We start from the raw sequence: 110,877 nt of genomic DNA on the forward strand, positions 1-110,877 counted from the left end.
AAGCAAGCTTCAGTCTGCACTCTGAGTCTCTCTGTTCTTAATCTTGAGATAGAGAGCAATTTTCACCATGAGACCTTAGGAATTATAAGTCATTGTTTTGATCACTTATGAAGTCTTTCACAGTTGATAATCTTTACAATGTTGCTATTACTGGGTAAATTGTTCTCCTGGTTCTGTTCACCTCACTTTGCTGCAGTTCGTACAAGTCTTCCCAGGATATTCTGAAATTATTGCCTTTATTATTAATAATATTTCTTACTATAAGTTGACATTGTTAGTATTTTCACTTTTATTATATTAACATGTCCATGACTACCGAATATTCTTCTAGCTATTTAAGGTTATTTTTGTTTTTGTTTTTAATTTAAGGAGCATTCTGTAATTGAATATATACAGGAATTTTGTGTACTTTAGTTAACTGATTTCTAGATATTTTATGCATTTGGTTGTCATTTGAAATAGAATTTCCTTTTTTATTATTGCACAGTAAGTTACTTCTCTGAGAATGACTCAATTTTCTCATCTGCAAAATGAGGAGAGTGTGATTAGATAATTTCCTAAATCCCTTGTAGCTCTAAATCTTCAGACCTCATGTTTAGTGGTTGTTGGTTTTGTTTTTTTAATTCTCATAGATGCAGATCTCCCTTGCTCTATCCTTCCATCAGGGAACAATGAGAAATTTTCTACAGAGCTGAGGAAATGTGGATAATTCTCTGTTTTCTGTGATAATTGTGGACCTGAAACCACACTCAGGGATCACAACCCTGAGTAGCAACTGATTCACTAGGGGTAGATAGGATACAGTCTTACCAATTTGCAGCTAACTACTTTGGATTATAATGTTAACAATTAAGCTAATAGAAATATGGGAAATTCTCCCCCCACCCAAGTTAATTAAACTAGTTTTCTCTGTCACAAAAAGAGCATAAGATGCTCAAAGCATCCAAGGCATGGACCTGGGAACAACCAGAGAAGGTTATTTTTCCACTTTACCCACCCTCACATTTTCCCAACCCCCCCTAGACATTAAAGCTTTGGCAACCATTTCTTCAACCAGTCCATCTTTCTTGGAATGTTCTCTTTCTATTTCCACTGATGGGTTTTCTCTGGCTTTTCACCTTATAATCCTGTTCATAACCTTTGTACAACATTATCTTGTCAAAGCATCACACTATTTCACCTTTCTAAGCCTTGATACTCGTCAGGTCCAGACCCATGTACCGAGTGTCAAGTGACCACTTACTTTCCAATGGTGGCATATCATTCTCTCTAGCGTCCAGGCTTGCTAGAATATCTAGCTTCTAGGCTTTGAGATTTCTATGGCACAGTGAATAGAATGCCAGGTCTGAGGTCAGCAAGACTCATCTTCCTAAATTCAAATCTGTCCTCATATACTTACTAGTGTATGACCCTGGGTAAGTCACTGAACCCTGTTTGCTTCAGTTCCTCATCTGTGAAATGAACTGGAGAAAGAAACAGCAAACTGCTTCAGTATCTTACCCAAGAAAACCCCAAATGGGGTCACAAAGAGTCAGACACAACTGAAATGACTGAACAACAACATATACACAACAGAACACAAAAAGAAGATTCTGTATGAAACAACATGAGACAGACAGCTGGCAAACAGAAGACGATGGGTAACAGGATTATATTGGCCTGAATAACTTAATTAAGTTGTTGAATTTAGAAGGCATTTAATCCAACTGTTATCTAAATAAGATCCCCTTTTTAAAATTTTCAACAAATCATCCAGCAGATTCCACTTAAAGACCTCCTTGGAGGAGAAAAATACCACATTCCCAGGCAACTCAATCCCTTTTTTAAAATTTCTACTGTTGGGAATTTTTTTTTTCATTAGGGCTGAAATCTGCCTCTCTGCAACTTGTCCCCACTGCTTCTAGTTCTGCTTTTTGGGACCAGACAGCACAAATCTAATCCCTCTTCCACATGACAGCCTTTCAAATACTTGAAGACAATTAACATGTGTCCCCAAAGTCTTCTCTTCTCCAGGCCTATACACAAGGCAAACCATAACCCAAAGAGGTGTGTGTGTGTGTGTGTGTGTGTGTGTGTGTGTGGGCATGTTTTAGTAATATTGAAAAGCCTACTAATATTTCTCCCATTCTCCCAAGGGTTCCTTTCCTAAATTTTATGTGACAGAAGTTTAGAGCCAACAAAACCCATTTATAGCCTAAAACGTTACCTCCCTTCCTTTCTTTTTTTGGAGGCAATCGGGGTTAAGCGACTTGCCCGGGGTCACACAGCTAGTAAGTATTTGAGGCCAAATTTGAACTCTGGTCCTCCTGACTCCAGGGTTAGTAGGTTACCTTTCTTTCTACAAGCTGCTAGATCATTTTTTCTAATTAATTCCCATCTCAAGCAATAAAAGGCTATGTTTTGATATTTCTACATTGATTACTTAAATTGCAACAATTTTCTAAATTAAACAATTATCTCTTAAGCCTTCCTCCCCACATACAATTTACTAAGTATTATTTAAGAAAAATCTCCTTTGCCCTAAGAATTTGCTCATTTCTCACTATATATAGCAAACCCCTTAATCTTCAAGGCTTAAGTAAACATCAGAATTACTGACAATACTATTTATTAACAGTGTAACTAACATTAAAATAAAGACACAAATGATTATTTATGATGTTTCAGCTGGGAGAATAACAGTCTCCTTTAACTCACATCTGCTCATTTCTCTTCAATTCCATAAACACAGTTGTACCATTGAGGTCCCTTAAGAAAAAAGTCTTCTCAAGAATTCTCTTCATGTTTCTTTGAAAGATACGGGTTAAATTCGGTTATCTCAGGAAAAAAATTCTCTTAATCTTTTTTCTTTGTCCTTTCTTCAGCCATCACAGTTAACAGTCTTTCCAGAATGACAGCTAAACTCCCAGTCTCCTTACAGACTCTTCTCAGAATGACAGTTAAATTGTCACTCCAAGATCCCATTGCTGCTTAAAAATACAGTAACAATAGCTTCTGTCTCTGTGGAACAATCTCTTGAAGCTAGAATTACCTGAACAAGGTGCATTTCACAAATGACTTAGTTTTATAGGCTAATAAGGCCAAGGCAAGGGTTTGAGATCTGTATCTGTATCTTTGCTTTGCTCCCTGGTCACTCATCCCAGTCAATCATTTTGCAAGTGAAAAGACTCATTTCCCTAGCACCAACCTCTGCTGAAGATATATAAAATTTGGGTCATAACTATGGTACCAAATGAGGAAAAATGATGAATGTAGAGGCCTGTGGTCCAGAGAATGCACAACACTTAAGAAAGCTTAGTTAGAGGTGCCCAAACAGAGAAGTGCTTCAAATACTTCAAAAAATTTGTGATTTCAAGAGTGTAAACATTCCTTTCACTGATGTAGATTTCATATAGATCTTGCTAGAAGGTCTTTATGAGCTGCTGAGGCTAAAAATACTCATTATCTGGTATTCAACCTTCTTGTGATGAGCTTTTCCCAAAGATAGCCAGGTTGCTTATAAGATCACAGCATTTTGATCTGGAAGAGACCATAGAAATCATCTACTCCAACTTCTTAATTTTACACATGAGAAAATTGAGGCTTATAGAGGTGAAGTAACTTGTCCAAGGTCACACACATTAAGAAGCATAACCAGGATTCGAATGCAAATCCTCAGATGAGTATCAACAGTTTTCCTAGCTTGCTAGGACCTGCCAAAGCTTGCACTTCACTTACCTAGCTTTTGAGAGCCCAGGGTCATCTCCATGTCATGCTGAAAATTAAAAGTAAAACTTCAGTGGAGGAAGAAGAAAATGACTCTCCGACAAATCTTCCTTCTTCTTCATATGTCCACAGCCCATATACAATTACCACAAGCTGTGGAGTTCTGCAGCTCCACAGGAGAAGAAACATCAGAGATGCAGATGCCTCTTATGGACAGGAATTTCCTTTAAGCAAAGAGGAAGCCAGGTTATAGGAGCATATGTTGTTGCTTGTCCTTCATTCTCTTTTTTTTTTGGCTAGGCAGTGGGATTAAGTGACTTGCCCAGGGTCACACAGCTAGTAAGTATTATGTGTCTGAGGCCAGATTTGAACTCAGGTCTTCCTGAATCCAGGGCTGGAGCTCTATCAACTGCGCCACCTGGCTGCCCCTGTCCTTCAATCTCAAAGAGAACCAACGATATCATGAGACATGATGTCTTGGTGGGTTGGATTTGAGAGAGGCAAAGCTGCGCCAAGTTTTCAGTCTCACTCTCTCTTCTAGAATCATCAGAGTCCAGTGGCGAGACAAAGGTCAAGGCAGTGGGCAACCCTCTTCCCCCCCTCCCCCAGCTGCCTAGATCATCTTTTTAGAACTGGAAGACACCTAGAGGCCAACCCATTCACCTTACAGAAGAGAGAACTAAGGTCCAGAGAGACTGACTTGCCTGAGGTCATATGGATAGTAAGTTTCAGAGGTGGAATTTGAACCTAGGTCCTTTGATCAAAGAACTATTGCTCTTACCACTGTTCACCGGTGTGTGATATGAGGCCAGAATCCCAAGTAAGATCTCTTCCTCTGCTTTGTAATGTCAATGACCTTATAAAGAAACAACCCAGGCAGGAAGAAGGTCAGCCCTTGTAGCTGAATGTCAGATCACCCTACCTGAGGTTTTTCTACTTCCTAATAGACCCACATATCTTCAAGAAGGTGAACTTTTTATCTCTGCCTCTGCCATCTGTCTATCACTGATCTCTGACTAGTGAGGATCTCCTGGTCCAAGAATATGTATATGTGTGTTATGTATATCTGTATATGTATGTTGTGTATGCATGTGCACACACACCTATATTGGTCCCCTTACGTACCCTGAGGCCCTGAGGCAAAGTTGGATTATACCCCAAAAAAAAAGTTTATCAGAAAACAAGCCCAAAATGGTAAGAACAAAAGAAGATATTAGGGGGGAAATAATAAAACAGCAGAGCAGAGCAGAACAGAATAGAATAAAATAGAAGAAAATCTAATCCTTAAGCTACTCATAATTTAACCATAGATAACTGGTCAGACCAAAAGGGCAATAGGTCTACTTAATAATAATTTTATTGGACATTATCATAGCCCTTTAAGTATTACAAAACCTTCTTAAACTGCATTGTGAAACAGATAAAACAGATAAAAGCAAGTAGGCCCTGAGAGCTTAAGTGACTTCTACAAGATCACACAGCTGGAGTTTTAGGTAGAAATTAAACCTATATCTCCGGACTTTAAATCCAATGCTCTTTCCACCGACCCTTACCTCAAGTTTATCTCAAGGATTCTGTCATTAGGATGGGAAAAGCTTTGCTCTCCATCCCTTGCTACTTTCACAGTTGTATAGCTTTAGCCTTGCTACCCACCATGATACCTGCAAATGGCTATAGCTATGACCATCCCCCTGACAGCACCTAAGGGTAAAGCTTTGTTCAATTCCATTTGCTTTCCCAAACTTAGGGTCATTTTTACACCTGGCTGGAGCTGATACGCTACCACGGTTATGGATGTAGCCTGCAATTTCTCCTTCTAGGTGAGTCACCCTCACCAAGCCACGGACTGCTTCAATATACTTGCCCTAGGTGTAGCCTTTCCAAATCTCAAAGCTATAACTAGTTGGGATAATAATAGTGGAAGACCTTGACCAAATCAAAAGTATGTACAATGTACTGGCTTTCATATGTTCTCCATAGACCCAGACCTCTTCTAATGTACTAGAGGTAGCCTTGTCACTTATATGAGTCAAGGATATCCCAAACAACAGAATCTTGCATCTCATTTGCTATTAGTGGAATTCTGAGTCAGTGAGTAACAAAATGGAGGATTTTTTCTCTAATCCCCACAACTTCTCCAAAACAGAAATTTTATGCCAAAAATAAAGCAACTTTATCTGTCTCCATGGTCTGGACATCCAGAATTCAAAATAAGTTTAAAAAAAAAAACACATTAACATGTTCACTGACAGTGACCTCACTCATCACCCCTCTACCACCTCCCATCCTACCAGGCTGCAGAAACAGTGACAGACAGACAGTGGGGCACATAGAAGCCCTTCAGAAGCAAAAGCCTCCTTCCCAACTGCCAGTTCTGGAGTAGACAACACTGTAGCTTCAGTGTGGTAGCTCTCTGAACTGCTGGTTCTGGGCGAGAGAACTGAGGAATAGAGGGAGTGGGAAAGGACAGCTCAGCGTTACACAGGTTTGTCAGGGGTGTTGTGCAGCACTCCACTAAACCTAGGAAAGAGCTTAGCTCCCAGCTAGAGCTAGTTCTGAACATTTAAAAGTTACTTGTGGCAGAGACAATTACCCAGGACAGGAGGAGGCTGAGACACTTTGAACTCCAGTTTCCAAGGAAACCACCATCAGAGGGAATACGATCAGAAAGTGAACAATAGGGGAAAATTAAAAGGTGGAAAGATTGAAACTACCAAAGATCTAAAGAAAAAGAAAATTCAAAGTTGAACATAAGCAGACAAATCAACAGGGAAAACATTAGCAACAGAAGGAAATATAGTCTCCAGATCTAGCAAATGAGTTCTGGCATGTATGAATAAATATTGCAAAACAAAAGAAAATGATCCAACATTAATGAGACAGAGAACCCTGGGGAATGTGAGAACATGGAACCACAACAGCCTGTTCCTGAGTGGTTCAAAAGAGAAATGAGAATTATGAGAGTAGAACTTATGGCCTGCACATCTACAATGGCAAGACTCACCAAAGAAGCAAAAGAAAGAACAATAGACTGGGAATGCAAATATACAGAAGTGAAGGATACTCTAGAAGGAAGGAATCAAAAAATAACATTAAAAGAAAACAGGATATGTAGAGACAGCCCAAGGATCCTAAGTCTTGCAGAAGAACATGACAGAATGAAAAAGATTAACACCCTAATGTGAGAATAGAAACAGAAAAGAATTGCCCAGAACTTCTGAACATAGAAAATGAAATACCATTTACTATTGGTGGCGTTGAGCAAGGACCTGGAGGCTGCCACTTCAGATTGAAATGAACCCATCATAACAAAAACTGGTAATGATATCCATCTGAAGCTTCCTGCTAAAGGTAGCGTGTAGTTGTACTAAGGACAATATCCAGCAGTTCTTGGGAAAGAAGATAAACCTTCCCCAAGTCTCCCACAATGGCTTGATGGTACGATACCAGCCAATTAACTCCCAATACTACTGGGAAAAGGGGGAGATGATTATATGTAAACTTGATATTTTCCTACTGGTACCCCTTAGGGGTTTAGTGTGTTGGGTTACTGTTTCAAAATAGATTGGGTATCCATTTATTATTTCTGCTACCATGAGGACACAGAGTTACTATTTTTTCCTGTATCTACATGAACTTTATTTAAACTCATATACACATTCTTTTTTTTAACTCAATTTTATTTCGTTTTCATTTCCAAATGTTCTTTCTTTTTCCACTTCCCTACCCATTGAGAAGGAAAGAAAACCAAACCCTTATAAATATGTACAGTTATACAAAACAAATTCCTACATTAGCCATGTCCAAAAAGAATGCTTCAATCTGAATGCTTCATAAGTCCTTTGGAATTGTGTTGATCAGTTACTAAGTCTTTCAAAGTTAATTATCTTTGCGATATTCCTATAACTGTATAAATTATGATCCTGATTCTGCTCACCTCATTTTGCATCTGTTAATACACACATGGTCCCAGGTTTTTCTGAACCATTCCCTTTATCTTTTCTTACAGCAAAATAGTATTCACATTCATATACCATAACTTGTACAGCAATTCCCCAACTGATAGGAATCTCAATAGCTTCAAATTCTTTGCCACCACAAATAGCTACTATAAATATTTTTATACAGATGGCTCCTTTTCCTCTTTCTTTGATCTCTGAGGCATAGACTGAGTATTTCTGGGGCAAAGTGCATGTACAGTTTAATGGTTTTTGGGGCCATAGTTCCAAATTGCTTTGCAGAATGGTTCGGCTAGTTCACAGCGCCACTAAGAGTACATTAGTGTACTTACTTTCCCAGTCCCTTAAGCATTTGTGATGTTCCTCTTTTGTGATCTTAGCCAATATGATGGTTGTGAGGTGGTTCCTCTGAGTTGTTATAATTAGTATTTCTCTAATTATTAGTGATTTAGAGCAATTTCTCATATGGCTATTGAAAGCTCAGGTTCCTTTCCCTGAAAACTGCTTATTCATATCCTTTGACCATTTGTCAATTGGGGAATGGCTTTTATTCTTGTAAATTTGACTCAGTTCCTTTGATATCTTAGAAATTAGCCCATTATCAATGTGCTGCAGAGATTTTGCCCAGTTTCTTGCTTTTCTTATAATTTTAGCCACATTCATTATATTTGTGTAAAACTTTTAAATTTTCTATAATCATTTTACTCCTGTGAACCTTTCTATCTTTTGTTTGGTCATGGTCTCCTATTCATAGATTTCACAGGTAATTTCTTCTAAGTTCCACTGATTTGCTTATGATGTTACCCTTTATGTCTCACATACTCACTTTGAAAATATCAATATATGGTGTGAGATATTCATCTATTCCTAGTTTCTTTCAGACTTCTTTCTAGTTTTCCCAATAGTTTTTTGTTGAATAGTGAGTCTTTGCCACAGTAGCTGGAATCTTTGGGTTTATCAAACAATAGGTTATTTTGCTCATTTGCTTCTATATGTTGTATACTTAATCTATTCAACTGATTAACCATTCTATTTCTTACCCAGTACTAATTTTTTTATAATGACAACTTTGTCATTTAAAAATCTGGTACTACTGATTCTCTTGATGTTCTTGAACTTTTCTTCCTCCAGATGAATTTTATTAACTTAGTTTTTCTAATTATATAAAGTAATTCTAGGGAGTTTGATTAGTATGGCACTGAATATTAATTTAGGTAGCATTGCCATTTTTATTATATTGACTCAGCATATACATGAGCATTAATATTTCTCCATTTAGATCTTTATAGTGTTTTGTAATTGTGTTCATATAGTTCCTGTGTATGTCTAGACTCCCAAGTATTTTATACTGAAATTAGGTATTTTTTAAAGGAATTTCTCTTCCTATTTCTTCCTGCTTGGTATTGTTGGTAATATACAGATGAATAGGAGTATTTTATGTCAAGCTCTGACAGCATCTGAAAAGAAATGGAAGATTCCATCCTGTATCCCAAAGAGATCAAAGACCACATCCCAAAGAGATCAAAGAAAAAGGAAAAGAACCTCTGTGTACAAAAATATTTATAGCAGCTCTTTTTACAGTGGCAAAGAACTGGAACTTGAGGGGATGTCCATCAGTTGGGGAATGGCTAAACAAGCTGTGGTTTATGATTATGATGAAATACTATTATATTAAAAGAAATGACAAGGAGGATGGTGTCAGAAAAACCTAGAGACACATACGAATTGATGCAAAGTGAAGTGAGAAGAAACAGGAGAACATTGTACACATTAAAAGCAGTATCGTAACAATGGTCAACTACGAGAGTCTTAGCTACTCTGATCAATACAATGATCAATACAATTTCAAGGACTCATGATGAAAAATGCTAATCTCCTACAAAGAGAAAAATAATGAACTCTGAGTATGGATTGAAGCATCATTTTTCACTTTCTTTTTCTTGCATTTTTTTTTGTTTGTTTTTTTGCAACACGACTAATACAGAAATATGTTCTGCATGACTGCACATCTAACTTCTTGCCTTCTCAATGAGCGGAGAAGGGGCTGGAAGGAGGGAGAGAATTTGGGACTAAAATTTTAAAAATAAATGTTAAATAAAAAAGTTTCATCACAGCCCTTTTCCATGGCTAAAAGTGATGAATCTGCTAATTTGCAAGATTGTCTTTCAGTGTCAAGTCTCCTTAAGTTGCCATAGAACCCCCTTCACAGTAGTAGTGGATTATTATCTATCAACAAGTGAATGGCTCAGTGGTCAACCTGCTCCATGAAGCAGTGTACCACAGAGGCTGCTTTGACCCAGTCTATAGGGATTCCCTAGAGTTAGATATATAAACAATTGACCCAGGACTTCAAACCCAGGGACGTAGTCCAACTATTTACCAATAGTTTGGAAAACTCTAGGTGCCTCTGTTTCTAAGCATCAACTAAGCATCTACAGTCCTCAGAGTCTCAAATGTATTTGTTATCACAGCTAGTTTTTGACATCTGCAACAATGATAGTCACGTCTCTATGGTCTCTGGAGCCTACTACTGGGCACTAGGAATATAGCAACCAATGCTGCCATTGCAATGTCTCCATTACACAAAGGTCATACTTACATTTAGAGTCAAACAATAATGTCATAACCAATAGTAGTTGGTGGGGGTAGGAGAGCAACTGGGGAGAAGAGATAGGTTCTGAATTAGAAGGGTAGGCATCCCAGGTCAATTGATAGCATGTATACATTGTACCTAAATCCAAGGTATAAGACAAATGGGTTAAATGATCAGAGAATCCAGGGTTGAGGGAATCCACAGGAAATTTAAGAAATCAAGAAGTTGACATTTTGTCAAACTAAACTGATTCTCCTATATTTCTCTTTTTACTACAGTAATTTACATGCTTGCATTCACTTAGTTGATGATGATATGCCCACATGGTTATTCTCAGGACCCACCATACCTTCACTCAACTAAGCCAGAAATCTATACAGATATATACTGGAACCAACATACCTTTCCTATACTTCCCGATCAGTTAGATGTCAGTCCCACCCATATTCCTATACTGAACTGGTGCCTGAGTTGTTTGCCAATTTTCTCTCACACATTTTAGAGAAGTAGCTCTCCAAAATTCTCAGTCTTTAAAATGTTTACAATATTGCAATACTGTTAACATATAGTAATAATAAACAATATTCATCAATAATAAAGTAAGGGACATTTCATCACAGTCCTTACCAAATACAATAAAATTACAAATATGATTATATCTCATGTTGTTAGTTTAAGCCTAGTATGGTAAATTATACTGGGGTAGAGTTAGAAAGAACAATAGTTTAAGGTATATAAAGCCAAATCTTCCTACTCACATTTAGTTCATGTTATTCCTACTCAGCATAGCCAAAAAACAAAAAAAAGAAAAAAGAAAAACCAAATCTAATTCCTCTTCCATGTGAAAACCCTTTGAGAGAAATTATTATTAATAACTAATGATTTGGGGAGATTCAGAGTTCCCCCTTTTTCTACTTTTAAGACCTCAGTCTCTGAAGGTTGAGTTAACCTTCTCCAACCAACCCTGCAAGGAATCTCTAGTCTAAGATAAATTCCATCCAAGCTTGGGTAGAGACAGACCCTTTTGTTCAAATTGCCCAAGGCTGGGGGTCGTCTGGGTATACAGATATACTCTCAGTCCAAGGGTGACATGATGTCACTCTCAGCCACTCATAGTAATATCCATTCTCTCACTGTTAACCAATTAGGATAGATTCCTACCCAGGGGAACACCTACTCTTCAAAGGGTATATAAACTGTGAGGTTTCCACCCCTCCCCATGATTATCTTTGGTCTAAGAGACAGTTATATGACCATCCTTTTATTAATAAACATGCTGGCCTTATTAATAAAATTATTAAATCACCCAGAAATTATGTCTTTCAAATCTTAATTGCCACACCTTCAAATATTTAAAGACATCAATCACATCCCCCTTAAATTGTCTCTTTTATAGTTTGCTGTTGTTATTAGTCAATCTGTCTGACTCTATATGACTCCATTTAGGGTTTTCTTGACAAAGATAATGGAGTAATTTGCCATTTCCTTTGCCAGCTCATTTTACAGATAAGGAAACTGAAGCAAACAGTTAAATGACTTGCACAGGGTCACACATGAAGTAAGTATCTGAGATTTGAACTCAAGATGAATCTTTGTGACTCCAGAACCAGGACTCTATCTACTTTGCCACCTAGGTGTCCTACATTTGTTGTTATTAAATGGTTTTAGTGGTAACTTACTCTTTGTGACCCTCATTTGGGTTTTCTCAGCAAAGATACTGCATTGCCCAGGGCCACACAGCCAGTAAGTGTCTGAGGCCAGATTTTTGAACTCAAGAAGATAAGTCTTCTGGATTTCTGGCCCAGCAAAAAAAAAATGGAGGCCATTTGCTGAGTTTCCTCTTCTCCTATCCTCCTCATCTAAGACCACTCGAATGCCTTCATCCAACACCCTTCAGAGGTAACTTTTCACCTTGCCAAAGCAAGCCCCTTTACATGCTCAAGTGATTCTACTTTAGTATTCACACTGTCTCAAACATCTTCAATGTCTACTGGAAGCTTCTCTGCTGCCTACAAACAAGTCTGTTTCACCCATCCTCAAAAAGAAAAAACTCTCCCTTGATTTGTCTATCCTTTTTAGCTATTATTCAGTATCTCTCTTCCCTTTTGATTAAACTCCTCAAGAAGACTTTCTATAATATGTGGCTCCATTTCCTTTCCCTTCATTCTCTTCTTAACCCTCTCTAATTTGACTTCTGATTTCATCATTCAACTGAAAGTGTTCTCTCCAAAGTTACCAATGATCCCCTAATTGCCAAACCTACTGTTCTTTTTCTCAGCCCTCATCCTTCTAGATTTTTCTGCACCTTTTGACTGTTGATCACCCTTTTCTCATTGATACTCTCTTCTCTCTAGGTTTGACAACACTGTTCTCCCTTCTTAGTCTTCTTTGCTGCAATTTCATTTAGGTCATGACTACCAGTTATAGATATCCCCTACCAAAGGGCTCTGTTCTGTGCCCCCTTCCCTTCTTTTATGCTATTTCACTTAATGATCTTATCAGCTCCTATAGACTTCATTACTATCTCTATGCAGAAGATTCTCAGCCTTAACCTCTCTTCTGACTCACCATCTCCAACTGCCTATCAGATCTCTAGAACTAGATATCCTGTAGACATCAAGATTACAGATTCAACATGTCCAGTGCTGAACTCACTATCCTTTCTCCCAACCCCTCTCCATTTCCTAACTTATCAAATATTATTGGGGGTACTACCATCGTCCCGATCACCCAGACTCACAAGCTAGGGGTCATTCTTAGCTCCTTTATCTAATCTGTTAGAAATCCTTCATCACCTCATATCTGTACCACTTCTGATTGGTCTCCTTGCCATTCATCTCTCCCCAGTCCAGTCCTACCTCCACTTAACTGTCAAAGTGATTTTCTTAAAACTCAGATTTTGCCTATTCAATAAAGTTCCCTATTAGCTCCAGGACTAAATATCAAATCCTCTGTTGGACTTTTTAAGTGTCTTCATAATCTGGATTTCTTACTTACCCAATCTTCCTACAACCTACTCCTACTCCTCCCTCACCCTGCTGAGGTGTGATCCAGTGACACTGGCCTCCATACTGTTCCTCACACAAGACCAAAAGAATCTGTAAAGAAAAACAACTCTGAAAGACATAAGAACTCAGTCAATGCAATGACCAACCATCCTTCCAGGGAACCTCTAATGAAGCATGGTACCCAACTCCTGACAGAGAGGTGAGAGACACAAGGTATAGATATATATATATTTTCAACATGAAGTCAGTATGGATTCATTTTGCTTGACTATGCTTATTTGTCTTTTTCTTCTTTCAGTTTTTAATTATGGGGGATTGAATGGAGTTGGGGTTAGCAAAGTGATGCAAATAAAAGAGAGAGAGTCATTGTAATGATCTTTAAAATGCATGGAATAGAACAGAAGGAAGTTTAGAAGAAAGCGTAGACAAGCAGGACTGTTTTGAAAGTCAAATATAGAATTTATACTTTTAAAAAAGTGTGGATCAACCAAGATGCCACAGTGGAAGTAGTATAACCAAGTTCTCCTTCACAACTACTTCATAAAGATCTACCCCAGATCACATCCTAATCAGGAACTGAAGAAATAAAAAAATCAGCCATTTTTTTAGCTCTGGTCATCATAGAGAAAGAGACAGAGATCGGGGATACAGTCTACCTACGAACAAGCTATGTGGAATATTCCAGCAGGGGACTGAATGAGGGCCTGCTTTCAGTGCCTCAAGGCAAGAAGAGGTCCCAGATGTGCCACAGGACTTGACCTTTTGCAAGGAAAGCAGGAAGAGGTGCCAACCCATGGCTCTGTTGCTCACATCTCAAACCTGGGCCACAAATCCAGAGCAGAATCAGAAGGGAATCTATACCTATAACACTGTGTACTAAGGCCTTAACAAGAACAGAAGTAAGCAGCAGCTATGTGGCTGTCATCAGGAATAGAGTAGAATCTCTGATCCAGCCTCCATCTCAGTCAGAAGCCTTTTTGTTTACTATAAAAGGTAAATATGAACAAGCAATCAAGAGAGAAAGATAGACTGTTTACATTTTAATATGAGGAGATGGTGGAGGAAATTACCTTAACTTGGATGAATCAAGTAGAAGACTAAATAAATAAGAAGGGTGGGGTGAGCAAGTCACAATTGATTCTCACTTTCATCTGAACTGGTTAAAGGAGGGAAGAAAATATGCAATTGTTAGATACAAAAATACATTTCACTCAATAGGGAAATAGGAAAGAAAGGAAAGATTTATGATGAAACATGCTTCTCCAGTTCCTGATAGAGAGATGACAGACTCAAGGCATAGATAGAGACATATATTTTTTTGGATATAGTCAAAGGGGGAATTTGTCTTGCTTAACTATACATATTATAAGGGTTTTGCTTTTCTTTCTTTTTCCATTGGATAGGGGTGGGGAAAGGTAACAGAAGGAAAAGGTGGATTTTCATTCATGGAAAAAATAAAATTAAGAATATTTTAAAAAGAAGGTACAGGTGTATGCTGCTAAGATCAGAAGAGAAGCAATTAACTGAGGGGAAAAAAAACCTTGCACTAAGTTTCTCTGATAAAGGTTTTATTTCAAAGATATATAAGGAAATGATTTAAATTTGTGAAAAAAGAGCCATTCTTCATCTGATACTCAAAGGATATGAACAAGTAATTTTTTAAGAAAAAAAAATTTACTATATCAAAAGCAACATGAACAATGTTCCAAATGATTAACAATTAGAGAAATGAAAATTAAAGCAACTCTGAGGTTCAAACTCACACCTTTCAGATTTACAAAGTTGAAAAAAAAAAGCAACTTTTCTTCTACAGGCAAAGAACTAGAAATTATGAAAGGTGTCTAATTCAGGAATGGCTGAGCAAATTGCGGCACATGAATGTAATATAACATTATAGCACTTAAAGAAATGAAAGAAAGAGTTTCAGATAATTCTGAGTCTTGTCAAAGATGTTGTATAGTGAAGTAAGTTGAACCAGGAAAACAATTGATATATTTTATTAGAGACAAAACTCTGAAAGGCTTGATCACTGCAATGACCATGATTCCAGAAGTCTGATGATAAAGCACCCACATCCTGACAGAGAGGTGAATACAAGATGCAAAATGAGACATACATTTTGATATGGCCAATGGAGAATTTGTTTTACTTGACTATTCAATCTGTCACAAGGGTTTTTTGGTAGGTTTTTTTTTCCCCAATGGGGTAGGGGGAACTAAGCAGGGAAAATATTATTGTTGAGTCATTTCAGTCGTGTCTGACTCTATGTGACCCCATTTGGGATTTTCTTAGCAAAGATACTAGAGTGGTTTGTCATTTTCTTCTCCAGCTCATTTTACAGATGAGGAAACTGAAGCAAACAGAGTGAAGTGACTTGCCCAAGGTCACAAAGTTAGTAAGTTTCTGAGGCCACATTTGAACTCAGGAACATGACTCTTCCTGATTCCAGGCCCTACTCTTGATCTACTGCACCACCTAGCTGCTCTAAGCAGGGAAAATAAATCTTGGTTAACAGGAAAAAAAAATGTAAGTGATAAGAAAGAGATTCAAAGTTTCATATAGAACTCTTGTGTTCTGCTGTGTGTATGAAAATGATCTTTTTTTGGTGTTTATTCAAAATAAAAACATCTTTTTAAAGAAAATAAAATCTTTATAAAACATTGATTAGCACAGGGTTAAGGATGAGAACTCAAGGCATTCCATTACCTTGCTTCATGTCATTGATCTTGATTCGTTAATCAAGAATCTGTTGAACTGTACTAACACTTAGTAAATATTTCTCTAGCATATTCAAATGTTCTGCACAAAGTTCGTGCAGAAGATAAATTTGTCCCTTATAGACAGAGGTTATATAGATGGAAGTTCCTGATTATGCATGACACTGTGCTGACTGCACCTTACTCTAAAATGCTATGAGGACTTCCCAGTGACATCCCAGACCACTCAAAAGAGATCTGCCTAGCTATACACACAGGAAAATCCATACCAATAAAAAGCACACACAGCCCAAATTGTCACACAGAGGATAGATAACCAACTTAAATCATCTGTACACATATCTTAAGCACTAAAGAAAAATGACCTGGCACTGAATCATGCAGAATAACAACCTGGATCATACTTGAGAGTGTCCAGTGTTTTCAATGACTTTTCAATGCTACTTAACTGATAGCCACTATTTTTTACACCCATACTTCCCCAATGATGTCAGAGGACTGTAAATCATAAAGGACCATAATCTCAGAAGAATCACAATTGTGTCATTTTTTTTTTTTTTTTTGGTGAGGCAATTGGGGTTAAGTGACTTGCTCTGGGTCACACAGCTAGTGTCATGTGTCTGAGCCCACATTTGAACTCAGTTCCTCCTGACTCCAAGGCCTGAGCTTTATCCACTGTGCCACCTAGCTGCATCAAGAATCACAATTATGGATGACTGCTAGAAAAGCCAATGACTAATCAGACTGAAACATACTAACAAGGCTAGATTGTATGTGAGAAGTAGAATAAGACACTATCAATTATGAATATTATCTAAAAAAATAACCTGATCATGTAAGGTTAGGGATATTGACATAATAATAGATTTAGAACTAGCGGAGTCTTTAGAGTTCATTTCATCCAAACACCCAAATTTTGCAGATCAGGAAACTGAAGAACATACATCTATGTAACTTGTCCAAAGCCACACAGATAATAAGTAGCAAAAATATGAACTGGATTCAAGCCTTTCAAAGATTACAAATTTGATTCTCCCAAGTGATCCACTATAACAGGCCTGCATAACTTGCGGCCATGGGTTGCTTACAGACCTCGGGATGCTTGCAGCATGCCAAAAAACTTCGGGAGGCCTGTGAAAAACATAGAGGAAAAACATCATTTATATGTAGAGGAAATCCTTTGGCGTGCTGCAAGCAGCCTGCTGGCCACAAATTGTGCAGGCCTGAACCGTAACATGCTACCTGGCTATGTTAAGCTCAGTTCCTTAGACATAGCCTCTATTTTGTATGGATCAGATTTACCTTAGCACAATCTCTGAAGACTTTTTTTCCACTCGTGAAAGAATTCAGTATATTGAGTGGGAATATTTACAGAGGATACCCACAAAGACACTGCACAAGAAAGAGGTAGAATGATTTCATTATGCACTAGTAAAAGAGTACTTGAGCTAATTATAACTTTTAGGCCCACTGAAGTTCTTAAGTATCTAGACTTTGCCAAATCTCTGGCAGGAATCAAAGTACAATTTCATAGGCTTCCCTTGACCTTGAAAGCCTCCTAGAAATGGAAATTCATTTAGTGATTACTTCCTTTTCTAACTCTTCACATGTTATTTGATTTTAAGTGTATTCTAGAATTGACAAGGGTCCATGTCAAGTTTATTGCACCATAAGATGTAATTTATGTGGACCTGAACACTTTATTGCCTAGATGCTTTCTGGGGCTCCATCTCTCATATTGATTTTGCTCAGTTTATAGAGCTCCAGTCTTGAAGGAGGACCTGAGTTCAAATCCTGCCTCAGACACTTGACACTTACTAGCTGTGTGACCCTGGGCAAGTCACTTAACCCTAACTGCCTCATCAAAAAAAAAAAAAAAACTTCTGTGTTCAGTCACATTTGATTTAGAAGTCTCTCCTTTTCCTTCCTTTGGAACTTAACAGTAAGAATTCCAAATTTTCAAGCCTCCCATCATTCTTCATCCTTTTGGAATTACTATCCAGGCCCTGGCCCTTTGTTATGTGTGTTCCTAAAACATAGAACATATACACATTCCTTTGTTATACTGAGATATGGTCACCTTCTCCCAATGTTTTCATCACTCCTACATCACATATCACATCTTTGTTGGTTAGAATTAACTCCAGAATAAGAATAAAAACTATTGACTACTTTGAATGGAATGATATTCCAGATTTTAAAGTAGTAAAAGTGCCTCACTAACACTCTACACGGTAGCAGTAGACTCTATGCTTTTTGTGACGTTTCTTTGCAAAGCGTTACATGGTCCACCTGGTCAAATCTGTAGTATACTATCAATAGTTATTGCTTTTCTCTCCTCTTTCCTCATTGAGTTAATGGAATTCCAACTAGATGTGCATAAATAGCTTACTACAATATAACGTGGTAGGGTTAAAGTGAACTAAGTTTAAATCCCAATCTACCACTTCTTATACAAAATTATCTTCCAATTACTATGTGAACTTATAACTCTCCTTAAGATCTGAGATTCTTTTCCGATTCGTATCCTTTTGCTTAGTTTAAAAGCTTAAAAAATGTGCTTTCATTCAACAGTATGGCCAGATTAGCAGCTTCCCATCCTTTCCCTGTCAATCTACCCATTCCACACCACTGCTGAAGGTTTTGAGGCTGTTCACCACCCCCCAATTACTGGTTACTTTCTCCTCCCTTGACTTCAGCAGCTCCACTCTCTTACTTTCTAACTGCTCCTCTATCCCTTTTGCTGCCTCACCTTCTTCCTGATCAAATAATTATTTGTATAGAACTTTTGATGTTCAAAAAGTAGCTTTAGCTCACAATTCTGCCTGTTCTACCTAAGCAAGCTTAGACAAATGCAGCAGGTAGGTCCCGGGTAAGTGATGTTTCAGAATGTGGCTATATACATCACTTAAAGAGAGAAGGAAGGTATCTGGAACCCTCTCAGGAAAGGTCTCTAGCAAGAAGTGATGCTGGAGAATTATGCAAATGTGGCCTTCATGGAAACTGAAGTTGCAAAGCCTGACCTATCTGGAAGCTGAAAAGAGCTATGGATCAAAATATACATATGAAGCATATTTTTAGAATTCATTTTACACCTCATGGCTTCTCCACCACGCCCCCAGGAAGCTCATCCTTGGGGAAATAGCATCTTGGAAAATCCAATCAGCCTTCTTACTCCATTTTAGAGAAAACAGGACTAACATGTCAGACATCATTTCCCAACCAATTACACTAATTTTGAATTTCTTTGACTTCTTCACCATGTCCTACCTTCCCTCCCCCCATTCCAGTTCACCTTTCGTCTTCCTCCATTGGATTTTGAGCTCCTAGAGGTCAAAGACTATCATATCTGTTAGCACAGTGCCTGGTCAATAGCAGGTATTTGATTAGTATCTACTATAACCAAGAGTTACATGGCAGAGTGGATACAGCATTGGGCTTGGAATCAAGAAAACTCATCTTGCTGAGTTCAAATCTGGCCTCAGACACTTATTAGCTATGTCAAACCAGGCAAGTCACTTAAACCCATTTGCCTCAGTTTCCTCATCTGCCAAGAAAGCCCCACAATGGGGTAACAGAGTCAGACAAGACTGAACAATGTCAAGAGCAAACCATTTCTCCTTAGGGCTTCAATTTACTCATTTGCAAAATAAAAGGGCTTGGCCTAGATGGCTTCCAAGGCCTTTTCATATTTAATGTATTATCTTGACATAAGGTGTTCTTACCACCCTTACTTCTCTGGAACTAGATATACACATCCACTGCCATGGTTCTTCCATTTTGAATGCCCTTATCTCACCAGGTCTCTGTGACAAATTAAAGACATAAGACGTAATAGCCGCCAGGGAAAGATGTTTTAGTCTGGTACGCCACAAGGATGGTTAGAAGAAAAAAGGCATTTGGAGTACAGCATTCAAAAATGCCTGCTGTGGAACTTATTTACCTTACTACCTATGTAATCCTGGACAATTTACTTAACCTCTCTAGGATTGCTTGCTCGTCTATAAAGAGACAAACATTTAACTTCTAAGGTCCCTTCTAGCTACGATCCTATTATCTGAGAGGGAATTCAACTCCTTCCCCCGGCCACGGGTGGTAGAAGGGCAAGTGGCAAAATACCTGAGGTAAGGGCTAGAAGCTGGATAACCATTAAGGCACAAGGTCCAATAATTTGAGGGTTAAGAGCCTCCATAATGTAACAGCCAATACATAATATAAATACAATACACACATGGCCAATTGCAGATACCCAGTAAGATTGTATTTGCTTTCTTATATTGTCAATTATCTTTTCCTTTCTATAATTTATGGATCAGCATTTAGGTGCTGAACAGCACAAAGCGATGGATAGGAATTGCCAGTACTGCAATGTTTTCATAATTACTACCTGCTTTTTCTTATCAAGGAATCTCCTTTTAGTTAACTCTTATCTTGACCAATTTTGAAATGACATAAGATGGTATCTCATTCCTTTTTTTTCCATTTTTAAATGAGTTCACTTTTCCATCATTATAATGCAATTATATTCTTTAGCTGATAGGGCCCTTTAGCCCTTGGGCATCAACAAAACACAAATATGGAATCACCATAAAAGGAGCAACAAACAGAGATCTGTGTTCTAGACTTAAGGCTGCCCTTTATCTACTAAATCTGTAACGTTGGGCACATGGAATACTGGAAAAATGTAGAAGCTACTCTGGGCCTTCATCTGTAAAATAACATTGGATAAGAAGATCACTAAATGCCTTTCCGATTCTAGGATTGAATTATTTGTCTTTGGTGCTTGAGAACCAGATTTATATCTAGATGCATGCCCATGTAATTCAATTAAAAGAGCACCAGAAAAACCTAAAACTGCCCCAGTCACACACCCTTTGTTTGGGTTAAACTGGATCCTTAGCAGCTCAAAGCCATCATTTGAGGTATCTTACCAAAGTACACCCCCTTTTTTAAACTTTCGTTGTTCAGTAATTTCATTCACGTTCCACTCTTCAAGACCCTATTTGGGGTTTACTTGACAAAGACAGTGGAGTGGTTTATCTTTTCCTTCTCCAGCTCATGTTATAGACGTGAAAACTTGGGCAAACAGGGTTAAGTGATTTGTCCAGGGTCACACACCTCATTAAGTGTTTGAGGCCAAATGCGAACTCAGGAAGATGAGTCTTCCTCACTCCAGGCCACTTAGCCATCTAACTGCCCTATTAACTAACCCTTGCCAACAAAACACTATTGGCCACTTCCTCTAGAGATGTTATTTTCTACTTGATGATAGCTAGGGTAACCTGGAAATAAAAGAGAGGTGAAAAAAAGCCCACAGTAATCAATGAATGGAAGGGTAAAACTGGCACATTTTAACTTTTAAACAGGAGTTGTATAGAAAATATTTACCTAAAACCCCGATATACATGGTAAATTTTATATCACATGGTTTTTTAGAGCTGGTGGGCCTTTTAATGATCATTAAATCTAGAGATGCATAAGTTCTTTAGAACCCTTTTTTAAAATGTTCTTCTGGATTACCCTACAGCAATATCTTTAAGATTCCTGTACACTTCACTCATATTATACCCAGTTCAGCCTAGCAAGCCCCAGGCTGAGATATTTTCACTTGTATTGGGATCCCTCTAGGACAAGCATTTCTGTAGATTCAGACATTCACAGTGGTGAAATATAAATGTAATGGAATATTTTTGTGCTGTAAGAAATGATGAACACAGTTCTTCTTCGGAAGCTAAGGCCACGCTGGGGTGAACCCTTACTTTATCCAGCAACTAGCACCACTACAAAATTCTCCTCATCCTTCTGCTGAAATGGCCGTCTCCAAGCTCACTTGCATCTACTCTGCCCTCATCCCTCACAATGATGATGTTACAGTAACAGAGGATAAAATCAATGCCCTCATTAAAGGAGCAGGTGTAAATGTTGAACCATTCTGGCCAGTATTATTTGCAATGGCCCTGTCCAACGTCAACATTGCAAGTCTCATCTGCAATGCAGGAGTTGGTGGACCTGCCCCAGCAGGTGGTGCAGCTCCTGCTAGCACAGCTGCCCCAGCTGAGGAAAAGAAAAGGAAGCAAATAAAGGAAGAATCCGAATCCGAGGAGTCCAATGATGACATGGGCTTTGGTCTGTTTGACTAAATATTTTTTGTAACATTAAATGAAAAGCTTAACTCAAAAAAAAAAAAAAATTAATAGGCAGACTTCAGAAAAACCTGGAAAGACTTGTATGGTCTGATGCTGAGTGAAGTGAGCACAACCAGGAGAACGCTGTACACAATAACAGCCACGTTGTGTGATGACTAATACTGAAATATTGATAGACTTAACCATTCTCAGTAATACAAGAATCTAAAACATCTCCAAAGGCCTCATGATGGAAAATGCTTTCCACATCCAAAGAAGGAACTATGGAGTTTGAATGCAGATCAAAGCATACTATTTGCTATTTTTTTTTCTTCTGTTGTGTTTTCTTTCCTCTTTCTGGTGGTTCCTCCTATTGGTTCTAATTCTTACTTACAACATCACTAATGTGAAAATGTTTAACAGGAATGTGTATGTATAGCCTATAACAGATTGCGCACCGTCTTGAGGAGGGAGGTAGAGAGGGACGGGGAGAAAAATTTAAAACTCAAAAAAGCTTATGGAAGTGATTGTTGATAAATCAAAATAAACTAATAAAAGAAAATAAAAGAGAAATAATAAAAAAAAATTAGAAACCCAGAGAGGAGATAGTATCCAGAAGGATATGTAAAGATATATAAAGACATTTTTTGTTTTTCTGCGCCCCCCCAAAAGTGCCTACTATGTGCAAGGTATTTTCTTACCAACTTCCCAGTAAGCAGAGGGTTTAGGTAGTGGGAATACTCATATCTCCAAGGTACATGTCAGCAAGAAGAGATTCAATTAAGGTGTTTCCTTTTAAAAAATTAAATATCCTCTGCGAAGATTAAGCCATTAACATGAATTACTTTAATGAAATAATTTCCCTCATGCAACTGTAGTAAATAAAACTAAGGAAATGGACTTTTTGAATGAGAAGACTGAAACACAGGGCACCTGAAGCAGTATCAAATTGGGGGACTTTTTATTCAAACCCAGAAGATAGCTAGAAAGCATAAGGTACTTGCAGAGATAGGAGTCATCCAAAAAAATCCAACTACTTTGCTTTTTTTTTTCTCTCTCACATCCATCCTTTGTGAGAAGGACAATCATATCCATTTTAAAGGTTCTTTCTGGCTTATTAAGGACATTTAGTTAAACTCCTTACTAATACCAATTAGCAAACAGGAAAGCATAGACTGACTTGCTGAAAACCTTAATGACAGAGAAGGCAAATGGGGAGTCATGAAACCAAAAATTACTAACCCAACCATTTACTAGGAGTTAGGAATGTATGAACTGAAATCACTAAACGTTTTATGTATAATATAAAGCTAACTACTATATTTACTGTCTTATAAAAGTTAGGGCTTTAGTAACAAGATTCAAAAATTGCCATTAAGGACTACCCTTTAGTGACCTGGAGACCATTACAAACAGGTGGCTTTGGAACAAGTGATAACGACACTATATGGAAATAACAGCTGGTAAACATGTACTTCAAACTCAGGGCTTGCTGGTAAGGAAACAATCTGACAAACTTTTTGTATCAGTTTCCTAATGGAAAAACATGGACCTGTAGTGTTTTAGAAAATGCACAAGAATGAAAGATTTGAGACTCATGCGCATTATGTTCTAATTGCAAACTAAAATGGCCAAACCAAGAAATACTGATATCATAATGTGCCTTTTCTGCAGTCTATTTTTTATGAATACTGTCAGGTATTAGGCACCCTTTCAAGCCCAAATTAAGGGTAAAAATGCTTGCAGAACTCGGTCTATTTTGACCTTCGCCTCAATGAAAAAGACAAATGTACATGCAAGACCAATCTCCCCAATTTAACAGGATAACCTGCAATGGAGAACACTGTTAACCAAGAACCTCAATCTCCCTGCCCATGAACTGACACCATTTTGTCCCTTAACTTCACTTCTTGCTCCATTTAATTACTTTAGTCATCTAACAATCACAGTTTCAACTCTACTGTTCTGTGGAAGAACTGTCTTCCTAATGAAATTATTAAGGAGAAACTCATAATCCTTAGTAAGCTTAATGATGTCCTCCCTTCTCTTTTACTATATATGACGATCTTATTCAAATTCCCTTGTCCTGTCTAAACTTTGTATCTTTTGGTTATTTACTGACTGGTATGAAATTTATTTTCACTAAAACTGAATTCCAAATATGTAAATGAATAACTACAGATGCCTTCTGAAAAAGGATGCACAGAATTCAAAAAATTCCACTGAGGTGGTATATGAACTCCCTAAATTCACTCTACAAAGAACCCCCAACTCCAGGCAAATGCAGCCTTTTGCAACAAACTTTAAGCAAGAAACAACTGACAGGTGTATTAACTGGACAAAATAACCTAAGTGCTAAATCCTTAAGTACTAACTACTAATAAAATACCCGGTAAATTCAAGGAAATTTCATGGATGTTCAATAAGCAAACAATTACAAAACACTGAAAAACTTTGTAAAAAGAAAAACCAGGGGTTGGGTTCATTTTTTCCTCTTCAAATTCCTGGTTTAATATATTTTTTATTTTGAGAAAAAAGTTCCAAACATCAGGCTGTTTCACATGAATAACCCACAATATCAACTTTAGAAAACAAAGTCTGTTTAAAAAAAAAAAAGCACACACTAATTCCTGAACGTACCTCTTTATGCATTTCTACTGACAACTGTCATTGACAAAAAAAAAGTTACATTTTTGTAGCCCCACATTGTAATCCTAGTAGAGGAGAAGACACTCAAAAGTTCTCAGGTACAGGGAACTGAGTTAAATGAGATTGCCTTTTCACTTTTGGAAGTAGCTACAGGTCTCATGTTTGAATTGAACAGAGAACTGTGCTTACTCCCTGCATAACAAGAGATTCCTTTGGAGACAGCTGATAAAAACCATACATCCTTTTTATTGTTAAGTCATAAAGAGGTATCAAAATTAAAAGAGCAAAATTACAGGAGACTTAATATAACTACTAGGAGAATTGAAGGAAGTGGCAAAGGGACTAGGCGCAGGGCAGAATTAATGAACATGGGAAGGATAAAGTTGGGTACAACAGTGAACATGTGCTGGAAGATACTAAGGGAGAGGATCTGGTGAAAAGTTTGATCAAAGACAAGCGCCTAGGTAAAGAAATAATGGGACGAGAGTACTAAAACCCCAACATGTGCTTAAGAGTCGTCCTCGCCATTGGCGCTGTCTCTGTCATCCTCTCCTTCTTCAGCTTCTTTTTCATCATCCTTGATCAACTCCAGCTACAAAAGAGACAAAAGAACAGAGTTAGAAGCATTCCAGGTGTCCTTAGTCCCCCCCTTCCACCATATCTTTCTTTCCTTCCCCAGTTTTCACCTGGTCATCCCCCCGATCTTCATTATCATCATCATCCAGTAGGTCCCCCTCCTCAGCAGAGTCATCTGCACCCCCCTCAGACTCCATCTTCACATTAGTCTCATCTTTCTTCAGGGAGCTGCTGCTCTGCTCCTCTTCTGACTTATCATTCTTCATCTCTACTGGGGATGAGAAGGACAAGTCTGTCTAGGGGGCAAGTAATGTCCACAGGATGTAGACAATCCCCAGCTAATGATCATACAACTGCAGCACGAGTCTAAATCCTCCCACAAAAATTCCCTTCCCAATTTCACAAAGTTTCATATCCCACTACAACAGCATATTCTTTCAACTACCTGTTTTGTGATGGTAATAGTACCCAACAACATCTGAGATAGAACACCACTTACCTGTTTGTTTGCTTTGTTCTTTCTCAATTTTTTCCAGGCTCTCCAATAAAGAATCCACTTTCTGTTTTATCTGGGTCAACTCCTTCTTAATTGTCTGAAGATCATCACCTTTCACTATAACCCCAAACAACAAACCACTAGGTTAGATTCAACAAAGAAAACACAAGTATCTAATAAAGCATTCTCACAGGACTCTATAACATCATTAGGCAAAGCCTGAAATGGAATCAATGAACTTGTGAGAACCAGTTGAATTCTACAGGCAGTGTGCTTTCTAATATCTAGCAACAGCACTCTCCTTTATCACTGTCATTCTATTTTAAGGACTCTTTTCCTCTACTTTGTTCCCAAAATAGTATCATCTATAGGACCTTCAAAAGAATAACAACAACAAAACCAAAAACACTTCTCCCAAAGGATGTAAAAATAAACACTTTGATTTATGTTTTTCCTGTATACAAACTTATATTAAGTTAAACTATAACCTCCCCATGGAGTAGACTATGGTAGGATTAATTTTATTATTCCATACCAGTATCTAATTCAATCCACCCTGAAAGGGTTTTTAAGGTTGTGGAATAGATTCATGAATGAGGAGGGCCCATGAAAGTAGTTCCAAAATTACTGCTCTTGCCACTTACTGTGCACTGATGCTCCACCTCTTAATAATTCCTATCTACTTCTAACAAAGCCCTACATCCTTAAGAGATTGAAATTAAGAAACCTATAGTTAGTTGCAATTTCAGTAACATACATTTGCCAGATTTGGATGAAGAGCCCCGTTGCCCACTCTTGGAATTAAAGCCACTTTTGCCTCTGCGGGAAGTGTTTCCTGACACACGCTGGCGTTTCGAGGGCACCACTGCACGAGCAATGGGAGGAGGTGGTGGTACACGTGCTGGGTAGCTGTACATCCTATAAGAAACAAGTATGATAAATTTCTTCACATTAAAAAAGTCTGCAACAGAAGAAAATATGATACCCAAAATACAAGACCATCTCACCTAACCTATGTAAAACAATGAATCTACTTGTTCTTATCCATGGCTTTCAGGAGACTGAGTTCATTATTTCCATTTATTAGTTGGTGTAAATACAATTCATAAACAAGGTGTGGTGGCAAATCCAAACTGGTTAGAATTTTATTTTCTAAAAAATCTTTTCACTATAAGCCAATATTTAAGCTAATCTTGGACAACTTCCTTAAAATTTAATAAAAAAAAAAAGACTGCCAACAGCAAAATTAATATAACTGTCACTACTTTAGAGTACAGCCTTTTTGTCCTGAAGAGGAGGTAGCAATGATTTCCTTAGATAATATAAAATGCTCACTAAAGCAACAGTTGTCAATTTATATGTATACTACATTGCATAGTAATTTGTATAAATGTAACATAACTTCCTATTCAGAAGCAATTGCAAATATTAATTATCTAAATAGCAGTTATAAAGTCAGTTTGTACAAAGTAGAAAACAACCATCACATTAACTACAGTGCATGTCAATTGCCATTAAGTTATTTTCTATCATCTTTGAATATCAACCAGGATTACTGAATCTTAACTAGTTCTTTAAGTAAGGTCGGGTTTATAAATTCCAATCATATAACTTTTTGAAAGCTTTCAACAGCCATAAATAAGTATTTGCCTTAAAACTTGTCTAATATAAATAGCTCTGCTGCTATAGACATTTAACCTCTGGTGGAAGGAGCACTGGACCCAGAGTTATGAAGTATCGAGTTCAAAACTCACCTCAGACACTATCTGTAACCCACGTCAAGTCATTAACCTTTGTTTGCCTCAGTTTTCTCATCTACAAAATGGGGATGACAGTAAGACCATACACTGCACAGGGTTGTTGTAAGTATGTAATAAGATTGGGGTGGGAAGCGGGTGTTTGTTTTGTTGTTCCTCTCCCCCTCAAAAAAGTACTTAGCACAGGGTCTGGCACATAGCAGGCACTATATTAATATGCTTATTTCCCTTCCCCTTACTAAATGGAATATTTTTACTTGCACTATCTACTGCACAGGGTTGCTGATGAACAGAACGAGTAAATACACATTTAAAATATGAGCTATTATTCACTACAAATGCACATCTTAAATTTTCTAGATTTTCCTTTACTGATGACAAATATTTATAGCTTGTTCAACTTAAAGAGGATCAGAAGGGCAGGGGGAAGTGGGGAAGAAAGTACATACCAAAATGATGATTTAATACTGCCCTTACCACTTGTGATGAACTATTAAAAACAGACATGTGATTTTATGAATTTACCTATTACACTTTCCCCTATTTAAAATTAACCCCAAGACATCATTCACGCATCAGGATTCATAGTTCAAAATTTGTTATATATGATATTCTTTGCTCCTTGATGGCTTGTCTTTTTCTCTACAGTACCACAGATGGCAAATATAACTCAGGATATGAGTTAGAAAATGGAAAAAAAGGAAGGACATTATAATTAAGAAAGATTTTGGCAAGGTATGGCAAACTAAATCTTGATAGGAAAGAACTGACTATGAACGTTGGGGTAATTTCAGAATCAGCTGCCCGATTAACCAAACAGACTGTCTACAGCAAAGGTAAAAACCAACATCAAATTCAAAAGGATCAAAGACGGGAAAACACAGATAATTACAACATAATATAATCCAAAAAGCTGCTAGTATCAGTGAGTTGACTCAAGCTATTTAATTGATGTAAAACAGAAGCTAATGGCCTAGGAATCATCTCAGGACCAAAAAAATTGTACATCCTAAAGATATGACACCTAAGGGTAATGCTGGTTTAAAATACAAGTACATTTGCAAAACATTAAGGAAAAGCCCTGTATCACAAACCACCAAAAAAAAGGGATTGTGTGGGTATGTGTGTGTGAGAGAAGCTCCTAAGTGAAAATAGAGGGTGAGAATCAAAAACAGTTACTGTGTATTCTATCCATATCATCAATATTGGAACTTAGCTCCTTTGGATTAAGTAAGAGACACTATGAAGATGTAAAAAGGGTAATTAGGGTTAGGGTTATCAAGTTAGACTGAAAGATGAGAAAATACACTGCTACCATTTTATTTCAGAGGTTGGAATATGTGGAATATTTCATATGGGGGTCAGAAAGCTGATATATTAGTTTAAGTTTTTCAAGACCTATTTTTTCTCTTTCACTTTTAATATCTTCTATAAGGAATAGGTTGCTAGATAAAGGAGGAACAGTCACAAATGTATATGACATAAAAACAGGAAGACAATAAAAATTAAGATTTTTTTAAAATGACAAATAAAATAGAAAAAAAGATAAGCTAGGCTAAAGACTTGACAAAGTGTATACAGAAGAAATCAATGTGTAATTTCCATATCCTTTAACACAAAAGATTCTATTACTAGGCATACATACCCCAAGAAATCAAAGACAGAAAGTTTCATACATACTGAAACAGTATTTCTGGTATAAAAGAGCTGAAAACAAAGTACCCAATTGGGATATTATTAAAACAAACTGATATACAAATGTAATGAAAGATTACTCTGCCCAATACAGTAACTGCAGCATTACAGGCACTAAAATTGTTACTGATTAAATTTAGAGAAACAGGGAAAGAGGTAGACAAACTGAAAACTGCCTGTTCATATCCTTTGACCATTTATTAATTGGGGAATGACTTGTATTCTTATAAATTTGACTTAATTCTCTATATATTTTAGAAATGAGGCCCTTATCAGAGACACTGGTTGTAAAAATTCTTTCCCAGCTTTCTACTTTCCTTCTAATCTTGGTTGCATTGGCTTTGTTTGTGCAAAAACTTTTCAATTTAACGTAAACAAAAGTTATCCACTTTGCTTTCTGTAATGTTCTCTAGCTCCCGCCTGGTCATGAATTCTTTTCTTCTCCATAAATTTGATAGGTAAACTATTCCTTGCTCTCTCGGTTTGCTTACAGTATCAGCCTTTATATCTAAATCATGAACTCATTTTGACTTTATTTTGGTAAATGGTGTAAGAATTTGGTCTATGCCTAGTTTCTGCCATACTCTTTTCCAGTTTTCCCAGCAGTTTTTATCAAAGAGGGAGTTCTTATCCCAGAAGCTGGGGTCTTTGGGTTTATCAAATATTAGATTACTATAGTCACTAACTACTGTGTCTTGCATACTTAACCTATTGCACTGATCTACCACTCTATTTCTTAGCCAGTAGCAAGCAGTTTTGATGATTGCTGCTATATAATACAATTTAAGATCTGAAATGGCTAGGCCACCCTCCCCTGCATTTCTTTTCATTAGTTTCCTTGATATTCTGGACCTTTTGTTATTCCAAATGAATCTTGTTATTATTAAAGGACACTTTGTAATTGAATATATACAAGTTTATTATGTCCTTTGTCAAAAAAAGATTCCCAAATTTTTATCCATTTTGAAATTATTGGAAATAGATTCCCTTTCACTGCCTCTCAGACTGCTGTTACATAGAAATGCTCTTGATTTTTGAGTTTGTTTTGCAGACTCTAGCTTTGTTGAAGCTATCATCTCAATTAGTATCTTTGCCGATCTTCCCTAGAATTTTCTAAGTAAATCATGTTAGCAATAAGAAGGGACTGTTTTATTTCTTCATTACCTGTCTTTTTTGCCATTAATTTCCTTCTCTTATCTTATTGCTATTACTAGTCTTTCTAAAACTATATCAAATAATAGTTAGGAATAGTGGCATCCTTGCTTTCTTTACTCCTATTCATTAGGAAAACTTATGGTACATTCCCATTGCATATAATGCTTGTTTTGGGTTTTAGGTGCTTTTTATTATATTAAAAAAGATCCCTCCCTATATTATGTTTTTGGGGGTTTTAGTATAATTTCATTTTGTACCCTCCCTGTCAAAGGCTTTTTGTAAATAAATCATGAAATTTTTAAATCATTTTGAAAAATACTTTTGAAATAGTCAATAACTATCTTCATTGGTTTCCTACTGTTAAACGATCCCTTTGGTCTTTGTTAAAATGTGAGGCTCATAGCAGGGGTGGAACATGCATTCAAAAGCAAATGTGAAATAAAAAAACCCATAAAATCCATCATTGGGGGGAAGGAATAATAGGAGCATGGGGAAAAGAGAAGAAGGTAGCAGAGTAGGCGAGAGGCAGAATTATGTACAACAAGAATTTCATATGCTTTAAGAATGTTAAAAATAAAAACTCAAACACAGGGAAAATGGGTTCAAGACTGATTTACAGCCCCAGTCAATTTGACACAAACAAAGTAAAACAAGACTGCAAGCTGGTACTCTTCAAAACTGCAGTGCCTGGAATGATATAGAAGAGAGAAGAGAAAGTGGCATGTAGTCACATAATACACACCCAAATTAGGAAAAAAATACCCCAACTTCCAGTTTGCCTAAGATGCAGCACTCTATGTTTGCTTCTCCTAATTTTTATCAATGGAAAAATAAAAAGAGAGGAACAATGGTACCAGAAGCAGAATTGTAACTGCATAAAACAAAAAATGACAGTAATTTCTTCAAGTTATAAACTTTAGAAAATACTGGAGATTAATCCTTAAAGCATCCTTCCTACAAGCTTATTTTTTTCCTTTCTATTGCAGAGACTACACACTGCGTGTCAGACTAGTTTTTGCCAAGCTACATAGGGAAATCCCAGATGGGGGCATCTTGTTCCTGAAGAACCTACTTAGGAGGAGATCTCAAAGCCACAGAAACACAAATTTCCCAAAAAGGGAGAGCCTAAGGCAATTTTCAGTCTAGTTATGGAGGATGCAAACAGGAAAAGGTTGAGTTAAAGGGGCAAAGAAAGGATATTGAAGGAGAAAAAGGAAGAAAAAAACCTAAAAATATGACCAAGAAGCTAAAACTAATACTAAATCCTCAAATAAAGAGTTTAAAAGTTCCATTAAATATTATAAAAAGAAATGAAACCAATCCTTCATGAATCCCTGTGGAATCCCAAGAAAGCATGGAATTAGAAATTCCAGAATAGTTTAAAAAACAGAAATGAAATTTATGGAATAATGAGAAAAAGTCAGAATTGGTATAAGCTTTCAAAGCCAAAACATTCAGCACATAGCTTGAACACCAAAATGTAGGAAATAAAACTATTCAACTAACTAGAACTTCTGAATACAGAAAATAAAGCATGAATCAAGAATCCAGACTGTCACTAGAAAAAAACAAACACCCTACATCTTAAATTCCAAGATACATGGTAACTAAATTAGATAATTCCAATGACAAATTCTGCAAATGGGGCTAAAAAACTTTTGTATATAAAGGAAAAAAAATTCAAGTAACAAGACTACTTCAGACTCACTCAAAATGGATGGGAATAAAATATTCCAAAAAGCAAAGACACTCAATATGCAAATCAAAAGGGCATACTCTGCAAACCTGGAGCTAATTAATGAAAAAAGATGGACATTCTTAAAGAGGCACTAGAGTTATGGCAGTTTAAAAAAGGGGTGGGGGAACAGCAGCATATTCAATTTGCAAATACCCCAAATAAAAAAAAATTACCTGTACAATTGTACAGGTAATTACACAATTACAATGAACAATTACCAAGGAAAGAATACTGAAATTAATTACTTCATATCTATTATTATTGGAAAAAAAGAAGAGAAATACCAAAATTTCACAGGCAAAAAATACTTCATTGCAAATGGACTTAGCCAGCAATATGCTGATAAAGAAGGGAGCATAAAGGTCACCTTCAACAAACCCAAGCTTAATGATTAATACAGATAAGGTAAGGAAATGATGAAGACTCTATAACTCAACACTACAGGCATAGTTTGGCACCTAGCAAATATCGAGCAAGAGATGACATGATGTGCTATCTAAAATCATATTCAGCATTTATATGAACTCACAAAACAATTCTCCATACTACAGACTCAAATTACCCTGAAGAACTCACCCAATATAGTACACAGTATAAATAAGCCATTATCACAGTTCATACTGATGGCCCCAAGTGCCAGGACATCACACTAATTCATAAATACACAAGGACATTTTAAATATCACCAACCGAAATATTCAAATCTCCAAGCTACATGAAAAAAAAATTTTTAATATCAACAACTTCCCAAAGGAAAAGCAAAAATGCAACTACACCAATCAGTCAACAAGTCATATTTATTAAGCCCTTACCCCGACACACACACAACAAAAAGGCAATCCCTTTCCTTCCTCCCCTCCTCAATTATGAGCTACTAGGAAGGTACATAAACAGGCACATATGAGATCCAGAAAAGATGGAACTAAATTTAAAACAAGAGGTGGGGGGCAGGGAGGGGACACACAGCACGTCCAAAAAAAGGCTCCTGCACAAGGTGAGATATGAGCTGAGTCTTGAAAAAAGTCAGAAAACACACACTAGATAGAGGTAGGGAAAAGATCACTCCAGGTACAAGGGCAAAGGCACAAAGATGGGAGAGTTCATATTTACCTTAGAGATAATAGGGGACACCAATGAAGTTCATTAGAAGAATAGCTGTGACATGGTCAGAACTATGCTTCATTAAAAAATTACCATCTAAATGGAGATTGGAGTGGGTGCAGTCTTTAAGCAGGAAAACCAATCAGAATGCTACGGCAACAGCCCCAAATCATACTATTCCATTTTGAATGATGCATTTCTATCAGGTGGGATATTTCTTGATCTTTTTTCAAGTAAGAGGTAGGTGATGAGGGCCTGAATTGTTACCGTGGCTGTTCTAGTACAGAAAAAGTGATCTATATTTTGAAAGTGCAAATAACAAAATTTTGCAATGTGACATGAGGTCAAAAGGCCCATTTCTAGGTGAACCCCACAAAAAATCCAATGATATAATAGTTATTAACACTAATACTAAAACAAACAAACAAAAAAACCCAAGACACTAATACTAAAGCTTAATGGCATGCATATGCTCTGCAGCGAGACCAGTTACAATTCTGGGATGAATCTTAGAATTCCTGCTTGTTGCTAAAAATTATGTGAATCAAGGGACCTGAAACAATTTCCAGAGGTTCTCTAAAAGCCATCTTTAATGTTTTATGAAGGTTCTTATTTAAAAAAACTTTTTAAACAAAGGAAAGTGAGAACAGAATGTCAACTGCAGATGTCTTAAAATAAAAAAGGAAAAATTCCAAAGAAGGGTAAAGATCAGACAGTTCTATAATCTTCACTATCTCTTAAAAGTCCTTTTTACTCCATTCACACAGCCACCAGCTCAGGCCTCTTCATCATCTTTCATAAAGGAGTATTAAGGCCTCTAATTGGCACTTCTGCAAAAATTATTTTCCCAAAGATTTAAATCTGATCATGTCATCACAGCCCATAACCTGACCATAATAATAGTCCAGTCTGGTGACTAACATCTCCATGATCAAATAACTTGTTAGTACTTAAAGCTTTTCACCAACAGGCATCTTTCTACCTTTCCAGTCTTTTTACACTCTTCTGCAACCAATTCTACAATCCTGACACAAGGGAGGACTTGCTATCCCTCCCCCTCAAATGACAATATCTTCAGTCTTCATGCCTTGACATTCAATGACCTGTCCTCCAGGCCTGGAATGTTCTTTCTTCTCAAGAAACCGACTTTTATCAATACACAACTCAAGCACTACCTTCTTATGAAGCTTTTCTTCTTATGAAGTTCTCTCCACAGATTCTAGAGCTTTCCTCTCTAAATAATACTCCACCTACCCTCTATTTTTTTGTTTTTTACTTTTTGGAGAGGCAATCAGGGTTAAGTGACCTGCCCAGGGTCACACAGCTATGAAATGTCAAATGTCTAAGGCCACATTTGAACTCAGGTCCTCCTGTCTCCAAGGCTGGAACTCTATTCACTGTGCCACCTAGGTGCCCCCTTCCATATATTTTTAACTTATATTATCCCCCCATCACTTAGCATAAGGTCTGGCACATAGTAAGAGTTTAATAAATAAAAACTTGTCCAGTAACTTAAAAAGTATCACCAACTGTCAGTGCACATATAAAATAGACTTCATGCGTGTCTTAAAAGCTACCGTGATAAAATTGTTAGAAATGAATGGGAAAAATTTTAAATGTATTTCTTCACAGAAAAGGCTATCTGGTATCTTTTACTAGTGGAAGATGACTGAGGTATAACTATAAGAACCTAAGTTTCTTCATTAAAACAAAATAACCAATCCATGTCTCCTATGCACACGATAATATATTTTCCTACAAACTCTAATTGGTAAGTAGATATGCTTTTTTTTATCAGTTTCATGAAGATGTCTTGCTCAGGATCAAACAGAAGATAAAATTCCCTATAGAAGTAAAATTCTCCAGATGCTGTTCCCGGATCCATTGAGGTCCAAATCACCTCAAGGAGATCTATGACTACTCAATACAAGAGCCTAGAAAACCACACAAGAAAAGACAAGTGGACGAAAAATTGTCCAATTTTATGACACAGTTGAATGAACAATCCAACTAGTGACTTGGACACAGAACCTGTATATAGAGTGATTTCTATCATTCTGAACTTCTCCCTACCATATATTATCTTTTTAAGATGAATGTTCTTCCATTAACAATAAGTATCAATAATGAAACAACTCAAGCTCTCAAGATCTCTAACTGCAGGTACCCAGAGGGTAACAGAAAAGTCCATGGTAGTTTTAAGACGGCTGTAACATTTCACCAAGGAATATCTATTGGCAAAAATATAAGCCATAAGAAAACCTATGACTGGGAAGAGACAAGGCTATCACAGACTGAATGATACTCAGAAAATACTAGAAGACCCAGAAAAAAGGCCTCCATCTTGCTTGGTAGATTCTTCATGGACTATTTATGGAAGAAAGGCTATGGATCACGTGGCTTGTATTGAGCTCTGATCTGCACTAGTGAAGAGACAGCCACAGATGCATCAAAGTGGCAAAAACAAAAAATAGTCTTATTAATTTTGCTTCCTTAATAGTTGACTGTTGTTCTATTTCCTAACATTTATTCAAAAGTGTTTCTAGGATTTTCATCTTCAGTAATTAGATTGTTTCCTTTTCTTCACATTAACCTGAAAAAGGAAGCCTCCCCCTTCCCAAAATGCCAAATGCCCATTTGGTCAGCATTTTATTCTTTTTGACCCACATACTTCCTCAAATGGGAAACAAACTCTATTTTTTCTTGAGACATATAAAAACAATGTGGTTTAGGGGACAAAAAGTGGCACGGGAATCGTTAAGACTTGGATTCAAATCCTGCCTGACATATTGGCTATGTAACTCTAAGCAAGTCAACCTCTCAGTGTCCCCCAAGAAACTCTGCAAGATCACAAAAAGTTGCAAAGAAGCTGCCTAGCTGCACTGGGAGAGAAGAGCTGATTCCACTAATGAAATGATAGCTCTCGGTATACCCCCTCCTCAAAAAGATATGAAATTTAGACTGATGTCAAAATACCATCTATACTCTCCACCAAAAATGACATGACAACATATATTCTTACAAAACAGACCTATGATTCTTGAATTTGTAATGTCGGTTGACCCAGTTTTGTGGCACTTAATATAACATCAAGTAGCCAGCCATGTGATGCAATGGATGTGGTGTGATTTATAAGAATATGACACATTGGCTTTGAAAACCAGAATTTAAATTCTTCCTCTACTATTCACCATCTGATGACAGTATGCCACTTACTCTCTAATCCTCTAATTTCTTCAATCTGTAAAATAAAGGAGATAGGCTAGATATCTCCATAGGCCCTTTTAATCTAGATTCTGTGATTACCTTATCCTGGTTTCACCTTCAGTTTAAGAAACTGATTCTCTACCCATAGCAAATTCTCAACGACATTGGGCAAAGCTACAACTATTCAGAGAATAAAAGAAAATAATTCAAAGGACAAATTCCAAAACACAGAAATGTTTATAGCTCTCCTCATCCTCAAGGATGAAACTATTCGAAGTCAAAGTACTGCAAAGTTCGGGTATACTTTGTAAAACATTCCCTCAAAAGCTTGACATAATCTTGACCACATCCTTCACAATCTAGTTGAATCACCACTTCCTGCATGTGGCTTTAGATATAAGTAAACTGTTGTCTGCACTACCAAAGCATTCAGTACCTTGCTGAATACATTAAATACATTAAAAGGTACTTTCATATTATACCTTATATTAAAAGTTGACTTCTCTATCTCTCATCTCCACCATTAAATGGAAAATTTCATGAAAGGGATTCAAGAATCCTGCAAACAGGAATTCTGCAAGTATTTAGTGAATTAAAAGATGTCTAGCTTAATAATATATTATATTATCTTAATATTTAAAAATTCCTCTTACCTTTCCCTAAATGATTTTTAGATTAGTTAATAGAGATTAGGAACTGCACTGAAATACAAGGTAATACTCCTTCCAAGTCCTTCTAAGACTAATAGGTTTGTTTCAAATTATGTACACTCTTTCTCCTGATCTCCAATGGAATGGCTTATTTACAAGATGGCTCAGTTCAAGGGACAGGAGCATTAAACAAGACTTTGTGCATAATTAAATAAGCAACTAGTCAAATTAGAGATGAAAGGTCTGAACAAAACCCTTGCTCTAAACCAATCAGAGCAGACCAAATGTCCAGACACAGTGTCAAATGTTACACGTTGCATGCTACCAGAAACTTTATTAATTTGAGGATGGTATGGAAGGTCGGAGTTGTGGAAATTTTCATCTGTCCAAAAGTTAAAATAACTGAAAGGGTAGATGACCTTACGTGAGAGTGCAATGTATCACACGGTAAACTAACATACAACTATTAGACCTACTATGAAATAAGATTACCTAGTTTTATAAATGATTCTCAGACTCAGAGAATTTCCAAAGTTATAACAACAGTTTAGCTTTAAAATGTGCAAAGTGCTTTATTTCATTTGATCCTTAAGTAATTGTATGGTCTGTGCTCTATTTTAGAAAAAAACTGAGGTAGAGAGGTTAAATATATTGCCCAGAGGGTCACAAAGTTACTATTTTTTTTTAACCAGATCTTTACAATTCCAGATCCAAAAACGAAGACACTATGCCACTTAGATGCTGACAAGTTGTAAATCTTAAAAATGCTGATATCAATAAATTGACTAAAATGTTCAAATCATTTGACCCTGAGATTCCACTACTGGGTTTCGAAACCAATGAGGCCCCTGAAAACAAAGTCACCATATACAACAAAGTATTTATAGCAGTATTCTTGTGATAGCAAACAACTGAAAACAAATTAGATGCCTACTGCTTGGGGAAATGTCTACATAAATCATGGTAACATGAATATAAAGGAATATGTTGTACTGTAAGAAATGATGAATGTGATGAAGTCAGAAGCATGAAATGATGTAGACTAAAATAAGCACAACTAACTGAAAAGAACCTCTGCACACAAAAAAATCAAAATTTAATGCTGCAAAGAACAAGCATAGCTTGATAGAGTTATGAGAAGACACTCCCAATCCAACCTTTCAAAGAAGTGAAAGGCACACAAGTATTGCACATTGTAAATTAATCAGTTATGATGACTCCCATACTCTCTTTTGTCTTTTAAAAACAAGGACACTAAGGAGAAATATGGTGATGTTAAAAAAAAAAACTTAAGTTAAAAAAAAAAAACCACCCACCTCATGTCAGAATAGCCTCTGAAATAGTGTGTCTAATAACCTAAGTTTCAAGCCATCCCAAGAAGAAAGTCAAAACATCTCAGAGATCTGGACCACTGTACTATTTTAACTCATTAGGTAAAAAAAAACTGAAAGGTTCTATCATAGTGAAAAGAGATTATACACTGTGAAATCCCACGTCCTTCAAGATTTCCCTGAACTAGTTCATATATAAAATAACTGCTGTGTCCATGAGACGTCCAGGCTAGATTAAGATTCCCTAAAAATATAGTTGATTGACTATTATCCCAATTTTATAGCTGAGAAAACAAAAGTTCAAGGGGTTAAGCTCCTATGGTCAAATACCTATTAAGCATCAACCTACTTAATCATCAACCTCTATAGTCTAGCCATCTCCCATCTCTGTATCTTTAGACTGGCTATTCTCCACATCTCAAATGCTCTTCCTCTTCTTCACCTCTGCCACAGGGTCAGGTTGAAACTTACCTTCTACTTGAGACCTTCCACCTACTAGATCCTTCTCCTTCCCCACTGAAGTTATCATTTATCTATTAATTACATCTATTCTGCACCCATCATGTGTATACATGTGTACACACAAACACACACAATCACTTCTACTGAAATTAAAGAAAACCAAAATTTTTTAAAATATACAAAGCAAAACAAATATCCACCTTATCCATGTCCAAAAATTTATCTCATAATGCATTTTTTAGTCCTTCATCTCTATCCAGAAGTAAACATTCTTCATTATCAATCCTCAGAATTATGGGTGGTTATTATAAATGGTAAGAGTTAAGTCTCTCAATAAAAGTTTATTTTTACAATATTATAGTATAATTTACCAGTGTAAAAAAATGAATGTCACTTGCAAAACAGGAAGATTTGGAAGACCTCAACATTCACAAGGAATTCCTCTACAACTTGGACTCTCTTCCAACCATCCACAAAAGAAAAATTAGGAGGATAAATAAGGTCTACTTCTCAGGTTGACACAGATGGAAAACCTTTATAGAGTTTCTCTGTAATTATGGGTTTATTTGGTAGAAGACAATAAAATAAACCTAAACTTGAACAGGAAGAAAGTAGAGGAGATTAACTACGGGAAATTGCAAAACTCCATTAACGACCACAATCTTGCCCATGGAACAAAGTCCCATCTTTTTAATTCCAACATTCCATCAGATATTTTGTCAGAGTAAGATATGGAGTACAAGTTTCTAAATGAAAATGTTTTATTAAGAATTATTAATCTAAACTTCTCTCTCTTTAACTCTCCCCGATTTAGATATCAAGATCATATCTGTTTCTTAAGATTTTAGTAAGATCCCTTCGGTTTCTACTTTTACAAAAGTTTTGTGTACCTAGATTTTTTGTGTTTCTAGTACGAGGGCTTTATTTTCCCTTTGGGAGCATATTAATGACTTGTTCGCATCAACCTCAAAATTAGGTATTTAAATTCTGTTTCTTGTTCTGTTAATCTGGTAACCTCCTATCTCTATAAATATCCATTTCATTGAAGTTGCCAGCTTTATTGGCATATAGCTGGAAATAATAATCTCTAATAACATCCTTCATTTGTTCTTACTGCTTCTTTTCCAGTTATGATATTAAATATAACAATATGGTTTTTAAAAAAGGTGCTGTTTTGAAGACTGAAGAACTCTGATCAATGAAATGACCAACCACAATTCCAGAGAACCAATGATGAAGAATATGACTCACCTGACAGAGAGGTGAAGAACTAAATAACCCAAATGAGACATACATTTTTGGTTACAGCTAATGTGGAAACTTGTTTTGCATTACTATGTATATGTTAGTCAAGTTCCTATTCCTCCCGCCAACTCCACTCCCACACCTTAAAGACAAGAAAAAAAGAATGCTAAATTGATAAAATTTTTAAAGGTCATCACAAACACTAATAGGATATGATGGGTATAATAATATACCAATTATTTTTAAAATGAAGAACACTGAAGAAGTTCAAGGTGTCATCAAAGAAATGTATGCTAAAAAATGAACTGGCCACACAGCAAGAAATGACCTCCACTGGTCTCACTACAATATCAAGAAGGAACCCAGAATATTGAGTGGACCATTTCCACGAAATTAAAGCAAAAAAATGGACAACAAAAGCTAACCCAAACTGATGAGATCATAGATTCAATGAGTATCATAGTTCCCTGAGCTTGGACTTGATTAAGTAATCCATTCTAATTATGGTGCAATGGCAGTAAAAACATATGACATCTGTTAAATGCCTGTTGCTTTCCTTCAATTATATTCAATTCATATCATTGTTTAACCCATATCTACCTATACGTTACCTATAAACCTTGAGGACAAGGCCCTGTTCTTAATTTAACCTACATACTGCTTAGTGTAAGAACTCTTTTGCCACTGTATGTCACCTATTGCCACTGTATGTCACCTATGTGAATTAGGATGAGCAAGGGAAAACTGGTTTCAATGTTATCATCCAAAAAGACTTACAACCAGTTGCTATTTTCTATCTTACATAGCTGCCTTCTAATTCTTTTTGGTCAAACAGTATTCTTGTTTCAAAAGTCATTCCACTTTTATCCTTTATTATATAAGTACACTGGGTAATGGTATGAAGACCAATTTTGAAAAGTAGCTCATTTTCACAATATATTTGCTAATCTGCGTCACTGCAAACATTCAAGACTATATGTTACAAGACTCTGCAAAGCTAATGTAAACATAAAATACTGGGTAATAACATTCATGCAATGTATTGTTAACCTTGGAAAAAGAATTACAGATATTTAAGGAAAAAATAGTAAGGAGGCAAGGTCTTATTCTCATGCTCAGAGGCTCAACTACAAACGGTGTTCCTCTTGTGACACAATCATAGAATTTCAAGGCTAGAAGGGACATCAGCAGCCATCTGGTCCAACCCATACACCCAAAATAATCTCCAATGTGACATACCTACTATGTAGTGATCTAGCCCCTGTTAGAAGGCTTCCAAAGAGACTGAACATTCTTAGAGCTATTCCTCTTTTAGACAGTTCTAAACTACTTAACTATAAATTAGTTATGAGTTTCCTGACATGGAACCCAAATTCTTTCTTTGTAAATTTTATTCATTGTTCCTGGCTCTGCCAGCTAGTCAGATCTTTATATCTGCAACAGATAAGACTCTTTCAAATACTTGAACGGAAAGAACAAAACTGAATGATACATAATTACAATGATCAAATTTATCCTTAAAGTTTATCTCTTTGCAAAGAGTATGGGTGTAGAACATTGCATACACTGTCAGATTTGGTTCAATGGTTGAGTAAGGTTTGCTCAACTCCATTTCCTCCATTAAAAAATGGTTTTTTTAATAAAAAAGATGAGGCTCTGGTAAGAGATATGTATTTTGAAATGACACTTTTTAAAAATCATTAACCATCTGAAAACTTTAAAGGATGAGCACTGAATGAGCAGAAGGACTGGATTTAAATCTCAAATCCGCAAAACTTGTCACAATTTGCCTGGGCCATAGTTAAACCCCTCTATAATCATTATTAAAATGAGAGCTACTAAACAAAGGATCATGTGAAGTCCAAGAGTGAATAATCTTTTTTGTTGTAGGGGATCAGGGACAGCTTTGTGGTAACATAGCATTATGATCCATTCTTTGGTAGCATGAACAAAAAAGGATTGGAGGTAGAAAGAGGAAATACCTGTTTGGTAGCAACACAGTCAGATTTGGCACTGAATATGCGAGGGAAGCATAGTGACAGCAGTACCTTGGGAAACATGTAAATTTATGAGTCAGAGGATCAGAGTTCAAATCTTGACTATTACAACCTTGGACCAACCATTGTTATCTTTAAAATGACGCCAATTTGTTTTGACTATGCATTTGCTATAAAGACTTTGTTTTGTTTTTTCTATTCTAAGGGGGAGAAAAAAGGAATATAGTAAGAAAAGGGAGGGAAGCAGTGAAACAACTCTTTAAAGAAAAAATAAACTGCATATAATAGAGCTAAGTAGCTTTGTGTATAATCTTCTGTTATACAATACAGATACAGCAATGTTTATCTTATTCAATGGTTGGTAAATTTTTAAATGATTTTAAAATATAAAAAATTAAAAATGAAGGAATTCAACCAGTCCCTTCCAGTTCTAAGATCTTATTAATAGAGCTATAAAGGAAAGACAATAGTACTAGTTTATGAAGGGCCTTGCCCAAGGTAAAAGAATAAGCCATAGGAAGCTAATATCAGATCTATGCATAACAGAACATTGAGCAATAGGATGAAGAATAAAGTAAAGGTGAGGAGGAAAGAAACATTTCAGGTAATGAGGGCCTAAAAACTTTGTTGGTAGCAATAAGAAGAAAAAGGGGGAAGGATTTGTTAAATAGTTATCAACTAGACTTGATAAGGTGAAGGTGTAATCTTCAAGATTACAAACAGGATGAATGGTGATGTTTCAGCCTATACAGCAAGTAAATTCGGAAAGAGGAGCCTTTTTAGAGCAAATGATATGCAGTTCTGTTTTAGACATAGTGAATGTGAAGTAGGACACATAGGTAGAGGCATCCCACAGGCAACAGCAGATTTTACTTCTAAAGAAAAGAGTTCTAATTATATACAGATCATCTAGTTTAGCAGTTCTCAAAAAGTGTGGTCGAGGGACAGCGGGGGGGGGGGAAGTATTTGAGGGAAGGTTCCCAAAACTCTTTCAGGGGATCCACAAGGATAAAACTTCTCATAAGATATTTTAATTTCTACTATAATAAACAGTGATAGATATAATCCACATAAAAGCTTGTTTTGGGGGGGGGGAGAGAATCCTCAACAAGACCATTAAGGGGTCTTGAAACTAAACAGATTTAAGATTGAGAGATCCAATCCAATCCCCTACCCCTTCAGAGATGAAGTGAAATTGAGCTGACTTACCCAAAGCTACAAAAGACAGAACTAGAACCCAGATATCCTGACATTTAATTTACTATAACTATGCATATAGATTCCTTGTCCTCACCGTGTTATGAAGCATTTTTCTCATAGGAATGAGTTTAGGCACCCTTTTTTATCCAGAAGGAAACAGATGAAAAGCATCTTATTTTGTCAAACTACTAGGATCTGCTGTTTTTTGATTCTTATAACTAATTTCTCCCCCCCCCCTTTTTTTGGCTAGGCAATAGGGTTCAATGATTTGCCCAGAGTCACACAGCTAGCGTTATGTGTCTGAGGCTGGACTTGAACTCAGGTCCTCCTGAATCTAGGGTCAGTGTTCTATCCACTGCGCCACCTAAATGCCCCAAAACTAATGTCAAAATAGAAAATCTTTCCCACTTGTTGAAAGCAACAAACCAACACCGTTTGTTGTAGGGTTGTATTGCCCTCTCATACAAATGCCATCTCAACGTTACTTAAGGATTCTACTTCTCCTTAAATCCTTCACTTAATATACTAAGAAAGAAGACTCAAATTAGGAATGTAATGTTAACACTTCTATTAATTTAACACTTGGAATTTAAGGCAACATTTCACTAGCTACTAACTAGTTACGGAATTTTTTGTAGCTAAAATCGTAGTATGATAAGAGAATGGGAGAAGAAACTGCTTTTCACTGCTACTCAAATATTGTTCTATACTCTTTTAGCCTTTAATAAAAAGAACAAACATGACTAACAAATACATCTCCCCCTATACATCCTTCTGCAAATGAGTTATTCATATGGAAGCAGTGGACTGCCTTTATTTTTTTGAGTGAAAATAATCAACAAAATAAGATGAACCACCAGCAAATGTTTATAAATGTATCACTCATAACAGCTGAAGTACTGCACAGCAAGGCAAAGCAAAGGTATCATGTGCTATACTCAGGGTCAGAAGAGACACCTGAGGTTCAGAATTCCTCTTCAAACACTACCTAATTCAAAACATGGACAAGTCATTTTAACTTTCTCTTCCTCAGTTCCCTTATCTGTCAAATGGAAATACCGTCAGCGCCTACCTCACACAGCTGTTGTAAGGATCAAACGAGATAACGTATGTGAAAATTTCATAAATCTTAAAAGCACCAAAGATGTCAACTGTTGTTACTAATTGAAAATCCAGTTGATAAAATGTTCACTATTTTAGTTTTTCTTCTAAATAGTTTTTTAATTGATATTCTTGGTAACTCCTAAGAAAAAAAGGAGAGAGCTGGATAGTAAGAAGTTAACAGTGTTGTGTCACTGTGGTCCACTCAGAGAGGGATGACTTAAATCAGTCTGACATAACTATCCATAGGAGCAAGTCACCAAACTACTAATAGCTTGATGTAATACTTTTTTGTGTAATACTTTTTGTGGTTGAAAAGAACAAGAAGCATTATTGTGAGATATACACATGTTAGGGAATACTGTGAACTATCACAAACAACAGATATTAAAAATAACAGGAAACAAGAACAAAGATAAACAATTTACACAATTACCACAATAACAGAAGGAGGGAATGTGTGTGAAATATTAATTTGTCTCGGGGCAACTAGGTGGCGCAGTGGATAGAGCTCCAGCTTTGGAGTCAGGAGGACCTGAGTTCGAATCCAGCCTCAGACACTTGGTACTTACTAGCCGTGTGACCCTGAGTAAGTCACTTAACCCCAACTGCCTCACCAAAAAGCCAAAAAAAAAGAAGAATTTGTCTCTCAAATCTAGGCTCACCAAAAAGTATTCTAATATTCTAATTGATATGATATGCTTTAAATGGACATACCCAATAGAAGGGAGAAATTCCCACAAATAACTATTTGCTTTACATGGAGGGGAAGGAAGGGAGAAAGGATTAAAAATGTGGAAAACATTTTATTTTTAAAATCATCTTATCACTTTTCCTATCTGACTAGAAATCAAATGATAAAACACCTTCATTTAAAAGTCAGATCTACTTTTCTGTCTCAATTACAGCAAGCTCACAGAGGAAGACACATAGCAAAACAAAGTGTCAGGTCGGGACTTGTAAAATTCAATAGTTTTGAATGACAGTATTTCCATAATAATATGTACTTGGGGGATGGGGAATGTTTTATTATTGTTCTCAGGATCATCCTCTCACTATAAAATAATAAAAAGAGATGCTAGTTTATGATAGACTCTTCAAAGCTTGATCACCTTGGGTGAACACAGTTTTTGAACTCATACCCAGTGACCTCACTTAGGATAACCAACTGAGAGGTTCAGTTTACCACTCTTTATCACTTTTATGTGCAACACCATTACCTTGGACCTTAAAAAAAGTGACTAAAAAATAAAGAAAGAGGGAGGAACATATTTTGAGTCTCAGTTCCCTGTTCTAACTTCCTGCCCCACATATATTAGAATCCAAATCTTGTCAGTTCCATCTTGTTTGTTACAACTGTCATCATTAACTGTATTGTAACATTAGATCAAAAAAGATCAGTTACTTCTCCCTATCCCTATCCAAAAAAAAAAAGAATCTCTTCCCAAACTTGTATTAAGAAGGAAAAGTAAAATAAATAGGATGTTCTTTTATTTGTCTAGGTTAGTATGAAACTAAAATTTTTAATATTAAGAGTTTTAGAAATTATTCAGCTATTCTTTCTAGAGATGAAAGCATTCTAGCTTAAGGAAATATAAAAACCTAAAAATTTGCTTATGAATAAACTATAAATGACAGTAAAACCCAACAAATAAAATGACTTTGTAAAATCAAAGAATCACTAGGGAGAAATTGAAAGGACACAGAGATTAATTAGTATCCTCTGAGACCATTATTTGCCCTGACTTTAAAAGTCACAGAAACCATAAGGTTAATAATTATCTATTAATTTTCTAAATTCCATCAGAAATAGATTAGCTAGTTCTGATTTGCATTTCTTTTATTAGTGATTTGGATTCTTTCACATGGTTGTCAACATTTTGCAACTTTTGTTCTTATCCTTTGATCACTACTACCATCTACTACAGAATGGCATCTAGTCACATTTATTTCTGTTCATTGAGTATGTATCTTGGGTATCGGTATCACTTATTCCAATATGACAAAATATTTTTATTAGTTAAGTGCTTCCCTTCCTACCCTACATACTATTTTGTTTCTGCAGAAACTTTTCTGTTCCATGTAATCAAAGTTAACTATTTTATCTTTCATAATTGTCTCTATCCTTTGGGTAAGAAGACATCTCTCCTTACCTATAGCCATGAATTTTTATAATATGATCTTTAATATTAAGGTCATGTATCTATTTTCAATTTATTGTAGAATGCTGCACAATGTTGGTCTAAGCCAATGTCAAAGGGGTTGTGCACACTAGCGCAATGTTGGTAGACCCAGTACAACCATTCTGGAAAGCAATTTGAAATTATGCACTGATAATCATTTCACTGGAGAGTTTTCTTCTTTCTTTGTTTTTAAAAAATATTTTATAGAATAGCTTTCTGGGATGGGGAGAAGAGGGATATTAGAAGAAATTCTGGTGATAAAGCAAAATACATCAATTAAACTTTAAAAAAAAGAAAAATGTTCAGTAGAAAGGTGATGGAAAAAGGATTGAGACTAACAAAAAGCATGAGAAAGTATGGATTAATTAATGGATATAAGTTTGGCCCTGGGCCAGTTCCTGTACTACCCTCTGATACAAACTGGCAACAGTTTAGTGTTCTAGGCCAGACTGCAAATCTCTGCCTCAACCAGATTAAAATGTAATTAGGAAATGTTTAATTTACAGTTTTCTAAGACAATATTGCAACCCAAGGATCCATTTCTACTGCTCTAGGCAACTCTAAGGTTCTAGGTTGTAAAGAAGATACTGATCTCCATTATTAGAAGCTTCCTCATTTGGAGGCTCCAATGTCAATGAAAGAAGAGGTCTAATACCTACTCCTAAGACATATGAATTTGCATGGTGCTAATGTATTAGCTAATGTATTTACTTCTTTATAATGTATTTGCTTCTTTAAAAAGTAAAACTCAGAAGACAAAAACAGTCCAAAAAGTTTATTTAATCAAGAAAGAAGTTAATAGACCAATTTCCTAGAACCCCGGACTGCTTATGCTCCTTTTAAATAGTCAAAAAGGAGATGATTGATCATAAATTTGATCTGAAACTACTAGATTCCAAGCTGGTAAAGCAAACTTTGTTATAAAATATAAGACACAAAATGCAAGAACAATTATTTATAATCCATTAACTTTCACTTTTTCTAAAGCAAAGAAGTTAATCTACTAATTAGAACTGCAATACTTAATTGTTTAATTTCCTTTTCTGTAACTGAAGAATAAATGTTTAGCCAGAGAGCTAAAAGTCTTACATACATAATTTCTTCCCACCAGGGTGGTCTATTATGTAGAAGAGATCCATATATGGTAGAAAGCTTAGTTGTTCCTTGGAAGTACAAACATCATTTTCAGCAGATCTACCACTGGAATACCTTCAGTAGATATTTCTTGACCCCATCAAATCTTAACTTTTTCTTCAAGGCTTTTAAGGCTTTCCATAATCTGTTCATACCCTATTCAACATATTAAGTATTCCTTAAATCCACTGAGTATCTACAATTTATATCTTCTACTGTTCACCCTCTACTTTGGTCCATTCAGATATCAGTCTGGGTCTCTCCCCCTAACCCCATTACACCATGAACTCATGAGATAGAGACCCTTATATCCTATCTCCTAGTCTCTAACATAAGTGCTGAATACATACTCAAATATTCAAACTCAACATGATTATCTTCTTCCACAAATACCAATTTAAACAATTCTGAATTAGTAACTTAGTTCTAGGTAGTTGCCTGAGGCACATTCAGAGAAATTAGTGTTCCTTTTTCAAGTGAGAAACTATTTCAAGACATTGCCAATTACCAAGCACACAGTTAAGTGGTTAAAAAAAAAAGTGGAAGAAGGGGGAGAGAAGTGGTGAAGGAGTATGACACTAATATAGAACCTACTCTAAGTTTTACCACTGCACGACTGGAGTCATAGGCTCCTTACCTTAGCTTGGTTAGTAACATAAAGACAATATTAACTTTTACAGGTGAATGCACAGAACTATACAAAGATAGCCAAGGACCTACACACTACAGCAACTGGTTAAACAGACTGCTTTGGCTTTTCACTTGACAACATATTTTAGGCGATAACTTTTTAAAATGTTTTGTTTTAGAATCTCAGAGGCAGACTAATCTAAAAATTTGATTCATTCTTATTTCAGAAGGAGAATAAAACCCATACCTGTCATAATAATCTCGTTGAAAATCATAATCCAGGTCAAAGGAAGAGCTGAAAGACAAATCCCAAAAAAGACTGTCAGTGTGGAGCTGTTACCACAATATCACAACAGCAGACTGGAAGAGATAAGGCCAAAGACAGCACATGGCTCAACACACACTTGAATCATTCATACAATCAATCCCTTCAACAAAAATTCCTTGCCTCCAAATGAGTTCCTCTGCACCCTGTGCTACAACATACCTTATCTAGATAGGGAAAAGCTTAATAAAATGTTAATTTCAGGTATACACCCCCAAGTGCAGTGTTCTAGATAGTAAATTATGTCCAAAGACTCATAATGAAATACTTCCACTAGTACTTATCCCCCTTCCGCATTAAAAATACTCCTTCCCAATTTCTAAAGATTTCCTGAAAAGCCAAAGTATTATCCTAATACTAACTTCCATTTATATTACATACACTAAAATACTAAAAAAGATCGAAGGAATCATAATTCTTGGGAGTAAAATAACAAAGGAGGCTTGGAAAAACATTCTAAAATACATTCAAACTAATCTGTACATAGAATAAGCATTAAACTTCATTTAGCCCTCCCACTTTCAGAAAACAGATAGAGAAGAAAATGTCCATGGATGGACGCAATGCATTTATAAATAATAAAGTTCCGGACCTGAGTAGAGGGGACGGAGAAGGGTGTTCTGGTACTGACCCGTACATCTCCGCTGCAGAACGCTTCACACCTGCTTTTCCTCGGTTCACTTTTGGCTCTGCAGCCAGATTAATATCTGAAAAGAACCATAAATCTGAATGACAATTCCATCAAGGGGGTAAAAAACACCACCCATTCAAAGGAAAACTTAGTAGACAGTGAGTTTCTTGGTGGAATCAGTCACTTTGAAATAACCACCTCCAAATTTCTCAATAATACAGCAGTCTTCAAAAGGTAGGCACTTAGTAAGTGCCTGAATATATATTTGTACTGAACTAATAGAGTATATAGAGAACATATATACAGAAAAACACAGGCCATCCTTCTTTGTCAACCCTTCAATATAGTGCTTTGCACATAGGAGGTACTTAAAGCCAAAAAGTGTTAAAGTAGGCTATATTCTCTATACTCTTCACCTCTCCTCACTATGGTACTCAGTGATCTCTCTCATCATGGAAGAAAACAATCTGTTAAAAATCAATGCGATGTTTCAGTGACTTAATGTGTTATCTTCTACTAAGGATTTTTTTGTTCTAAATAAGGTCTTTGGAAAGAAGATAACATTTAACTGAAAAAGAAGCTATGATTCAATTTCAGACATCATTAAGCAACATTTTTGGCCAAGAGTACCTTAACCTCTTCAAATCACAACTGCTTATTTTGCCTATCTAGAAGGCCAAACAACCCTATGAAGGACTGGGTGAGTCTTAAACATATGCCTGAATGCTTATTAAAGTATGTTAATTGCTGAACTAGTTCCTGTCTACCTTCTGAGGCTAAGGCAAAGAAAATAAGATTGACTTTAACTTCCTTGAACTATGTCCAAAGGGCTTTAAAAACATGCATATCCTTTGATCACCAATAGCACTTCTAGGTCTGTATTCCAAAGACATCATAACAAAATGGAAAATTACTCACATGTACAAAAGTATTTATAGCAGCTCTTTATGTGGGGGCAATGAACTGGAAATTGAAGGGATGCCCATCAGTTGGGGAATGGTTGAACAAGTTGTGGTATAGGAATGCAATGGAATACTATTGTGCTATAAGAAATGATGAGCAGGCAAACTTCAGAAAAACCTGGGAAGACTTAAATGAACTGCTACTGACTGAAGTGAGCAGAACCAGAACATCGTACACAGTAACAGCTACATCGTGTGATGAATAACTTTGATACACTCATCTCTTCTTAGCAATGCAAGGATCCAAGACAACTCCAAAGGACTTATGATGGAAAATGCTGTCCACATCCAAAAAAAAGAACTATGGAGTCTGAATGCAGATCAAAGCAGATTTGCTCTTTCTGTTTCCTTTTCCTCATGATTTCTCCCATTGGTTCTAATTCTTCACAACATGACCAATGTGAAAATAAGTTCAATATGAATGTATATGTAGAATTATATCAAATTGCATGTCATTTTAGGGTGGGGGGAAAGAGGTAGGGAGAAAACTTGGAACTCAAAATCTTATGAGAGTAAATGTTGAAAACTAAAAATAAAAATATATTAAAAATAACATCCTTGATCTAACTAAGTTCTTTTACTGAGGGACAGGCATTCCAATAGAAACTCTAATATGCTGGTGGAAATTCTATACCTGTAGATCACAATTCTCAGAGCTGCCTTCCTCTTTTTAAGTCTACACTATACATCTCTCTCACCTTGAATTCTGCCACCGTCCAACAATACCACCCATACTCAGTCTTAACAGTAGAATTCAGCTGTTGACCCTTAGTAATTTAAAATTTAACAGTTTTCTAAAACATAGAGCCCTTCACTGGAATTCACTCTCCAAACAAGACAGACAGCAGAGACAAGACAGCTCTATTTTGTGCAATTTTAAGGAACTGTGTAATAGCCTGCATATTACAAAATTAGAGCAACCTTAACAAAAAACAAAAAACATCCTGGCCCTTTCTTTTCTTTACCAGGCTTGCCATTTGAGCTTATACAACCTCTACTACATACAGAGTAAAACAAATGAGATTATTTTGCTACTTGACCTATACACAGTTTTAAAATTTCAGAAGAGGAATCTTTTCCCTCCTCCTACTGACTTACCCATGATCTCAGAGCATTAGATAAATTCATGATGACTATCACACTATTGTCACACATAATAGTTGTCACTGACTTGCACTAGGTAAAAAATGGTTATAGGCATGAAAAGGTCCAAGATCATTAAAAACTTTGTATCAATCAAAACTTACCTAGTACCTGGCCAGCAATCATTCTGCCATCCTCTCCTGCCACAGCAGCACGGGCATTTCGCTCATTAACATACTGGACAAAGGCAAAACCCTTATGAACAGAGCAGCCCACGATCTTGCCATACTTCGAGAAGATGGCCTCAACATCAGTCTTCTTAACAACCAGAGTGTTGAGATTTCCAATAAAGACACGGGAGTTCATGGAACGGGGGTCAGTCTTGTTGGTGACATTGCTGGCCATGGTGCTTGATGGCAAAGGTCAAACAGCCCCAAACAAGCTATCAAATCAGGAAGGAGAATAATTATTCAGATGAACGGATAAAGAAAAAAAAACAACCCTAAAATAATCCATTCTATCCCAAAGGATTTGATAATATTTTACTCCTAACCCCAGTTGAGTACTGTCTTAAATTAAAGGATTCTAATAATAATAAATAGATCAGGAATATTCATCAAACTAGGTACAAGTCCTGATCATCCCAATACTGATCTAATACAATCTTATTAGCAGTCTCCCTACCACTACGCCCGCCAAAACACATTCTCCTCACATTTCTTTCTTGGCTCTTGGGCATTAGGTCTAAGCTTCTATCTCTATTTTAAAGTTCTCAAACTAGTCTCAGCATCCCTAAGTTCTTTTAGGTAAATTAGCAACTTGTCTGTATTATTTAAACTATCTATTTCTTTTTGTGTTTCCTTTGATCAATTAATGCTAACCTAACTCATTCTCTATAGTTTCAAATAGTTCTATCTTAATATATGCTGCTTTTCTAAATACAGAAACTCTCAGCCCTACCCCAAGAAGCCCCAGCTTTCCCTCCAGGGATGAACACCCATAAAACACATGAAAGCTATTCATAAGATAGCATTTGTTCATTTATTAACACCTACTTCTATTTATATAAAATCAGATGTATAACACACTATAGACAACTTATACAAAATCAGCATGTCCACATCAAGGTCAATTCTTTGTAAACTTCATTGACTATTTTTTAACCTATCTATGAATCACCTAATACATGCATAGGACAACTTGATAAATATTTGATGATGATGATGATAAACTAGCTAGCTGAACACTGCATAAATTAAAGGAAAATAAACTAATGATTCCTTTAAGAAAAGTCAACTTCATTCAGTTAATTAGCCCACACTACTAATAGTCTATACATGCATGTTAGCTTTTGTACAATTTTGGAAACTCAAGTCTATAAATATAGTGGAGCCTATCCTGTGGTATATAAGGAAATGGACAAATTATTTAGACTCCATTGCATTTAAAAATGTTCAAACTCTTCCAATATTTCTTAACTAAGCCACCTTAGATCCTTATAATGAATAAATCCTACTTTATGCAGAGCAACTTTACATACAAGTTCTTAATTTAGATACGCCCCAAAAAAAGCCTCAAGCCTTTAAAAGACAGAGAAAAGTACTGATTTCTATGTTCCCTCAAAATTTCCAATGGCTAAATGTTTAAAAAAGATTTGACAAATAAAAAACATGACTCCTGTTCTCCATTACAAAAAAAAAATGAAGTGACAAAAAATGTCAATTAAGTAAATTCTCTACAAAACCCAAGAAAATTACTAACCACACAATACACTCAATTTTGCTGGCTAAGGCTGCTCCAACAGATTTTAAACCATTCTGATACGATCATGATACTAATAGAACTATTTAAAAGTCAGCTTCATAACCTTTACCCCTTCCCCTCTAAACTTTCTTATTCAAATATTCTCCATTCTAATTTAATTTTATTCAGCATCTTGCACATTAACATGAACTTCATAAAATTTGCAAAAATGGAAGCTCAACTACATGGTTAATTGGACTGATGTTTAGTGTGTAATTAAAAAAACTGAAGGCTAAAGAAATGTTCACAAAAATCTCAAACCGAATGGGAAAGAAAGTGTTCAATGCAATGCTGTTTAAAAGAACGTAAGCTCAAAACGTAGGGACTATTTCATTATTTATATTTGTATTCCCAACAGCTAGCACAGTGCCTGGCTCACAGAAGATGCTTAATAAATACTTGTAAGATTGAAAATTTTAAAGAATAAAACAGTAGTAACTGAAAAAGATTCAAAGTACAGTGACTCTCAAACTGGATCAACAATGTAGCAATTCATTTTAAAAAGAAACTTACTCAAAGATTGTGATATAATTTCAGAATTGGCACATTGTCCCTAAAGAAAAGAAGCAGAAACCAACCAAGCTTCCCCACCCCAACTCTGCCACTTGTCTCTTTCTCTTCAAGATTCCTAGGAGCAAATGAACCAAAATTATCTATCATCTGTCTTCCTCGAGACACCAAAATTAGTGCCATTCATTACCTTCAAAGGTAGCTCCATGCTATCATGGCAACTGTTATATCCCTAGAACCTTGAATTGCAATGGGGAAATCACTGGCTTCACACAGAGGTAGAGCACCGACCTTGGAGTCAGGAAGACCTGAGTTCCAATCCAGCATCAGGCACATAACACTAGCTGTGTGACTCTGGGCAAGTCACTTAACCCCAATTGTCGTGCCAAAAAAAAAAATATTAGGGCAGAAAATGGCTCTTTTCAACTACTGCCTATAGGTCATGAGGCATTATTCTTCTTCAAAGTGACATACAAGAATAAATGAAGTAATACTGAAAGACATACTACTGGCCAATATGATGAAACATGTCAAACAGTCTACACATAACCACATATCAAACAGAAACAGGGCTGGCATAAATTTAAGGAGCTATCTCCATGTTAATTAAGTTTATCTATGAGGCTGTGGAATAGATTAACAAGGACTTTGTAAATGATCAGAAACTACGAAATCAGACAGTAATTATTCACTTTACAAAAGGAATTATTTATAAATTCATCTACTTTAAAGCACGAGCAAATTTATATGTATGGATACAAAAGAAACTGAGTTCTAATCAATCTACTTCCTTGAATACTGAACATAATTCCTACATAAAGAAAATATGTTAGATAATCTTGAAGAGTTATCCTATATCCATTCAGAGAGAGAGAGGGAGAGAGAAAGAGAAAAAGAGAGAGAGAGAGAGTGTGTGTGTATGTATAGAGAATTTGCATGTTGTCTCCCCCCATCTGACTGGAAGCTTCCTTCTATCCCCAGTGCTTACCAAAGCAGCTCTAGTTTGTTAAGTAGGTGCTTAATAAATGCTCCTTGGAGACTAATGTTCTCTGCGTCAAACCAGTCATTCCTCCTCTATTTGTTCCCACTTGCCATTTGTGACTTTCTACATCTTGGTGCCCTTCCTGGGCACCAGTCCTCTCCCTGTGTGGCCTCCATTAGAATGGAGAATGTCCCTTTTGGGCAGGGGCTGTCGTTTGTTATTTGTGTTCCCACAGCTAAGTACACAGTAAACATTTAATAAATTCTCTTTCACTCCTTCACTCACTAGAATCATAGCTTCTTTCACGCTTACCACAGAGAAGAATACATTATATTTCCAACAGTTAAAAATTTTTTAAAGTTGTTACCCAAAACAGTTCTTGTCTTGGGATTTGGCAACATGATTCATGAGCTTGGTTGGGACTGTGTCTCAATTTTCACACAGACCTATTTTATGATTTATCTGAGTTATTTCTGTGTGTTTGTCTAAAAGTATGGAACTTCTAGTTATTTTATCACTTGGAATGCAACTTTTTAATTACAGCTATGACATAAACAAGCCTACAATACAGTAAAACAGATCAGTGCTCATGATTAGCTGTCACATAGTTGTTATCATTAACTCATTCTGTTTCCACAAAATGATAAAAGCACAATTTTTTTAAACTGTCAAGCAGTACCATGCACCTTTTATGATTAATTACAGCATAGACAAAGCTATTCACATTTTGTATCCTGATGTTAATAGAACCACTTAAGCCATACACCTAGTCTGGGTGAAAGCAAACAGTAGTAAAAAGCTAATCAGAAGGATATGGCAGAAGGGACAGCTAGGTGGCGAAGTAGATAGAGCACCAGCCCGGAAGTCAGGAGTACCCGAGCTCAAATCTGGCCTCAGACCAAACACTTGACACTTACTAGCTATGTAACCCTGGGCAGGTCACTAAGCCCCAACTGCCTAAAAAAATAAGATTAAAAAAAAAAAAAGGATATGGCAGACATCAATGAAAAGATATGCTGAATTTTTAAAACACGTGCTAAAAATTTTATAAAATGATAAAAAGTAAAAAACGAACCAAAATATTATATGCTAACTAAAGACTGATAAAAAGCCAGTATGAACAATGAAACCAGATTAATACACAAAAGAAAATCAAAATGAGAATACAATCATCTTAAGTCTACCTAAGTTTTTATTAAAACTGCTAGATTCTGGGGCAGCTAGGTGGCGCAGTGGATAGAGCAATGACACTGGAGTCAGGAGGACCTGAGTTCAAATCTGGCCTCAGACACAACATTTAATAGCTGTGTGACCCTGGGCAAGTCACTTAACCCCACTGCCTAGCAAAAAAAACAAAACAAAACAAAACAAAAACAAAAAACTGCTAGATTCTGAGCTTATGAAATCATATATGACTTTATTTGAATTAACATAACCTAGCACAGGAACATAAAATTATAACAATCTGTATCTTCAAAAAAAACAAGCTGTATTATCAAAATTGCACCTCAATAGAGGATTGTCTCCTAAGTTCTTTTGGAACAGCAAACATAGGAATTATCAGAGTTGATTTCGGAATACTCATTTAATACTTGAACATTTCATAGTGTCAATACTCATGATAAGCATAAATAAAATGACCACAAAAAAGCAGGAACAATGTTATGGCGGTCCTGGGTTCTAATCTCACCTCTAATGACAGTTTACTTCGGCCAAGTCATTTAACCTTTCCACATCTCAGTTTCCTCATCTTCAAAAATCAACATCTAAGACCAAAACTATTTTCATAATAATACTAATAAGTTATTTACCAATTTAAATAATCCTCCCCTTTCCAACTGTATGTCTGAGGCCAGATTCTGTTCATGTACTTCAATCAAAACAACACAGACTGAATCCAGTAGCTGTCATCTATTAAGCCAGACATTTAAAAGGGATTTGCAAATATATATACATAAAATGTCATTCTTCTCAATTCTGTTTTTGAAAATAGTAATTTTTCATTGTTATTTATGCTAACATACAATGAACTTATATTAAAGGAATTAATATTTTTAATTTATCAATTTTAATTTCTAACAAGGTAATTAATTTAATAAGGTAAATATCAAGATAAAATGCACATAAAGAAAACCTCATTGGAATTCTCAATCATTTTTCAGAGTATAAAGGGATCCTGAGATCAAAAAGTATGAGAACCACTGGGTTAGAGCGGGCCTGCACAACCTGCTTGTGGCATGCCAAAGAATTTCTTTCACATTTTTCCTGGGCCACCTGAAATCCATTGGTGAGCTGCAGGCTGTGCGGGCCTGCATTAGAGCAAACGGCAAAATTGATAGTTCAAAACTAAATAAAAATTAAAAGGTAGAGTAATTAATTAGCACCCCTGCAACCTGAGCTAAATAAACTGACATCCCAAAATGTGAAATAGAGAATTGGAATCGATGCAAATTTAAGCTATGCAAAACAGTCACTACAAAAAGGAAGGCCTAGTGGATAGAGCACCGGCTCTGAAGTCAGGAGGACCTGAATTCAAATCCAGCCTCAGACCAAACACTTGACACTTGCTAGCTGTGTGACCCTGGGCAAGTCACTTAACCCCAACTGCCTCAATTAAAAAAAAAAAAAAAAAAAAAAAGGAAGGCCTAAACAACGCCTAAGGTAATCAACTTTTCACCTCCTTGACAAAGTGAAAAAATATAACAAACTAAGGGCAACACTAGCATAAACTCATTTACAAAATTTCATAGTGGAAGTTGAAGGAAGATTATGAGCAATATCAACTACCACCCTCAGCCAACAATCAGTGAAGCTGATTTTTTTTCCTTTATATTCCCAGCACTAGCACAGTGCCCAGCAAACAGTAAACACTGAAAGAAAAAAAATCAGTTTAATATTTTACAACAAACATTATGTTTATGGCATGTTAACTTTTTAACATTATCATCCTCAATACACTGCATGATGAAGCATCAGAAATGACACTTAAAAGAAAATATATTTAATAGCAGACAGACCAGGCAACTAAACAGAAGAAAACTTTGGGAAAACAATGAGTGATGCATTCATGACATCTGAAAAAGGAAGGTATCAAACAAAAGGAAAAAGTCAAGGATTATTACGAAATCCTACATAAAGAAAATATCAATAATTACTGAACCATATGCCCTTTTCATTTCTACATAAAAGTTTATTCAAAAACAATCAAAGGAATCCTTAGTGAAAACATAGAAAGGAAACATTTTTTTTTCCACAAATGTTATTTTTAAATACTTCTATTAATAATTTTTGTTTTGAAAGCACATATATTTCCAAATATATCCTTCCTCTAACCTGGGAGCCAAAAGTGGATGAGAAACACCTATGGGGCATATGAAGTTAGATAACCCACAGAGCTTTTTCATCATTACATGTAACAGACACTATAGCTGGACATTTGCAAAACTGTGCTATTTTTGAAGACTCCAAGTTTTTCCCAAAAAAAAAAAAAAAATCTTTTTAAATACTAACATTATTCCAATTATACTACATATCTGAAAATCATGGAATTGCTGCAATTTCAAAGTAATCATAAGGAATTTCAACAAATCACCCAAAATAAATGGGAATTGATTGGTGGGCATAAACAGGCTACATAGGATATACAAAAACTGAATTGTGGGCAAAAAGCAGCATAAAAAACATCAAAAGTATATGTGTAGGACAGGAAAAGAAGGCAGTTAAGTAAAGAATGTAGCAACAGGAAGAAAAACAGATGCACTTCCCCTAAAGTCACTAGCATACTGAATCAAGTATTTATGGAAGAACATGGACTAAAATTACAACATGAGAAAGCATGAATATGACCTCCACTACCCACACAGATTAGTAGGCAATAGATACATCTAAGTATTTGAATGTTTTTCTTATTTTTATAAAGCAACAAATTTCAAAAGGTCCAACCATAACAGGTTAACTAGTAAAAAGAATTTTTTTTTTGGAAAGACTAGGCATATTATACATCATGTTCTAAATTGACCTTTAGAGTAGGACAAGCAATGGTTCACTATTAAAACCCAAGCAATAATGCCTGAAGATGCGTGACCCTAGGGACATGGGTACTCACCTACCACATACATAATGTAATGCTAGATAATAGCTACCATATCCCCTTGCAAACTGGCACTACACACACACACACACACTCACTCACTCACTCACTCTCTCTCTCTGTATAATTTTATCCTTAAAGAATTTCACTTCTTCCTAAGACTATTACAATCCATCTTAAAAAACCTAACTCGAGTAAATCTAGGATTGGGGCCTGGAGGAAGGGGAGACAGGAAAAGGATTTCAAAACCATTTAAGTAATGACTAAACAAATTGGAACATTTGGCCCAACACAGAAAATATCATTAGATACTTTCAAATATATGAGGGACTGTCATATGGAATAGGGAATTTAATTTTGCATAGTTAGAAGGCAAAACAGATGCATCCTGGAGTGACAGTACTTGGTTTCAAATCAAAGTCTGCAATGTTACCAGGGCACTGACCAAGTCACTTTACTTCTTTAAGTTTTAGTTCCATAAATTAATAGGAATACCATTACTATATGCCTCAGAGCTGAATAAAGTTCTTTATAAAACCCTGAAGTGCTATAGAAATTTAATTAGAAACAGGCATTAATTAGCAAGCTCTTATAAATTACTATTTTCTATAATCAGAACTGACCAAAAATAGAATAGTCTGCCTTATGAGGTTCCAAGTTCCTTGTTGTTATAAGTGTCTGAAGAGAAGTTATGGGAATGTTGTAGGTGGGATTCTCCAAGGAGATAGCAGATACATAACCTTATTTTCTAACAGCAGACTAAGCTATGCCAAAATTTTATTAAATATTAGAAAAGCGATCTTCTGTGTAAGAACCTTGAATTCACTCATTTGTGAGTTCAAAGGACAGCCTAGTCAATTTTGGTGTTAAAAGACATAATTACAGGGTGTAATTCGAAAAAGTCTAATGGAAATTCACAAGGGAAGTCTCCTAACCAAGCAGCTATTTGTGAACAGTTGAGGTGAGGCAAATCTAAACTATAAATGGATTAAATAGATCCAGAGGTTGCAAGCAGATCATACTGATTAAAGGGGTCATGACAACAATATTTGGACCATGTGGGAAAAGTTTTTCTGCCAAAATGTTAATCTTTCCTTGTCTTTTTTTAAGTTGTCCAGCATGTAACAGTTGTACCTAGAGGCAGCTAGGCATTGTAGAATATTAGCTAGATTTTTTTTGTGACCTACCACACATCACAAACATCATCAAAACTGAAGAAGCAGGTACAGAAATCTATCTTGCCCTACAGGAAAATAGAAGGGGAAGGGGCTAAGAGAAGGGCGGGGGGCAGATAGAAGGGAGGGCAGACTAGGAGAAGGGATATTCAGAATGCATGCCATCTTGGGGTAGGGGTAGGGGCAAGATGGGGTGAAAATTTGGAACTCTATATCTTTCGGAAGTAAATGCTGAAAACTAAAAATAAATTTAAAAAAAAAAAGGAAAAAATTGAAGCAGCTAGCTAGTACAGTGAATAGAAGCATCTGAAGTCAGGCAGACCTACATTTAACTAGGACCTCACAGACTCTGACTAGCTATGTGACTTTGGGCAAGTCACTTAACCTTTACCTCAGCTTCTTCATCTGGAAAATGGAGACAATACCATTTACCTTACAGGGCTGTTGAGGAAATCAAATGAGGAAATAGCTGTAGAGTGCTTGGCAAATATTAAAGTGCTATATATAAATGCTGTTATGACAATGATGAAGCTGAAGAGACTGGACAAAACTGTCTCTTAAGGTTCTTTCCAGTCCATGTCCTTTTATGCACTCAATGATGTCTAAAGCACAAACTATATTTTTAGTGTTCTAATTATGAACAGGGCCTGAGGAAGCATCAGATTGCTCTGCTTACTGGGACTTAGAAAGATCTGAGGTTTAAATCCATGTAATGAGCCTATTCTCTAATTTCAAATAACCCAAGTCAAGAGGATTAACTAAATGTCCCTTCTTGAAACTCTTCTATGCTTTTAGTTTTCAAAATCACTTTAAGTGTAAACCATCCCCTCTTGGTATAAAAGTGCATGGAGGACTAGGTTTTAAAAACTTCTTTGGAAATCCTCACTACTAACTGTGCTATAATATTGATCTCTTCTGATATTTAGTGCTGCAATAGCTATGTTCACGGAACCTAATCTATAGTATACTTCATAATAGGCTCATGGGTTATTATGTTCCTAAAGGAGAAGAACAAAAATATGTGAGTCAAGTCTCATCTTTCATCATAAATCCTGGGATAAAAGCATAATATGGAAGGGTGGGAAGAAAAAAAAAGGAATGAATCTGTGGAGAATATGAATGGGTTCAATTCCTACCTCTACTACTTACTATGTATGTGAAGGTCTCAGTTTAAATGGGGGGGAGGGTTTGAACTAAGTTACTTCAGAATTCCCTTGCAGCTTGAAATCTAGTATTCTTGTCTCCAAAAGATTCTAGAACTCAAGTCTTACCAGAGAACCAAGAGGAAGAATCTGAACATTTTACAGTTACTTATTATACAAACCTTGGATTCAAAAAGGGGTTGTTTTCAAGGGACGTAAGCACCTAGGAAGAGGATAGAATTTATGTAAACTTTAGTGATGTGAGTGCTTCCCTATTTGGAGTCAGAAGACCTGGGTTCAAATCCAACCTTAGTGATTACATCATGTGACTTTGGCAAAGGCACAAAAAAGGTTATTAATTACAAGAATAGGAAAAGACATCATGGAAATAGCATGAGACACTTTAAGTAAACATATAATATTTCAACAGGTAATCAACAAGCATCTATTAAGCCCTTCCTATGTACAAAGATAGAGGCAGGTAGATGGCTCAGTGGATAAAGCACTGGGCCTGGAATCAGGAAGATGTGAGTCAAATCCAGACTCAGATACTTACTAGCCATGTGACCTTGGGCAAGTCACTTAACCCCGTTTGCCTTAATCCACTGGAGAAAGAACTGGCAAACCAATACAGTATCTTTGCCAAGAAAACCCCATGGACAGTATGGTGCACAGAGTCACACACTACTGAGAAACAATGTACATGACACTATGCTAAGCACTGGAAATTCTCTCCCATCCTCCCCCACCAAAAAAGGCATCTTTCATTCATTGAGACCTGGCTTCTTCCTGATGACATGGCTTTGCTGTCCACCTTTTCCAGTCCTGGATACTTCCAGTTCTGGACATGTTGGGAGCTGGAATACTCCATGCTCCCCTTTGCCATGTACCACCTCTCTTTACCACCATTACCCAGTAATATTTGTTTATTGCAGGTTTACTCAGTCCATGTTGAACATTTAGTCAAGATTTTGGTTACTATTGTCTAGTCAACTCCAGACATTATATTATTATATATACGGGTGAAAAGAGATTGAGGAATTGAAGATGACACCTAGGTTGGAAGTTTAGGTGACTAAGAAGACAGAAATACCCTTCACAATAATAGAGAAGTTAGGAGGTAGGAATGAATTCAGTTTTGGACATGTTGAGTTTAAGATGTTTATGTTTGAGATGTTCAATAGACAGAGATAAAGCAGTGAAGGTCAAGAGCAAACATCTAAGATCTAAGAATCATCTGCATAGAGAGGAGAACTGAACCCATGTGAGCTAATGAGTTCACAAAGCATAATAGTACAGGAGACGAAAAGAGGGTCAAAAACAGAACCCTGTGGGATACCCCCAATTAGTGTGACCTAGATAAAGATCCAGCAAAGATTAAGAAGGAATGGTCAGAAATGCTGGAAAAGAACCGTGACAGAGGAATGCCACAAAAACCTAAGAAAAATATGAAGTTGATCTGAACAGTATCAAAGGCTGCAGAGGTCAAAAAGGATAAGGAATGAGAAAAAGCCATTAGATTTGGCAATTACTTTGGTAACTTTGGATAGAGCAGTTTCAGTTGAATAAAGTAAGTCTCGAGACAGAATTAAGAAGAGAATGGTTAAAGGACATGGAAGTACCAATTGGATACAACTGTCTGAAGAAGTTTAGCCATAAAAGGAAAACAAGATCTAAGATGATAGATAGCAGGAATGGATGGATCAAGAGAGTTTTTTGAGGATGGAGCAGTAGGGAAGCAAGCAGTAAACAGAGAAGAGAATGAAGATACACAACAAAGAAAATGAGGATAACAAAGTAGGGACAATTTGCTGGAGAAACAGGGTGGAATGAGAAGAGTATGTCTTGGCAAGAAGAACCACCTGGGGCAGCTAGGTGGTGCAGCAGATAGAGCACCAGCCTTCAAGTCAGGAGGACCTGAGTTCAAATCCAGCCTCAGACCAAACACCTGACACTTACTAGCTCCTTTCTAGCTGTGTGCCCCTGGGCAAGTCATTTAACCCCAACTGCCTAAAAATGAAGGAAAAAAAAAAGATTATACAACTAATTGAAATAAAAACTAATTTAATTAAAAAAAAACCATCTCTTCTCATGGGACAGGTGGAGAAGAAAAGTGGCAGAATGAATAAAGGAGGGGAAAAGAGAAGAGTTATTTGGGAATAGCTTTTATTTTTTCAGTAAAATATTAGACAACGTTTTCAGCTAAGGAGGGTAGGGTAAGAATTGTGGGAAGTTTGAGGGAAGAAAAGGTTTCAAGAAGCTTTCCCATGTGTCTGAGTCAATCTGGAAGATGTAAAAGGATTGCCTTGCTGCAGTAAGGACCTAGTGGATCTAGGCAGCTGTTTTGTGACTTTCTCCAACTTCATTCAGCACAAGTAGGAGCAAAGCAAATGGAAGTAACTTGAAGGCTAAAGTTTTCATTTCTGATAGAACAACAATGGATTTGAGAGTAGAGAATAGTGTAGAGTTTAACTGATTTACTAAAGGGTTAAGATGGAGAAGCAAATATACAGCCAATGCAGAGGGTATGGCCTGAAGGGTGGAGGAACTGGAGGTTTGAGGCGGAAATGGCAAGGTAAAATGACAACCCACTGTAATCAAGTAATTGGATTTCAGTGCTCTCGTTATGTGAAAGTAGTACTCTTGTGAGTAATGGCACTTAAATCCAATTCACTTGCATGTCTCATGGCATCACCTCCCTGATATTATGGTCCTCTTCAAGAACAAAGCAAAATAACAACAGGACATTCTCTGTGTATTAATGTAGTAGGGTAAAGGAGGCCAAGAGAAATGTATAAATTGAAGAACTAGTAGCCAAAAATATTTGAAGCATTATCATTACTTATGTTGATGTCTTCTAGTATGAAGGCAGAAGCTGCAAAGGGAAGACCATGAGCCAAGAACTGAAATTTTATGAGGAAAGAAGGATAGTGTCTGGAGTTGACTAGACAATAGTAACCAAAATCTTGACTGAATGTTCAACATGGACTGAATAAACCTGCAATGAACAAATATTACTGGGTAATGGTGGTAGAGAAAGGTGGTACATGGCAAAGGGGAGCATGGAGTATTCCAGCTCCCAACATGTCCAGAACTGGAAGTATCCAGGACTGGAAAAGGTGGACAGCAAAGCCATGTCACCAGGAAGAAGCCAGGTCTCAATGAATGAAAGATGAAAAGAGAAAGGAAAATACCTAAGATGAAATCTAGTTTATTACATATAATGAGGCATTCCAGAAAGCACTGTTCAGGAGGTAGGCAGCTTTAGAATGAGACATCGGTGGGGTTAAAATGAGGGGATGAGAACAAGAGGGATCAGTGGAGGACTAAGAAACAGTTCTGAATAAAGGCAGCTAAAGATTCAAAATTACTAGGATGGGTAGAAAGTGATGGTGGGAGTATTTGGTAGGTAAAGAGGGAATTTCAGAAATAGAATGGGCAAAGTTGGAGGCAGAAAATTTCAGTAGCAGGATGGCTAGTTCAGTGTGCAGATTTGTCTTTTAAAAGGACATTAAGAAAATGTATCAGTTTAACTTTCATTCAGTGATTCTGAATATTGACTATAAGACTGGGAATAGTACAATGGAAAGGTCTTGGAGTCTGAGGAGCTGGGTTCAAACCCCACCTATCTCTTATTTTCTTTGTGACTTGGGGCAAGTTATTTTTGTTGGCCTTAGTTTCCTCATTTGCGTAAAATAAAGGTATTGGATGCCTATATTGCTATTGAGGTCTCTTCCAGCTCCATACCTATGATCTTCTGAAAAATCTCAAAATGTTAAGTCACATATCCTTAATCATCAGGTGCAAACATGAGTCCATACCATTCAAAGTATAACTTTGAATCAGTAGCTAAAGCATAAACAAAATTCAATACAACTTTATCAGCATTCTCTAGTTTCTCAAAGTTGCAAGGTTTTTATTTGACTATGGAAATAGTTTTGAGATTGAATCAAATCTCAAGAGAGTTAGTAAAAAGCATTTACTGTTAGGTTACAGTACTATAAATTTAATGAGTTATGAGAGGAGAAATAGTACCTTAAAAGTTTTCATGTGCCAGTTTCACACACATTCCTGGAACTGTATCCAGGAGTATGTTAGTATCAACAAGTTCACTGCTCATAAAGAAAGGTGGTTAAAAAACATTGACAACAAAGGAAAAAGTGATTTTATAAAAGAAAAAACGTAAAGGTTCAGTCTCCTGAAACATTTAGGTGGTTATCCAGACTAAAATTTTGGTCTTTCTCACTGTACTTAATTTCATTTACAATATTGTCTATCAAAGTTAGTTAGTGTAAAACTCTTTTTTTTACTCCTATCACTTCTATGGCAGAAATGTGTGGCAAGCCAAACATTTAAAATGCCTACGTAGGGGCAGGTAGGTGATGCAGTGGATAGAGCACCGGCCCTGAAGTCAGGAGGACCTGAGTTCAAATGCGGCCTCAGACACATTAACACTTACTTAGCTACGTGACTCTGGGCAAGTCACTTAACCCCAACTGCCTCACCAACAAAGAAAAAGAAAGAAAAAAAAATTAAGTGCCTATGTACCAGGAGTTAAGAATGTTTGTCTTTGCCCTTGAGGAACTTTCTTTCTATTTATGGAATCCAAAAGTCTTGCTAGTATTAGCAGATCCTAACATCAGGATTTCAGTGCAGAAAGAAAATGGTTATCTAGGACATCCCCTTTATATTTTATAGGTAAGGTAACTGAGATAAAGCATAATCTCCCTCCTCCCCCTTAATTTTATTTTTAGTTTTCGACATTCATTTCCATAAGATCTTGAGTTTTAAATTTCCTCCCCCTCACATTTCTTTTCAACTCCTCCCCCATGGTATACAATCTGATATAGGCTCTACATAATACATATTCATGTTATTCTACATATTTATGTTAAGCATATTTTCCCATTAGTCATTATGTAAAGAACAATTAAAACTAATGGGAGGAATCACAAGAATAAAGCAATAAAACAAAACAAAGTAAAAGGAGAGCAAATAGTATGCTTCCATTTGCATTCAGACTCTCTCTTTCTCTGGGTGTGGAGGTAAAGTATAATCTTGAAGATGACACTGATGGCACAGAGAAGATTAAAACCAATTTAAATGTAGCACATTTTACCACATTGAGAAAACAAATTTCCAAGAACCAATTTTCTACCTTTCTACCCTAGAAGATTAAGAGGGGAAAAAAAGGAAGGCCAAATACCCAAATCAAAAACCAGCTTCATATGGATCAATTTCAAACTACCTTGGAACATCAATAAATTGTGAACCTAAACTATGTGGATTGTCAAAAAGCTTCCTTTCCCAACTAATTCCATGAAGCAAGAAGTATTCAAGAAATGGGAGAAGGGGCCAGGATACATAAATGAGAATGTTCTGAGAGGCAATTATGGCAATGAGTCCTCCGGCGGGGGGGGGGGGGGGGGCGCTTGGGGGGGTGCGCAAGCGCGCGCAGGGAAATGCCTCTTAGGATGCCAGTCACAGTGAAGATCAAACTTTCTGTTAACAAAGAACTAGAAGGGGCAGCTGGGTGGCGCACTGAATAGACCTCTAGCCTTGTAGTCAGGAGGGCCTGAGTTCAAATCTAGCTTCAGATACTTGACACTTACTAGCTGTGTGACCCTGGGCAAGTCACTTAACCCCAACAGCCTCAAAAAAAAAAAAAACCAAAACACAAAGAACTAGAAACAAAATGGCTGCCCAGCTATGTGAGTATAGGAATGCAATATTATCATGAAAGAAATGACAAATATGAAGAATTCAGATGAACAGGGGAAGACTTGTATGAAATGATGCAAAGTAAAAAGAACCTGAAGAAAACATGAATGTCTAGAACAAAACAAACAAAAAAACACACTTAAGTTGACCTCCGAGCTATTATAATAACCATCTTTGATCCTCAACAAAGGAAAATGGAAAATACCTTCCTTCTCTCTTCAAAGAGGCAGATGACTATCAAGGAAAAATATACACTATCAGGTAACAATCATTTATTAAGTATCTATTATGCTCCAGGAATTATGGTAAGCATGGGAGATACAAAGCAAATGAAAAGACAATCCTGCTCTCTAGGAAGCTCACAGTCTAATGAAGGAGAAAAACGTGTTAACAACTAAGTGCAAACAAGACAATATACAAGTTAAGCTCAAGATGATCAAGAAGGAAGGCATTCATATTAATACCACTAGAATTAAGGTCAACTGGAAAAGGTTTTTTGTAGAGATAAGACTTCAGCTGAGACTTGAAGGAAGCCAGGGAAGAGGAGGGAAAGGAGGGAACTGCAGGCTGGGACGGCCAGTGACGGGAGTGTTTTGTTTGAGGAACAAAAAAACCAGTGCCAATGAAAGAATTGAAGACTATGTAGGAAAGGAGCAGCTAGGCGGTGCAATAGATAGAGCACCAGCCCTGGAGTCTGGAGGACCTGAGTTCAAATCCAGACTCAGACACTTGACACTAGCTATGTGACCCTGGGCAAGTCACTTAACCCCACTGTCTAGCCCTCTCCCCCCCAAAAATGAGAGTAGTAGGGATAAAAAAGGTATAAGACTGGAAAAGTAGAGGAGGGCCAGGTTATGAAGGTCTTTAAAAGCCAAACAGAGATTTGTCACAAATCACTGTTTTCACTTAACTTTGTCTTTAAGAAGGAAGAGTCAAATGCTGGGGATAGAGAAAAGGACACAAAGGGTAAACATTCAGAAACGACTGATATATAAAACAAAAGACTTTTAATTTTTAAAAACCTATTTTAAAAGGTGATGATGGTCAACATTCCAACACGTATCTTATTAGACTTCAAAGAATTACTTTGAAACAGAAGTGCTACTTTGTAAAGATGGTGGATTTTTGGATATCACTAAATAACAGAAGCTGAAAAGTTTCAAAATAAAATTTTGATAAATACAGAAAAGATCTGTAATGGGTTAATTGTGTCATAGCAATAGATGTTGAATGTTCATTCAAGTGTAATCACATGTTCTACACATGATATGATGCCAGTCAAAAACAAAATTAACTACATAATGGATTATGGTCTGGACTACTGTGGTAATTCTTTTGAGAATAGATGAAAACAAGAAGCTGCCGAGACCATGTGTGTAATGAAAACATGACAGTAATATCCTCGCCCCAACCTTCTATGATTCCCACACTACTTGTCTTTACTTTAGATTCCTACATGCTATCACTTCTCAGTTGTCTTAGTCCAGGAAAATTAACAGAGAAAGCATACACAGTAACATTTCTACCAGCTTTTCAAATTTTACAATTAAAATACTTGCAAAACAAATTACTTTCCTTAGACAATAACTTTTATAGTTCACCTTGGACTTTCAACACCTTTGTTTCTATCACTTAAACATAAAGCCTCCTTCATTTATTTCCGTTTAGCTAAATTTTTACATACTATCCAGAGAAAAAGTTATGAAAACACCTGTTTTCTTCAATGCCAGGGGAACACAAGTGCTAAAAGGCCAAGCCAAGCTGGAAAATCTTGGCAACAAAAGCTATCTGCTATCCAAACCGGAGTTGTTAAATACAGAGCTCAGGACCAAAAAGTCACTAGGTGATAAAACATGAGTCACAATAAAGTAAAAATACAAAATAGACCTCAATCTTGGCTAGTTCCCTTCTTCAGGAAGGGGAAAGAACTGAGGGCAGTGGTGCTATAATTGTCTACAAGTATTAATTTAACAGTTGTATTCTGTATATTTTTTCAATTCTACGAATTGAAGAATTTCTTAAAAGTATCAACGTTTTCACTATAGATGAAACCAGAAGACAGAAGTTGTAGCTAAATGAAAAGATGACTCAAGGAGTTGGTTTCATCACGCACCCTAAGGCAACAGAGGATTTCATGGAAACCTTAGAACACTTGCAATGCTCTGATGAGCTTAAGTAAACCATCGTAAAAATACCTGCAGACTACATATCTACATTTGTTGTAGCACAGAAATATTATTAAGATCTGACATGAACCTTCAAATCAAGTAAGCCATGCTAACATGATACTCCATGACATCAATGCAAAGGTGGGCACATGGAATAACAATAAAAACTACACTGAAATATAGCTAGATATCAAGAAATAAGAGTCCTGAGATCCATAGATTACTCAGAAGCCACAAGCTGGTTTAACATGAACTTTCTTGAACAGTTGAAAGATGTTAAATGTGCTGAGCACTGACCATACCATCATACCTGAATTTAAAAAATACAATTCTACAGTCAATTTTATCACCAGATGGCAGCAACGAGTTAAGAATGAGAATAAAGTTGGCAATTTCAGATTGTAACTGGTTTAGGGTTGTTAAAACCATATCGTCTTAAACTCTTCAGTTCCATTTTGGCTGTTAATAAACTACAATGACAACACAGCAAATCCCTCAAGATTCAAAGAAGAAAAAAATCCTAAGTAAAAGCTCAGCTTCAGTGCTTCCTCTGCCCCATAATCATGTTTCCCCTCCTTTTGTTATAGTGAAGCACAAAAAAAAAACAAAATGCAGGTAAGTGGCAAAGATCCAGACCCATATTACTGACCCACTTATATTTATTGGTGTTCAACAGACACTTGCATCAAAGTCCAAGAACTGGGAAGAAACCAACAGATTTTTAGACAAAGTTTTAGACAAAGAAGGAACCTTCAACATTAGGCATTTCTGTTACTTCCAACTATAAATCAAGACTTACTTGGTCTTTCTTGTTCAGCTTACCCAAGATGTTCAGACACACAATTTAGTGGTGACAAGGGATATTAAGTTCTTAGACATGAGTTTCAAAATTGATAGAGCAGGTTCCATGCTGTCTAGCCTGTTCTATTATTAGAGAATTAGAGTGAAGAAAATGTTCACACTGTAAATAACAGGAACATGAGAAAAAACTTATAAACTGGGAAAGGACAACTTAAGAACTGTAAAGTAGAAGACAATACAATCCAGGGCATGTAATCTACTATTACCATTTGTAGGGAAGAGACTTATAATATAGACAATTAAATTTTAAAGTAAATTTCAACAGGCTTAGGGTGCTAACAGACAAAATAGCTAAATTTGTATAGTTATGGTATATGGTATATCTAGGCCTCCTGAATGTGACTGCTATATAACTTCATATTTTTCTTTCTTTTATCCCAAATTAGAAAATTTTATTTAAAATTAACATGAAGTACCTTTAATGTTCTTAAAACTACAGACTACTATAAATACACCAAACTGCTTATTAGAACAATAGACATGGGTCTTGAATGATTATTATTGGGAAACTCCAAAGTTATGTCTCCTTTGAGGAAAAAGCATGTAGTCATTAATATAAACATATAACTTAGGTGTCTATTTTCCTGTCAGATTATGCTTCAGCACTGACTTCTTTTGATCCTTAGTATAAAATATGGCAGGAATTGGACCTAGATAGATACTTTCAAGTCCCTTCCAATTATTAACCTTATAAATGATTCTAAACTACTCAGATAACTCATATAAAAAAATAATTTCTTAAAGTACTGGTCAACGCTAGATTTGCATATAAATAGAAATAAAAGAATTTTAAAGTCATCTAGGTCTTTTGTGTTAAAAGGAGCTAACGTACCCCAGGTGGAAGGTAAAGGACAAGGTACACAAAACCTATCTTTTAGTTTGTTTTCCCCTTCACCTCCTATATATATATCATTTATCCTACAACTTCAGCAAATTCACTCCTCAAGGTTATCTCGGCCAACTTCCACTGAAACCCCACCCCCCATCCTGATTTAATTCGGTTTAATTAAAACCAAACACCATCAACAGGTGTTGGCTCCTAGCAATTCAAAATATAAAGATTTTACAATACTCAAAACTTCATCAATGTGATATAGACCTTCTCTGCCAGTTTTTAATATGGTGCTCCAAACATAGGAGCTCGATAATTGTTTGCTGTTGTAATTTGGCCTAATCAGCAGCCAGAAATTAGGAAATATTATATAGTGCCTCCTGATTTCTATCCATTCTACCATGTCATCCTTAAACCTTGTAACCAGTACTATATACTAAAATAAAATGATATTCCTAACTCCAGGAATGGAGATTTCACTAGCTCATGAAGATGTTTTGTCAGTCAAGCAACACAAAAGAATTTGGGGGTCTATCATGGAGTCATCTATGAATGGCAAATCTCTAGACCCCAGTTTCCTCATCAGTAAGGCAAGGGAGTGAGAGGTTAAGACTAAATGACCTATAAGGACCCTTCCAGCTCTAAATCTAAATCTAATTATAACCTATCTAACCTAGCACTACACTGAAAAGGCCAAATAAAAACTTCAGCTTGTCACAGTGGCTAGAGTACTAGACTTGGAGTTAAGAAGATAAATTCAAGACTCTTACTAGCTCTGGGACTCTGGCCAAGGTTCAGTTTCTAAATTGGGGGGCGAGGAGGAGTGGGACAGCTAGGTGATGCAGTAGAGGGAGCACTGGACCTGGAGTCAGGAGGACCTGAGTTCAAATCCAGCCTCAGACACATAACACTCACTAGCTGTGTGACCCTGGGTAAGTCACTAAAACCCACTGTCTACAAAAACAAAAAACAAAAAATATGTAAAATGTGGAGAGCGCACTAATTTCACAGTGTAGTTATGAGGACTGAATGAGAACGTAGGAAAGGTGCTTTACAAACCTCAAAGAGCTATATTCAAGGTTTTTTTTTTTACTTTGGGGGGTTTTTTTAGGACAACGAACACACAATGGGTATCATTTCAAAACTATGTCCCCCACCTTTCCTTTAACCATTCCTCTCAAAACCACTATGTACCACTAGCTTAAAGTAAATTAATAAAACTAGAATTTTATTCTTCTACTTTTTGGCTATAAATACATATAAAACTTTAAAAAGATACAATGGTACTCTGTAATTCCAATTAATTCCCCCAGAAGGTAAATATGAAGATTTAAAACAGTTAATAGAAACTAAATATCTTTTTGGCAAGCATACTTTTTTACCTATTACTTAAAAAGTAGAATGTTCAGATTATTGCAATTAATTGCAATATAAGCTTCCTACCCCTGGATGAGGTCTATACAAAAATGACATGAAGGTTATAAAAACTGTCATAACATGCATGTCACTTTCTCTAGAAAACTCAATTTTGTCCTGAGCTGATACTAAGAAAATATTGAAGTTATTCTATTAATTTAAATTGCTGTTTCTAAGGCAAAATCTCTATGTTCTTAAGATCCAGCCCAGAAATTGTCTAACCTCACATCACCATTGACTCAAAGGCTTCTAGGATGTTGCACTAATTCTGATTTCAACTAAAATGTCGCAGATTAAACTATTAATTTAACCCCTGGGAGCAAAGAGAATCTTCCAGAAGCATTTAATCAGACTCAAACTAGCCTTCTTTAGTAAGGCTTTAACTCATCTTTGATCCAGGTGGCACGTAACTACCTCTTCTCTCATTTCTCCTAACAACCACTCATAGAGCTGGTTATGGGACTCATAATTATAACTGATCATGTGACTGGTTTCCTAAAGTTACCAAATACTTTTGAAATCTTTGAATAATGTCTTGTCAGTAAACTGGATTATCTATATTTTGTGGCAAATTGCTTTCAATTCTGTTTTTTATTACATCAATATAAACTCTTAAAAGTTCTTTGTTCATATGACCATCTGCTTAGCCACCCTTACAATGGACTGAATCCAGGTGGTTGATATATTTTAAACCAAAACTATACCCAAGCTCAGGCAAAATGTAAATAAGACAGCCAACTAAATTACATAAAGCATAAAATCTCCACAGGCTGGTGGGGATGTTTATCTTGAAGTGTAGCTGTGGGGAAGATAAAGTAAAGATAAAGAAAATTCATGGCTTTCCAACTTTTTCCTTAGTGAGATATTTAGTCTATTCATTTTTTAAACTGAATTATCAAAGGGATTAACAAATTGACAGTCTAAGTATTCCACTAATATAAAAAATGTTTAAAGACCCTGCCTGAAAGATCTTTAAAGGTTTCCTAGGACACTGGGGGGATTCTAAAGCATATCACACAAGGTGAAAAAGCAAGGATGGGTAGATCTGTTTATCCACATGGATGAAATCAGAGATCAATGAAAATATATAATCATTAAATCATATATACTTTTATACAAATGAGCTAGTTTTTTTTGATCATTTTGCTTTCTGAGATTACACATCCTACCATTACCCTCCATAAGCACGGATAAAAATAAAACTTAATTTATAAATATTATAAAATGCCATGGAACAGCGTGTGGGGATTTTGGCAAGGAACTAATTCAATCCTATTCCCTTTTCCTTTATTTTCAAGTCAGAAATGGACAATTACTACCTCTGAGCATTCCCAGCGAGTTGATTATCAAGTTTATGAACCAATAACTCCCCAGAGGAGGCCGCTGCCATTTAGCCAACCTGTTAGTTACTATAATTTTATACAAAAGATAATGCCAGCACCTTACCCCCAAAGGTAGCACATTAAAATTCTAGTCCCAAGATCCATGCTTTAAAGGAAGCTCAAGGAGGCCATGTATATGAAGGAGGTGGTGTGTATATACATAGTTATCAGGACTACAAGCTTGCTGTCTTCTTTATCAACCTCCCTCACACCTCAAACCTTTTATCACAAGCTTCTCAGACTTAAGGTTGCCTTTTACTGATTTATTACATCTCATCTTTTCTCCTTCAGCCCTGCTTATTTTAACCAGGTTTCACTGGTATAAGGTTAACAGTGCTTTATAATTTTGTTTTGGTTTTTTGAAAGGGGAGAGAAAAGCAAAGTTTATTAAAAACAGCCATGTGGTAATTTTGCTAAATGTCATGGCCTCCTGTTGTACAGGCTTCTAACAATAAGAAATTTGTCAGAAAAATCTGGTTGCTACTGAATATCCAATACTACATGCTGTTTAAATAATCTTTCTGTACTTTTTAATGTCTAAAATACTACAGCCTAGTCACTGTACCGATTGGCAGCATCCTCATTTCTAAATATGTAACTGTCATGAATGTCTCAGAAAGGCCTGTCCCATATTATTTTAAAATAGGGCCTAAACGGAGCATAAAAATCACAGAAGGAATAAATAACAGTCACAACTTCTTCCTGTGAATGGCTATAAAGGCTAAATTTTTCCCCCTACTTTCAAGGGACTGAACAGCCTATCTAGAGCTTTATAATTCTACTCAACTTTTGTGCAGCTTCTGTTTGAATTTTTAGGTGTTTTGTATCATTATATTATAATAAAGAGTTCATAACAAATCACAAGATTCAAAAAGGTGAAAATCAGATATATTCCATATCAGATGTCTCATAATACATTATAAATCTAAATATATACCCAAAGTAATTTGAACTAATTGGGGTAAAAAAATCATAATTAGTGAGGAATTTTGAGTTCTGATACAGTTAAAGAGATGCAGTTTTCCTCATCACCAAACAAGGACTAGAAAATCTTTAAAGTCTTTTACAACTCTAAAATTTTTTAATTTTAAAAGCACACCCAAGTGTTAGCCACTGGAGGTCCCTTGGGCCTTTAATTAGCAGGTTAATAATTTTATAATTTTATTAATTGATGTTAGACACGTTAAAAATTGTTCTAAGATATTAAGGACACTGCTTAAAAATCCTAAAGACAAAGTTTAACTCAACTCTTTCTCAATTACAAATTCCTACATTAGTCCAAATTAAAAGTCTTACTGGATTTGTAAGCTTCAAAATAGAAATGAAGGTGGTCTTTCCTAAGGAAAAGTCTTTTGAGTTCCAAAGTGAAAAATATAACCTAAATGTTATTTCCACAAAACATCTACATCAGGACACTTGAACTTGGGAGTATTTCCTAGTCTTTTCAATGAAACCAACTGGACCTCACACCTCTTACCATCACCCAGGATGGGTTTGCATCTGTTCCGAAGAACCCCTTTGGCTCCAGGTGATCCTGGCTGCTGCTGCTCCAGACTGGGCATCCATGGTGTCGCAGCTTGTAGTTTGTGAGGGGTAGTGTACATGAAGAGCAGGAGGGGATTTCAAGGGGCATAGGAAGAAGATGGCTTTCTGGGAAAATGCCATCACCACCATAGGTGATCAGTAGTACCACACACATTTTATTGCAGCACAGTTTAAAAATGTAACAAATGAAAGATTAAAAATAAAAAATAAAAATAAAAAAAATTAAAAATACAGACGTCCAGAGATGCTCTAAAACAGTTAAGTTATAGATCAGGAAAAATTAGGTCACAGACTTAAGCAGCCAGTCAAATTCTTTGAGTGTGGGGAAGGGGATGGGGGTGAGGGTGGGGTTGGGAGAGAAAAGGTTTATGGGATCAATCCACTTAAAAATGCTAATGCCTCAGCTCTCTCTCCAAGGTTGCAAAACTCCCAAGTCAATCAGGAGGTAGGAGAAATGCTCAGGAACATTCAGAAAAACTCGATTTAATCCGGTTAAAAATCAGCAGTGCCATTATCATCATCATCATCACCACCATCATAAGTATAATAATAATAATAAATAAATAAATAATAGTAACTAGTAACAACAATAAAAAGGAAATCAGCGGAAAGTCAGGAAAAATGAAAAAAAAAATTGGAATAACTTACTGTAGCTGAAGATCAAAAAAATCTCACTGTAAAAAAACAAAAATAAAAATAGCCCAGATTAGAAAAACGGGAGGTGCAAAAATGTCAAGTCAGTAAAGTTTTATTTCTTTTCTCTTTCCAAAAGCAGTTTCCACAAAAACCGCAAGGGTAAAGTTCTCAGTAGCAGACAAGCAAAGCCCTTTTCACATCATCATTTCAATCTTAAAAATACATGAGGAAGTAGAGAGGTCAGTTTATGAGAGGCTAAAAGGATCCTCCTCCTCTAACCCAACTGCTGCAGAAAAAAAATAGAAATAGAAATTTTAAAAATTACATCTTAAATCCAGGTCTCGTTTTCGGAAACAATTTTTAAAAAAAAACACCTACAAGTTTGCCGCAGTGCGCGCCAAGTTGCATCATTATGTTTAAAATTTCTTTACAAAATCAGGCTTTTGGATGGGAGTGTGTGTGTTTTGGAAGGGCAGGGAGGGGAGGTTAAAAATCAAAGCTGAGCTCCAGTGAGTAGGGATGGGGTTCGCCTTGCTGCCCTGTGAAAGGAGAAGGGACAGATTGAGTCAAAGTTCCTCAGAAATGCTGTGCCCTAAAACCCCCAAGACAGAAGCACTTGACTGTTGGAAAGAAGTTTTAAATTCAACTCCAACCCCACTCTGGCAAATATAAATATCCCATTGGATACACAGGATAGAGATGAGCCTTTATCATCCCCATTACCTCTACTGTCTTTCATAATTCATAATTCTTAAACGGGAAGGTGACCAGAATAAATCAAAATACACTGGGGCAAAGGAATAGTCCTTAAAGAGACTCAAAAAAGATTATATGTAAACATGCATGTTTGTTATAAGCAAAGTTAGGAAAAATTGGCCACTGAATGGAGAAATGAATTATTATATACTAAAATAAAAGTTTTTATGAACACTATACTTTCAAGTTACTTCACTATGAAAAATACTGAAGGCTCTTCTCCAAGTCTAAAGACATCTCCAAAAGTCATAGTACACTACACAAACGTGTATTAAGGCATGCACAACAATTAATCCAAGTGACACTCCATAGACCACAAATTATCCACAGAATCAAGTTCTTTTAAAAAAAAAAAAAAGTAAATAGAACAAAAGGGGGGGACATCCCATAGAATAAGCATGAATAAAATGCAGGGACCTATTGTGCTTTCACATAAAACACCACTTGGTACCAATGCCAAAGACAAATTAACAGGCTAGCTGAACCACTAGTTTGTATATTAGTATCCAAGGCTTCCTATGAATCATATAGCACTGTAGTAGACTGGCTCACTAAAGGTTACTGCTTCCTCTTAAAAGGCAATAGGGTATCCTGGATGTAAAAATAAGTAAAACTGGTTACCTCTATGAGACACTGAATTAGGAGACCCTCTTAAAATATGACTGGCAAGGATTCCTGATAACATACCGCTGACTCAGAATTCCATGTTTATCAGTGAACTTTAGCAGATTTACTTTATCTACAACAGATTCTTTTTCAAATCAAATTTTATCTACCACAAACAGAATTAGTTTAGAACACTGAGAGGCCAAATATAAAAATTATTTGGAGCCACAGTGCTTAAAAATTGAATTGCCAACTTCAAGACCCATTTGCAATAGTATCCCTTTGCCCAGATGCTAAAATAGAGCAAGAGGAACATTACAAAGAGATATAATCAATCTTTTCAACACTAATGCTTACTCCGGCCCATGTTAGATTTTGGTAAACTGATGAAACTACAAAAGGGAAAAATATATCGAGAACTTTGTATCCCTTTATGGCAGCTTTACAAATACATCAGAATCGTACTCTCTATACATGTGTAAATTTTGTAACCAATCAAATTAAATATTTCCACATACCTTACTAAAGGAATGATAAATTCTTTGGCCCAATTTTATGGTTTTGGTTTTCCTGAGGGAAGGGGAGATGGAAATTATATTTTATTCAATCTATTTTTATCTATCAGGCTTGTTTACAAGAGTACAACAAATTTGTTTGGGTTTTTTTGTTGTTTGTTTTTGTTTTTCAAAATTGTTCTTATCCAGCCCCGAAGCCATTTCTATGCCTTGGGCAGAAGTCCTTATCACCTTAACATTCCAAACATAAAGTAATATGACAACAGGAAAAACCAAACAATACTGAATCTTAAAAACAAATTCCTAAAATAATTTAACTGAAATAGCCTAGTTATTTAAGAGGTTTTTTAGGATATTTGTTCATTTACAGATTGCCTTTTTTTTTTTAAAAAGTAACTTCATTTAAAAACCCCAGAACAAAAGTTTCTAACAACCAACCTTGGCCCTGGAGAACAGCTAAGAAAACGGAACCTCCATTTTTATTACAGTTAGGGGTATTATGGGTGTGTATCAGTTCATGTACCATTAGTTGTAGCTGTGAATGGTTTTGAAGAACCTTTATCCCCTCCTTTTTTAAACCTTTGTTTATTTATTATTGGATAAAGGGCTTTCAATCATATACCTGTAAAAGATCATCTAACTCTAACTTCATTTTAGATAAACCAAGACTCACCATAAATGTTATTAGTAACTTGACCAAACTCACACAGCTAGTTAATGGCAGAGGTGGGACTAAAATTCTCTTCTTCTGCCTCTCAATCCAGTTCTCTTTATTTGTACTACACTGCCTCCCCATGGAATATGTTAATTCCTAACCTTTCCTTCACAGTAATACTTCACAAGGAAAAATGTACAGGTAACTCTTTTTAAGACCTAAAACTTTCTTTTATTCTCCAAATGTGATACTATATCTAAAATCTGGTCACATATAGTGTTAACTTGTTAGAGGCTTTGACTAATGGCCACACAGAAGAATCATAATCAAGTATCACATTCTTAAGTCTTTTTTACCTATTGCAAAGGAAGGAGTAAGGAGTAAAATATAAAGAACACTAAATGTTTTTTCCGTTCTCTCATTTAGAAATGTGGGAGGCTGTACTATTTGAACTCCAAGATCTTTAAGATGGTAGAAACATGAAGAATAAGGAATACAGAACATGTTGAGCACAATATGCAGGCAATGTATATGCCTCTTCCTTTCCTCATTTCTTCCGTTAGCTTAGCACCACAACATTAAAACGTTGCTTCTACCCACCCTACTGTAAAGTAAATCTAGATAAAAGTTTTTAAAAACTAGGTCTGTGGACACACAAATAGTTTCAAAGCAAAGTTTAACCTGAATTCTTTTCATTACATGGTGCTCATGATGATGCAAGGATCCAAAAATGATCCTCCAGTATTCACATATTCAGAATTAGAGTCCACTTTAAATTTTCATCTCTTACTAATCATTTCTGTCAAGTACACCTACATGATTACATTCCTATGGAGGATGGATAAAAGACTTCCTATTATAACAGCTTAGTCCATGCTCTATACTCTATTTTTACAAAAGGTTTAATCACAAATATTTGTGAATACTTGCCCTTCTCCACTATTTTCCGTGTTAAACTGGTATAACAAAGGATCCTTTTGTTAGTGTTCTCAACAAGCAGCCACGGGGCACAATGGACACTATGTTGGTCCTGCAATCAGGATGACCTGAGTTCAAATCCTGTCTCAGACACCAACTACATGATCAAGTCACTTAATCTATTTCCTATCTGTAAAACATGAATAATAGCACCTACCTCACAGGGTTGTTGGGAGAACTAAATTATAACATATGTAAAGCACTATGCAAATATTAAAGCACTATATAAATGCTATTAATATTACAGTTATAGAGTATGGGACATTTGGCATACAACTACTTAAGCCCACTCTCACTTAAGAGATTTCCTTTACCTTATTTTGTTGCCTATGGCAAAAAGTTAAAAATATTAGTTTCAGTGTGCCACAGACTAAAAAGCATTTTCTGAGCTCTATTGCCTATACTATATTTTACCCTAATTGAAAATCAAGATATCCCCAAGAATGGGACAATTTTTAGTAAATTTTTTTGACAAAAAATTTTGTTAAGATTTTTGCTGCAAATTTTAAACAATAAGCTAAGGTAAAAATCGTGATTTCATATATTAATCCCAAATTCGTGTAATTCTGAATCTGGCTGACAATTTATATGCCTAAAATACAGTCTGAAAGTTTCCAGTTTCCTTCCAATGGTCTCTAAAGAAGACTTTTGCAAGGGATTGTAAGAGCTAGCACATTTGCATTGTACTAACTGCACAACAAAATCTCATTACTGAAATTCCTAACTTCTCTTCTTGGAAATTAACACACTGTAAGCCTCAGTTTCCTCATCTGGGAAATGCAGTTAATACCTACCTCACAGCAAAGCTTCACTAACTATGATTTGTAACCTGCAGATAAAAAATAGTAAATCGACTAGAATTACGATTAATTAAATATTAATTAAATATCTTCCCCAACAAATGCAATTTAAGTTCAATACTGCAAAAGTCACCTTTTCTGTTGTAGAGGAGAGAAAAAAATATTTTAAGTTAATAGTCTGCAACTGCTATTTTGATTACGTGCATAGAAGGCACACTACCGGCAAAATGTGTTTGGATCCTTCTCCACGCACACTCCACACGCTCGCTAACCCCCACCCATCTACAGGTCTCCAGAATTTAAGGGACCTGAATGGAACTGAGCATCTCCAGGGTAACCCGCCCCCTTTCCAATCTTTAATTAGGGAGAAAAGGAGAAGAGGATTAAAGCTATTGGAAGCGGAAAGCTCAGCGTCACGAACAAGTTCATCCATATTACGACCATCTCCCACCCTCCTTCCCCACTTCTTTCTCCGTCTCGTGGTCTCTCCCGGTAGCCGCCACTGTCGTATACAGGGGAGGCGGCCGGCAGCCGTTACCACTGGAAGTGGGGGGGGGGGGTAGGGAGAGAATAACATAAGGGATAAAATGGGATTTTCTACTCCCGGGTGCCGTTATACAGCACATGGTTCGCGGGGTCTCCAGAACTATGCTCAAGCCACGATGGAGTTGAGGCCAATTCGAATCCCTTTACCCTCCCCCCCAAAGACTCTACCCGCGCCAGTGAAAAGTCAGTCTGGGCCGCGCTATTATCATGGAGGGAATCGTTCTGCGCCTCTTCCCCCAGGTTCCCTCCCCCGCCCTGCTTTCCCCCAAGGGTCTCAGTGTCTCTCCCGGGTCGACTCTCACCACTCACCCGGTGGGGAGAGGGAGAAAGGGTTGGATTCTGAATCTCCGCCTCCCCGATCCGACAGCGGTAAAGAAACGGACTACTGCTCCAAATCGCCTCTTCAACCGTTACTACTACTTCTCCGTCCCCGTCTCCGTCTCCTCACAAAATGGCCCCCGCGTCTCGTCCACCGACGCCGCGAAAACCGAGACCTCCGCCCCACTCCTAGAGACCTTTCTATTGGCTAATTCTTCTCTCAGTCCCTACTCCTGATTAGACCGTTCTACTGCTATTCACAGCTGTATCCAATAGAAACCATGGGTGGGTTAGTAAGACTTGAAGTGATTCCGCACCAGAAGGAGAAACTGATCTTTCATTGGCTGTAGGTAATGTCATTTGTACTCAAGAAGGTGCTCATTGGTCACTGGAGGCACGAAGAGGCAACTGAGAGACTTGCCTTTGTATCCGCGCAGGACTTCACATCCGGGTACTCACCAGTTTTACAAGTGAGCTGTGATTGGTAGTCGCGAAAGCTCCTCCTGACCCCTTCCCCCTCAGCGCGCGAGTTCGAAGGCCCGCCCCGTTCTCAGAATTCCCGCGGCGTTCTAGGGCAGTGGTATGGTACATTAACAGGCGCAAAAAAGCGCTCGACCTTTTCCCTCCCCCTCCCCCTCCTCCTCCTCCTGTACCTCGCGCTGCCGAACGTGCGCGCGCCTCCGGACCGATGCCCAACCCAGACCCCTGACTTGAGGCGGCGGGAAGAACCAGAGGGAGGGAAAACTTCGAGGGCCGCGTGTGTATGATGAAGGCATTGCCGTGAATGACGTGCCAACATAGAAGCCCACGGTTTCCCATGAGTCAGAGCTGTCGGCTTCCATCCCCTCTCGTACAACCACCGGGATACCCGGGTTCCCGTAGCTCCCCACTTTATATTCCCGCCTCTAGTCTCCCCCCTACCAACCTGATCCTTCCAGAACTGCTAAAGCAGTGATATTCTTAATATACAAATAAGTTCATATTTCTTCTGCTCAAAGACCTTCCCTGCCTTCCCATTGTCTCCACGAGGAATTCCAAAATCCTACCTCGGGGATATCCAAGGCCTTGACAAGCCTGGGGGCTCTCCTGCTGCGCCATGCAGATCCTCTCGGCGTGCCCTAGCTCCAGCCGCACCAAACGCTCCCGGTGCCTCGAACCCTGTGCTTTCTGGGCCGTGCGCCTTTGCCCGAGCCCCACCTCTCTCCGAAAAGCCTTTTGAAAACCTGACGGTGTTCCCATCCCATTTTAAACCGGCTTTTCTTCTTTGACCACCCCACCCCGAGGTGAAAGGTGGGAGGGATCCTAATGGCGGCTTTCCCTTCTCCGGATTCCCAAAGCACTCTCTTTATCTTGTGTGATACCCAAAAGGTTTTGCACATAATTGTGTGCAGCACTTATTATTTTCTCTATTAAATAATAAATTTCCTCAGGGCAAAGATCCTGTCTTCTTTGTTTTTTTTTTTATATCTTTCAGAGTACTTTACATACAACAGGTGAGCTATAATGCTAGAATGAATCAGTTTAATTTTTAAGAAAAAAATAAATGCACACACACCAGGACAAATGAAAAGGTGGGAGGGGGAGGGAGGAGAAAGAACCTGTAAGACCTAATGATGTATTTTCTATTTTCCTTTAGACCTTACTCATTTTATAGACGAAAAACAACACTTCAACCTGAAGGGTACAAAGATTACTTTTTATTTACGATATTTATATACCATAGCATATATAGCACAGTCCTTTTCACATACCAAGTACTTAAGTGTTTGTTGACTGAACCGAGTTTTGTGCAAAGAACTCAGGTAACAAACTCTTACTATGTACGTCAAATATTTCAAATACAATAAAATCCCGTTTTAAATGTCAATGCTAGTTTGGAAAATGTAGGTAACTGGGAAAAAGATGAAAGATGCTTATCAGTCTTTAATGTAAATTTTTTTTTATTTTATTTTATGTATGTGTATCCTAATTCATTAGTAAAGGGAGGGGGAAGAACACTGGCATGTTTTTTCGGGACTCTTTAGAAAAAACACTCTTCCCTCCAATAAAATGCTTATCTGTGCCCTACCACCATCACCAAAAAAAAAAAAAAAAAAATCACCTGATGACCAAACTTCTAAGTGATGAGCCTCTCTGAACTGAGGCTAGTTCAAGGACAATATATTGTCTGTAAGCAGGCTCAGAGTTGAGTCTTTCCCCTTCTTTAAGACCAACATAGGAAATCATCTAGCTACGAAAGTGTGGAGGATTTTCAATCTGAATTGATGGAAGGAACACTCCCATTAATGAAATCACAGATATTTTAATGTTTTGAAGATGCTTATAGAAAACTGCCACACCTTCACATAAATGTAATAGTCCATGAATATTTATTAAGAGCCTACTAAGTGCCAGGCACTATTCTAAGATCTGGGGATACAAAAAAAAAAGGGCAAAAGACAGTCTGATGCTCATGCAAATAACTATATACTAACAAGATGTAGACTATAACTTAGAAATGATCAATAGAGAGAAAGCACTAGAATTAAGGAGGATCAGGAAAGGATTCTTGCAGAAGGTGGCATTTCAGTTGAGACTTGAAGGAAGCCAGGGAAACCAGGAGGTAGCAATGAGGAAGGAGAACATTTGAAGCATGGGGAGTTGGCAGATGTCACTTCTTCTAATTAATAATAAACAATAGCTAACATTTATGTAGTACTTACTATGTTCCAGCTACTGTACTAAGAGCTTTACAATTATTATCTCATTTGATCCTCACAACAACCCTGGAAGGTAGGTACTATGATTATCTCCATTTTACAGATGAGCAAACTGAGGCAGAAGGAGATTAAGTGACTTGCTGAAGATCACACAGCTAATAAATATCTGAGGCATTTTTGAACTAGAGTCTTCCTGACTCCAGCCCAGCTCTCTATCCACTGCACCACTTAGCTGTCTATGAAGAATAAAAAATACCTGGAAACATATTTATGAAATAACGTCAAGTGAATGAACAAAACCAGAAGAATGAAAACACCATTTACTACAACTGTGTAAGAGAAAAAGAAAAAGAGACTAAATGGAGAAAGAATCTGGATTGAAGATAAAGCTTCTGATTAAAAGTTAGGACATTTTATATGTTGAAATTAAAGTAAATATAAACTGTTACACAGTGTGCTTAATCAGTTATATTGATATTCAATATTAAGTTTATCATAAATCATTTTATAAAGAAAACTGCCACTTTTACAGAAAATCAAAGAAAATCTTTTTCATAGAATTATAGAAAATTCCTTAGCAATTTTTTTTTATAAAATTACTTATTATGTTCCTCTAGATACTATAAGGAATCCTAAAGGAAATTGTGTAAAAGAGAGTAGTCCTAACTTTAATTTAACAAACATTTGTTAAGTGTTCATAGAACCACAGGCTTAGAGCTGGAAGGAATCTTAAAAGATCATCTAGACCAATCTCCTCATTTTACATATAAGGAAATTGACCAAGAGAGATTAAGTAACTTGCCCAAGATCACACTGAAAACATTCAAACTCAAGGTCCTACAACTCCAAGTTCATTGCTTTTTCCATTATACTCTGCGGCCTATTAAGTGCATGGTACTGTGCTAAGTGTTAGGAATCCAAAAACGACAAACAACACAAAATCCTGTTCTCAATGATTGGATAATCTATCATAGTAGTTGGAATAAGACATGTAAACAGATAGCTATAATACATATCAGAATATGATAAAGAGAGAGGGAGGGATCATTTCCAGCCATTGTAATGAGGGAAATCTCAGGGGAGAAGTAGCACCTGAGCTGGGCTTTAAAGAAAGATCATTTTTACAGTATCAATATGGAGGGTATCTAAAGCTAGCTATTCTGGCAGTCAGAACAAGCAGCAAGAAAAGCTTACTGAAGTCAATTTTGCAATTCATAGTGTAAAAATAATATGAGATAATGACAACAGATTCATTTGTGAGAGGAAATTATAGGTCAGAAAGTTCACATTAATAATAGAACTATATGAGGGGCAGCTAGGTGGCGCAGAAGATAGAGCATCGGCCCTGAGGTCAGGAGGACCTGAGTTCAAATTCGGCCTTAGACCAAACACTTGAGGAGTACTAGCTGTGTGACCTTGGGCAAGTCACTTAACCCCTATTGCCTCACAAAGAAAGTAAAAAAAATAATAGAACCATATGGTAGGTTATTTTAACTAATCTTACTGGAAGCTCAGGCATACAATGCAATCAACATGAAATATAAGAGAATTTTACATTATATAATATTTTAAGTTTATCTTTTTAATTTTTCGTGCCCTCTAAATCAGAGGTTCTGAGTGGAATGATTTATTGGACCCCTATTTTATTTCAATCAGTATTAATCAGTTCAGTGTTATTCCACAGGGGTAATAATTATAAGCAATTGTTAATGATATACTTATCTACTAATAAACACTTAGTTTTGTCAACTAACATTAGTATAAGGATAACATATAGTAATGCATATTTTACATATATCAAATAGAGATAACTAGATAAGATAGATTTTTTTTCTTATAGTAGGCCTCAAACTTTAAAACCTGTAAATTTACTGTTCACTACTTATTTACTAGTTATAAAGTTCACTTGCATAACAACAAAAATGAGGGTATGTCCTCCCTGTTTTGTTCAGTTACTGTGGCCAGATAAGTGGGTGGGCTGCTTTGGCACGATATGAAAAGTCCTCCAATTTATTTTTGTGTCTCTGGACCACCCTCTCTTGTCCAACGTGAGGCAGAACCCATCTTATGATAACCTAGTGGAGACGGCCTCTGCTTCTCCCAGCCTTTGGACCACATGGTGATATATCATTATTTGCCCTCTTGGGTCTATCAACCAATGTGATTCTGTATTTTACTTGGTCTTTTTTGTGTGTTTGGTACCAAGTTCAATAAAAGGAAGGCCCTGGAGACCAGGGAAAATCTCAGATTGTAAGGAAGATCTGAGGTCTGCTCAGAGGAGGCCAGGTTCCTTTAATGAAGTACTTGGAGCTCTGCCTCAATTTCTTTTATTGTTGTTTGGGTATTTTTGGATTCTACAATTCTTAACCTTTTTTTAAAAAATGAAAGTCTGGTGAAGCCCATGGACACACACTCAGAATAATGTTTTTAAATGTGTAAAATAAAATACATAGGATTACAAAAGAAACCAGTAACACTGAAAAAGTTATTGAAATTTTTTTTAAATTTAAATTTTTATTTTTAGTAGTAGTTTATTTGTTTCCAATTACATATACAGGTAGTTTTCAATATGCACTTTTATAAGATTTTGAATTCCAATTTTTTTTTAACCTCCCGCCCCTCCAATCCTCCCCAAGGCAGCAAGCAATCTGGTATAGGCTATCCATGTACAATCATATTAAACATATTTCCACACTAGTCATACTGAAATTTTGAAAATAGGTTCATGGAACTTATGTGTAGAGCCCTTGTTTTAAATATTGGTCACCAAGGACCAAGCTTTGAGGGAGTCCATGATAATAGGCTATAGAGTTTGAATATCTAAATACCAGACAAATAACAAAACTATATACCACTGCCATTTTATGATATAATTATTGAAAAGTCTCTGTTAATGACTCTCCTGCGAAATAGGAGGTTGTGCATACTTTCCACAGACCTTAGGCAAGACATTCCACTTCTCTGGGTCTCAGTTTCCTCAAATGTCAAATGAGAGGGTTTTACTAGATGGCCTCTGAGAGACCCTTCCAACTCCAAATCCTGTGAACTTCACACAATTTGCTTAGCTAGTGTAAAACCTACCCAGTTACCTATTAGTTATTAGATGGAGCTATGCAAAACAAATCCAATTCCTCTCAATGGAAGATTTCCCTCTGGAGACATCAAAAAGCAGTTTTCCATAGCTATTTTTTATAGACCGAATTAAAGAAATTTCTGCTATTTGGATCCTCTACATTAATCCTCTTCTCTTTTCTCCTTTAACATCTATTGAATTTAGCTCATACTTGTCATTAGTAAAGCGGAGAACTGGATACCTGTTATGGACTTTCACACAGTACTTTGCATAGATGAAGGAGTACAAAAATCTCCCTTTGCCCTAGTGAAGCAGCTGATTCAATCTTTCTCTTTTCTCTCAATTTCAGAAACCTTCCTAGAAAAGGCCTGAGGTAAGGAAAACAGAAACCTGAAAACAAGGTCAGAAGGAACTTGGGAGTGTCCAGGGCTGGGATGTAGTGACTCCACCCTGCAACTTTCTGCCCGGCTGAAGGAGGAATGAGGAGATAAGTGACTACAGATTCACCAAAATCTGACCAGGAATGGTGTGGAAAATAGAAACTCCTTGAGGGATTCTAGAAAGTGCTGTTCCCAAAGCCACCAGAGGAAGCTCCTTGAGGGAAGGGTCTTCCAGTGCCTAGCACTGGGCCTGGCAAATAATAGGCACTTAATAGATGTTGACTGATAGATTGTGTGGAAGTTGGAGGAATAGGACCCTGGTATAAAACAAACTAAACAGCTCTGAGGAAGTCACTGAGCTCACTGTACCAACCTCCCAAATGAATTAGTATTCATCTCTCTCAAGGAGTCAGAAATTTTTATAATCCGTTTCATTTATACAGAGTATATTGTGGGAGCAGCTAGGTGGTGCAGTGAATAGAGCTTTGGCCTTGGAGTCAGTAGGACCTGAGTTCAAATCCAGCCTCAGACACTTAACACTTACTAGCTGTGTACCCTGGGCAAGTCACTTAACCTTGATTGCCTCACCAAAAAGAAAAAAACAGTATATGTGTTACAGAAAGCCAAATTCAACGAACTGAAAGAGAAGAAAAGGTGAATAATATAAAATTAATATAATTTATAATTATAACTAATTATAAATTATAATTATAAATGTATAAATATAAAAATAATATAAGAGATTTTGAAGGAGAGGGAAATTTGGTGATCCTCACTACATAAATATTTATGTACCAGTCTTTTTCTTCTTTTCCCCACTAGACTGTAAACCCACATGGGCAAACAAAATATTTTATTCATCTCTTAGTCAAAACACCCAGCTCAGAGTTTTGTACATAATTTGTTGTTGTTCAGTTGGGTCCAACTCTTTATGACACCTTGGGTTTTCTTGGCAAAGGTACTGGAGTGGTTTGCTGTTTCCTTCTCCAGCTCCTTTTACAGATGAGGAAACTGAGACAGTGTTAAGTGACTTGCCCAGGATTTGAACTTAGGTCTTCCTGCTTCCAGGCCTGGACCTCTATTCACTGAGTCATTTAACTACCCCAGGTATGTAAGAGCCATTTGGTAAATAAGCTGGGAATCCAAAGAGTAAAAGGACATTACTCAATCAGTTAACAATGATTTCTTAAGTAGCCACTAAGAACATTGGACTCCACCCTAGACTTTCTTCAGCTTTCCATCATCATTTTATTTATTGTTTTGCCTCATTTGAATGTTAGCTCCTTGAAGCAGAAACTGCTGGTTTTTAACTTCTTAGCCTTAGCATGCTTAGCAAGATGCTTAATACAGTACCTGGTTAACACTTAATAAATGTTTTATCCATTTTTCAGTGGCACAATCTACATGCCAGGCACTATGATAGGAGATGGAGATACAAGTTAAAAAAAAAATAAAAACTATCTCTGCTATCGAGGAATTTACATTCTAATGGAGGAGTATGTTATACTCCATTAGAGTATAAAGTATAATTTTATTTTCAATCATATTTTTATTGATGAAGTATAATTTTAATTTCATGCAAACCAGAGATAACTAGTACAAAGGATACTTTTTTTCTTCATATTAGTTGAATATAAGGAGCCAATTGTATGTATATGTATAGATATATAGTAAAAAACTATAGAATGGCCTTGAGATGTTCCTAGAAATGAGTGTCTCTTCTCTGTTATCCTAATATTGTTTTGGGAATGCTGTACATCAAATGTGGGAACTCCCTCCCTGAAATTATGCCAACTATAATATGACCTTAGAAAATTGCCAGAAAGTGATGGACTGTAGTTGCAGAATAAGCCATACATTTTCAGACATGATTCCCAGGGAGGTTGGGGTGGGAGAGTTTGAAAAAAAAAAAAGTTATGGGATACTCAAAGAGGTTAAATACTTTACTCACATAAAAAGTATTGGAGTAAAGCTTTGGAAAAGGGGATAAAATGATCCAAAAGTCTAAACAATATTTAATACTTCAGTGAATTCTGGGAAATATTTCTGCATGTAATTCATAACTGAGCATACTTTTTGACCCAGCAATACCACTACTAGTCTGTATCCCAAAGAGATCAAAGAAAAAGGAAAATGAACTATATGTAAACAGCTCTTTTTTTGAGATAGCAAAGAACTGGAAATTGAGGGGGTGGCCTTCAATTGGGGAATGGTTGAACAAGTTGTGGTATACAATTGTGATGGAATACTATGGTACTATAAGAAATGACAAGAAGGATGCTTTCAAAAAAACCTGGGAAGACTTATGTGAATTGATGCAAAGTGAAGTAAGCAGAACCAGAAGAACAGTGTACATAGTAACAGCAATATTGTACAATGATCAATAGGGAATGATTTAGCTATTCTGATCATAGAAATGATCCAAGACAATTCTTATGATGAAAAATTTATGATGAAGAATGCTATCCACCTCCAAAGAAAAAAAAAACTGATGGAGTCTGAGTGCAGATTGAAGCATAATTTTTTCATCTTCTTTATTTTTCTTGGGTTTTTTTTAAACAACATGTTTTGCATAATTTCATATGTATAAGTAATATCACATTTCTTACCTTCTCAATGGGTGGGGTTGGGAAGGAGAGGGAGAGAATTTGGAACTCAAAATTTTACAAAAAGAAAGCTAAAAAATAATGAATTTTTTTAAAGAAAAATTCACGATAAAAAAAGTTTGTTAACATGATGATGACTACTCATCACTTCTGAAAACCTCCTGTTTTTTCATATTGCTACTCTCTCCTGTTCTCCCCTCATTCCTTTGTCAACACATTCACATTTGGTTTGGTGCCAGATCTTTCCTCCCCATCATACTCCAAGTGGTGTAATCAGAGGTAAGCCTGGACAATTTAAGTGTTAAAATATGAGAGGGAGAGAAAGTAAATGTTTGTTAATTGGGGAGCAGGGAAGGAGGCAAGGATGTAATTTAGAAAATTAAAGAAAAGACGAGGACTTTGTTTGAAACTTTGATTATGTCTCCTTGATGCAAAGGATTTTGATTATCTTTATTGATGGTATATATCCACTCCTTACGTCCGCCTTTTAAAATCCCCAGTTTCCTTCAAGACTCAGCTCAAGCACAATGAAGCCTTTCTTAACCCAGCAGCTACAAGTCCTTTCCCCCCAAAATTACCTTGTATGAATTTTATATATACCCTAACCACCATTCCTGCTTAATAAAAAGGGATACAATCAATCAACAAGCACTCAATAAATGCTTGGTAATTGATTAATTGATTGAGGCACAATGCCTAGAATTTTATGGTATAGAAAACTAAATTTGACATAGCCATATTTGCCTCTTGGAGCTTATAGTCTAGTAAGGAAAGATAAGACCAGTAGCAATGGAAACTAGTCTATGTTGAATAATTCTTTCCTTAATTCCATTTCATTCACTAATTCTTACATTCAACAAATACTTATTAAACTACTTCCATGTTGTATTGCTAAGTAGCCTTATTTATTGCAGCTTAAATTAGTTTAGGTTCAGATTGGTTTAGAAATGACAGTCTCAAGTTTGATATATATATAAGTATATAGTAAAAGTATTATCAAGATAGTAAAATAGGACTAAAGTTAGTAAGAATAGAGTTAGAGTTAGTAAGTCCCAATAGGTAACAACAGCATACTTAAGTCTCAATCGGTATCAAATCTTGTCACCCATCACCGTCAGGGGAACCACCTACATCTGGATTACACAGGCTGGGGAGTCCCTGTTTTTAGGGAAAATCCCGGGCTACACATCTGCACCTCAGGAGAGACTCTGAAGATAAAGTTGGGGCTACCTGCTTTTAGTAGTTCCTTCTAACAAAGAAGGCAGTTTGCCAAAATAAATGTGTAATCTGTGGGTAAGGAGCTGTTCTCAAAATTGTCCTTGAGGGTATTACTGTTCATGAATATCCAGTTCCTGGAGGGGTGGTCAGCCTTGCCTGGGAGCAAACAGCATAAACAGTCCTTCAACATCTAGCTAGGAATAAGATTACCTGGGAAAAGAATAGGGTCAAATTGCAGGCATACTGCACGAGGTCAGAATGTCTTTTTTGATTTTATTCATCACACATGTACAATAAACTGAGGTAGGCTCTAAGGGAGACACAAAATAAATAAGATATTGTCTCTGACCTCAAAGAGTTTACAATCTAATAAAGGTAATAAGACAGGAATTACAAAATAACCACAAAAAGAGGTACAAAGTCCCATGATTTCAGATGAGGGAGAAGTCATTCATTACTGGAATGGAGAAGAGGGAGGACATCTTAGAGGTGAAATAATAACTGTTATAACATCACCTAGTACTCGTTTCTCAGACACTTAAATTCTGGCTTTTGACCTCATCATTCAATAGAAACTGCTTTTTCTAAGGTAACTAATGTTTGTTTTTTAAACAGTATTTTATATTTCCAATTACACATAAAGATAATTTTTAACATTCATTTTTTAAAAATTTTGAGTTCCAAGTTTTCTCCCTCACTTCCTCCCCTCCCCTCCCTAAAATGGTAAGCAATATCATATAGGTTATATATGTGCAATCATATAAAACACATTTCCATATTAGTCATGTTGTAAAAGAAGAAACAGACCAAAAGGGGGTAAAATGTGAAAAAAAAAAAGTAAAAATAGTATGCTTCCATCTGCATTCAGATTTCACCAGTTCTTTCTCTGGATGCGGATATTTTCCATCATGAGCCCTTTGGAATTGTCTTGGATCATTGATTGTATTGCTGAGAAGAGCTAAGTCATTCATTGATGATCATTGTACAATGTTGTTGTTACTGTGTACAATGTTCTCCTGGTTCTGCTCACTTCACTTTGCATCAATTTATGCAAGTCTTTCCAGGTTTTTCTGAAATCATCCTGCTCATCATTTTTTGTAGCACAATAGTATTGCATTTCATTCATATACCACACCTGGTTCAGCCATTCCCCAACTGATGGGCATTTCTTCAACTTCTAATTCTTTGCCACCACAAAAAGAACTGCTATAAATATTTTTGTACATGTAAGTTCTTTTCCCTTTTTTATGATCTCTTTAAGATATAGACCTAGTAGAGGTGTTGCTGAATTGTTGTTGTGTGTATGCACAATTTGATTGCCTTTTGGGCGTGGTACCAAATTGCTCCGCAGAATGGTTAGATCACTTCACAACTCTACCAACATTACATTAGTGTCCCAATTTTCACACATTCAACATTTTATCATTTTCCTTTTCTGTCATACTAGCCAATCTGATAGGTGTAAAATAGTACCTCAGAATTGTTTTAATTTGCATTGTTCTAATTATTAGTGATTTGGAGCATTTTTTTATATGATTATAGACAGATAGATAGCTGAAAACTGCCTGTTCATATCATTTGACCATTTATCAATTGGGGAAACTAATATTTTTATTAATGAATTAATTTATTATTGGTTTTTCTCAGTCTTATTCTTGATCTTTCTGTAGCATTTGACACTCCTGACCACCTTTTCCCATATACCCTCTCCTCACTGTTTCTTTTTTTAAAAATATTTATTTTATTTTATTTTTTGTTATAACATTTGATTTATAAGCTGTTTCCCTTCCTCCCAATCCCACACTAGAGAAGACCAACTTTTGACACAGATACAAAGTTCCATATATCAGTTCTTTTTCTGAAAGTGGATAGCATCTTCCTTCATAAGTCCTTTGTAGTTGATTTGAATATTCATATGACTCAGAAAAGTTTAGTCATTCACATTTAGTCTTTGAACAATATTGTTGCGACTGTATACAATGTTCTCTAGGTTCTGCTCATTTCATTCTTCATTATTTCATGCAAGTTTTTCCATGTTTTCCTAAAATCAACCTGCTCATTATTTCTTACAGCACAGTAATATTTCCCTCACTGGGTTTCTTGACACTCATTTCCTCCTACCTGTATGGACAGGCCAGTGTCCTTTGAAGGATCATTATCTTTTCCGCACCCCTTATCTCTCTATATACTCTCTGTGATGTTAGAAGTTCCCTGGGATATATGGGGTGTTCCAGGAGGACTAGCATCTCTGTTGTGAGGGTTTGTGCAAAGCCCTCTTAGAGCTGCTCATCCACCTTTGGTGTCCACCTTTCCCCCAACTCTCACCTGTGGCTCCAAGAAGCTGTAGCATGCCCAGCAGGCACACACTGATCAAGGAAAAGGGCTAAACAGGATTGAGGGTAACTGAGAAGACTCAAACTTACTAGTGAGTTAGGCAGATGTCTACCCCAAGCATGTGAAAACTTTCCCCATCAGAATGGGCAAATGAGAATAATTTGTTCCAACAGCCATGAAGGCAACTGAAACAGGTGCTGTGGAGTTCTTAGAGCTTGGTCAGACATCAAAGATGCCAAGGTCATCCACTACATCCCAAGCCATTGCCAGTCTTCTTGACTTTTGCCCTGCCACTTTTGCCCTGGAAGAGAGAGTGAGGCTGACAACTTACTACAATTCTGCTTCATTTAAATCCAATTCACCCATGAGTTGAGACGTCACCCCAGATGGCATTGGTCTTTTCGAAAAAGGACAAACAACAACAACAACATGAAGCTCCCATGGGTTCAACTCTCATCTCTATGCAGATGTTCTTAGATCGGTATATCTACTCCTAGTCTTTCTTCTGAACTCTAATTGCTTTTCATGCCCCTAGTCTCTTCCCGCTGCAATACATTCTCTACACAGCTCCCAAAGTGATATTCCTAAAGCACAGGTCTCACCATGTCACTCTCTCACTCCAGAATTTCCAAGTGGCTTCTGGACTTCTTCATGTCTCTAGGATAAAATACAATCTTCTTTGTCTGGCTTTTAGAATCATTCACAGTTGGGCTCCAATCTACCTTACTTTCTAGTACAGTGTGTGTGTGTGTGTGTGTGTGTGTGTGTGTACATATACATATACTCACACATTCCAGGTACAGGGCTTCTTAAACTTTTTCTACTCACAACCCCTTTAGCTTTTTAAACTGGGTCACAACCCCATATGGGTTGCAATCCATAGTTTATCTAGGACAGGGCTGGGGAACCTGTAGCCTCGAAGCCACATGTGGCTCTCTAGGTCCTCAACCCAGGGGATTTGAATTAAGGAGATTTTAATTAAGGAGATTTGGATCTTAGATTCTAGGAGATATATGTCATGACATATGTCATGAATGTGTGTATATACATACACACATGTATATGTATGCATGTACATGTATGTTTTGATGTATATACATGTACACATTTGTGCGTGTAATATATGACATATGAATGTGCAATATAATGATTAATATTATGTTACAATACAATGTAGTATCATATATTGCGTTGTGTATATGCATATTACACATATGTAAAACATATACACATATTTTTACTTGCTGTTTTCACCGTTACAATGTGAATTCTTTGTGAGTAGACATTGTTTCTCTCCTAGTATTTGTATTTTCAGTTCATAGCACAGTGCGTGGTATGCAGTAGGCACTTAATAAATGTTTTTTGCTTGATGTATTGCTATTACTACCTTCCATGATCTGTCTATTCTAGCCAAGCTGGGCCTGCTTAATGCCCCTCATACATGCTTGACATTTCATCTCCATCTCCATATCTTTGCACAGACTACACCATGCCTAAAATGCACTTTCTCCTCATCTCAAGCAGTCCCTCATAGATCCTTTTAAAATGTAATTGAGAAATATTTAACCAAATAAAAAAAAATAAAACATAGATAGCATTACATTTTAAAGTCAATACCATATTTCACCTCATAATCATCACACCCTGGTGTTTTTGGTTTTGTTTTGTTTTGTTCTTCCAGTCCAAAAATTGGTTTATAAACTTTCTTTGCATAATCATTGCATGGCATAATTCTGTTCCTCATGCAATTTAAAAGGTAAACAGAGCAGCAATGTATTCACCAGTGGCATATGGATATGCATTTATCTCTCGAGCATTACAAGCCACAAGCCTAGAATTCTCAGCACACATGCATTGTCAGTATATTTCTGAAAGCTGACTTGTGTGGTTTGTTTAGAGTGCTGCAGTACTAAGGGTATTATCACTCAACCCAATGAAGAGCCATAGACGAAAGGGGAGCTGGCGGATAGGCAAAGCTGCCATGAGTAAGTCACATGATACGGTAAGTCTTGCATCTTCCTGCACTCCCTAAACTGTACAGTTCGTCAGCCAGCAATACATTAAAGTGCAAAACATTTCTTTATGATTATGGGTAAATATAAAAACTATCCTGTGGTCTTCAAGCTGAAAGTGATTGTGTTTGCTAAACAGCATGGAAACAGAGCTGTGGAAAGACAGTTTTCATCGAGTAAAAAGCTGTTGCGAGACTGGCGGAAAGTAAAAGACAAGGAATATCAGCACAATTTTTTTAAAGCTTTACATAGTGGTCGCACCCCACTTTTTTGCAAAAAATTTTGGCATAAAATCTGTGATGATTATGTGTTGAAATTCGGTTTGCAGCTACAGATCAGTGGTCCACCTTTCTATTTGAGTTTGAGACCACTGCTCTAGGCAATTCTCTGAGAAAGTGGCAGAGAAAGTGCCAGCCTGGGAGTTTCCTCTCCTAAGAGTCCCCTGTACCTTTGAAATCATAAATCCATATCCCTATGAGAAGTAAGTAGCCCTTGTCATCTGAGGGAGGAAATAGGCATTTGACGCTGGCTTTCACCTGTGCCTGGAATGTTCTCCCTCCACATCTCCACTCATAACTTTGCTGGCTCCCTTTAAGTCTGTGGGAGGTACTAAGACCCTTGCCAATAAATTGGTGACTCAGACATATTAGCAAAAGGAAAGTTTTCTTTATTAGCTTTCTTGAGAAAGGGCACCCTCCTCCTGCCTAAGATGGCTCTGCTGGGAGAATGCAAGGGTGTGCTCAGCAAAGAAAGATTATATAGACCCTAACCACAACTCCTCCTCCCTAACCCCCTTCCTGTCAGTTCATTGGTGCAAGCCTTGAGGGCACAATCTATTCTGGGAAAGTCTACCCCAGCAACAGAGAGCAAACAAAACAAAAAACAGTTGCCTAGAGACAAGAAAAAAAAGGCAGGAAACAGTTTTAGAAGGGGGGATTATTCTTCCCTGCTACGTGCCTAAAAATAAGTTTGAGAAGGGGGAGGGGTCTGGTAAAGTACAACATTTGTTGAAAAGCATGTTTCTTTACAAGGTCAAAAGATTAACTCTTTGAGGAGGCTTCACTCCTGAGAGATCCTCAGAGATCATCTCTCACAAGTCCCAACTAAAATTCTATCTTCAGGAAGCCTTTCCCAACCCCTCTTGATTCTAATTCCTTGCCTATCTTAGTTATTTTCCTATTTATCCTGTTATAGCTTGTTTGTGTGTATTCGTTTGGTTTTTGTCTCTCCCATTAGACTATATGCTCCTTCAGGGTAGGGATTATCTTTTTGCTTTTTTATTTTCTCCCTAGCCCTGTGCACAGAGCTTGGCACACAGGAGGCACTTAATAAATGTTTATAGACTGATCCATGTTGTCTAAATTAGTAGCTGATACCTCTGTCCTGCAAACAGTACCTGTCAGTCAATCCATAAGCATTTATCAGAGCCTACTCTGTGCTAAGCTGAAGATACTAAGGCAAAAAGCAGTCCCTGCTTATAGGGAGTTCACAATCTAATGGCACCTATGATAAAGCCCAAAGGAGCTAAAAGTACTGAATGACTTGTGGGTTAGTAGCAATGTTTGCCAATGTCTTATGTCATAGACTAGGAGATTAATAATTTATGGTCAGTAGCAGGATGGAAAAATTCCACCATTTTAAGGAGAGGTTGGGATAGTGATTATAAAAGCTATCTTTATTAAGAAACTTCCTTTTATTTCTTGCATTTTTCTTCTTTTGCTTGCTTTCCATTCGTCTTTTAATTCTTCCTCTGCTTTCCTTTTTATTTTCTCCTCTTCTCCCTCTTCCCACCCAGAAATAGCCTAAATCTGGTTTCTCGTAGATTAAATCCTCTTTAATGGGGTTGCCATCTGTTATCCTTCTGGCTCTGAAGTACAAGGTTTCATCCTCTAGCAGGTTTTCATTAAGCTAATCGCTCCCTCTGTTCGCTCTCTTTCTGAACCACTTACAAAATGGTTTTCAGTTGACAAGTCTCACAATTCACCATTATGGCCACATTCTTTTGGTGCTTACTATTATGATGCAGGCTGGCTTTATTGGTAAACATGTGAAAGTTAAAAAATAATAGCATGACTTCCAGAACATGTCCTCTAACTGAAGCCATGAGGGGAAAACGCTGCTCCTGTCTGAATACTGCATCACTTTGCTGCTTTTTCAAATTATTGTTGGCTACCTAATTTATGACTACCTCAGAGCTTTTAAAACTCCACATTACCTGGCCTCAACCTATCTTTGCAGCTTCTTTGGACATTCTCTCCCTCCCACATTCAGCAGTCCTGCCAAACTGACCTTCTCTCTGCCCTTACTCACCATATTCCATGTCCCACTGAGATGCCTTTGTGCAGGAAGCTGCCACTTCCTGGAATGTATTACCTTTACTTCAGAGCCCTTCTTCCCTGAAGATGAAACTTAGGTAACTATACCTTCTATATGAAGCCTTTCCTGATGCCACCAACTGCTATTGCCCCCCTTCCCAAATACCTTGTTATTTGTTTTGCATAAGTATGTTTGAATGTATTGGCTTTATGTTTATGTTATATATACTTCTACATGTACTTGTGGCCTCTCCCATTAATACGTGAGCTCTTTGGGAGTAAGGATTGTTTAATTCTTTGTACTTATATGTATTTATTGTCTGCCCTATTAGAAAATAAACTTGTGAATAGGAATCATTCAATTCTTTGTATCCTTAGTTCCTAGTGCACTGCCTGGCACCCAACAGGTAATTAATAAATATTTCTTGATTGATTGCTTAAACTCACTCTTCTCTACTTCCCAAACCATCAACCTTTTTGTTTGGTCAAAAGGGGGCAGAATCAGTCAATCAACGAGCACTAATTAAGTGCCTGCTATATACCAAGAACTGTACTAGGTGTTAGGAATACAAAAAATTGACTGATTCCTATTCACAAGTTTATTTTCTAACATGGCAGATGAGAAGTACATATATAATTATATGCAAAATAAATATAAATAGAACAAAAGGATAAAATCTCTACCCAGAATCATGGGTGCTTCAGTCTATCAGATAAATTCATGGTAGTGGTCAAGACAAGAAAAGTTGTTAAAAGTATGAAATAACACTGAACTAGGGATACTAAGATTCCAGAGGTAAATCAGAAGACCGTACATTTTTGAAACCAGTGAAGAGGAATAAATAAGTAGATCATGATGGGCCTTTTTCTTCTACCTGAATTCCAAGGAGACAAAAGAAAACTAAAACTAAAAGGAAAAGAAAAGGCTTAAGTGGATGTGCAATGTAGCTCTGATTATAGAATGAAAAGCTTTGTTCTTCTTAGAGAAATTTCAAGAATAAACCAGGGAGGAATCAAGAAAATACATATTGTTGCTGTTGGCTTTTTGCTTTTCAGCAAATTCAGGAGGTGTGTGTGTGTATGTGTGGGTGTGGGTGTGGGTGTGTGCACGTTGGAGCTGCAGAGAAAGTCTACAAATAAACAAGACTCACTTCCCTGGAGAAAACCTATGAAAGCACACACCTCTCCAGAGCATCGGTGATGGAGACACAGGCTAACACAGAGACACAGATCAACAAAGTCAGACACAGAGACACACTCTAGGACTTAGAAGGAGGTCAACACAACCATGTGAGAGATAATACTGTTGCTCCTCAGGGTAGTGGGAGGAGAGATATAAAGGGAAAGCAGTTTTTTACAAAGCAAAGAGTCAGGATGTGGAGAAAGGCCCTTTGCAAAAGGTACTGAATATACAAAACTTCACATAACAGGTGCAGAAAATGTCAGTAACTAGCATCTATGTGTTGTCAAACATGTACCATATTCTCTCTTTTGAATTTTCTTTTGTTCCCTGGAAATTATGAAAAGGAAAGAGAATTCTTCTTTTCTTCCTGTCTCCTTTCTCCCCAACCCCTCCTCTCAACCTCTCCATCTAAAGTCTGACTTTTTTTTTTTTTTTTTTTTTGTAAACATGCATTAGGGCAAAGTAGTTGCTCAGGTAAGCTTTAAAAGTCATGGTATTGGGGCAGCTAGGTGGAGCAGTGAATAGAGCTCTGGCCTTGGAGTCAGGAGGATCTGAGTTCAAATCCAGCCTCAGATACTTAACACCAGCTGCGTGACCCTGGGTAAGTCACTCAACCCCGATCACCTAGCCAAAAAGCAAAAAAAAAAAAAAAAAAAAAAAAAAAAGTCATGGTGTTGACTTCAAGGCAATAATAGTACATAGAGTAGAGCTTCCTTCTGCACTGATTTAATATGAAATGTTGGTCCATCTGCACAGAAGGTAACAGATTACATGTTCTCCATAAGATATAATATGGGGGATATGAAATCTTTTTGTTGAATCTCAGCCTTATCCTACATTCATTCCTTTGGGAGCTTTGTGTCAAAGGCAACCCATATGTTGACCTCTGTTTTTGGCCCTATACAACATGCAAAAGCCATGTCCAGACCAGCGTTTATGAACAAATCCTTTCTACATAAGATGTAGAGTTGCCTTTTTTAGAAACTTTAGAGTCCTAGAAATTCCCTTAAGGAGAAATATTGGAGTCTTCTTTTTAGATAAGCACCATGGCAGAGGGGAAAAAGAAATGAATTTGCCATCAGAGGAGGGTTAAAGTCCAGGAGCTATACAATCTTGGACAAATCAGTACCTGTCTTTACTTTAATTTCCTCATCTATAGAATAGGAATTTTAATTCTTACACTACCTACCTCATAGGGTTGTTTTGAGGATCAATTAATCAACAAGACCTTATTAAAAACCTACTCTATGCCAGGCTATGTGCTAAGTGCTGGGGATACAAAGACAAAAATAGAACATTCCCTGCCCTCAAGGAGCTTATATTCTGTCAGAGAAGATGACATATTTATTAGTGGATGCAAAATAAATACCAAGTAGTTTGGGGAGGGAGGACACTAGAGGCTGAAGGGATCAAAAAAGAAATCAAATAGAAAGTAAGGCTTGAGCTCAGTCTTGAAGGAAGTAAGGGACTGTACCAGGGTGCAGAAAACTGAGAAGGAGTGTCACATGGGAGAAATAGAAAGGTCAATTCAGCTGGACAGTGGTGGGGGTGAAGGGAAGAAACATGATGAGGTTAGAAAGGTAGTGTAGGGCCAGGTTATAAAGGTCTTTAATAGTCAAACAGAGGAGTTTGTATTTCATCCTATAAGGCAGGAGAGAGTCATTAGAGTTTACTGAGAGACACAGTGTGATCTGCACTTCAGAAAAATCGCTCTGGTAGCTGTGTGAAGGATGTATTAGCAAGTGAAAAGATTGAGGTAGGGAGACCAATTTGAAGGCTATTCCAACAGGCTAGGCAAGAGATGACCAAATGAAATCATATTATATGACAATGCCTTATGACTCTAAAATGTTACGTAAAATATAAGCATCTTTCTTTAAAAAAAGTGCATAGCTTTATCAGTAAAGGTAAAAGTTTTTTCAGGTTTTCTTTTAATCTATATATTTTGTGAAGTGCAGTCCCTCCATTGTGATCTACAAAGAGTTAATTTCTAATGTGCTTAAATGAGACTAGATCAGATCACTTCCATCAGATCAGTCTGGTAGACAACAAAACCCCTTGTCTCTTTGAGATTAGATGCCTGGAAGAAACCAGAGGAAATAACTGCGCAGAGATTGCAGAACAAACACCTGCTGTAAGTTGCTAATTTGCATGCATGTATTTGAATTTTCCATTTTCCATCCGTGTAGTTTTCAAGTAGTGAAGTAGAGGTGTATTTGTTTGTTCTTTTATTCAGCTGTACTTCCACCTCTCTTTGCTAAACCTTGATTTCCTCTGTCAGTCTGCAGCCACCTCCAAATTTAGACCCTACAGAGAATGACTTTTGTTGCTTTTTATGAGACTGATTTACACAAACCAATTTAATAATTTGTAATGAGATTATTTCATTCCAGGAGAAAAAAATACTTAGCACTTTGAGGAGGAAAAAGTTGGCATGATGGGCAGCACTGGAAGCTATCCCTGCAGTAATCCAAGGAACTTAGAAAATATTGATCTAAACAGATGTCTATTTTTCTAAGGTCATGGATGTTCCCTCCTCCACTCTCTGAGCTAGCGGTTTTTCATCAATGTGAAGCATACTGATCCAAGATATCCCAGCTACTTTTATCTAGAAAAGTAACTCTCAGGTGAATTTTGGATGTGGGACTGAAGGAAGTGACCAAACTCTAAGTTTCTTAATTTTTTGCCTCCCTACTAAAAATGTGAATCTTGGAAAAATTTGCTAATAGCCTTTGTGACAGATGGTTCCAGATTACTTGGGAAGGCAATCTGCAGCAGCTGTCTGGTTATCCTTTGTCCTCCTGGAAGAAGGATCAAAACAAAGCACTTGATAATGATATAAAGATTATAACAGTAGTAGCTATTGCTATGAAAAATTTTCATATAGCAACTCTAAATTCTGGTCAGACCTAGTGCCATTCACAGCCATTTCTGCCTTTCTTTTGCTTCTATCCTTACACTATACTATCTACCTGTACTTAATCTATATAAAATATAATTATCTAATTAAGGGGGGCCTACACGATGAAAAGGGACATACCCCCACTAAATTATTCCTTAAACAGAATGCCCCCCCAATCTGGATTCTCTGTCTTAGAGGGGAATTCCCTCTAGCTAATTTTTCATAGCTACCACCCAAAAATAAAAAGGGTAGAGATATCTCCTCTAAAGACTACCCTTTGGAATAGCAGCCTTTCCCTCTTTCTGTTCCCTTGAGGTACTCCTTTCTTCATCTTACCTTTTAATTAATAATTAATTAATAATAATTCATTTTTAGAACACTTTAAGATTTATTATAATAATAATAGCTAACATCTATATAGTGCTGTAAAGTTTGCAAAATATTTGACTTGTTATCTCATGTGAGACTCACAACAAACCCAAGACAGATACTATTGTTACTACCATTTTACAGATAAGGAAACTAAGGTTCAGAGGAGGTAAATGACTTGCCCCAGATCACAAAACTGGTGATTATTGGAATTTAGGGGCTGGAGTCAGATCTCCTTCCTCCAAGTCCAGCACGTTTCCTATTCTACCACACTACCTCTTGCTGTAGCCCAAAGCACACACGGTTGAATGTGCAACTGAACTTTACTCAGGATGACAGAAATCAGAGTACAAACTATATACAGCTGTGATAAATGACAAGATATTTTTGTTAGCTTGCTATAGATTTAAAGATTTAGGAACTGACTATTTGTTGTTACTCGTCCCTCCTAATCCAAAATTCCTTTTTCTAAAGCCTGTAGATTCTATCAACTGTCGGGTTTCAGTCCATTTTGTTATGTCACCCTCTGGTCATTTTCTTTGGCCTTTTTTTTGGTCCCTAGAAAAGCAAGATCTTTTCCTGTCTAGGATTTAGTCCCTTCACTTTGTTTTCTAATTCAAACTGCTGTCCTGGCAGTCACCTACCTCATTAACTCTGTAAAATCCCACTGAGATTTGCCCCCATAGGAATCCTGTTTTCTTTTAGGTTTTAGGTTCCTTTAGCCTACTGTTCTCCTAGTATAGGGGTTCTTAACTTAAGGTCCATGAGCTTGTTTTAAATTTTTTTCCTTTGGTAAATAGTATTTTATTTTTTCAAATTACATGTGAAGATAGGTTTTAACTTTTTTTTTTTCTTTTTGGTGAGGTGATTGGGGTTAAGTGACTTGCCTATGGTCCCAAAGCTAGTAAGTGTCAGGTGTCTGAGGCTGGATTTGAACTCAGGTCCTTCTGACTCCAAGGCTGGAGCCCTATCCACTGCACCACCTAACTGTCCTCAACATTTATTTTTTATAAGATTTTGAGTTCCAAAATTTTCTCCCTTCCTTTCATCTTCCCTCCCCAAGACAGCAAGCAATCTGATATCGGTTATACAAGTACAATCATGTTAAACATATCTCCACTTTAGTCATATTGTGAAAGAAGAAACAGAACAAAAAGGAAAAGCCATGAAAAACAAAAACCAAAAAAAAAAAAAAGCGAAAATAGTATGTTTCCATCTGCATTCAGACTCCATAGTTCCTTCTCTGGATGTGGATAGTATTTCACAAGTCTTTTGGAATTGTCTTGGATCACTGTACTGCTGAAAAGAGCTAGGTCAACCATAGTTGATCATTGCACAATTTTGCTGTTACTGTGCACAATGTTTTCCTGGCTCTGCTCACTTCACTCAGCATCAGTTCTTATAAGTCTTTCCAGGTTCTTCTGAAATCCACCTGCTCATCATTTCTTAGAGCACAATAATATTCCATTACATTCATATACCACAACTTGTTCAGCCATTCCCCAATTAATGAGTATTTCCTCAATTTCCAATTCTTTGCCACCACAAAAAGAGCTTCTATAAAATTCTATGTATATGTAGACCCTTTCCCCTTTTTTATGATCTGTTTGAGACACAGACCCAGCAGTGGCACTGCTGGATCAAAGGGTATGCCCCTTGGGCATAGTTCCAAATTGCTCTCCAGAATGGTTGGATCAGTTCACAACTCCATCAACAATGCATTAGTGTCCCAATTTTCCCACATCTTCTCCAACACTTATCATTTTCCTTTTCTGTCATATTAGCCAATCTGATAGCCATTTCAATTTGCATCTCTCTAATCAATAGTAATCTAGAGCATTCTTTCATATGACTATAGATAGCTTTGATTTCTTCATCTGAAAACTGCCTGTTCATATCCTTTGACCATTTATCAATTGGGAAATGACTTGTCTTATAAATTTGACTCAGTTCTCTATATATTTGAGAAATGAAGCCTTTATCAGAAACACTTGCTGTAAAAATTGTTTCCCATCTTTCTGCTTTCCTTCTAATCTTGGTTGCATTGTTTTTGTTGTTACAACAAAATATAGTTCTGATCTCTGAAACAATAAAGGCAAACTTTCAATAGTGATAATATCATTTTAAGTTGACATATACATAGATATAGTTTGCCTCTTTTGTTGTTGCAAAAAAATTTAATGTAATGTAATCAAAATTATCTATTTTGCACTTCATAATGTTCTCTATCTCTTATTAAGTCATAAATTCTTCCCTTCTCCATAGATCTGATAGTTAAGCTATTCCTTGCTTTCTTAATTTGCTTATGGCATTACCTTTATGTCTAAATCATGTACCCATTTTGACCTTATTTGGTATACAGTGTGAGATGTTGGTCTATGTCTAGTTTCTGCCATACTATTTTTGAGTTTTCCCAGCATTTTTTGTCAAATAGTGAATTCTTATCCCTGAAGCTGGAATCTTTGGGTTTATCAAATAGTAGATTACTCTAATCATTTACAACTATGTCTTGTATACCTAATCTATTCCACTGATCCATCACTTTATTTCTTAGCTAGCAGTACCACATAGTTTTGATGATTGCTGCTTTATGGTTTTAGATCTGGTATGGCTAGGTCACTTTCCTTTGCATTTTTTTTCATTAATTCTTGATATTCTTGACCATTTGTTCTTCCAGATGAATTTTGTTATTATTTTTTTCCAGTTCTGTAAAATAATTTTTGGTAGTTTGATTGGTATGGCACTGTATAAGTAAATTAATTTAGATAGAATTGTCATTTTTATTATATTAGCTCAGCCCACCCATGAGCAATTGTATTTTTCCAATTTTTGGATCTGACTTTATTTGTGTGAAAAGTGTTTTGTAATTGTGTTCATATAGTTCTTGGGTTTGTTTTAGCAGGTAGACTCCCAAATATTTTATATTCTCTATAGATATTTTAAATGGAATTTCTCTTTCTATCTCTTGCTGCTGGGCTTTGTTGATAATGTGTAGAAATGCTGATGATTTATGTGGGTTTATTTTATATTTTGCAACTTTGCTAAAGTTGTTAATTATTTCAAGCAGTTTTTTTAGTTGATTCTCTAGGATTCTTTAAGTATACCATCATATCATCTGCAAAGAGTGATAGCTTTGTTTCCTCATTGCCTATTCTAATTCCTTCAATTTCTTTTTCTTCTCTTATTGCTAAAGCTAACTAATATTTCTAGAACAATATTGAATAATAATGGTGATAATGGACACCCTTGTTTCACCTCTGATCTTATTGGAAAGGCTTCTAGCTTAGCCCCATTACAGATAATGCTTCCTGATGGTTTAAAAATATTTTAATAATTATAATTGGTTTCTTTTGTAACCTTGTGTGTCTTGTTTTTTACATTTAAAAACATTTTTCTGAGAAGGGGTCCAAAGGCTTCACCAGATTGTCAAAGAAGTCTGTAATAAAAAAAAAGGTAAAAGAACCTGTACCCGAGTTCCTCCACTCTGCATTAACTCATTTCTATATTTCTGAAAGCACAATTTGATTAAAAGAAAAGAAAAAAAAAGTCTCTTAGTTATTTCACAATTTGCTCATTACTTATCTTTTCCTTCTTTACAAATCATCACTTTACCTGGCTGACCTAAACCCTATTCCCCTTACTCAATCTGCATGCTAAGAACAATTGCTCATGCTTGACACTGGAAAGTTTTGTATTTTCATTTTTTCTTTCAACTATTTATGAGTTTATAGATGACTACTCACTACACCAGACCTCAGCCCTTTCATATCATAGTACACAGTTTTTATGAGACATTGTAGGGAAAAAATTCATCATCTGGTCAATAAGCATTTGGCTGGTCTCTCTGAACATATAAAGGCTGGTCCTAGAACAATAGGAACCCCAGTCTACTACTGGGCAATCCTAAAAGCCTTTCCAGCTGAGTAGCACCTGTAAGAGCTTTTGCTATGACGATGAAGCCTTTGAGAAATGACTAGGGTCACCTTGACAGTATAATGAGTCATGGGAAGAGGACTTTTAGGGAAGGTTTCATCCCAAACACACTTAAATTGCTTAAGATCTTCTATTTACATCAACCAATAAGTATTTTTTTTTCCACTTTTTTGATGAGGCAATGGGGTGAAGTGACTTGCCCAGGGTCACACAGCCAGTAAATGTCAAGTGTCTGAGGCCAGATTCAAACTCAGGTACTCCTGACTCCAAGGCCAGAGCTCTATCCACTGCGTCACCTAGCTGCCCCCCAGTAAGTATTTCTTAAGGGGCTACCATGTCCCAGGCATTGTACTAGGTGCTGGGGCTACAAGAACAATGAATGAAACAGTCCCTGCTTGGAAACAGCTTACATTTTAATTGGGTAGATGAGTATATCTAAAATATATATATATATAGCATAAATATCAAATGAACAAATACAAATATAAGCAAAGTAATTAAACACAAAGTATTTGAAGAGTGAGGGTATTTGCAATTGGAAGCTCCAGAAAGACTTCGTGCAGGGTTAAAAAATGGTGGCCTTTTTTAAAAGATAATGATGATGAGTATGTCCTCTTGCTAACTTATTTTTTAAAATTATTTTTAAAACTAAATTAAAAATTTTTTTCTAACTAAAATAAGCATTTTTTTCTCTCTTGCCCAGTTCTCCCCTCACCTCTCTAATTAAACAACAACAAAAAAGAAAAAGAAAAAAAAAAACCTAATGACAAATCTTTATAGTCAAGCAAAGCAAATTCTCTCATTGGCCATACCCAAAAATATATGTCTTATTCTGTGTTTTGAGTCCACCAGGACTCTGCTATCAGGAGGCAGGCAGCATGCTTCACCTTTTATATTTTGAAATTTGTCATTTCAATGATCAGAATTCTAAAGTCTTTCAAAATTATTTTTCTTTATAATGTTATCATTGTATAAATTGTTCTATATGGGATGATTTCAGTGCCCCCTGGAAAGTATTCATAGTTCTCAATATAATGCCTTCCCACATGGACTGGTTTCTAAATTTCTACAACCAGAGTTTCATTCCTTTGATTTAAGATATTAAGCCCTATTAAAATACAAATACCCAAGATAAGTAAGGAGATTTTAAAAGTGTTCTCAAATGAGTTCAAGCATAAATTACATCCTAAGGTATTTATCATTGTGGGAATGATTGCTAATATAGTTCTGGTCTCTGAAAGATCTTGGAGAATGGGAGTAGAAGACAAATGACTTCGGGGTTTTTTTTTCTTTTTTTTAATCTCTTCCTCTCAAATAAAAGGAAGAATCGAACCTACAAAGCATGCAAGTTAACAAAATTTAATTTTTGGCAAAATTCTAGAATCCATTAATAAAGTTTGGTTTGTGAATAGCTACAAAGGAAAGTAATGATTACATGTTTTTGCCAAGAATAGGTCATGCCAGGGGGCAGGTAGGTGGCGCAGTGGATAAAGCACCAGTCCTGGAGTCAGGAGGACCTGAGTTCAAATCTGGCCCCAGACACATATAACTCACTAGTTGTGTGACCCTGGGCAAGTCACTTAACCCCAATTGCAAAAAAAAAAAAAAAAAGAATAGGTCATGCCAGACTAAACTAATTTCCTTTGACAAAGCTATTAGAATGATAAAATTACAGACATAGTTTGCCTCGATTTCAGCAAAGCATTTGAAAAAGTTTCATGCCATCTTAGTAGACAAGATAGTAAACTGTGGGACAGACAATAGTATAATTATGTGGATTTGAAACTGGTTGAATGACTAAACCCAAAGAATACTCATTAATGGCCCAATATAAACTTGGAGAAAGGTCTCTATTGGAATGCCTCCAAGATCTGACCTTGGCCTTGTTCGGGTCAACATTTTTATTAATGTTTTGAATGAAGACCTTGAAGGGATATTTATCAAATCTGCAGATGGCCCAAACCTGGGAAAAATAGTTAACATGTTGAGCAATAATCAGGATCCAAGATGAGTTCAAAAGGCTAAAATGATGGACTGAATCTAATAAGATGTAATTTAATAAACAGTTATATTTATTTTTATTACAATTATATTACAAATTATGCCATTATAATTGTGTAAATTAATGTAGAAAATAAACGTAAAGTCCTATAACTGAGTTAAAAATAAATTTCACAAGTACAAATCAGGAGTGGTTTGGCCAGGTACAGATTAGATTGACATTCCTTCTAATTTTAAAATATTCTGATTCTGGGAAAGGCAATACATGAAACCTTATCAGTCATTGGAACATAGCATGATACAGCTAGAAGCTGAGGTATGCTAGAACTAGCTCTTACCTGCCAGAGCAGATAGTTAAATTTTCAGGGTGAACATTTACATCTAGAAAATAGGCAAATGCTGCAAATCAGGGCTTGATTCTTTGTCTTTTTTAAAATAGTATTTTATCTTTTCCAGATTACATATAAAGACAATTTTTAACATTCACTTTTTATAAAATTTTGAATTCCAAATTTTCTCTCTCCCTTTCTTCCTTGCCCCCTCCCTAAGATGGTAAGCAATTTGATATAGCTTATATATATGTATATGTGTATTGATTTATTGTCTTATCGATTTTCTAGACTTAAGGAAGTCAATAGAGAAAATGTTAATAATGCAGATTAAACTTAAGAGAGTGTTGTGGGTCTTTGGAGCTCTGTTTGTTAGACATTTATCAGCTTGCCACTGACTGGAAAGGACCTAGACATCTTCTAGTTCAATATCCTTATTTTTCAGGCAACAAACATGAGATCCAAAGAGGTGAAGTTATTGCCCAAAGTCACATACTATTTCACCATTTACACTTTTTTTGAGAACAGATTTTTGATAGAAAAGGAAGGAAAGAGAGATGATGGAGAAGGCAAGGCATCTGAATGGGAGTAGGGAGCAAAGGAGACCGGGTAGAGGAAGCTGGAAGAGCAAAAAAATTAACTTATTTCATTTCCTTATAGTCATCACTGTCCATATCTGTACTTAGAGCAAGTCCTTGGTTTTAGGGGATTTGGCAAAATAACTGAATGAATGAATGAATGCCTGATCTGCCAGTGCAGTCCACATGTCAAGACCATGTGGCTTTCAGGTTCAGCTGTGTGGGTTGGGATGGGCACACACTAGGATTCTCCAGAACCATTTGGTGGGTGCCTAAATGTTAGAGAACTACATTCTGTCCTTCCAATACTGCCCATAGCACAGGGTTTAAAATGATCCCAGCTCCAGATTTGGTCACCTACCTAATACTAACAATCATATGCCCTTCAGGTGGTGAGATAGAGTAATTTAATGAACTTCAGTGGCTAGTTTACCTTTAAAAGCAATGTAAAGTTTATTTTTTTTTACCCAGTTTTCATGGCAGTTTGTTTCTAATTCTAAGAATATTCATTTGCTAATAAAAACATAGCAAACTTAAATCTCTCCACAGACTCAGTATCCCTAAAGTATGCCAGTCAATTTAAAATGATATCATCACTATTGAAAATTTGCCTTTATTCTTTCAGAGATCAGAACTATATTAGCAATCATTCCCACAAGTTCTTACCTTAGAATGTAATTTATGCTTGAACTCATTTGAGAACACTTTTAAAATGTCCTTACTTATCTTGGGTATTTGTATTTTAGTAGGGCTTAATATCTTAAATCAAAGGAATGAAACTGGTTGTAGAAATTCAGAAACCAGTCCATGTGAGAAGGCATTATTTTGAGAACCAGGAATACCTTCCAGGGGGCACTAAAATCATTCCATATAGAACAATTTATACAATGAAAACATTGTAAAGAAAAATAACAAAACACTTGCCTATTTAGATCAGAGTGATCTAAATCAACCAAAGGAATTTCTGTGTAGCTTCACTAGAGAACTGAGGAACACCTGTTACAACTTAACTACAGACAGCAAGGGAGTTCTAGGACTTGTACCTGTGCCTAGGTTACACATGAAAGCAAGGGTGACATTTTTGTTTAAAAATTTGTTCTCTTTCAGGGTGGGAATTATAACAGGTCATTGCTTCTTGTGGATGACATAACTGGAGACATGCCTATCAGAAAGAGTGACTCCAAACCCTCGATGATAACATCTACTCAAGGTAAATTCAGTGCTTGAGCCATTCATCAATAATATATTTTAAAAAATTAAAACCACTCTCAGTATCTGAATTCAGCATCAGTCTTAACTCCTTAAGAGTCTTTCTTCCTTTTCTCCTTTTCTAGTAGTTTCTGAGTTGGGTTAAATCTGTACTGATTATGAAAAATAAAGGAGTTGAATTTGTGTTATGTGATGGGAATGGGGTGAAAGGGGAGGCAGAATTGTCTATTCACAACCCTGTGGACAATGGGAAAAACTAAGTATCTTTAAAAAAGTTAACTCCAGGGTATGGAGAATAAAGATATCATTCTTTGCCCTGCTTTTTTTTTTTTTGAGTGAAGAATCATTTATTTGACGGTTCTTGGGAGAACTGGGCAAACCACACGGAAGAGATTGCGCCAAATACAGAAGTGAGAAAAAGTTTTATATTATTAGAACGTCGAGACTCCCTTCCAGGCCCAGATTGGGCCGTTCCTTTCCAGGTTACAATCTTATACATCCACCCATCCCATGTCCCCTTGACATGCCCCCCTCCCCCACATCCCTCATCATCCAAAAGCCCGTGCCCTTTGTACTACTTAGAGCTAGCTAAAACCGGTTCTGCCCTCTAGAACTTTGGGGTCTGTTAAAAAGATGAGGGCCCTTCTCATTGTTTGCCCTACTTTTTGACCTGTCCTGCTGACAGCTGATCAGAGACTTAGGGAGGCCTGTAGTGGAGAACAAGGATGAGAACAAAATTCTGATGTTTTTATAAATTCATGAGATGTGTATATATGTACACATATACACACATATATATATGTATATGTATATCTATATCTATCTATCTATCTATCTATCTATCTATCTATCTATCTATCTATCTATCTATCTATCTATCTATC

General features: G+C 36.6%; 2 protein-coding genes and 1 pseudogene across 10 annotated transcripts in view; 2 read left to right on the forward strand and 1 right to left on the reverse strand.

The window, feature by feature from the left end:
* The first annotated feature begins 21,792 nt into the window (after positions 1-21,792).
* On the forward strand, positions 21,793-22,122 carry LOC114028683 (annotated as a pseudogene).
* Positions 22,123-24,734: 2,612 nt separating this feature from the next.
* HNRNPC (heterogeneous nuclear ribonucleoprotein C (C1/C2)) lies at positions 24,735-81,012 on the reverse strand. 9 transcript variants are annotated; one of them, XM_027842999.1, is made up of 11 exons: positions 80,844-81,011; positions 77,559-77,610; positions 76,057-76,217; positions 75,691-75,716; positions 51,580-51,857; positions 49,332-49,446; positions 48,662-48,709; positions 26,586-26,746; positions 25,832-25,945; positions 25,443-25,603; positions 24,735-25,348 (listed from the first exon to the last, which is right to left on the reverse strand). In XM_027842999.1, the coding sequence occupies exons 5-11, from the start codon at positions 51,818-51,820 to the stop codon at positions 25,265-25,267; spliced, it is 924 nt and encodes a 307-aa protein (XP_027698800.1). In that variant the 5' UTR covers positions 51,821-51,857; positions 75,691-75,716; positions 76,057-76,217; positions 77,559-77,610; positions 80,844-81,011; the 3' UTR covers positions 24,735-25,264. The 9 variants fall into 9 exon arrangements, with proteins under 9 accessions (XP_027698800.1, XP_027698798.1, XP_027698799.1 ...); XM_027842997.1 differs by lacking the exon at positions 77,559-77,610; XM_027842998.1 differs by lacking the exon at positions 76,057-76,217.
* Positions 81,013-95,250: 14,238 nt separating this feature from the next.
* The window catches only part of RPGRIP1 (RPGR interacting protein 1), a 67,410-nt gene continuing 51,783 nt past the window's right edge, over positions 95,251-110,877 (forward strand). Inside the window, exons 1-2 of the mRNA XM_027843014.1 lie at positions 95,251-95,379; positions 109,892-109,994. Of these exons, the coding sequence (XP_027698815.1) occupies positions 95,251-95,379; positions 109,892-109,994 (232 nt within the window). The remainder of the gene's footprint in view (positions 95,380-109,891; positions 109,995-110,877) is intronic.

The sequence above is a fragment of the Vombatus ursinus genome, unplaced genomic scaffold (genome assembly GCF_900497805.2).
Source record: "Vombatus ursinus unplaced genomic scaffold, bare-nosed wombat genome assembly UNPS02014894.1, whole genome shotgun sequence".
Taxonomy (NCBI): Eukaryota; Metazoa; Chordata; class Mammalia; order Diprotodontia; family Vombatidae; genus Vombatus; species Vombatus ursinus.

Excerpts from the sequence above, each read along its gene's own strand:
- HNRNPC (XM_027843001.1), bottom strand. The coding sequence starts at position 51,820 with ATGGCCAGCAATGTCACCAACAAGACTGACCCCCGTTCCATGAACTCC. Across the intron at positions 48,710-49,331 it reads TCTCCGTCCCCTCTACTCAG|CTCTTCCTTTGACCTGGATT; the intron begins GTCCGGAACTTT and ends TTTGTCTTTCAG. Across the intron at positions 25,604-25,831 it reads AGAACAAAGCAAACAAACAG|TAGAGATGAAGAATGATAAG; the intron begins GTAAGTGGTGTT and ends TCTCATCCCCAG.